The sequence below is a fragment of the Gouania willdenowi genome, chromosome 4 (assembly GCF_900634775.1).
Source record: "Gouania willdenowi chromosome 4, fGouWil2.1, whole genome shotgun sequence".
NCBI lineage: Eukaryota > Metazoa > Chordata > Actinopteri > Blenniiformes > Gobiesocidae > Gouania > Gouania willdenowi.
In genome coordinates, this window is record NC_041047.1 from 2,131,233 (window position 1) to 2,253,846 (window position 122,614).

At 36.8% G+C, this 122,614-nt stretch overlaps 5 protein-coding genes across 5 annotated transcripts; 3 read left to right on the forward strand and 2 right to left on the reverse strand.

Moving 5' to 3' along the window:
- Nucleotides 1–6,167: 6,167 nt before the first annotated feature.
- LOC114462016 (phospholipase A2 inhibitor and Ly6/PLAUR domain-containing protein-like) lies at nucleotides 6,168–8,662 on the forward strand. The gene is made up of 5 exons (XM_028444567.1): nucleotides 6,168–6,295; nucleotides 6,467–6,559; nucleotides 6,641–6,787; nucleotides 6,919–7,032; nucleotides 8,146–8,662. The coding sequence occupies exons 1-5, from the start codon at nucleotides 6,187–6,189 to the stop codon at nucleotides 8,595–8,597; spliced, it is 915 nt and encodes a 304-aa protein (XP_028300368.1). The 5' UTR covers nucleotides 6,168–6,186; the 3' UTR covers nucleotides 8,598–8,662.
- Nucleotides 8,663–15,234: 6,572 nt separating this feature from the next.
- Nucleotides 15,235–21,667, reverse strand: gpx7 (glutathione peroxidase 7). Its single transcript, XM_028443778.1, has 3 exons — nucleotides 21,442–21,667; nucleotides 18,802–19,063; nucleotides 15,235–15,600 (listed from the first exon to the last, which is right to left on the reverse strand). Exons 1-3 carry the CDS (start codon nucleotides 21,637–21,639, stop codon nucleotides 15,437–15,439), a joined length of 624 nt encoding a protein of 207 aa, XP_028299579.1. The 5' UTR covers nucleotides 21,640–21,667; the 3' UTR covers nucleotides 15,235–15,436.
- A 5,873-nt stretch (nucleotides 21,668–27,540) lies between these two features.
- On the forward strand, nucleotides 27,541–67,250 carry tut4 (terminal uridylyl transferase 4; the record flags this gene model as incomplete). The annotated part of the gene is made up of 29 exons (XM_028443863.1): nucleotides 27,541–27,970; nucleotides 28,035–28,174; nucleotides 30,997–31,113; nucleotides 31,186–31,363; nucleotides 33,147–33,235; nucleotides 33,311–33,362; nucleotides 33,493–33,562; nucleotides 36,731–36,857; nucleotides 37,494–37,613; nucleotides 40,170–40,364; nucleotides 43,519–43,693; nucleotides 44,667–45,100; nucleotides 46,222–46,372; nucleotides 48,639–48,725; nucleotides 51,323–51,426; nucleotides 51,500–51,557; nucleotides 51,639–51,742; nucleotides 53,596–53,685; nucleotides 56,626–56,739; nucleotides 56,814–56,891; nucleotides 58,512–58,689; nucleotides 58,764–58,811; nucleotides 60,860–60,942; nucleotides 61,019–61,134; nucleotides 61,665–61,819; nucleotides 61,893–61,990; nucleotides 64,674–65,139; nucleotides 66,352–66,504; nucleotides 66,729–67,250. Coding segments are annotated over 29 exons (4,299 nt in total), but the record flags the coding sequence as incomplete, so codon positions are not given.
- A 1,292-nt stretch (nucleotides 67,251–68,542) lies between these two features.
- Nucleotides 68,543–94,537, forward strand: rhpn1 (rhophilin, Rho GTPase binding protein 1). The gene is made up of 16 exons (XM_028444400.1): nucleotides 68,543–68,725; nucleotides 68,875–68,971; nucleotides 72,373–72,488; nucleotides 79,005–79,133; nucleotides 80,980–81,055; nucleotides 81,450–81,527; nucleotides 81,598–81,722; nucleotides 82,369–82,535; nucleotides 84,083–84,270; nucleotides 84,364–84,520; nucleotides 84,709–84,831; nucleotides 89,010–89,204; nucleotides 91,405–91,481; nucleotides 91,885–92,031; nucleotides 92,547–92,699; nucleotides 92,765–94,537. The coding sequence occupies exons 1-16, from the start codon at nucleotides 68,706–68,708 to the stop codon at nucleotides 92,963–92,965; spliced, it is 2,049 nt and encodes a 682-aa protein (XP_028300201.1). The 5' UTR covers nucleotides 68,543–68,705; the 3' UTR covers nucleotides 92,966–94,537.
- Nucleotides 94,538–113,487: 18,950 nt separating this feature from the next.
- atpaf1 (ATP synthase mitochondrial F1 complex assembly factor 1) lies at nucleotides 113,488–117,737 on the reverse strand. Its single transcript, XM_028445438.1, has 9 exons — nucleotides 117,523–117,737; nucleotides 116,920–117,028; nucleotides 116,434–116,496; nucleotides 115,555–115,617; nucleotides 115,369–115,419; nucleotides 114,946–114,993; nucleotides 114,776–114,871; nucleotides 114,003–114,110; nucleotides 113,488–113,929 (listed from the first exon to the last, which is right to left on the reverse strand). Exons 1-9 carry the CDS (start codon nucleotides 117,735–117,737, stop codon nucleotides 113,753–113,755), a joined length of 930 nt encoding a protein of 309 aa, XP_028301239.1. The 3' UTR covers nucleotides 113,488–113,752.
- Between the last annotated feature and the right edge of the window lie 4,877 nt (nucleotides 117,738–122,614).

A 122,614-nucleotide genomic window follows, 5' to 3' on the forward strand; every position in this document is an offset into this window, starting at 1 on the left:
CTAAACTGCAAAAATTCTAATGGAGTCAGGAATACTCTTAAAGTCAACACAGGTATAGAAACAGTCTATTAACAATAAATTAAATAATAATTTAAAAACGCCAAGTAAATCAAAGTAGTGCAAACTTCCTTATTCTGTGTTTATCTTAATTGTGGTTTTTTTCAAGAGAAAAATAAACAAGTCAACATTTAGGGCCTGTACTACCAAGCTGGATTTCCTCTTATTGTGCTAACTTCTGGGAGTTAATCGTGCTATACTACAAAACTAGCTAACGTCTTTAGGGGCTAAATCACCATGGTAACTAAGGCTGCACACTTAACCTGGTCGGTGTTGTATATTATATATACAATAGTCGGGACCAGGTTTTCTTCTGGCTAGGATGTGAGCGAGCACTAAAGCCCCGCCTCCTGACCAATCAGTTCTCTTAGAAAACGACCTGACCAATCAAAGGAGGATCATTGTGAACACGTCTCTGGGTGGATCTGATGTGATGCTGACAGAGAATATTTATCCTTTATTTACCCTCACATCCTATAGGAAACATAGAGATTTATATCAGATGGACTGACCTACATAAGTCAGCTGATAAAACCTGTGTGCATTGGGCGCTTTCAGACCGATAAATTCATTCATTCATTCATGTATTCTGTGGTGATGCAGAGAGCATCAGTCATGTAAGATAATATAAAATACAAATATATTCCACCTTCTGATGTAGGTTGATCTGTATGAACGCAGCATCAGAGACACAGACAAGGTAAAAGTGAAACTGATGAGTGTCTGTTTATTCTTCGTTTATAATGTAATTTACTGTAAGAATTAACACTCATCCATTCCTGCATTCATTCCTTGCTGCTTTTAATGCCATTTATGTAATTAGAAAGTTTATCATCTGTCCTGTAATCATGGTCATTGTCAGTGAGTGCATCCTGAGACTTTAAAGAGTAACTGAACCCCTGCTTTCTGCTGAGCTGCCACTAGGAGAGAAATTCAAAAAATGCTTTGATTATGGGCGTTACTACAACCGCAGGCACACACACAATCGTGATGAGAAGCTCACACACAGCCTTACAGACATCACTCAGGGGTAAAGAGCCCTGCTCTCCCACCATGCAGAGACAGACGGGAATACACACGTGTCTGTAAATATACACATAGCTTGTGATTGGAGGAAATCCTCCTCCCTCCTCTTATAGGAGGGGCGGGGCCAACAGTGAAATTTGATGACGCGGGGGAATCCGGAAGAAGATTTAGCCAATAGCAAAATTAACTTGTAATAGCCGGCGTTCAATCCTTAGTGTAAGCGCCATTTTATACAGTTAATATGTTTAAGAATAATTCATGCTTATATAGTATATATTATTTTGTATTTCATATTTCGAATATTTTGGTTAAAAGTAAAGGATACATTTTATATGTCATATCTTGGTTTAAAACTATATACATTTATAAATGTTGGGCTAATTACAAAGAAAGCAACACGGTCATTTTACCGTGCTGCGACGGATAAAGTTGTCACACGCGTAAAACCAGCCTCAGTGTCAGTCATTTCCCAAAGAGGTTAAGCTCAGAACAAAAGAAGAAACTAAGGAACCAAAGATTAGCCTCTACATTAAGTAAAATGACCAGCTCAGGAGCTCGACGGTGATCGCCATGACGACGCAGCAACTGCGCAAAAGTAAGATACTCTACTTTTTTTTTTTTTTTTAAAGGATTTTTTTTGGCTCTAGTGGCCTTTATATGACAGCTGCTTGACGGGGGGGGGGGGGGGGTCAGGAGAGAGCGGGGAATGACACGCGGGGGGGGGGGGGTCCCAGGCCGGGAGGCGAGCCTGGACCCGCTGCAGGTGAGGAGCTGGGGCGGGCGCTCAACCCACTGAGCTAAACACCGCCCCAAGCTACTCTACTTCTGAAGAAAATAAGACAACAAGGATGTTTGGTTATGGAGAAAGCTAGCTGTGCTTTGTGTCATAGACCATCATTCATGAACACTTGTTGAAATAGAAGTTGTGTAAAAGGAGGAAGCATGGCAGATGACGAGCAGGAACACGCACATGGAGCACAGAGCTGCAGTATTATGGCGGACCACAAGAGGGCGCCAAAGCACACGGCAAAAAGGCCTGGAAAACCTTTTACAGAGACAAATAAGTTTAAGAAGAGGAAAGCTTTCTCTGGTAACTGCAAAGATGAATAAACTAAGTGCTATGATGAAAAATAATGATGATCCAGATACTGTTTTCAAAACTCATGAGTGACTTTGGCCAGTCAAATGAAAACGTTCTACAGCTGCTATCAGAAGAAGAAAATGATGCTGATCAGTCATATTGGTACCAACCAAAAAAGGAAAACCGAAATCGCAGCTTCTACTGCAAAGATAATGGCTCTGGAGGAGTGTGAGTACGAGGACGGTGAAACCAAAGGTGTAACTTACCAGCGGGATGAAATGTCTCAAGGTTTGCCCCCAGTTGTTACAAATAAACAGTCAAATACTCACCCAAGCATACCACAGTACCAGGTTAAACAGGAGATTCCAACTCAAAGAATTGAAATGAACACTAATGTTGGTTTGTGTGAAGTAATGTTAAAACAGAATGACATTACAGAGATGTTGGTTAAGCAGCAAAAACTCACAACTTTCCCTCAGAGAGATATTCCCATTTTTAGTGGTGATCCTTTAGAGTTTAAATCATTCCTTAGAGCTTTTGACCATACAATCAGTAGCAAAACTGATAATGACAGTGACAAGATTTACTATCTTGAACAGTTCACAAGAGGTGAGCCTAGAGACCTAGTCAAAAGTTGCCAACACATGAGCTCTCAGAAAGGCTTCCACGAAGCAATGAAACTCCTAAATTATCATTACGGCTATGAAATCAAAATCGCAACAGCTTATCTGATGAAGGCCGTAGAGTGGCCACAAGTGAAATCAGACGATGCTAAAGCTCTCCATAGTTACTCACTCTTTCTAACCAGTTGTAACAATGCTATGCATGATATTAACTATCTTGAAGAACTAGATAATCCAACAAACCTCAGAGTCATAGTTTCCAAGTTACCATATAAAATTAGAGAGATGTGGAGGGTCTCAGCTTTTGACATTCAGGAAAACTTAAATAGAAGAGTTAGGTTTTCAGATTTAGTGAAATTGGTAAACAGACAAGCTACGATAGCTTCAGATCCTTTATTTGGTGACATCAAGGATGCTGATGACAAAGGCAAGCAATACTCAAAACCAAACAAGATGTTTAGACCAAAGAGCAGTGCATTTGCTACCTGTGTGGCACCTGCAATAAAGGAAAGGTCTGCAGACGCTAATCAATACAATATGCGTCAGACAGTTGATGTATTTCAAAAGCCACGTGCGTTTTGTGATAAAAGCCACTCACTCGCTGACTGTCAGAAAATAAGAAAACTACCTCAAAAGGAGAGCGTAGAGTTCCTAAAGGGAAAAGGACTTTGTTTTTCATGCTTAACACAAGGACATTTAAGTAAAGACTGTAAGAAACAAATCCAATGTGATTATTGTTCTAAAAGACATCCTAGTATACTCCACTATAATAAAACAGAGGATGTAACAGTAAATAACAAACCCAGAGATGACACTGAAAACTCAGACGCTGAAGCCTTAAGCCCTATCCCAATCACAGGTGGATCATGTGATGCGACTGGGGCCGGAAATATCAGTCGAGTTTTGGCTATTGTGCCAGTTCATGTTAAACTTAAGAAAAACAATAAAACAATAGACACTTACGCTTTTTTGGACAATGGCAGTGAAGCAACTTTCTGCTCAGAAAAGCTTATGAGACAACTTGAGATAGAAGGGAAGAAAACTCAAATCCTTCTCTGCACTATGGGTCAGCAAAAGTTAGAGCCAAGTTACATAGTTTCAGGCTTAGAAGTAAGTGGTGTAAAAGAGAATGCGTACATCGATTTACCCGATACGTACACGCATAAAGACATTCCAGTTTCAAAGAAGAGCATTCCCATGCAGACGGACATAGATAAATGGCCTCATCTGAACGGAGTAAAACTGCCTGAAATAGATGCAGATGTTGGACTTTTGATAGGAGCAAACGCTCACAAGGCAATGGAACCCTGGGAAATTATTCACAGCATAAATAATGATCCCTATGCAGTCCGTACGGTCCTAGGATGGGTTATCAATGGCCCTTTAAAAGGAAATGACTCTGAAAACAAAGTGCTTATGTTAATCGCATATCAATGTCAGAAATTGAGACATTGTGTGTAAAACCGTTTAACCACGACTTTCCAGAAAAGGCTTCTGAAGAGCGCCATGAAATGTCGCGAGAAGATGTACAATTCATGAACTCTGTTAAGGACACGGTTAAAAAGGTTGAAGGTCATTATTGCATAGGCCTTCCTTTGAAAGATCAGTCTGTTCAACTACCCAACAACCCAAAGCTAAGTTGTACAGAGAGCAGAGAGCTTCAAAAGAAAAATGCTAAAAAACAAAGATTTTCACAAAAATACACAGCATTCATGTCCGACCTCATAGACAAAAAATATGCTGTGCCAGTGAAAAATGAACAACTTGAACGTGATGATGGAAGATTATTGTATATACCTCACCATGGGGTGTACCACCCACAGAAAAGAAAGCTTTGTGTTGTTTTTGACTGTGCAGTCTCATTTCAGGGCAAGTCACTGAACGAGGAACTCTTACAGGGTCCTGATTTGAAATGTAGTGGTGCAGCAGTGGAGCTAAATACTCTAATAAACCTCCAATAAAAGTTAGCAAACCCCAAAAATCACAAAAGTTGTTTGCAGTTAACTGGTGTCGGCCATTTCGCCACAGCCCTGACTTTTTCTTTGTCCATCTCAACCCTTCCTTTAGAAATTACATGTCCAAGCTAATTCATTTCATATATTCTGATGCATTAATACGACTAATAAAACTAAGAAAAGAGTTAATTTACCCCTGTGAGTTGCATGCTGTAGAAACTACAAGAGAGTGGGTGTTTCAACGTTGTATGACATCTCCTATGACAGACGACACCAGAATTACAGATGGAGTCTTCATCAGCCAAGCACAGAACTATTTGCTAAAATCTGCTGTTGCTTATGTAGTGGTCTCATGTTTGGTCAAGAATGATTCCTCATCTAAAATAAATAATTTGGTGATAACCAGCAAAGAGTCATTAAAATCTAACCCTTCAGACTTGTCTTATGATAATACACAATGGTATGGTTGGATGAATACCCTAGCACCTACAAGTTACCAAATATAATAATTACAGAGCTAAGGATAGGAAAATATTTGACCTATCATTAGTTGTGCAAACAAAGAGAGTCTGCGACACTGATGAAAAGGAGGGTGTGGCAAAGAACATCAACAACACGAACATGCGACAGCTTTCCTTTAGAAGCATTGTATCCGTGGCAAAATAATTAATAAAAAACACTCGAAACTTATTCACAGTGTAAAACACAGATATTACATCTATGAATATTTTCAAAATTTTCATTTTTGTTCGGAGTAAGGTGAAGAGCTAACTGATTTCATGTTCCAACTTCCTTAAAGCCTTGTAGATGAGTGGGCTCTATATCTGACAACAGTCAGTCCTTAGTCTAATTTTGCTTGGCCCCTGAAAAAAATATTTGTAATTCTAGAAATTGTAAGGAATATGAAAATAATTTCAAAAATGACTCCAAAAATACACAGAGTGACAGAAAACTATGCTAAATGATTTGAAAAACACACAACACTACATCAAATATACACAAAACAATGACAAAAAACACACAAAGTGATTCCAAACACACACAAAACATTAACAAAAGACACACAAACCCTTTGATGGTTTTTGTGTTAAAGATGCCCATCCCTGACTGACTGAATGTTCTGTTAAAATTGAAACAATTGCTGTGGTTGCAACGTCATGTTGTTGCAACGTCATGTTACGGCTTCTTGGCTTTTAATTTCAGGGTGGAATAATAATCATTTCAGTCATTAGAGCCATTGTTCAACAGGTATTGTATTCAAGCATGCCGTCCATGACTTCAGTCGTAATACATTTACGATTAAAAACTAAGGAGGTGTGGTAAGGCAGGCAACATTTTCCACATGAACAAAGGCAGGATGAGTGTTTGAAATGTTGTACACCCAGTAATTGAAGCTGTCACGCATTCCGCAGGTGAACGCTTCCAGGTATAAAAAGGCAAAGCGATGCTCATCTGGATTAGTATCACACCTGAGGAAAGCTGGTACTTTGAAGTCGTTCTGATCAAGATGAAGCTCATTCTATTTGTTCTTTTGTTGACTCTTTGCAGCACAGGTAACAATTTCAACTTTTATTTGTGCATATTTTAACTGAAAGCAGGAATTAAAAATGCAATATTCCCAAGACAACTTTGTTCTTGCTCTTGCGTACGTTTTGCATCGTTTGTTTGAAATCTTGGTTAATTCTTGCATCTTGCTCAGAAATTATTTTTCATTGTCTTTACAGCTGCAGCAATTGACTGTCATTGCCAATCAGCAGAATGCGCTGGTCAGCCTAGCTGTTCCAGCTCAGATATGTGTTTTTCAGCGACCACAGAAGGTAATTCTCCAACCTGTCACCAAACTAAACACATTAAGACATCTGTTCCTATTGCCAACCTTATTGAACTCTTTGTTTAAGGTGGCACAATCTATAAGGGTTGTGCGAAACCATCGCTGTGTCCAGCCGTAGGGACACAAATATACTCAGCAGACGATGGAAAACACTTTGAAACTGTAACTGTTATGTGCTGCGATACAGATAACTGCAACTCAGCTGATTTAGCTTGTAAGTAAAAGAATAAGATACTCTGTAAAAGTTTTTTTTTTTTTTTTTAATATGAATGAATTATTTAATGTAAACTGCTTAGATTTAGCAATTTTTCTTATAAAATCTGTACTTTGTTGTTACTTTTTCAGCACCATACAATCCTAGAGTTGATACACTCATCGATTGTGATTTCTGCATCGCGGACACGTGTAACTTCACTGTACATTGTAAGGGGATGCAGAATACATGTTACCAAATGATTGGTAAGTTATCATGACTCACCAGGTTGTTCTAATTAGATGTCATCCAAAGATTTGTCAAGCAGATCTTCCCCTTGAAACTATTGTGTAAAGTAAAGTGATCTAGTTTTTATACTAGAGGTAAGGTTTGATAGTTGTAGGGGTGGTGGGTGCAGGATGTGTTGCATTTGAAATCAAACATTGATGAAGAAAAAAGATCTGTGAATAATCTGGTCATAGTGAACAAAAGCATTATAAAGTGCATGAAGTAGAAACATGTGAAACATACCAGAGGGATAGGTGGCCTGTGTTGTTCTTTAGTCAGCTGTTTGGGTGTGGACCTGATTCCTTTCTTCATTCACAGCATTTCATTGTCGTCCTCCTTTGTTCTATCAGAGTTCTAATTAAACTCAGGTATTCACTACCACAACTAAAAACATTTCATCTTTAAAGAGGTTGGTTTGGAACTGGAAAAACACGCACATTTAGATTGTGATGCATGTGGGGAAAAACAAAGCTTCACAATTTACTTTGTCATTCAGGGTTTGTTGGAATTACAATTGAAGGTAGAAAGTATTGTTTGAATTAAAGTTTCATTATTTCACCGCAGCAGTTCTCAAGTGACCGGGGACCCTCCATCAGCCCCCAATAACAAGCCTCAACCACAATGAAAAACATTTTAGCTTATTTATTCATCACAAATATAGAGATGTTTGAATATTAGAAAATGCATTATTTAAGCAATTCACTAAAATAAAAGATGTAAAAGGATTAAAACTCAAACTAAACAGTTTGACTAAAAAATAATCTACTAATGAATAATTTGACTTAAACATCAGGTTTGTTTTTTAAACGTACTAAAAAAAAAAAAGCAAAGTGTAATTAAAAAAGTGTGATAGTTAAAGGAGAGTTACCACTACTACCACCTACTGTACAAAGTGTAAAGAGAGTATTCATATGCAGAAATCAACATCCTTCAAAATAAAACCATCTTAATGGCTTTTGGCAAGGTGAAGAAAAATCTACTAATAATGGGTCAACACGTTACTTGACCTTCTAAAAGGAACTGCAGTGACCTTCATCACATTTGAACAGTTCTTTTTAAAACCAAGTGACACAAGCTTTTCTCATTCACAGCTGATGGAAGCAAACATATGGGTTGTTCAACTACAAACATGTGTGATGCTCCTGAAGTCTACACAAATCTACTCTTTCCCAATATCACCATGATCACCGAAGGACCAGAGTGTTGCCTCTCTTTTCCATGTCCAACCACAACAACACCACCAATAACAGAATGGACAACAACATCACAATGGTCAGCAGCAGAAAACTATACCACTGAAAAGTCAATCAGTCACGAAGATCTGCTGATCATCATCCACGAACAGCTCCACCTGATACAGGCGCAATCGTTCCAACTCCAGATGTTGCTCCAACCTCTGCTGCTTCTGATTCAACACCTACTGCATGTGATTGGATGTCTACCCCTCGCCGAACAAATGCTTTTCCAGCCTATCATGTCCATCATACAGTACCTGTTGTACATGATACAGATGAGCTGCACGGGGCAGCTTGTGTTATTTTAGTATCTCCAGTCAGGTCCCTGCTAACACCACATTGTTAAAAATTAAAGATTGTTAAAGTTGAAAAACTCCTGGATTTGCTGAAGTTCCCATTTATGTAATTTGAACAAATGTGTGGCCTTGTGATATCTGCTTATAATGTAACATCAAACTACCCTTGAGCACCAGATGACTACCATGCTGCTCACTTTTTATCTCTATCTTTTCTTTGATTGTGTGTAATCAGTTGTTTTTATTAATTTATTAGTTATCACCTAACTCAGTCTCCTGAGTTTATTTCTAGTGCTACTGTGTTCATTTTTAATCCACTCTGGTAAAATGGTTTTAACAATTTATTTAATCACTTTTACTTTTATTGTTCAGCATCACAACTATGTAATATCATTCAATCTTTGCTGAAACAATCAATAAAGCTTAATTTGAAGTCAACAGCATGTTCTGCATTCTTACAAGTACAGAATCACTATGCACTGCATATGAAACACCAGAAAAGTCTTGTTCTCATCAATAACAAATCCATGATATTTAGGAGAAGTGGGTTGCAATGTTATGGTAACAATGTTAAAAATTACATACAATTGTATAAAAATTATGCAAATTTGAAAGTTAAATTTAAATTATTTTGTAATTGAAAAGTAAATAGAGTTTGTTAAATGTTTCCCCAATCATTACAATATTAAAGTTTCCTCAAATAAGCCTACAAAGAATCTAAACTAGTCATTTCTTACCACGAAAAAGGATTCAAATCACAATTATAGCTGCTGCACAGCAATGATTGGGGCCAGGCAATTTAATCAATTTTTGAGCAAACTTACAGTATATAGCACTTTTATGACAGCATACATGTGCAATTTTTTGCATTGACTTCAAATTTTAGCATTAGAGAAAAATTCCAAATTTACTTTTTAAAATAATCTGATATTTTCTAAACATCATCTACAATAACTGTAACGTGTCTTTTTTTTTTTTTTGATAAACATTGAAAATGCATTCAGCAAGATATTCCAGGTACATTTTGAAGCACTGTAGACTCGGGTGGATTCACTAAGATCTGAAATAAAGGGTGGTAAACCAATTTTGTCGCTAAATTCTTTGGTGTCACAGTTTCCACACCCGCGGCGGTGGGTGTGGAGTCTGGTGTGGCTGCGGTGGAAAGAGGATGCTGTGCACGCTATGGACGCACCGTTTCAGTGATGTTTTGACCATTAAACTCTGGTGTCATGTTGATGGAAGGTTACTAAGGTTGCAGGAATGATTAGCGCGCGTGCAGACCGCCCTATTTTAATGAGCGTTTTGCTCGTTCAATGTGGAGACGTGAGTGCGCAGAAGCACACAATGACATTTGAGGAAGTTAAAGTGGAGGCAGACGGACTTCTCTGTCTGCTGCACAAACATTAAGAAATGTAGAAAACTGAATAAACAAATAAAAATGTTCCTGAGTAGCGCTGAGTCACCACTCTCATATGTGAACATAGTGCCATCACTGTGTAAATTACGCATATGATCAGCTGATTGTGGTCTGACGCTCCTTCCATCAACGTGACACCAGAGTTTGATGGTCAAAACATCACTGAAACGGTGCGTCCATGGCGTGCACAGCATCCTCTTTCCACCGCAGCCACACCAGACTCCACACCCACCGCCGCGGGTGTGAAGCTTTTTCTCTCCCTCACACACACTTTACTCACGGTTTATTTTCTCATTTAGTGGCTGTTGATATTAACTATTGTTTTATTTGAATTATTTTCCTATACTAGAAAGGTTAACTGCAGCTGATCTCTGCGTGTGTGTTTGCATCTGCTTGTCAGTCGTACTATTTTCCGGTGCTAAAACAATCACCACAAACAGTTCCAGATTTGATGAATTGTATTGCGCCCACTGAATTAATTCATATGAATTTCCTCCTCCCATTTTTTTTGCTCCCCTTGTGAGATCCGCCTACTTTACATATTCTTCAGAGGGAAACGCGCTAAATGAATTGAGGTGCATTGCAACATGCAGCAGCCGCACACTCCTGATTCCCTGGGGTTTGTACCCTTTATCAGCGCATGGAGTGATGTTTGCACACGTTTTAATACCCCTAAAACTTTAGTGAATCCCAGTTGTGTTTATGTTTTATGGATCAAATGAGCCTATGTTGATATTCTACTTGGTCACTTTCTCACTTAAAATGTTTTCAGAATCAACGGAGATATTTACCCAGTATATACTCATTGAATATGTATTAGTGGATAGTACGGAGTATGCCATATTGTACACAGCTCAAGACTTTTGTGAGTCAAGACCGAGGCCATAAGAAATTATTTCAAAAAACGATGACAAGGTCGAGCAGTTCAAGAACATTCTCTCTTTAGTTTTAGTTTCTTTAAACTACATTTGACAATCAATCAAAGCAGAATATGTAAAGAACCTAAACTCTCAACAAATTGGTTTAGCTAAATTCTTGAAAAAAAATTACTCTTGTATGTAGGCTATTAAAAGGTTATTGATTAGTCCAGAATGATGTTTATTTAACAATAATAATAATAATAATAATTATTATTATTATTATTATTATTATTATTATGAGAAGGCGTGTAGCAGAGTTTTGGACGTATTGAAGTTTATTAAGAATTTTGGATGATGTGACCAACAGGATGCTATTGCAATAGTCGAGTGTGGATGTGATGAATGCATGGAAAAGGGTTTCAGCAGCAGAAAATGAGAGTAGTGGATGGAGGTGGGCTATGTTTATAAAGTGAAAGAAGGTGGCTCTAGTGAGCTGGGTTAAATGGTGGTCAAAGGAGAGCTGGCTGTCATTGATGACCCCAAGATTTTGGATATGAGGGAGAAGGATAAGTTGTGAAAGGAATTGGTGAGGAATTTGGGGTCAATAATTATGATGTCTGATTAGGCATAGTTGAGAGAGAGGAACTTGGTGTGCATCCATGTCTTTATTTCATTGACACAGTTTGTCAGGGTAGACCGGGTTTCATTGGTGATTGGATTGGTGGAGATGTAAAGCTGGATGTCATCTGCATAACAGTGGAAATGGAGACCATGCTGGCGGATAATGTTACATAGGAGAGCAAGTATATGATGAACAGGAGGAGACCAAGCACCGAACCCTGGGTGATGCCTTGGAACAAAGGAGCTATGGAGGAGGAACAGTTACTGATGTTGATGAATTCTTGTCTGTCAGTGAGGTAGGATTTTAACCAGGAAAGAGCAGTGCCAGTGATATTGAGTGAGTGTTCTATGCAAGATAGAAGAATACTGTAATTCATAGTGTCAAAGGCTGCAGTGAGATGGAGGAGGATGAGGATGTTGAGGAGGCCAGAGTCGTTGGTGACTTTAAGGAGAGCTGTTTCTGTTTCTGTGCTGGGAACGAAAGCCGAATTGGAATAGTTCAAAAAGGTTTTTGGAGGATCGGTGGGATTTGATCTGAGAGGAGACAACACGTTCCAGTATTTTTTATAGATATTAGTCAGGTGAATGTACAGTAAGTGTTTAGCGGGATTTCTGACTGAAAATAACATGGATGGTCCCAGTTTCTGCCAGTGTCTGCATAGAAGGAAACATTTCCAAGGAGGAAGAACAATCAATGAGCCAATGGGAAATGATTTATCAGAAAGGGAAAACTGTAATAGAATAACTATAATAAAAATGTGGTCTTGAGAGGGTCTTGAGTACTACACTACTACTTCAAGGTGTTTGTTATAGTTTATCTCTATTTCTGTCTTTGAAACAACACATTTCTACCAAATGAAACTGTTGCTTAAGGTTGCAGTGAGTCTCTATTTGTTTAATCTTTATCTCGAGGACAGGAACAGGAACAAAATAGGCACAGTGTGCTTAAAGAAAGGCATCTTAGGTGTGTCAGTGAGCGTCAATGTATTATAATTAACTTTGAGGAAACTATAATTACCAGCTATTGTTCAGAAAGGTACTGGCATCGAGTCAAAAACAACACAACATCTTGAACATCTCAACACAAAGAGAAAATCCACTGAATTTTAGTTATTTCAATCAAACCTTTACAGTATGGAAGCCCAAAAGAGTCATAATTAAATAAATAAAAACAACATTTTGAAATAAATACCATTTTGATAAATAACAGACAAATATATAATATGGCCATTAAATTGTTAAATAAGGTAATATCTTGAAATACGTATTATTATTCTTAAATATCTATTTCCACAATGGTCTTTTTTATTTCATAATGTCCTTTTTATTTCATGATGTCGTTTTCCTCAATGGCCTTTTTATTTCAAAATATTGTTTTTATTTATTTAATTATGACTTTTTGGGCGTCCATATTACAGCTCTGTGTATTCTGGACAAATTATTCTAAATGACTTAAGTAATTTTTTCTGGTATCTGTATTTTGTGTATTTAGTTTTTTGGCACCTTTTTACTTTTACTCCTTACTTTTTAAGATAAATATCTGTACTTTTTATTTCTTACATTTTAAAAATGAGCTTGTTACTTTTAAGACCTTCGAAGATGACGCCACGACGTAAAAAGATGCCTTTTCAAGTTTTTAAAAATGTCAAACTCAAAGCTAGGATTAGGTTAGGGTTCTTATTATTGAAGGGACATTTGTTTTACTTTTTACTTTTACTCAAGTAAGGGAGCAACTTCAACTTTTGCCAAATCTGGTGTACTGTGTGCGTGTGTGAAGTGATTCAATTCAATTAAACTTTATTTATATCGCACAAATTACAAATTTCGAAGCGCTATCAAAGTAAAAAAAATCCTAAAGAATTCAACAAATCCACATGAACAGCATCAGCTACAGCAAGAAAAAACAACTCCCTTTTAACAGGAAAAAACCTCCATTAGAACCAGGCTCAGAGGTGGCAGCCATCTGGAGGAGAACACAATAGAGAGATAGAACATCAGAGTGTCTCAGAATAGTTGAGCCGTGAAGTGATTGTGTTGTTGCATATTTGTTGTTCAGGTTCATCTTAGTTCTTATTGCACATGTGAACTCTGTGGTAAGCGCTTTAATGGTTACATGATGTTTTTTAATTAGTTATTCTGAATTAAAGTGTTCTGCTTCGTATTTACATGGAAATAGTCATTCCGATTTGATGTTTACATGGAAAACACATTTATTCCACTTTATTTAATTCCTCTTTAGGTCTGGGGGTTGGGAAGGGTTCTGATTGGACGTGGGAGAACTCTAATGGGAAACCACACACAACAAACCTTTTCTTTTCAGCTACAACATAAAAAACCACATATGAACTATTTTCACTTTTATTTTGATTGTAGTTTTGAAGCAGCAGCTCAACAATAACCGTATGGTTTCACTTTGTCAGCTGAGCAGGAGAGAGATAGACGACCAGACTTTGGTCAATCAAAGCCAGTGGTTAATGCAACAGCTGTTCTACCTCCACTATACAGGACGTTGAGTGAAAAATTAACTTCATAATGATCTGCTCATCATTAGTGAAGCTCTGCTGCCCTAATGGAGCCTGTTTTGTTTGCCGAGGTCCGTGTGTGCGTAATGTCATGACCTGCTTGACAGGTCACAACAACAAGGATGTGAGACAAGATGAAATCATTTTTACTGCATTTTAGTTGAACTAAATTTCTATTGCACAAAGTGAAAGTATAGAAATACAGTTTTTTAAGATTGTGTGTTGTTGTTAGGTATTTGCAAGTTTCTTTGTGTTATATTAAACATTTATATGACTTTAAGACATTGTTCTTTTTATTTCTTGGTTATAAGGTAGTTTTTGTTGTGATTAAATTACCTCTTCTTTATTTTTTATACTGTTTTCCAATTTGAGGATTTTTTTGTTTCAGGCGCTTGAAAAGCCTACGGCTCCGCCTATAAATAGGCTGGGCCTGGAGTGCACGCTCTCTCTCTTGCTCATTTACCTACAGACGCGGAGCTGGGCGGAGGTCTGTTCCTGCTCCTCCACCTGCGCTTCTCTTTTTGGGTTTTAGGTATGTTTTGTTTGTTTCTGATGGGACCGGCTGTCCTGTTTTCGTTTTCAGTTGATTTTCAGGAGTAGATTGGGTTTTTTTCTTTCTTAGTTTGGATGTGGTACTGGCTTCTACGGCCCTGTATAGGGTTGGCCCAGTACCACATCTTTTTGGCCGGCCCACCAGGTTAACTTTTGGTTAAAGTTAATTAGTTTAAGGATATGGGATGGTTTGGGTTTTTTTTGTGTCCTTTATTTGTGTTTAACTTTATTCTGTTTCTTCAGGTTCCTGAGCTTTCTTCTTTTTTTTGTTTAGGAGAAGTAAAATAATAGTGAACCGTCATGAATAAAAGTTATAAAATCCTAATTGTTTTCCCGTGTCCTTCCTAATGTGTTTATTCCCTTTTCGGGGTGTAACAGTTGTTTTAATTAAATATAAATAAATAAAAAATTCAAAAATCTATTTACATTTTTTAGAAATTTAAACTCTTGGTGACCCCACATATGGATTTGACCCCAAGTTTGTAAAGCACTGATTTAGTGGCTCCTGAATAGATTTGTTTCTATAGGACCAACACACGCACACGCACACGCACACGCACACACACACACACACACACACACACACACACACACACACACACACACGCACACACACACACACACACACACACACACACACACACACACACACACACACACACACACACACACACACACACAATTCGTAGAACGGTTTATTGAGTCATTAGAAAAGGTAACAGATTAACACATGGAGGAACAGCTCTTTGCAGGTTTGCAGCTTCAAACCTCAACATTCTCTCAAACAACCAAGTGTTTATATTTCCAACCTAGAGGTGGTGGTCAGTGCTTTCAGAAAAGCAGCAGGAAATGCTTCATTGGCTGCATATTGTGCAGGTGTCAGAGCTCCTCTTTCTTCTTCAGGATGATGTTCCTCACCATCTCAGCTATCTGAGGTCGGATTTCTTTCACTGAAATCTTCGGTCCCCACGCGTCCACCACTTTGCCCTGGACATTAATCAGATACTTCCAGAAATTCCAGTTAGGCTCTTTTCCAGACGACTCTGAAAGAGATAAAATATGACGAAGGAGCATCATAAACTATCAGTGTTTGCAACAACAAGTCCAGGAACTAGATTATGTGTTCATGGAAAACAGACGGAAAATACGGAATACACTTCCTGAAATAATCCGCTTCTTTTCTGTTTTTACTAAAGACCTGCTTTATGTATTAAAGGTCCCATATGATGCTATTTTTCACCTTTCTCCATTTGTTCTAAGAACCCCTCAGAGTTTTAGCCTCTGAAAAGTCACTTTCTGAGCACTTCTAAAAATTACTTATGCATATTCATGAGTGGGCGTGTCTATAGACTCTGACTTTATGCCTCGCTCTTGCAAGGCAGATCAGTGATCACCAATGGAATTTTATTTTGCTATCCACACGCTGTTTTTATTGTTTTCAGCCAAAAAACTGCACATTACAGTAAAACATGATTGTGAGTATGTCTCAGCGCTTCAGGGTGTGTTTATCACAGCAGCAGCAGAGATCAGCTGCTTCAAACACTGGAGTGTTAAGCTGCTAAGTCACTTTCTCCTCCTCCTCATCTCTAATAACTACTTAATAGTGCATTTAAGGTGATAATCATTTACAAGGTTAAAAGCTCCAAAAAGTTGATTTAGCAGGATATAGGACCTTTAATTAAACCATCACTTGTCATGTATGCTGATGACTCAACTATGTTTTATGCTGGTTCCAACATGAATTATATTTCTAATGTACTGGTAAAGGAGATGGGTGAGGTTATGAGATGAGTGAATAATAATTACATTATTTTAAATACTGTAAAAACTACATCTATGTTCATTTGGAGTAAACAACGGCTGAGATATCTAACTAATTTGACTCTTACAATGAATTGCTTGGTGGTAGAGCTAGTTAATTAAATGAAGCTATTAGGCATCACAGTAGATCAGCATCTATCATGGTCCCCCCATGTAGAAAATGTTGTGAAGAAAATGGAAACTGCTGTTATTCGGAGATACGTCTCTCTTCTATTCTTAATAACTAGAAGTGGTTCAATATGTTGTGCTGTCTCACCTTGAGTAATGTTCAGTAATCTGATCAACAACCACTAAATCTGATTTAAGTGGCTTCAAGTGGCCCAGAACAAGAATGCTCGCCTGGTTTTGAGGACCAGTATCACAGATATGCACCTTATCATGGCCCTTCATTGAAACTAAAATGTATTATATTTTATAATTTACTAATATCTAGAAAAAGGATTATTTTAACTGGCCAACCAAGATTATTTCAAGAAAAGATCAAATATGCCTATCACATCCACTTGTACAATACTCGACTTGCTTCAAATTCCAACTTCACCAAAGTCACCAATTGTCCTAATACTAACTACTCACAAATGTCTTTTTTTTAGAGCTTTTAACTTGTGGAACAAATTGCCTATGGACCTGAAAGACACGTCAACTTTATGCATATTTAAAAAATCTTTAAAATCATATTTCTACCAATCTTGGTATATAATTGACTGTACTACTTTCTCTCACCTGGAAGTGAGTGCTTTGGAAATCATTTTTAAGTCTGTGTTAATAAGTGAGATGGGACGATAGCTTGGGGTTTTTGTCTGGTTTAAGTAATAATTTAATGTTTGCTGTATTCATGTGACCGCCTACAAACTCCCCCATAAACCAACAGTGCAAGCCACGGGGCATTTAGGAATCGAAAAAACAAATCAAAATTCAAACATCTTTGTAACGGTTTGCGGTGCCCACCCCTACTCATAACTCATTTCGGGAAACCCCTCAAAAGAGAGGGAGGGGGAAAACGGAGCGCTCTGAAAGAGCAGTTTTATACCAGGTCATAAACCTCCCCTTTTGCTTGATACACATTATGTTTTGACCACAGATATGTCATTTAGACCACAGGGAACTTTTTTAAAAGATGAAAAATAGGTATATGTCCCCTTTAAATATTAATGGCAAATCAGCGAACAGGACCAGAACTGAAGTCCGCTGCACCTCCGCACACACTAGGACCGTCCAGGATTTATTTCAGCACAATATAAAAATAAAAAATACGTCTCCTACAAAAACAATTACAGCTGTTTTGAGGGCAGTAAAAAATATTTCTTTTGCATATTGTAATACAACTAGCCACTAATGGCAGCCGTCAACACACAGAAGTTTATCACAAGAAATGAGGAGCACATCACTTTTTAACAAAAATGTATTCATGTATCAATAACGTTTCACTTCACCAGTTCATCAGTAATGTGACTGATGAGTTGTCCTTTTTTTGTCTGGCCGTAAAAGTCCACCCCCCTGTGTGCCCTCTGTGTGGTGAGAATAAAACACGAAGCTCTTGTCATAGTTCCCCTTAAATATCCAAATATCACAAACAGAAGATTTAATTTTAAAACAGAAAAACGCTGCTTATCTGGTTTTTGATTTTTCTGTATTTCTGTTTTGGTTTGAAGTCAGTAAGACAAAGTAACCACACTGTTACCACAAATACACATTCCCAAAGATTATACAATGTAACCTTATTGTCTAATGATTTACATCTGTTTTATACCCACACAGAAACCAATTAAGCACCTCCAGTTATGGTTTAATCCAACTGTCATTCATAGTCAGAGCGCCACCTATTGGTAAAAGGAAATCATAGGCATGATATTTGCACACAACAGTGCAGGAAAGTTTGTGATATAATCCTTTAAAATTGTCAGCTACGTCTCAACACTTGAACATTTTCTGTCACACACAGACATGCAACACACCTGTGTGGTTGCAAGGGCCCGTTCATCACTGCTTGCATCTTTAATTGTAATTGTAATTGATTTTCAGAGGATAAAAATCATTGTAATTTAATTGTAATTGGGAAAAATACTGGTCACTGTAATCGTAACTGAATGTGTAATTAAACATGGGTAATTGAAGACATAATTGTAACTGTAATATGTAATTGACCCCAACCCTGCAACACACAAGAGAAAATGTATGCATTTTTGAGGACCTGATTTTTGGTGACAAAAAGGTCATATCTTTTTTTTAAGACACTGCAGTATCGGCAGGTATCAGTATCAGACGATACTATGGAACTGGGTATCCGTATCGGCATCAGGACCCAAAAAAAAAAAAGGCTATCGGAACAACACTCATAAACATAATTCATTAAACAACCTGACATTATTCTGTTTTTCAGGAGAATCCTGTGAAAAACTAAATTTGATCAACACTTGACTCACCAACGAGGTATTTGTAAATGTTGTTGGCTCCTGTTCCTACAACTGCTATTTTGCTGAAGAGAGGAAATGAAACTCCGTAGACTCGACGTACAAAGCTGTCGATCTCCTTGTCGCTGCCGGGCTCCTGCTGACCAAACTGGTTACAGGGAAAGGCCAGCACGTTGAAGTGGTACGGTCCAAAGTCCTTCTGCAGCTGCTGCAGGTCCTGGTAGTGTTGCTCAGTGAAGCCACACTCACTGGCTACGTTCACCACCAATGACACCTGAGCAAACACAATCATCAGCATTATCAGTGTGCACGCTTCCCAATAGTCACACACACTTGGAGGAAATCGCCTGTTTAACTAGGTTAATTGTCTCGTAATATTACAAGTTTATTATCATAATATTATGACTTTATTCTCATATTACAAGTTTATTCTCATAACATTACGACTTTATTCTCATGTTACATGTTTATTCTTACAATATTGAAACTTTATTCTAGTAGCATTATGGATTAGTTCTCAAAATATTACGACTTCATTCTCATAATATTACGACTTCATTCTCATAATATTACGGTTTTATTCTCATAATATTTCAACTTCATTCTCATAATATTACGGTTTTATTCTCATAATATTACGGTTTTATTCTCATAATATTACGGTTTTATTCTCATAATATTACTACTTTATTCTCATAATAATTCAACTTTATTCTTAAAACATTAAGACTTAATTCTCATAATATTAAGACTTAATTCTCATAATATTACGAGTTCATTCTCATAATATTTCAACTTCATTCTCATAATATTACATGTTCTCATAAAATATATCACTATTTTAAGAAAAAATATGGAGATATGAGTTTTGGTGGATATCGCCCAGTCCTACTACATGGTGTCACTGATAATGTAGTGACAGGTCGCGCACACACACAATAACACTCGTGCACGCACACACAATCACCCGTGCGTGCACACACACAAACACTTGTGAGCGCCAACAAACACTCATGCGCGAGCACACACAAATCACTGCAGGTGAATCAAACGCTCCGCAACACAGTCAGTGCAATATAAATCTCACGACGCAACAAATCGATAATGAAATTCGTTACCAATGCTTTTAATAGTCGATTAAACGATTTTATCGTTTCCTTGCAGCAGCCTTAACCAAATCTATAACGCCAAACGAAATATATTTGATACAGGAATTTTGGAACTCTACATCATCAGTGTAATTATTTTTTTGTTTAAAAACCCAAAATATATGATTATATACATGCGATACAAGGATAATCCACCATGAGGCAGTAATGAGTTCAGCAGGGGCCTTTACAGCAACTCTACAACAATGTCAATTATGACGAAAGATGAACAGGTGGTTTTAGAGAACGAACTTTTACAATTTTGATTTTTTTTCATTAACGTAAGAAAAACATTACATTTTTTACTGGAACATCAATAGGAAGAGTTACTGGGTTGATGCAGTCTGATATTATTTTCTATTTCATAATCTCTGTTTTGGTAAAACCATGTTGAAAATGGTGCATCACATTTGATACAGCAGGTCTATGAGGTCATGTGACTCCAAATCAGTCAAAAGTCAGTTTATTGCATTTCATGCATTTTACATATCATCAAGCAACAAAAAGTACTTTTTGTTTCGCAAGTAAATTATATAAATGTTTAAATTGAATGATTTGGGAACTAACATGGGAAACAGACAGAGATGTAAGCACTGTGCAGGCCACTTTTCCCATGTGTCACGTGAGAAATGCTGAGTCATCTCTATCTAAACAAGGACTGGAACAGTTTTCAGGCCACCATGCAAAACATAAAGTGTGTGATCTACAAAATGAGGAAAAATAAGTGAAATGAGTTCAATTGGTGGATATCTCATTGTTGCATAAAAAAAAGCACAAAAACATGTACTTATGTATGTATGAAATTACTAATTTGTTGACATGTTGGTGATTTATTGTGTTTTTCTTGGTAAAAAAAAAAAAAGCAATATTTGAGCATTAAGACTGGATCCATCAAATATGATGCAAATTAAAATTCATAAATGGAAATTGATTATTTTTTTTTTTTTTGTCTTGTTCATATGGACCTCAAAGGCATCTGTATAAAATAAAAGGTTTGTTCAAATGTACAATTATTATTTTTTTCTTTTTCAAATAATAATAACATCAATGAATTAAATTCGAAACTATTTTCAGTCTCTAAGTATAAATACATTTATTAACTCCTGATCTCAATTCAATGCGGTTTTGGCGTGAGGTGCACCACGTCCATTACGTTTGATCTGATGTCCCAGTCCACCCCTGGATACAGTTACAGTTACAGATGTTAATCCAGCTGCAGGCCTCCTCCTGCCACGTCGGCTCCCACAGTGAGAGTCTGATCCACCGCATCGCGTCCACAGGGAGAACCAGCAACATGCGTTCATGCAAAGCGCTGTCATGCAAAAGTAAAAGTAAAGACACGGGTAAGGGTAAAGGTAAAGGTAAGGGTAAAGGTAAGGGTAAAGGTAAGGTAAGGTAAAGGTAAAAGTAAAGGTGAAGGTAAAGGTAAAGCTAAAGGTAAGGGTAAGGGTAAGGGTAAGGGTAAAGATAACGGTAGCGGTAAAGCTAAAGGTAACGGACTCACCGACCCTCGGTACTTCTCCAGAGACACCAGTTTCCCTCTACTGTTGACCAGTTTGAAGCTGTAAAAGTCTTTGTGTTTGCTCTCAGTCACACTGCACACTGTCAGTAGAACTGTGAGCACTAAGCACAACATCTTCACACAGAGACACACTGATAAAAACAACACAAAGTGATCACAACTTCCCCTCCGCCCCCTCATCAAGCTGCAAACTGCCACACGGCACCGGTCACCCTTTCAAAATAAAATACACCAATTCAAGGTTCTCAACCTTGGGTTCGCGAAACACTGGGAGGTGGTCACCAGATACCTTTAAGAAACTAAGCTAATTTAAGCCCATTTTGCTTATTTTTACTCTTTTTCTGCAACTACACCAAACTCACCATATTTTAACCTATTTTCATCACTTTTAATGCATTTTTGCTATATTTCTCACATTTCTGACACTTCTCCATAACATTTCATTGTCTTTTCCGCACACTTTTTTTTCCCTTTTTCCAGACATGTTCAACACTTATAAAACATTTCCACCACTTTTCCACCTAATGTCACATATGTTGACCCATTATTGTCACTTTTAACCTCTTTTCACCATAATTCATAATTATTTTTTGACAATAACCACATTCATGGTTTATTATGCCCATTATAAGCCAGTTTAAACTAATTGTTAATACTTTTTCAGTGACGTTCAATTCAATATTGACATTTTGAACCATTTTGAGCACTTTTTCAGATGAATAAATAAATGTGGTTATCACAGATTCATAGAACAATGGACCATCATTTTACTGACTTTATGGATGGACCCCAAAAATCTCTCCCCTTTATTCCCCCTTATAGATGGTCTTGTTTCCACATGACTGTTCTTCAATGTTCATGTCTGTGTTCAACCACCTTCAGCTACAGTGGGGGTCCCTGCTCTCTGGAACCTTTATTTTGGGGGTTGCGGCCTGAAAAGTACGGAGGCGTAGAGCTGCCACTGGGTAAAATAATATTTTGGATCACTAAATAGTACAAAAAATCTAATATCATGTTTGTACTATATAAGTATATTGTTTGTACTATATAGGTACATCATTAATACAATATAAGTATATTGTTAGTACAATATAAGTATATTGTTAGTACAATATAATATGGACTTAAATGGACTTGATTTATATAGAGCTTTATCACCACTGAAACAGTCTCAAAGCGCTTTACATATCAGCTCATTCACCCAATCACTCATTCACTCACACATTCACACACCAGTGGGACAGGACTGCCATGCAAGGCACTAGTCGACCACTGGGAGCAACTTAGTGTGTTCGACACATTGTCAGGTACTGGGATCGAACCCCCAACCTCTCGATCAGAAGACGACCCACTACCACCTGATCCACGGTCGCCCTGGATAATATAATATAATAATATAATGTTTGTACAATATAATATAATGTTTGTACAATGTCATTATATTGATAGTATTGTACATACATTATAGTGATCCAAAATATACTTTACCCTGTGGCAGCTTTACGGTTCTTTTGAAAAGGTTGAGAACCACTGCTCTGAAAAAAAAAACAAAAAAAAAAACTTTCAGTTTGTTTTTAAAACTCTTGGGATTACAAAGCGAGGAAATGTCCGAGCTTTCCGTGAAGGTATCACTTCGCACGCCCCTCTCCTCCCACAATGCACCGCGGTGATGCATTAACATGGCGTCAGCGGGGCCGTCGGGCTTCACCTACATCAAACCGAGCTGGAGCCTGTAGAGCTCTGCTCGGAGCTTTAAACTCACTTCCCGCTCGTCAAAGTAAGTGCTGCTGCTCTCGCTCTCTGTGTTTGATGACTTGCTGCTTTCTGAGTGGATGTTTTCACCTCCCGTAGCTCCTCCGGACGACCGGGCTGTGCTAACTACCGTTAGCCGTCTCTTAGCTCCTCCTCACTGGGCATTGAATCCTACCTGCTCCCCTCCAGCTTTAATGGTGAGTGGAACCATTAACCTGGTTCTTTGTTTTATAGCTACACTTTACTGTCTGTACATTAACAACAGGTGTACGGAGTACTGATACATACAAGTAAAAAGTAGCTCTATTAAATGGTAATCAGAGTAAAAGTTACTAGTTACTTTCACCCTCTACGTTTATTTTTGGTAATAAATGTTGGTACGGTTCCCTTGCATACAGTAAACATCTCATGTATACACAAAATTTTTTCCCATTTAATTTTGTATGTTTGTCTCTTTTTGTGTGTTTGGTGTCATTTTGTGTTTTAGGGGTCATTTAGTGTGTTTTGTTGTCGTTTTGTGGATGTTTTTTTTTTTTTTTGTCTTTGTATATTTCTTTGTCAGTTTGTGTGTGTTTTGGAGTCTTGTTTGTATTGCAAGTCATTTGGTTCATTTTTGTTTTCATGTTAAGGTGTCTTGACAAATTGTCGTCATTTTGTTACATTTTTATTTAGGCTGTTGCTATTGGTCCAGACCTCAGACAAACCTGACTATAGTTCCGGCACTTCCTGTGTGCATGCGTCCGCATGCGCAATAAGCCGAATGCCGGTAGTTCATCACTGTTGGACTCATGTCCCTCTAGCTATAGTTCTGTCAGTTTTATTTTAGCCCTACCCCTAACCCAGTAAACACCCTATTTTTTGTTGTGTTAAATATGTTAAAATGAAAAAAAAAGTCTTTGAAGTGGGACTCGAACCCACACCAGCAGAAAGAAAAAAATTTAGTCTAGTGCCTTAGATCACTCGGCCAACCTGACACGGTGGTGACACAGGCACATTACGCTTTTGTAGAAAAGGTCCGGCAGTGATGGAACTGCGCACAGTAAGTGTCGGAACTATAGTCAGGTTTGTCTGAGGTCCGGGTCCGGAACTATAGACACTTCGTTTTATCTGTCATTTTGTGTGGTTTTGTAGTCCATGTGTATTTTTAGTTATTTTGTGTATTTTTAGCTGTTCTAAAGAGTACTGATGTATCTACTCAAGTAGAAGTACTGTTAGTTGATTGAAATTGTACTTAAGTGCAAGTAAATCATACGTAAAACACTCAAATACAGGTAAAAAAAAAAAAAAAAAAAAGTTAATTAAATATTACTCAAAGTAAATGTTACTATAGTTACTTTCAACCCCCACATTTATTGTTGGTAATAAATCTTGGTACGGTTCCCTTGCGTACAGTAAACATCTCATGTAGAAAAAAGCGCAGCTCTTGGAGGATGCTACATTCAAAATTATGCTAGCTTTCGAAAATTACTTACCCTGCCTTTAACAATCTGCATGTGTTTTTAATAGGAATCAAATAAAAAAAAAAACAAATAAACACCAGTGGTTGAAAAACCTTAAAGTATAAAGTGACAGTGTCTAATATAAAAGATGAAGTACAATTTTGACCCCTAGCATTAATAACATTTAATGTTATTAATGCTAGGGGTGATTTAATGTGGCTAAAAGTACAAATCTCTTTCAAAATAAAAGCTCTTTTTAATTCCAGCAAGATTTATTTTCTTTTAAATAATATGTTAAGGTGTCATTTATTCAGACAACTAGCGTTCCTTAAGAAATCCTCTTTGATCTCCTGACATGTTTTGACTGTCAACTGCCAGTCTTTGTCAGAGGCGTATGCTGATTAGTAGTCATTCCAGTAAGATTGTTTTTGAATAATATGTTCAGTTTTCATTTTTTCAGACAACTGTTTAACAGGAAATCCACTTTCATCTTCTGACATGGTTTGAACTGACAGCTACCAGTCTTTGTCGGAGGCATCTGCTGATCGCTTTGATGTTTCCTTTGAAGTTTCCATGACTTCCACGTAGTAATTCCAGTAAGGATCTTTTAAATAATATGTTATGGTTTCATTTAGTCAGACAACTAGTGTACTTCAGGAAATCCAAATAGATCTGACAGAGGCGTCTGCTGATTGCTTTGATGTTTCCTTTGAAGTTTCCTCGACTTATGCGTAGTAATTCCAGCAAGATTCTTTTTTAATAATTTGGTAATGTTTCATGAAACATGTCAAGAGATCAAGTGGATTTCCTCAGTAACTGTTGGCTGAATAAATGAAACTTTAACATCAAAGCTATTTTTCTTTGTTATGCTAAGGTGAGTGAATGACGTGGCCCAATAGAAACGGGTCCACGGCCCGACCCCATGAGTTGAGAACTTATGCAATAGTAATAAAAATCAACTTGTAGACGGTAGGACAGTGAACTTAGCGTTAAGTAAGTGTGTGCATTAATAGTCTGCTCTGATTTCTATTTTCTAATGACTTATTGAAATACTAAGAACAAATGACACAAATGGATGAAAATGAAAGGCGAGGCCAATGGAAACTTAATGCAGTTCATGTTGTAACACTTAGCTTTCATTTTCCCTCTGCTGAGCTGGAAAGTGAAAGTACAGCCTCTGACACACACACACACACACACACACACACACACACACACACAGTTACAACTCTCCAAGTAGATGGTCTGCAACCAAGGTCAGTTACACACATCAAATTTCTTAAATCTGAAGAAAGAAAGAAAAGAATTGTCTGTTACAGACGCACATAAAGATAAAAAATTGAAATAGAACAGTTTTGATCGTACTGTGTGTGTGAGCCAGGGTTGGGGTCAATTACATTTTTCAGCTACAATTACGTTTTCAATTAAACGCTAGGCAGGGGTACACCCTGGACAGGGCGCCAGTCCATAGCAGGGTGCCTCCTAATCAAGGTTTTAATATTTTTGGTGTAGGCATCTGAACCTTTTTTGTGTCAGTATACCCCTAGATTGGATTTTTTTTTTTTTTAAATGGTAAAATGTGGGAAGGCTTGATATGAAACATGTTTTAATAATTAACTACATATGTATAGAACTGTAACATGGTTCCACAGTTTTGCATTAAATTATAATTGCCAATTTTTATAGAACTAGTACGATGCCAGTCGGAAGTATGTAATCATATAGTGGGAGCTTAAGTAGCGTTGTCAATTATGGGCATAATAATAACACACTCTGTAGCAATATAAAGGGGTATATTTGCAGGTGCAAAGTAAAATAGCGTGTGCAATTTCCCTGGTTTAATTCTATGAGACTTGCGTATGATTGTGTTCTCATTTTTCTATTTTTTTTGTTTGGTGTATTTTTTCTGTAATGCATGTTTTTTGGAGTCGTGTATTTTTGTATCTTTCATTGTTTTTTTGTGCATTTATTGTATAATTATTGTTTTTTGTTACCATTGTAGTGTGATTCAAGAGTAATTTTGTGTATATTTTTTTGGTGTAGTTTTGTGCATTTGTTGTCTTGTGTAATTTTTGTGTAAATATTTAGTTTTGTGAATTTTGAGTCTCTCTCTTTCTCTCTCTCTCTCTCACTGTGTGTGTGTGGTGCCTAACTTTTGTATGTTCACTTTTTCACAATATTTTAAAAATCATGTATTTGATTACAAATTCAAGTAGTTCATTAGCCACTTGATTGTTAATTGAAAAAAAAAAAAAATAGTATATTTATTTTTTTTAAATCATTTTATTTCTCTGTTATTTTTGTAATTGTTGAGGTAAGGCTTAACGATTTTTAACTAAAAACGAGATACTGATTTATTTATTTTTTCACTTTGAAAACTTGATTTTTGATTCCGATTTCAATTTTTTTTTTCCCTTAAAAAAATTACTGGATTTAATTATTTCGTTTTTTTTTTTTTGGATTGAAAAAGTGAAAACAATTATCCGTATCGGGAATAAAGTGCAAATGGAAAGCTTTAACAAAGAATGTTAAATCCCCTGTGGGTTTGATAAAATAATAACCTGCTCAACCAAATATGAGTCCCTGAAATTTTTAAAAAGATGATTTTGCAAAATGAAAAAAACCTCACACAAAATTCACATTTAAAAAAATTAAGAGGTTGTAGTGGTGATCTATCATGGCAAATGGATCTTTTTTAAAAATTCCCCTCAATAAATATTTCGATTTTATATTGATTAATATATTATTGTTTTGTGCTCTTGTGTCTGACATGTTTGTCCGCACCATGTTTCCATAATATTAACTGAAACACTGACGAATGTTTTGTACCTTTTCACAGACTTGAGGCGCCTCTGGCTTCTCTTCACTGTGTGTGGAGGAAACCCAGTAAACCAGCGGCAGAACTCGAGGGATGGACAAGGCCATCAGTCCAGTAAAACCAGTCAAACACTCTCAGCCTAGAGCAGCCAATAAGGAAGGAGAACATACCAAGTCTGTTCCTCACACCAAGGAGAACCTGAGCGCTGCCAGGAATGAGCATGCCATAGGCAGCCAGGGAGGTGGTGGGCCCAGTAAGACCAGTACAGAACCCCCACAGGAGAAGAGGAGAGGACGAGGGTCCCGTCTGACAAGGCTCACTGGCAGGACGAGCTCAGGAGAGACGGGAAAAGGAATAGCAAGTGGTTCTCAATCCGTGACACAGACTTCTGCTTCTAGTCCTCCTCAGAACAGAGAGACCAGCCCTCCTGTTGTCCCTGAGGAAGTGCTGACTCAGCAGAACACGGGCTGGAGCCGAGCCTCAGCAAAGGACCAATTCGATGGTGAGGCGTCACACGTGTGCGCCACTGACCATGACTTTCTCACCCTCAACTGTTGTGTTTGTAGTGAAATCTGCAGAGTTGATCTATCAGAGCGCTGACCAGATGAGGTCTGCAGTGGAGGGACAAGCGCTCGCTGAGCAGCAGCTGGGCCTCCGACAGGCCGAGGAACGCCTCTACAGAGACTACATCCAGCGACTCCTCAAAGTAGGTCTGCAGATACTAGGGATGCACCGAAATAAAAATTTGAGGCCAAAGCCGAATAAAATATAAACGCTTGGCCGAATATCGAATGCGGTTGTTAAGTTTTTCACTATTTTTAGACATGGTTTTTTTTAAGGAAAGTAAATGTTCATTGAATATTATGCCTTTTTTTTAAATATTCCAGTAGCCTTTGCTTTTCAAAAAAAAAGCACAACAAATTTTTCATTTATATTAGCCCTTCAGATAAAACAAACATGCATTCCAATAAAAAGCTAAAGTACATTAAAGGGGAGGTACTAATCAGCGGTCCCTGGAAATATGTTCTTTGCCTCATAATGATGGAGTTTCATCCACATTCTGTCAATTTCTGCGTTTAACAGTGGATTTAAACGCTTGGGGCCTGTACTATGAAGTTGAATTTCCTCTTATTGCACAAACCTCAGAAATGTATTTGCTGTGTGTTATAATCTGTAACTACACAGCAAATCCAGCATGCCCAAATTAACACTGTCAGATTTGATTTCAACAACGTCTATATGGGTCCACACCAGAGAGTGTTAATTTAACTCTTTTTGGAGAGTTGGTACCTTAACTCTAATTAAGTGTCAAATACTAAATCTGTCTGGCGTTAATCATTTAACACTTAGTAACACTAACTCAGTGTTAGTCTAAATATTAACTCTCCAAGAGTTTTTTTTCTTTTAACTACATAAGAGTTATTTGTAAATAATACTAAAAAAGGTATAAATTTAGTTTTTAACTTTTAGAAATTCCTTGGGAAATAAACATTTAAGAGGCAATGATTTTCTGAAATACATTTATTTCAAAACATGCATCACAATTAGAAAACAATTGTTGAAACATGTAACAATGTGGAACAATGTACATGCTCTCACTTTTATTAGAATATTGCTCATCAAAGGGTCTGACATATGTGAGCTGGTCAATGCAAATAACAGCATTTTCATTTATTTTTTTTATTTCAATACATTATGCATGGAAGTGTTGATCAGGATAAGTACACCCTCTGTGAAGAGTTGAGACTGAAAGCTGACTTTCTCCATAACTGAAAGAAATTAAGAGAATTAAAATGTCATTAACTATTAAAACCACCAATTCAAGTTGTTCACTCACAGGTAATTAGTCTATACCAATTTAAATTGCACATAAATACAAACCCTCTTGAAGAAACAGGAGGAAATGGAAGCATTCATCACTTTGTGGAACTTTATTGTACTTCTGCACTCCCCCATATTCCACCTTTGCATCTCCTGCGTGAAGATTAAACCAGACGTTGTGTAAGCCCAATCATTTTACAAGAAGACATATTGTAGATACTAGTGTCCATCTTTAAAGGCAATTTTATACTCAAAAGTAAGTAAATAACATTTATTTATATAGCGCTTTTCACTGATAAAAATCACAAAGTGCTTTACAATAACAGAGAACAGAACTTGTTTGTTAAAATTGTGCTCTCTTAATCAACGCACACAGACAATAGTTAGTGCCGAAATAAATACAAAACCTAAACCTTTTTTATTTATTTTTACCTGAACCGTGTGCACAAAGCTCTGAAGGGATCTAAATGTTAACGTAGAACCCAATCAGAACATAAGTCTTCAAGTTGGGGCATAACTGTATGTCAACTTTTCACGATCTGAAAATTGCTTTAGGTGTACAGTAGTCCTTCGCTGTTTCGCTGATTTTTTTTTTTCTTTTTTTAACAGTGCAATTTTGGATGCATTTTATGAACACGCATTGTGTTCTGCGTCCTGATTGGCTAATGCTGCGTTCACCCATCAGCAACACATCCAACTTGCTGGGTTTCACTGTCTGCTGTAGTGAGGAGCTGCTCTCCTTTTTCTCCTCTCATAAACTACCAGTGAAAAAACCCGCTGTGATTAGGGGCTAATGCTATGCTAGCTCAGTGCTACAGAGAGAACTTTTACCTGCTACCACCACCTCCTCACTGATTCTTCTCCACACCTAATCATTCCTAGTCCGGTCCTGGTTATAAAGGCCGTGTCATACAGCTCCAGGTGGTCACACACAGCTTCTACTCCATGGTTGAATGGGTGAACAGACCAGACGTGACGTCATCATCAACAAAGACTCTGAATGCTTTCAGCATCAATGTCTGATCACCAGCAGTGTGACTCTGAAGTGTTGTATGTTTGAAAACAGGTTTATGTTTTAAAATCTACAAAGGTTTGAACTTTGAGAGTGTTTAAACAAGAGAGAAATGTGGTTTTACAGCTTTAAAACATGTATAAAAATAGTAAAAAAGTAAAAGTTTTGCCCGCAAACAATGAACTTCGGTGTGCGAAACCAGATTTTTATGCCATATCACTAAGCAATGTAGCTAATGCCTATCACACAGGTTGGTCTCAGCCCAAAATAATAATAATTATGACAAATAAAGTCATCTCAAATTAAAATGACTTACCAAGTGTGGCAAACACCTCAGTCATGTGGAAAGCAAATTGTTCTGAATGTTTGCTTCGGTGAGAACCTGTGATGCTGGGGGCGGACTCAGTGAATTTACTCTTTTAGTGTTTTAGACACTGTGGGAGTTTAGAGTTAAAAAATCAAGAGTTATTGTTTCCATTGTAACACCTCCAGATTTGATATAGAAACACTGTTTTAACACATGATTTTAACTACTAATATTATACACCCCATAGTTACATAAAAATAATGACTATTAGAAGTCTACCAACACCAAAAATTTGACACTTTTGAATTTGCTGTGTATGGCCCAGGCCTAGAACTCTGTGAGCTCCCATTTCTGGTGAAGTCTAAATCCTTTGTCTCTGTTTTCCCAGCAGTCCCCTGAGTACCCAAACTACCAGTACTTGTGCAATCTGTGCTCGGTGCACATTGAGAACATTCAGGGAGCACACAAACACATCAAGGAGAAGAGGCATAAGAAGAACATCATGGTATGTTACATTTCCTTGCGCGTGTGAGCGCTGGATGAGTTTCTAATGTCTCTTTTGATTTTTCGGCATCAGGAGAAGCAGGAGGAGAATGAGCTGCGGGCACTGCCGCCTCCTTCTGCCGCCCAGCTCAGAGCCGTGGACGCCGCCGTCATGGAAACGGCTCGACAGCAAGGAATCTCAGAGGAGGACTTTGAGGTCCGTCAGGCTGTGGTGGTCAGGATGGAGGACATCATCAAGAGGAACCTCTCAGGTCAGACACACTACGCCCTACGGACTTCCACAAAGGGCCACTTAGTGCTGAAAGGGTAGAATTTGGACAGTTTGAGGTTACGTCATGTCAAAATGTTAATTATTATCAAAAACACCCCCAAAGTATTATTGGGATTCCTTCCTGCATCTCTGAGAAATCCTTAATAATCTGCTCTCTGAGCTGCTTCTCTGCTCTCTTCTGAAAAACGAGCGGTTCAAATTCTAGTGATATCACTAGAATCCTGAACCGTCCCCTCCAGGAAGTGCCTGTTGCTGGTGCCACGCCTCCACAGTGAACATACACGCCCATTCTCTCTGGTGCTAGAGGCATGCGAGCAGCTGAAGAACATCTGTTTGGATGGTCATTGTCCTTTCTTATCCAGTCTGCACAGGGAAAACAAAGGGTCTGTTTTTGTACCAAACGATAATGTCTGGTAACCGAAAATGCGTGTTCGACTGCGAAAGTCCTCAGAATTTGTTCAAACTTCCTAAAGAAGAGTCTACTGTGGTTGGAATTTGTCTGGGAGCACGTGACACACCATCCATGATCCGTTAGTCTGTGACCCTCACTTTATAGAAGACTGCTTGGTGAACCTTGGCCAGTTCCAAAGTGGATTGTCCAGTAAATTACGTCTTCAGACCAGAGCAATTCCTACAATTAAACACACTGATGGAGAGGACACAGCTGTAAGTAAAATAAACCTAGGCAAATGTTACAAGGGGTTTCCACTGGATACGTCTCCGCTGCGCCACGCCACCGATCCGGTTTTTCCCTGCTCTCCGCCGTCCGGTAATCCTCACCGGTTGCGTTGAGTGCCACGGTGCACTCCGGTTGGATGACTATGACGTCACGAGACAGAGCAGTTCTTATGATATTTACATAATCGTGTGAGAAAGCAGTTAAATGTATTTGTTGTAAACGCAACAATAAACAGGTTAGTGTTCCTAACGAAGGAGAACAAGAAGGTTGGACTCTCTGGATTTATCATAGCCACATTTTTTATCAACAGCCAACAGAGAAGAGATAAAACATGAACTAAATCAAAGTTGTTGCAGTTACAGTGAGTTACAGTATGAGAGGAAACAATATAGAGAATGTGATTTTGTTTTTACACATTATGATGTTTTGGTGATGTATTTACTTGAAATATAATCTGAAGTGTTTTATTTTGAAAAGTAACCAGATATTTTATTGCGGAGTACATGCTTAATTTCCTGTTTAGCTTCATTACCTCTGTGCTTATTGATCCGTTGTGAAATAGAAGCCCTGCGTATATCTGGTAGAGGGCACCGGACTACCTCATCTGGGAAGGACAGACATGCACCACAGCATATTTTACGTCCCTTTGTAACACTACTGAGATACCACAATCACTTACATTATAAGGTCATTTACACAATGATTAATTTTTTCTCAGCCATTTTTACTTTCCCCTGCGGCCCGAATTGGATTTTTTAAAGGGCCAGATTTCAGAATCAGACAGGTTTTTATTTGCCAAGTACAGTTTAAAACAGCACAAGGAATTAACTTGGCAGTTGGTGTGAAGAACAAAAAACAAACCTGAAACAATAATGATAAATACAAAGGATAAGGGATAAATAAAGCCCCTGGGCCTTGAGTTTGACACACGTTGCTTAGCACGTAGCAGCACTCGCTAGGATAGTCAAAGGGGAATGCAGCGGAGCTTGGTATGATATTGCTATGTTTCAGGCTGATTAAAATCACATGAATGTGAAGATAATGGTGTGTAATATTGTGCGTTTGCTGACTTGTGTTTTTTCAGATTGTGCTCTCCGTCTCTACGGTTCCTGTCTGACTCAGTTTGCCTTCAAGACGAGTGACATAAACATCGACGTCACCCATCCCTCCTCAGTGAGTTCCACTGTGCCACATTTAAAGCAGCTCTACCAGAGCACGTCAACCAGTCTGATGTGTTTCTCTCCTCAGATGACACAACCGGAAGTCCTGATCCAAGTCCTGGATATCCTCAAGAAGAGTCGTACGTTTCCTTTTTTTTTTTAGTGTCTAAAACTTGATCTGACATACGGTGGTGGAGGTCTGAGGAAACCAAAGGAAGGATTTGTCCAGGTTTTACTTCCTCTTTTGAACTTTTCTTGTGTTTTCTGCAGCTGATTTTTCTGAGGTCGAGTCTGATTTCCACGCTAAAGTTCCTGCCATCTTCTGCCGGGATGTGAGCAGGTAGATCAGGTTTACTGTGTAGTTGTATTTCATCTTCTTTCTTATTTTATTTTTCCAGTCCCACATGTTCACATATTCACCTGCTACCTGACGTATACAAGTGGGGATAAAGTAATGGCTGATCTCTGTATGATAAAGAACAGTGTTTTTTCCAGAAGCAGCTTACGTCTGTTTCTTTATCCCTTTAGATCAGGTGTTCTCAACCTTGGGGTTGTGAGACACTGGGAGGGGTCGCCAGATGCCTTCAACAAACTAAGATTTTTTGGAACAATTTAAGCAATTTTTTGCTTATTTTTACTCTTTTTCTGTAACTGCACCAAACTCCTTGTAATGCATTTATACTTCATTACTCCCATTTCTGCGCATATTTTCCACTTTCAAGACATTTCCAGCACTCATAAACTCTTTCCACCACTTTTGTCACATATGTTCACCCAATATTGTCATTTTTAACGTCTTTTCACTGTATTTCATGCAGATTCTTTCAAATTTAACCTAATTCATTATTTGTCATGCCCATTATTTGCCAGTTTAAACTAATTGTTCCTACTTTTTTCCACCAATATTGACACTTTGAACTAGTGCCCCAATCCGATATTGAGCCGATATCAGCCAGAAAACGAATATCGATTTTATTGATCTAAAATCACAGATATAAACGCTCCGATAAAATGTTCCGCTCCAGCACTTCTATCCATTGCTGACTGTGGTTCACGCTCCAACACAGTAACGTATTGTTGCTGACTATTGTTTTCTGTTTGAGTAGCATCACATGATCAAGCCTTTTCTAACATTCCACACTACAAAATAAGTATAAAAGAATGTATGATTCGTGCTGATATTGTATCAATTCTGAAGTGAAAAAGTTGTACCGGGACATTCCTACTTTTTACTACTTTTTTTGGTCTTTTTTTGGCCATACTTTTATCTCATTTCAGTGGTTTTTAAAATCTCATTTCACCACCTTTTCCACCATTTTTGTCACTTTTTAACCCATTTTATTTCTGATTAAAACAAGGATTTACTGAAAAGTTTGAGAACCACTGCTTGAGATCATGTGTCAAACTCACATTCAGCCCAACATTTTCATACAGCAAATAAGAATTTTAATTCAATTGTGCCTATGGTAACATTAGTCAATCGATACTTTAGAACTTTAGAATCAACTTTATTGGCCAAGTTATGCAAGTTATACACACGAGGAATTTGACTTGGTTAAACGTACAGATCAAAAAGAATCTGCTTGAAACAAAGCGGTGATGCACAAACATCTGACACATTACTATACAGGACTTTACCTTATGATTAATCATTTCACCTTAATTTTCCCTATTTTAATGGCAAACTTAGATGCTATGATGTGTCAAAAAAAATATCGGTAACTACATCGTAAATTTGTCGTTCGGCCCATTCAAAACCAAATTGGGCTTGCTGTGTTTTTTTAGAACACACGTGTAAAACTCAAGGCCTGGGGGGTCAAATCTGGTCCTTTAGAGCATCCAATTTGGCCCGCAGCAGAAAACAAAGAAAACTCAGGGAAACCATGAAGCATTGTGTAATTTACCAAATAAGTTAGTTGTATGTATCTCCACATTAATACACAAATATTGGCAGGGTCACATTTTCCCAATGCTTGTATCAGTGTTTCTCAATCTTAAATGGGACTCCATTGGGGGGGGTCACCAGATGTCTTCAAGAAACTAAGAACAATTTTCTGAACAATTTGAGCACATTTTTGCTATTTTTTACCTTTTTTTTGCAACTACACCAAACTCGCCATATCTTAACCTATTTTCATCACTTTTTCTTGCCATATTTTTGCTCCTTTTAATGCATTTTTGCTACATTTCTCCCATTTCTGACACTTCTACATCACATTTCAATGCCTTTTCTGCACATTTTTTCCCACTCTCCAGACATTTTCAGTAGATGTCGAACGATATATCGGCTTTTTTCAAGATCGGAAAAAAATGATTTTGATCATCACCAGTCCTCCCTAAGGAAGGGTAAGAAAGACTTGATTATAGGGAGGATATAAAAAGAGGGCAGTGTTACACCTAACTGAGAGGGAAGGGAACAAGGAGGAGAGACTCAAGGTAGGAAATGGAAAGGGTGAGGAAGTGTTGATTATTTTAAAGTGAGTGAAATGTGATGTTGTAGTTGTGCGTATGGTGACAAGTGTGAAGTTTAGGTATAATAGTGGTGGCTATGAACAGAGGGAAGCAATGAGTGGTTATACCTTAAACAGGTATTTAGTTTAAACACTACTTGTATATTGTAGTCGTTTTTTACTGCGACTTACCCGTCCTGTACTTAAAGTTTTACTTGGTTGTGTATGGGTATATTTAAAGTTCAGTAAATGTTAAGAGTTCTATTGGTTTATTTAATTTCTAATATATACATTTATATTACATGAGTTTTTCAATTGTCTTCCATAAGCAAAGTGGCCTTTGAAAATCGCATATCGGTCGACCTTTAATTTTCAGCACTTATAAACCCTTTCCATCAATTTTCCACCTAATGTCACACATGTTGACCCATTATTATCACTTTTAATCTCTTTTCACCATACTTCATGATTATTTTTGCCAATTTAATCACATACATTATTTGTCATGCTCATTATTTGCCAGTTTAAACTAATTGTTCCAATATTGACACTTTAAACCCTTTTTTTTGCCACTTTCTGTCTGTTTTTGGCCACTCTAATTTGTAACTTAACTAATATCTGTGGTTTCTAAAATTCTGTATATGTTCAACCACCTTTAGCTACAGTGGGGGTCCCCGGCCTCTGGGTCCTTTATTCTGGGGGTTGCGGCCTGAAAAGGTTGAGAACCACTGCTTTGTGTCACATAATGGCAGTCATTTTTTAATCTCAAATTGTTAAAAGAACTCGCAATTTTTCCATAATCCTGCAATTTTCTCCTTATTATTTCACAAAATGTTATTAATAGAGTATATATTGTATTATAATGTATTTATATGTGAAAGTGGAAACGAGTATAATAATGAATAAATTACTAATTTTCTCTGTGGCCCACTTAAGATAAACTGCTGTGTTTGGCCCCTGAACTGAAATGATTTTGACCCCCCTGTCTTTGGTGTTGATCTGTGACGGTGACCTCCTAAATTCTTTTTCTTTTCTTGTTTTGTTTGTTTCCTGTGCAGTGACTTGATGTGTAAAGTGAGCGCAGGAAACGACGTGGCCTGTCTCACCACCAATCATCTGGCCACCCTGGCCAAACTGGAGCCCAGACTGGTTCCTCTGGTGATGGCGTTCCGTTACTGGGGAAGGGTAAAGATGTTTACTCCCCCCCCCCCCCCCCACCCACCGTCAAAACATCCAGCTCTGCCTAGTTCGAGGACAAATCTAATAAAACCAATCGTATAAATTTATTCTTTGATGGTGGATGACTAAGTAAAATAATGTTTTAATTATTTTCTCAATCCTTTCCCAAAAAGGTTTGTCCATAGAAAATGAAAAGATATAATTTGATAGCAAATATTTTGAACTGCAACAATGCCATTCATTGTCCTTAAACTGCAATACAAACATGAACCAAATGTTCTTTAAAGATGAATCCGTGTACCCTACGTTCTTTCGTTTTTTCGTTTCAAAACCTAATTAAAAAAATAGAAAAAACTGGTTGTTTTTTTGTTTCATTAATTTTGAATTAATGTGAAAAAACTTCATTTAGAAAAAAATTAAATTGATTTTATAGGGTCCTGCAGTCCTATGTTTGGTTAGCTTAGCACGTAGCGATGCTGGCTGAGCATGGTCAAAGGGTGAAGGGGCGGGACTACGTTATTAGGTGAACTCATTGCTTCAAATTGTCCACGTGGACCATTTTAAAAAGAAAACACATTTACTATTGTTGATTCTGGTGCGCTCCCATTAAGTCATACATTTTTGACTGTGTTTTTCCCACAGCTGTGTCACATTGACTGTCAGGCTGAGGGTGGAATCCCCTCATACTCCTTCGCTCTCATGGTCATCTTTTTCCTGCAACAGAGGAAAGAACCCATCCTCCCCGTGTACCTGGGCCGCTGGGTGAGGAAACCATTCAAACTAGGGCATCCTGACTGGTTTTAGGGGCACTTACCCGTATTTCATGATAAGTTTGATACATTTTTCTTATATCACGATGTAAAGCCAACATGAGCATGGGCAACCCTCGGGTTGATTTTGTTCTGCTTCCTAAGTAAATGCACAGAATTACAGAAAAATACCAACAATTAACAAAATTACATTTAAAAAAAAACTGTAGAATTTAGAGGGAAAACATTAAGTTCTCCAAAATACACACAAAGTGAAACTAAAAAATGCACTAAAACCTTAAGTCATTTATAGAACTTTTTGACAACACATTAAACACTAAGTGCAAATATAAGATTTACAGAGATGCACAAATGCAATCACAAATGTCTAATAAAGATTAATTCATGGAAGTAGAAGAAATTAGGTTTCTTCATTTTTATTTAGTAAATGTACACAATCACAAAAAGTACCAATAATTAACAAAATTACATTAAAAAAACCTGTAGAATTTAGAGGGAAAAAATCACACAAATTCTCCAAATACACACAATAATACTCCAAAAAGAAGACACAGTAATTCACAAAATGAAACCAAAAAAAAAAACACTAAAACATTAAGCCATAAACAAAACCTTTTGAGAACACATTAATCACAAAGTACAAATGGTACTCGTTTCGAATATAAACAATGATTTTTGTTATTAAAAAAAAGACAGCCGAATTGTAGATAATACTTTAATTTACTTACTCACTGTAGTTTTGCGCCGTTTTGTTACTTTTCTGATTGGCGCTACAATGTCTATGGAGTTTGGTTATTTTTGGTTATCAGCGTCTCAAACAGGAACACAGTCACACACGCCCTCACCACACATAAGGTATTTATAATAAAAATAGAAATACACTTAATGAGTAAAATAAAACGAAAAACTAAATATTTTTATAAAAAGCACACAAATCAACAGAAAAACACACAACATGACTCCAAAAAACATACATTACAGAAAATACATCAAACAACAACAAAATACACACGATGAACCAAAAAATGCAAAACAAGAACACACAAAATGAAACCAAAAAAAGAAGACATTAAAATATGAAATGTGGCTCTCACATGAGTCAGTTTTGTGGGCCTCACTGTGCTGAATGTTAATCTTTTAAAGTGTGTTGTTCATAGCGCACTGTTCCAAACAGGTATGACATCGGCTGGTTAAACTAGTAAAACCTGCTATCATTATTATTACTATTCTCCTGAAATGTTTTCATCTTGAAGTTAAAGGTGTGATGCACACATTCCTTAAAGCTAAATAAGCTCTTGTTAATGAAACTGTGACCTGTTCTTTAGCGCCACCATCAGGGCAAACTTTTAAAGATCCTATGACCAACCTTTGTATTTGCGTTTAGGATAAATTCTTAAAAAAATCAACTGTGGACACTGAAGTGGTTCTTCCTCCACCTTTCATTTCTGTCCAATGGATTTATAGTATATACATATTGAAGAAAAGATAATTTTTAATAACACATTAATAATGTTGCATCACATGTGATTAGCCCGACTTAGTGAAGGTTAAGTTACTGATCAACCCATGCGAGGAAAACTGACACTTTTCTCTGTCTGAACTGAAGCGATAAAAACACAAGCTGACGGTGAGTACTGAGGATGTTGATGGAAATGTAATGGGCTAAAGCAGTGTTTCTCAAATGGGGGTACGTGTACCCCTAGGGGTACTACATGGGGTACTTGTGTGGAAAATTTACAAATAAAATCAGTAAAAATATGGGGTGTTCATTTATTTTATAATTTTTTTTTTTTTTTTTTTTTTTTTTTTTTATCTATGTTGATACAGACAGTATGCTCAATACTGTTGTCATGTAAATGTTTCTTTAAAAAAAAAAAAAAAAAAAAAATCATATATATATATAATGAGAGGTAAAAAAAAAAAAATCAGGGGTGTCAAACTCATTTTATTTCAGGGGCCAAATATGGATCAGTTTGATCTTGAGTGGGCCACAGATTTTATGCGGGAAAACAAGTAATTTAAACATTATTGTTCCCTAGTTTGCACTTCTACGTATACATAAAATACAAAATATGTAGGAAACCTAAAATATCCAATAAGTGAGAGATATCAGTAGCAACATGATCTTCACATTAAATTTCTATTTAAGTAGAATAGAATGCCTTTATTTTCACTGTATGATTCGATAGAAAAGTCAACTCCAGTAACAGTGTAAGAAATAAACAATATAAACATAGGACATAAACAGTACAAGAAAGGAGGTAAAGTGAACAGTCATGGGGAGTATGTACATTTTGAAAAAAAAAAACTGTCAGAGTTTTTTTCAACTGTTTAACAATAAAGCACCAGGAAAACTGTGAGCACCTGCAAATATTGAGTTTCATTTACACAGTGACTCATTCATTCCATCATTATGATCTATAGATGTTTTTAAATAGTTTTCTGAGCAAAACCACTGGTCTAAAGTAGAATGTGTCCTTTAGTAATAATGTAGATATACTCTGTTATGTTGTTGTGTATCTGATAAAGTTGTTGTGATTCCTGTCAGATCGAAGGCTTTGAGGTGAAACGCGTAGACGAGTACCATCTGACTGGGATTGTGATGGACATGTTTGTGCGGTGGGAACACAGAGCTCAGAGCTCCACAGACGGACGAGGGGACGGTCGACACGAAACCAAGGCTGAGGCCAGGTCCAAAGCAGAGAAGAACAAGCTTGAAAACTCCCACAATTCAGAGGGCTTGGTGAGTTTGATCCCGTCTGACCATTTAACCTCTTCATTCCCATGGTGGGGGCAGCTCCAGCTCACGGGTCTAAATGTTTTAAAAAATGAATGAAATCACACATTCTATACCTCGCAGTAATCCTATTAATTATGTTCAGAGGGAAAAGTTGACAACTCTGCTTTTTCCACTGCTGTGAGTCACAAAATAAACACAGAGCTCGATAACAAGAGACTAAATGAAACTACAGTCTGAGCTGAATCCACAGATATACAGGTCTGGTATGTGACTTACAAAAAACAACGCCACAAAATCAAAAAATACACATCAGAAAAAGTCAGCAATGATGACAAATTGTCTTACCTTCAGTTAATTTAATCAAAAGTTGTTCCAATGTGAATAAAACTCCATATTTGGATAAATCAAAATTCTGCCCTCCATCCAAGACTTATACCTGTCCAGGGTCAGGAAACGAGCAGGTGACATCACTGCAGACCCCTCCCACCCTGGAGACAATCTGTTCAAGCTCCTCCCCTCCGGCAGACGTCACAGATCACTGTACGCCAAAACAACCCGCCATAAGAACAGTTTCTTCCCCCAGGCTGTCACTCTGATCAACGCTAAACAGTCAGTGTCAGACCTGTTTCTGTGAAATAACCCTGGAACTGTGAATGTACATATACATAAACATATACTATTTAATTTAAATGTTCACCTGCCCGACTGCACTATTATCCTATTATTATATTATTACATTGTTATATTTTATTTAGTTTTGCACATATTAGTCTTTATCTATTGTTGATATTTTTTCTTGTTGATTATTATTTAATGTTTACATTGTTAGAGAGAGCACAGTTCAACAAGTCAAATTCCTTGTGTGTGTAACATACATTACACGGACAATAAAGTTAATTCTGATATCTGAAACAGATACCACCATTACACACATCTGAGCATTTCTCCGTTGAGAAATCTGTCCAATGAGCACACAGTGCTGGTGACCAATCCCTCCTTGACGCAGCTCTAATTTGCCAGGGCTAAAGCCCACCCCCTAAAGGCGCATTCACACCAAACGCATCAAAAGCGGCAGGTGTACATTCACAGTATATGGTAGAAGTGCTTCTAGGGAGCATCGGAGGTCCCACTGTGCGTCCGGCGCCTCCAATGCAGCCGACGCTGGAGTTGGGATTGTTGAACTTTTAGAGCATATCGCAGCTCGTCGACCAATCAGGACGTATTCAGAATAATGAGAAGAAAAGAAACCCTAACTGCAGGCAGAGACAGATGGATGATAGGCGCTCTTCTGCTGGAATAGAGCCCTGTAGTTGGTGTCCTGGTAGGAGTGGCGAGCGCCGATGCCGGTCAGCAGGTCGTCAAACTGGGCACGGGAGAGACAGAAGTAGCGCTTCTTTCTTTTAATTGTACCTTAGACATTCACTAAACACACACATTCACACAGGGGATAGGGAAGTGCCTCTCCATTGGGGAGTCACATGAGGCTCTGGAGCCTCTTGTGACTCCCCAAAAAAAATAGTTTTTTTTTTTTTTTTTTTACAGAGGCTATTAATGATTAATGACAAATAAAATCAAGATGTAACAATTTGTAAACCTAAAATAAATCACGTTGTACAATGACTCAGCACATTCCTACAACATCTACAGACCATCAACTTTCCTCCACCTGTGACTAACCTTAAGTTTTAAATCCCTGGTAAGAAACTAAACCAACAAAAACACTATTCTGGAAGAAAATAGAGATTTTAATTGTGTGGGAACAGATTCATTTAACCACCAATGTACAGGTTAAATATGCATGTTTTATGTGTGGCAAGAAATGAGTAATTAGCATGTGTTGATCACATGATCATGTGTTATCATATTCATGTTACTTTTTGGAGCCTTTCAAATACATTAATTAAAAAAATCTTCTTTATTTAACATTGTGTTCATGTAAATTAAGCTACATAAGAATTTGAAGATGCGAGATACTGTTTTATTTATTGATTTCAATTTATTTTACTTTAAACTGTTTAAGTTTCCATTTACATGATCACTATAAATAAAATCAATTTAAATCAGACATTCTATATAATTTTAACTGTATATAATTAATACACTGTATTATCTTCATAGAGAAGGTATTTTTTGACTCTAGGAGGACCAGGTCCAGGTGAGATGAGGTTAAGTAGAGTAAGGGTTGCAGACCCCTGACCAGGGGAAGAGGGTTAGGAGACCCCACTATCAGAGCTGGACTCTCTGAATTTAATTTCATCGGGTGAAACAATGCAGATGTTAAGTTGGTTATACTGTCAAATTAATTCAAGTACAGCCTTTCTGCAAAATAAAAAATAAACAGAATACATGTAACCTGTTATGCTTTGCTATTATTTAAAACATTTTTGTTACGTCTTTTAAAATCATGTAAAAGAAATTACCTGTTATTTCAGCCACTGCTTGTTGCAGAAAAAACTTAATATTGACATTAAAACATTTAGCAAATGTATCTTGAGTCATTGTCAATCTTTACTTCATCCAAAACTACTATACGCCAGTAGTGTCAACTATTCATCAGCATGCATGGCTATGCTGTACACTATCCCCACCCAAGCTCAGGAAAAAAGGGTGCGACCAACTGTTCTGTGCTGGTGCGACCAACTGAGAAAGTTAGTCGCACCAGAGCCACCACTGGAAAAGTTAGTATAGAGCCCTGTTGTGGCAAAGTGGGCTTCTGCGTACTAAAACATGTGTATCTTTGGCCTAATGTTTATCACCAAACTTGCTGCAGTTGATGTCCATACATTAGCTCAATAATTTCTGCTTTTATAGCCTTCATTAATGAGAATTGGCTTCATATTTGATGTAAATCTTCAGTTTTTTTTTTTTTTTTTGGGAGGACGACAGATTCCTGTATTTAAAACATGATTTATTGTCACTTAGTATCATATATTTCCAAAATGTTACATCTGTATCAACTTAGGGTTCTACTTTAATCTGAACAAAATTTAGTCATGTAGAAGCTTAGAAAAACATTGAGTATGTGATTTTTGCTTTTAACCTTCTGTAGTGACGAGTAAAGGCTTTTTTCTGGTATTTTAAGCACTTTAGGACTGGGCCTGTCAGAGACTACTCATCTGCTTCTTTGTGTGACTCTGTAACTGCTTCCCTCTGGCAGACCAACCTGACCCTGAATCAGGGTAAAGGTGTGACCCTGGGCCAGCTGTGGTTGGAACTCCTACGGTTCTACACACTGGAGTTTGCACTAGAAGAACACATCATCAGCATCCGCCTGAAGGAGCCTCTGTCCAGGGAGCTGAAGAACTGGCCTCGACGCAGACTCGCCATCGAAGGTATCCACACTTTACCATGTGGGCCAGGGTTGGGATTAATTACAATTACATCTTCAATTATAAATGGTCCATAACAATTCGTGTACCTTTCGTTCTTTGGTTATTTTGTTTCAAAACCAAATTGAAAAATAGAAAAAACAGTTTGGTTTTTTGGTTTTATTCATTTAAAACCAGAAATGGAAAAACCAAACAAGCAGCGTTTTTCTGTTTTAAAATTAAATCTGGTTCTGTTTCTGTGATATTTGGATATTTACGCAGAAACTAGGACGAGAGCTTCATGTTTTAATCTCACCACACAGAACGACCGACAGACGGACTTTTACTCTGCTGCGTTTGATAAAAAATTATATTGTATCATTTTGTCCACCTCACACTGATGGCAGAGGTGTCATTTGTGTGTCGATGACGTTTCGTTAGTTATTGAGTTCGAATCTGTGAATATCTGCCAACTCAAACTAATTATTTTTGCAAAAGTGTCAAATCGTAGAAGTTCTAACAACTACTGTTCCTCACACCAGCCTCACTGTCGATAGTCACCAGTTTATTTGGATACTGTTTGGATCATAACACCTCAAAACAAAACATAAATGTGAGCAGCTTTTTATGAGCTAAAACGTCCACACTGAATGAAAACATGAGCAGGACCAGAAAACTTCTGAAATAAATCCTAAACGGTCCTATTGTGTGAGGAGACCTGGTCCAGGACCTGGGAAACGAGGTGCAGCGGACTTAAGTTCTCACTCTAATGTCCCCGCAAATATCACAAACAGAACAAGTTTTAAAAAAAAAATATTTTTTTTTCTGTATTTCTGTTTTGGTTTTAAATCAGAAACACAAAATAACTACACTGTTTATTTGTTATTTTGATTTGGTTTTAAAACAGAATAACCAAAGAACGAAGGGTACACAGATAAATTACAAATAACTTATGATTATGGTGACTGACCTTTTTTCTTCATGTTTTCTGCTTAAGATCCGTTTGCTTTGAAGAGAAACGTGGCCCGTAGCCTCAACAGTCAGATGGTGTTCGAGTACATCCAGGAGCGTTTCCGAACCGCCTACAAATACTTTGCCTGCCCTCAGAAACGAGGTGCGGCCGGTCGGCAGAGGAACAAATGGAGGATGGAGAGGAGGAAAGCTGAAGCTCCGTCTCCAGGCCTCCGTGGATCAAAGGACGAGGAAGAGCCAGAGAGCGATGATGAAGGTGGTTCACGTGGTTCCAGAAAAGCACCAGAAAAGAACATAGATGGCAGCCTCATGGACATGGTTTTGAATGAGAGGAACAGACTCTCCTCCCCCAACGGGCTGCTGGACAGTGACGAGGAGGAAGAGGAAGTTGAGCACACGGACGGTGTTAAACAGGATTTGCACTATGTGTTTGACAGGATGATTTTCACCGAAGGAAAGGTAACGTCCACTCGTTCAGACTGTTCTGTTGGAGGAAGACGTGATTTAGGCTGTGAGGAAACATGGTGACTGAGCTTTCTGAAGCTTTATTTGGAACCTGTGTCAAACACAAAGGACTAGATCAAGAATATTAGGATCACAAAAAAAAGAAAAACTACTGAGTTTCATTGTATTTAAAAGTTCAAAAAGAGAAAAAACACACTGGCCCTCATTTATCAGCCTTCCATGAAAACTATACAAATATCACATTAGAAAAAAATCAACGTTCGAAACGCTTTAAAAAAAAAAAAAGCCAATTTTGCCTATAATTCATCACTTTACTGATTAAATAATGCAACACATTTGTGAAAGTTTCAGCAGAATTTCACCAAAAAAGTGGTATCGGTAATAACATGGGCATTCTTAACAAAAAAATTTTTAATAATCTGTTTTGATCTGTTCTGAATGTGTGTATATTTTTGATTAAATTATAGCTGAGTGAGACTGAAAAATGATTAAACAAACCTCAGATTATCTACACCAGCTCAGACCTGATGTAGATCTGTTCATAGCGTATGATCACGTCACAATTGATTTAATACTGAATATAACTGCAACTAACGCACACACAAACTTGTGGTGTGCACACGCACACTCAGACACGCTGCACGCGCGCGCACACAAACATGCACGCATCGCATACACAAAGCTCTGCAGGTGAATCAAACGTCTGCGTCACGCAAAGAATCGATAATGAAGTTGGTTGCCAATGCTTTTAATTGTTGATTTTCATCGATTCGCTGTTGCAGCCTCAATACTGAAGCTTGTGTGAATTTGGTCGAATGCACGTCTTACACTCAGATCTGAATAAATAAGGGCTATTGAGTTCATCAGATAATTTTTTCTATTATTGTTGCCTAAAATACTAAAACATCTGCATTTATCTTTGACTCTTACTGCCATTTATGATAAATACTCAAAGCTTTTTATTTAAAAATGGCCTAACAAAAACAATAAAATTTGTAGATATGGGATATTGGAATCTATTAGTCTCTAAATAATCAGTGTTATTGTTCTAATGAGCTCTGTTTTCTACATAAAGATTCTCATGTTAAATTATTTTTTTTTTCTTTTATCTCCAGCCTCCTACTGTTGTGTGCAGCATCTGTAAAAGAGACGGGCACCTGAAGGACGAATGTCCCGAGGACTTTAAGAAGATTGAGCTGAAAACACTTCCTCCGATGAACGATCGCTTCAGGGAGATCCTAGATGGCCTCTGCAAGTTGTGCTACTGTAAGTTAGCCGTGGTTCTATCAGATTTGCGTCCGTTAGGGTCCAGCGTTGGTCCACGTTCAACATTCTGAAGCAGTTCCTTAAGCAGCAGCAACAGCTTTAGACCAGATGTTTACAGGAAGTGGCAGTGAACGTAGGGCCTCCGATATTCCATGATTGCGGAAAATGGGAAAAGAAGGAATTCAAGTTCAGAAATGGAAAAAGCAATCTGACCTGTTTGAGTATACTTTTTTAAATTTAAAATCAAGCACCAGAAAGGCCTCACATGCATGTTTTTGAACAGTATCACACATTTGCACACTAGAAAGTAGGGCTGTAGTCAACCAAGGAAATGGTTGGTCGACCAAGACTATGGTGAGAATGAATGAGCAGGTGCAGAGGAGGACGAGGAGAAAGAAAAAGAGACAAATATTTAGTTTTGGCTTTTTGTGGTGCAGATTTGCTTTTAAACACAGACCATTTATTCAAGCCTTGACCAGAACCCAACAAAGCAAAAGCGAAACCTACAGGTCAGACAGACATCAGGTATTTATATCGGAGCCCGACCTGAAACCGACAATTCAAACCTATTTTTTCCTCATACAAATGATATATTTACATTTGTTTTAGTGGTAAACCTGCTTTTAGTAATAAACAACTGTTAATGTCAACATGAGATCAGCGTACGGTGAAACAAACGCACGTCAAGCTCAGTTGCGCAGTGTGCCCGCGGTGCCAGACACAGCATTGGATCTATTTACATAATCCACGTATCAAAGATAATAATAATTCATGTTCTTGTGCAGAAAAAGGACTGATTTAATAGAGGAAGCTTGTTTCAAGCCTGTCTTAATTCGTTCCCTCTCTGCTCTGATCTGTTCTGAGGACAGTCCACTGCGCTGACAGCTGAAGCACAACACTTTTTTTTGGATACCATTGCTGGTCTACCACAACGGCATCGACCAATTAGTCGACTAAACGACCAAAGTTGGCAGCCCTACTAGAAAGTTTGACAAACTGACTAATTTGTCCAATTCTGCAGATAATTTCTTTCCATACAGTGATCATTTTATCCCGTGACTGGAAATGAATGCAGTGTTTTTCATGCGTCGGTTCAAATGTGAAAAGGCTTTGGTATAAAGCCAGCTTTAGCTGATGGTGTATTAGCTGAGCTTTTTTGTGACGTCATGAACTTTGACCCTTGCCGATCTTTTTACTGGTAGATCGTACAGCTTCGGTTTAAGTAAATACTCTACTGCACAAAATCACACCAGTATGATGATTTTATATGTCTACATTAAAACATTCTTGATCATACTGCATTAATATATGCCAATTTTAAACTTTCATGCAAAAAAGGGGATATCACAACTAAGTCAAAGTTGACATAACTGTATTTATTAAACAGTGAGTGGCTCAAACATAAAATTGTCAACAGAAAGTGCACGTTCTGTGCAAAATTGTCACAGAGACATTTCAAAACAAGACATTAGTGCAGGATGCAACTCACATGGCATTTCAAAACACAAAATTAAAGTGCACTTTTTGTACATAATGCCACTACAATATTTTAAAACAAATAGTGCCCTTTTGTGCATGTCATTAAGATGACATTTCAAAAAAAAATGGAAATGAATGCAGTGTTTTTCATGCGTCGGTTCAAATGTGAAAAGGCTTTGGTACAAAGCCAGCTTTAGCTGATGGTGTATTAGCTGAGCTTTTTTGTGACGTCATGAACTTTGACCCTTGCCGATCTTTTTACTGGTAGATCGTACAGCTTCGGTTTAAGTAAATACTCTACTTGAGAAGAGCTTTTCAGAAATGTAAGCATCCAACTTTTACGATAAATATACGCAGATTTTGGTTTTTGACACGACCTTGACATTTTGGCGCCTAAAAAGGTCAACTGCACATCCTTGACATTGCCCCTATTATATGACGTGTGTCAGTAGTGCTGCATTAATATCCTTGGAGGAGTTCCACAACAAAGGAGTTGCAGAAAAGTTGCGGAAGAAAAAAAATAACTCCTACGATTGCAATTGTATTTGGCAATTTTCAAATACAATTACAGTATATGATTCTAACAGTTTTCTGTTTATAATGTTTGGTACGATATCAGGAAGTTTAATAAACTCATCTAACTCCAACGTTGAGAAAGTTTCAGTACTCTGCTTTAACCAAAATAATTAACAAGTGGAAATTAACCAGTTCTGAATTTAACATGTGACGTGCTGTAGATTCATGTTATTGGATATTAGTTGATGGTGTTTTTCTGTGGTGTTTGCAGACGAGTTGTCTCCCAGTCATTCTGAGCAGCAAAAGAGGGAGCAGATCCTCGTCGGCCTGGAGAGGTTCATCAGAAAGGAGTACAACGGTGAGCTACACTAAATAATGTCACGGTCAACTTAAACAAGCATTAGAATCAAAACTATGTAGATCAGACAGCTGGAGGCCCCAAAGTACACGTAGAAAAAAGCGTCAAAAAACATGGAAGATGATGGAAAAAAGGGCACAAAGTGGACACAAGATGATGAGAAATACACCGACTCTTTGTCCTTTGCTGTAATAATCCCCTCTCTGATATAGATCTCAATCACTGAAGAGCACACGTCTACAGACATAATGTTTTGTTTACCAAGGGAAATGTATTAAATGTATGCATAGATTGGAGGTTATTGTACAGTTTATTATTAACACTGATCAGTAGGGATGTAACGATTCACTCAACTCCCGATACGATTCGATTCACGATATTGGGTTCACGATACGATTCTCTCACAATTTATTTTACAAAATGGGACTGTAGTCAAATGATGACTGAAAAATATTCCTTTATTTTTTTTGGGAAAAAAACTAAAAAATACTGTACTATTTTCCTTTTATTTTTCATTGTCAAAAGAATTCCTATTCAAAACAATGCAATTTCACCAAAAATAAATCTTGAATGAAATAAATAAAGGAATAATACAAATGAAGAAGCCTATTAATTTAAATTCTGGTTCTATAATAAACAATGGAAAACTGCATAATAGTTCTTTTTAAAAGTGCAACTGAAAATTTATTTTGTGCCTTAACAATTGGACGTCATTGCACTGATATACGTCATATTTGTTTGGACCAGCAGAGGGCGCTGGTAACCCAGTGGTCGGTTGGCATGCAGATATCTTGCAGTGAAGAAGAGATGCTATGCTAGCAGACAGAGCTAATAAAAAACGTGACTTTTACAGATATTCAAGTAATATTAGATATTCTTTCGGTGCTAAAGGGACAATGAATCATTTATTAACATGTTTAAGAGTAGAAGGCAGCCAGAAAGAAAGTATTAGCAGACTCCGCCCGCCGCCTACACTTGTGGATAGCGCCTTCTGCTGGTTAAAAAAAGTACTGCGATTCAATTTTCAGAAAATCGATATCAACCGTGATACCTATGAATCGATTTTTAACTGCCTTACGATTAATCGTTACATCCCTACTGATCAGTTGTGATATTATGACCTCCATCAGAAGGGAATCTGTGAGAGTTTGGATAAATGAACATTACAAATTAAAATAGGCCTGACTACTGTTCAACTATTCATTTGTTAGTTTTTTTTTATGGTTCACTTGTCATAAAACTGACAACACACACACACACACACACACACACACACACACACACACACACACACACACACACACACACACACACACACACACACAGAAAACATGAACAAAAGATTAAATGCATTCAGTGTTACTAGGGCCCTAAAAAAATCTGTTTCATTTTTCTCCAAGTTCTGTTTTCTCCACATTAATTATTTTTACTTCCGTTTTTTTAAACATAAAATATATTTTACACTTTTTTTCAAAACATTAGTTTAAACAAAATTAATAATAGAAAATAATAGTTTTTTTTTTAATTGTTGTTTTCTTTGTTTATTAAAGCTTTTTTAGATCAGGTGTTTTTCTGTTTTAGGCTTGAAAGATGTTTATTGTTTTTATTATTTCTTCATTTGCACATCAACGTTATCTATTTCAGAACATGATAGATTATCTGTGATCCTGATTGCAGCATTTCTCTTCCACACAAAGTGGGACCAGTTCAGTACTGGTTAGAGGAGTACAAAGACCAGTTTGTGGAGTTAAACTGCTCCTCCATTATCTACATTTGTTAATGATCAAATTGGTTGGACTGTAGAAAATCAATGGATTAAGAGGCCGGTGTCCAAGGTCGATCAAGTTTATGAATTACAAAGGTTACTGTAGGTAGGGCTGGGCGATATGGCCTTTTATAAATACCGCGATATTTTTAGGCCATGTCACGATACACGATATATATCTTGATATTTTGCATTACCCTTGAATTAACACTTTGATGCACAAAATCACACCAGTATGATGATTTTATATGTCTACATTAAAACATTCTTGATCATACTGCATTAATATATGCCAATTTTAAACTTTCATGCAAAAAAGGGGATATCACAACTAAGTCAAAGTTGACATAACTGTATTTATTAAACAGTGAGTGGCTCAAACATAAAATTGTCAACAGAAAGTGCACGTTCTGTGCAAAATTGTCACAGAGACATTTCAAAACAAGACATTAGTGCAGGATGCAACTCACATGGCATTTCAAAACACAAAATTAAAGTGCACTTTTTGTACATAATGCCACTACAATATTTTAAAACAAATAGTGCCCTTTTGTGCATGTCATTAAGATGACATTTCAAAAAAAAAAAAAAAAAAAAATCAAAAAAAAAAAAAAAAAAAGTCCGCGAGTTTAACGGTATGGTCATTTTCAACACCGCACAGACTACAAGCTGCGATATATCGAGTATATTCGATATATCGCCCAGCTCTAACTGTAGGTCAGAATCTTATGTCTCTTTGGTTTGAAGAATTAATTTATTACTGGTTTATAAAGGTTTATTTTTTTAGTTTTTTTTATCCCTGAGGATGACATTTTCCTTCTTAAATCCACAGATAAAGCTCAGCTCTGCTTGTTCGGTTCTTCTAAAAATGGCTTTGGCTTCAGAGACAGTGACCTTGACATCTGCATGACTCTGGAAGGTCACGACTCAGCAGAGGTGAGTTTCCGGAAGGTCCACACACAGCGTTTCCCTTCTGATAATCAGCCGGTGTTTGGATGTTTCTGCACAGAATCTCAACTGTAAAGAGATCATTGAAGGCCTGGCCAAAGTGCTGAAGAAGCACGCTGGTAAAGATAAATAAAAATGCTCTTGTGTTTTTCACAACTCTGAGGAGCTCGTGTTGACCTGCAGCTTCTCCGTTCTCACAGGTCTGAGGAACATCCTGCCCATCACCACGGCTAAAGTGCCTATTGTGAAGTTTGAGCACAGACAGAGCGGCTTAGAGGGCGACATCAGTCTGTACAACACCCTGGTAGATTCACACCCCCCTCCCTCACATGTCACATATAAAAAATCTTCCAGGGTTCCCACGGATCCTTAAAAAGTTTTAAAGGCATTCAATTCATCAATCTATAAATAAGGCCTTTATTGTCATTATAATGTCTTCAATCAATGTTTCAAAAGTCTTACATTTTCACACATAAGTATGATTTTATGATTGTAATTAGTTTCACATTTCAAAATAAATGGTAACATTTGTTTTTTTTAAATGTATAAACAACATAAAAACATGTAAATTTAAATGACCTGTCCAACAAAGATCTTTGTTATTGTTTTTCATTTTATTTTGATTGTGATAATTTTATTCTGGTGTTTTTTGTGTTTATTTTTATTTTATTTTGTGTTTTAATTTGCGGGCGACCAGTTGCACATCTGCACTAGACACTAGAAAAACTGACCCTATGTAATTAATTTGCCGTTTTTGCCCCCAATGAGCTCTATGCATGCTGGGACATGACATCATTTTCGCTGAAATGTCTGGAGGCTGTTTACTTCCAGCGATCACTGAATGCTACTGCTGTGCTACGCTAGCGACCTCACCGCTCGGTTTAGTCAATGTTTGCCTTATTATCACGTCTTTTAGTTGTTGTATTTTATTATTTGTGTCTCCCTTTACGTGGAATGCAACATGTAAGCAAACAAAGCTTTGTCTTCTAAAACGCGAGGACAGCCACCACTGTTATGTGATTAAACGTGTGATGGGATATCTGAATTTATACGGTTTTGGACACTCGTGAGACACATAATAGGTCAATGAAAGTGCGCAGCAGAAATCTCCGTGTAAGACATGTCTTCTGCATGATGTTCAAGTGTGTTTGTCATTTCACTTGCTTAACTTTTACCACCGACACATTCAAGTCGATGTACAAACAATGAAATCACATCTCATAATCATGTTTAGTCAGATGTACGTGTTATTCACTCTATAGTGACAGTAAATAGGCTTGTATTTTATTCTTGTCTATACACTACCTGTGACCAGATTTCACCTGTGGTATGTTGCGACTGTCGGAACTTTTTTTTGGACGGTCAGAAGTAGGTCACCAACTGATGACGGAGATAGCTTCTCCGTGTGTAAATTCAGGCAAACGCGGTCACAAGTTAACATGGAAACACTATGTTTCCCTGCGACCTCCAGTATGTACGCGACGTTGAGATTAGAATAATGAGCTGACAGCTGATCAGTGGCCGAGCGGTTAATGCAGCAGACGTATCGATTTAGTTTTTCTCATTGACGCAGGATCAATTCCCATTGGAAGCGACTCAAATGTTTATTTTTATGACACAGATCTTATACGTTCATTCATTGTTTTATTTTTTCATCACATTATACACGCTGTAGATTTTGTAAAAATACAATAAAACACATAGGGTGGAAATGCCTATCTTCCTGTTTACAACAGTCGCGGTGAGTCCACTTTACACAGGAGTCCAATGTTATACATGTGACGCGTCCGCACACAGAGCTGCAAACACAATCACATATTAACACTTTAAACAGTTGTACAACGTAAATAAAAGTTAGCCGGCATTGACGAGGGCAGCTTAGCACCCTGGTCCTCTTCGAACACATCTGCTGTTGCTGTAGCAGCAACTTAAATTATAACACCGGTACTTCCGCATTCAGAACGCCGTGACCGGAATTATCATTGTATCCTTACGCCAAAACGTGGAAATGATGCATGCATATAGCCCGTTATGTTTACTGTGAAGTTGGTCTTATATTCAATTTCAAATGGCAATAAAAAGTCTTGAATTTCATTTAACTAAAGCTGTAGGAACCCTGTCTTCCTCCTTTTGATGGTTTCATCATCTTCTGTGAAGGCTCAGCACAACACCAGGATGCTGGCCACGTACGCTGCTTTGGATCCTCGTGTTCAGTTCCTGGGATACACCATGAAGGTGTTTGCAAAGGTACAGAAACACATCATCAGTGGGTAACCTTTGAACTTTAGGTTAAAATCGGGTGACCTGGGATGCTATGGAGGACTAGGAGTGCTACAATTAAATAAATAAATGCACCATTCATTTATTACCTAAATGTGCCAATAATTAATTAAATCAAGTAGAAATATTTCACTATTTATTTCATGGTAAAGAGTTGCACCATGAATGAATTTTATCTGTCGAACTCGCTCGTCAAAGTCTGTGGGGGTGGAGTTAACATCAATTCATCCAAATCCATTGCTTTGGTCTTCATTCTTTTCAATCATGGTGGCTACAACAACGGAGGATGTGCATGAACTTTTCAGGGAGTTGGTGAGTGAGATTTTAGACTTCGCTGAGGCTGTAGAAGTTGGAATATAGAACAAAACCAACGTACAGATTGTATAGAATAATGTTTAGTAGCTCTGCCTCAGTCCATTGTCAGGGATTGATTTAGCTTGACTTGATGTGTAGCTAACCAGTAAAGTGTTATAAAACCAACCCCACAGACTGACAAGCGAGTTGGAGAGAGAAAAATCAAATAATTAAGCCCATGAAATAAATAGTGAAATATTTATATTTGATACTTTTCCCAATGAAAACAAAATCTAAAATTAATTTGTTATTGAAACATTTCATTATTGACATTAAAATAATCATTAAAAATTTTAATTAATTAATGAACGGTGTTTGTGTTTATTTAATTGTGGCACTCCCCGTCCTCTAGGATGCACGTCCCTAACGCCTAAACCACTCAGTTTATTTGGAATCACACTGACTAGTTACCAAACAGTTTTTAATGGTGGGAACAAAAATATTGATTCACAATGTATGGAGAAAATGTTTTGGTACCAATATTAGATGTGGATGTTTCTCCATATTAACACTACATGTAATTAAATGTCAGAGCAACCTAATGCACATTGAGGGTCAATGACTCGTATATTATTTCTTGTAAAGAGTAAAGAATTCAATTTTTGTTCTTTAGTAAGGAAATTAAAACTGGTGCGGTCGAGAGATTGAATTGAAAAATTGAGCAATTAATTAGGCTCTGTAGTGAATTAATCATTTTTTAATCACCTAAAAATTGCTGATAAAAGCCCTCAACTTGAGGTATTTTCATTTAAAGGAATTACATTATTGTGGCAGATCAAAAGATTGATATAGAACAAAGTGGCTTTATAAAGCCACTTTGTTCTATAACATTTCCATTCCTCTGTATGAGACTCGTCCAAAGGGCTGCTGACACCTTTAGTTTAGACCATTAAGGAATTTTTGATGTGGACTTTTGTCATTTTACAAATAATGGAAAATCGTGCCAGCTCCAATATGTTTCCTTAAAGATCGTCTTAACAGTCAAGTCTATTTTAATGTAAAAGACTTTGTGTATTCCCATTTTACTTCTTGATCTTCAAGTTCAATTTAATGTGGCTTTGAATTCCCAACTGTAACCACGTTACAATTTCGAATCTGTCTGAGCACTATTCTATGAAAGTATGTTACGCGTACTTCAAATTCTTTTGTGCTGCTCTGATCAAACTCCTTCAACCAATAATTCAAAAACATCCCATGAGCAGCTCCTGTTTTTGACTGCTGACATGTATGGCTTGTACTCCGATCTTTTTGTGCTAACTTCCTTGATTTATTCCTAAATCACCATGGTAACTGATGCTGAACGCCTAACCTGCTAGAGAGTAGGTTTTGTTCTAGATCAGATCTGAGCGAGTAATAGTCCTGCCTCCTGACCAACAGTGTTGGGAACGTTACTTTAAAAAAGTAATTAGTTATAGCTACTCACTACTTGTTCCAAAAAGTAACTGAGTTAGTAACTAAATTACTCTATAATAAAAGTAACTCATTACCAAGGAAAGTAACTATATGCTGCGTGGGGTGTGTCGTGCGTGGGGTGTGTCGTGCGTGGGGTGTGTCGTGCGTGGGGTGTGTCGTGCGTGGGGTGTGTCGTGCGTGGGGTGTGTCGTGCGTGGGGTGTGTCGTGCGTGGGGTGTGTCGTGCGTGGGGTGTGTCGTGCGTGGGGTGTGTCGTGCGTGGGGTGTGTCGTGCGTGGGGTGTGTCGTGCGTGGGGTGTGTCGTGCGTGGGGTGTGTCGTGCGTGGGGTGTGTCGTGCGTGTAAAAACACTGGCTCTGATTGGCTACCATGAAACATGACGCCGCCAATCATAATCGCTCACCTTGTTTTTAACCCACCTCCTCACTACAGCTGCGTAAGAAGCCAGGTGTGCTTTCGGATCACAGTTTATTCAATCAATGCATGTAATGCACCACATTTAACGTTCAGTAGCGATAACTGCGTTGTAATGGCGTAGAAAGTAATTAGTTTGATTACCCCGTTACTGAAAAAAAAAAACTCCATTACATAATGCCGTTATTTTAAACACCGTTATTCCAAACACTGCTGACCAATCAGTTCTTTTGGAAAATGACCTACCCATTGTTAAAAGATCCTGTTTGGTGCAGATCTATATTGACAATAAAAATAATGACAAAAAAAACTCCTACACACAAAGAAAGTAATAATGAGAAACCTTAAATTTAGCAGAAATGAAAAGCATTAAATTGTTAGACTGCATTAGATATGGGCCGGGAACTAAAGTGCAAAAATAAAGATTTACGTCGGCATGTTCTTCACATTGAGTGGAACAATAAATAAGCGTTCAATAGCTGACTTTTGTACAGATAATTGATTTAATTTAGTTTTTGATTTCTTTTAAAATATGACGTTACTTGTGTGCTGATGGTTAAATATATTTGAAAATGTGTTATTTGTCAGGATTAATTGGGAGGCAATGGATGCAGGTGGGGCTTTAAGGTTCACCTTTGTTAAAAGTGGGGAACATCCAAAAAAAGAACCACTGGATTAAGTGAAGCTAACAGAGAAACATCAGGAGGTGTGTGTGTGTGTGTGTGCAGCGCTGCGACATTGGCGACGCCTCCAGGGGAAGCCTCTCATCCTACGCCTACATCCTGATGGTGCTTTACTTCCTGCAGCAGAGGCAGCCCCCAGTCATTCCCGTCCTGCAGGAGGTAAAACACACACACAAGTCGCCCTTTAACGTTGGCTTCTTCCACTGAGGGCCTTCATCTCTTTGTTTCTAAAGATTTTTGACGGGGAGGCGGTTCCTGAGCGGATGGTGGACGGCTGGAACGCGTTCTTTTTTAACGACCTGGAGGATCTGGTGAGTTTAATTAAAACCTCTACAACTCAACCAGACCCACCCGTGACTCTCACAGGTTTAAATGTTCAGAATGAATAAAATCACACATTTTATACCTCTGTAATCCTAAGAAACTATAGAAGCTACGACCATAGCCAACCCACATTCAGTGTTTGTCTGCTCCGCACAAGTGTTTGTTTGTGCGTGCATGAGTGTTTGTGTGCGTGTGCTCGTGCATGTGTTTGCGATTTGCTTGTGTGCGTGTATGTTTGTGTGTGAGAATAGACCATCCTAAGTCAATCTGTTACAGTAATTCCTATATCAAGCGCATACAGCAGGACGTGCAGGTTGTGTTTTAAATCAACCTCTATCTGCAGACCTCACACACTTTTATTAGTAAGCAGCCAATACTTTACATGTTCGGCACCTGTAATGCCAACAAAATTAAGTTGTCATACTTTTCATCAAGAAAAACATACATTTCAATCTGTGAAACTAAATGAGGAGAGTAAACATTAAGAGTGCAGTTCCTAAAAGCACATTACTGGCCTTATTATACAGCACGGTGGCACTTTTATTTTCTTATTTGTTCACATGCCTAAAATAAGGTGTATAAAATAAATAAGAGACATCCTGGATCTGTTGTTTTCCTCTTTTATCTTTTTAATGTATTATAAAAGTATCGATCGGGACTTGGTATTGGCCAATTCTCAATATCAAAGGACTCGGACTCGGGGGCAAAAAAAACCTTATCGAGACATCCCGAGTTACGTACCTAAAATACACCACCGGTCAGCAATGATCACAAATTGTGACTTACCTTTGTTGTTTCTTATCAAAAGTTGCTCCAATGTGCATAAAACTCCATATTTCAATAAATCCAAATTGTGTCGTTGCCATTACTGACATTCAGGCATGTCGCACACTCTTCTGTAAAATGGCCAGTCCCTGCTTTACCCCGCTCTGATTGGCCAGAGCTAAAGCCCACCCCCTTAGTGTTTGATATCACCAATTTCTACAGACTCTCAGCTTTGTAACGCTGTGTCAATCGTTCTGATTGGTCAAAGCATTACGGAATAACACTCATGCGTAACAGCATCAAAGAGTGGAAGAAAAATAACATTACACATGGCTCAGCAGAAACCTGAATAAAATGGATGTTTATTTTAAGCCAAAATGCACCATCTAGTGGTCAAAAATAAGACTAAAAATGATTGAAATCATTTTGACTGACATATTACAGTTACACACTTGAACAGTTGTGGGAAAGTGGGCTTCCACCTGAACATTCCTTTTTTTTCTTTTTTTTTAATACAAAAATGTGTATCTTTGACCTAATGTTTATTGGCTTTATATTTGATGTAAATCTCTGGGTTTTTTTGGCCGTACTAGATATAAAACATGATTTATTGTCACATTGTTTGTTTGTCACATTTATTGTCAGAATCATATATTTCAAAAATTTTACATCATCTGTAGCCGCTAAGGGTCCTACTTTAATCTGAACAAAAATTAGCCATGTAGGTCATGGAGAAGCTTAGAAAAACTTTATTTGTTATGGGTATGTGATTTTAGTAGAAAAGAGGCTTGGCTAAACACCTAGTGTCTTTTGAGCTGTGATGTTACTTCCTGCGTTCTCAGCGGCGGCATTTATCGGAGCATCAGCCCAACACGGAGTCGGTAGGAGAGCTGTGGCTGGGACTTCTCCGCTTTTACACCGAAGACTTTGACTTCAAGGAGCACGTCATCAGCATTCGCCAAAAGAAACGTCTCACCACCTTCGAGAAGCAGTGGACCAGCAAATGCATCGCAATAGAAGGTGTGGCCCTGACTCCGCCTCTGACCCACTCCTCTTTTCACAGCTTCTCACCGTCCTCCTGCTTTCCTCCCCAGATCCCTTTGATCTGAACCACAACCTTGGCGCTGGAGTTTCCCGGAAAAGTAAGTTTGGAATTTTTGCATCCGCGTTTTCAAAGTGCAAGAAGTTTGGAGAAAACCTGTAGCTGGTAATGGTTTCTGCAGCCTGTTTGTTTTCTAAATAAAGGATTTTTTTTTTTTTCGAATATTCAGATGACACGTTTCTCTTGCACAGTTTATTTTTTAGATAACACAAATACAGTAGTCCCTCGTTTATCGCGGGGGTTACGTTCTAAAAATAACCCGCAATAGGTGAAATCTGCGAAGTAGTCAGCTTTATTTTTTACATTTATACATGTTTTAAGGCTGTAAAACCCCTCACCACACACTTGTATAAACATTTATCTCTTGTTTAAACACTCTCAAAGTTAAAACCTTTGTTGATTTTAAAGCATAAACCTGTTTTCAAACAAATAACACTTAAGAGTCACGCTACTAGCGATCAGACATTGATGCCGTACGCAATCAGAGTCTTTGTTGACGATGACGTCACGTCATCATGGACACCGGTCTGTTCACCCATTCAACCATGGAGTAGAAGCTGTGTGTGACCACCTGGAACTGTATGACACGGCCTTTATAACCGGGACCGGACTAAGAAGGATTAGGCGTGGAGGAGAATCAGAAAGGAGGTGGTAGTAGTAGGTAAGCACTGGGCTAGCATAGCCTTAGCCACTAATCACACCGGCTTTTTTCACTGGTGGTCTGATTATGAGAGGAGAAAAAGGAGCACAGCTCCTCGCTTCAGCAGGCAGGGAAACTCACCCAGTTGGATGTGTTGCTGGTGGGTAAACGCAGCGTTTGCCAATCAGGACTCAGAACACAATGCGTGTTCATACGCTGTAAAAAATGTATCCAAAATTGCACTGATAAAAAAATCCGTGAAACAGAGGCTACGAAAGGTGAACCGCAATATAGTGAGGGACTACTGTATAAAACTTCATGCATGATCATAGGAAGAGGGGTGTGGCTTAAAGAACATTGTCTGAGAGGCAGACCAGTTAAAAAATCTTTCAAACAAATAATCGTCGTCTTTTGTATTATGTTTAATATCACATCCTGTGTTTAATTATTCTGAATAAACCACTTTAGGACACATATGCGGTTAGTACCACAATTTCCATACTAAAAGCCACTACTTTTTTCTTACGCTTTGAACCCTGCGGCCTAAACAATGACGCGGCTAATTTGTGGATTTTTTTCCAGTTCTACAAGCTTCATACCGCCAAAAAATTGAGTTCCGTCTCATTAGACCAATTAAATGATTGTTATGGTGGACCCAAGGAATCATGCGCTGCAGTAGCCTGGATGAAGTAAAAATCAGCCAGTTTGTAATCGAAAGAAACTATTAACAGCATGAAGTTGTTAAATCACCTCTTTGGAGTTCAGACCGATCGCTCCTGAACAAACCTGAGACTGATGGAGAAGCTTAGGAGGTAAGGGAACAAACGGACGGAGATACAGCCTGGATACACAGTAAAAATCAGCCAGTTTGTAATATTAGAAAACAATAAAGTTCATAAAGTTGCCAATAAAACATTTTGTTTGTTCAGAAGCGATGTTGTCCATATTCTGACTCTACATGATCGCTCTGCGGTCGTTCAGGGTAAGAAGAAGAGATGAATTGGTGCATCAGTCTGGATCCAGTAAAAAGTGACCATAAAAAGCTGTAAATTGACTGATATGTAGACGTGGAGCAGTGAGGAGGAAATTTCATGTGGAGATGAAAACTCATCAGATAATACTCATCAGGATACACAGAAATCACCGTTAGTGCGAATAGGAGTACAGCAGCCCGCCTACCTGCCCGTTCTGATTGGCTGAGTCATTTGAAGGGCACCCTCATCAGCTAATAGAGTGGCCTTTGTATGGATTTTTTTTTTCAAAAATTGCAAAATTATTGGAATGTGGCCAACACAGCGGTGCGTTCAATAGCACCAAAATGACGGTAAAACTGCAAAGGCTGGATTTTATCATCAAAGCAGCTCCAATACACAAGCAATCACTTTGATTCTTGATGTTTTTACTTGTGTTAACTGATTTTTAACTTCTTGTTTTTGTCTTTCTTCCAGTGACTAATTTCATCATGAAGGCTTTTATTAATGGAAGGAAGCTGTTTGGGAGCCCGTTTTATCCCCCGCCTGGCACTGAAGTGGTAAAATGATGGAACCAAGCATCTGATGCTGGTTCACAGGAACCTGCTGAAGGTTTGAAATCTGTTCTGGTTCCAGGATTACTTCTTCGACTCCAAGGTACTGACTGACGGTGAGCTGGCGCCCAACGACCGCTGCTGCAGGATCTGTGGGAAGATCGGACACTACATGAAGGACTGTCCAAAGAGACGCAGGTTGACTTGTTTACTAAACGTATTTATAGTTCTCAGAACGCTACCACCTGTTCTATTGCCAACGGTTTAGGGCAGGAAATAATGCATTTTAAGGCTGCAACAACAAATCAATAAAAATCAACTTTTAAAAGCGTTGGAAACAAATTCCACTATTGATTCATTGCGTCATACAATTTATGTGTCACTGACCATGACGCAGAGCCGTTTGATTTACCTGCAGAGCTTTGGCAATAGTTGGTGTGTGTGCACACGAGTGATTGTGTTCATGTGTCCACATATTTATAGAGCTCTAAACACTTGTACACACCCACACGAGTGTTTGTGTGTGTGTGCGCCCGACTGCTTGTGTGTGACTTGCGTGTGCTCGTGTTTTTGTGCGCGCGCACGGGAGTCTGTGTGTGACTTGCATTTGTGTGCGCGCACAAGTGTTTGTGTGTGATTTGCGTGTGCTTGCGTTTGTGTGCGCGCACAAGTGTGTGAAGTGTTTAATAATGATCGTGAGTTGAAAGTGATTCACTGCCTGTTTTCAGGATGAAGAAGAAGGAAAACGACAAAGACGAGGACGTGAAGGACGAGGAGCGTGAGCTGAAGGAGCGTCGCTGTTTCCAGTGTGGAGACAAGGGCCACGTGAGGAGGGACTGTCCAGAGTACAGACACCTCAAACAGAGGACTGCAGGGGTCCCAGGTAAGGCTTTGGATCAGGACTCTGATTTAGAACCCCCCCCCAATTAAACCACCCTCTCCTCCTCCCACTGCAGCCGCTCACATGGTGAGGACCATGGTCAGCTCCCAGTCCATCCCAGTCCCTCAGACTAGAGCAGAGTGCACTGGGCGCAGCAGACAGACTTCTGAGTGTGTGAGTATGGCCATACAAACATCTGTTAAACATCTGTTTGACATTAGGGCTGCAACTAACAATTATTTTCATTATCGATTAGTCGGTCAATAAATTAATCGATGAATCAGATTTGTTTTTTTTTAAACAAAGTTTATCTATAAATCTCATTTAAACACTGATTAAACTGAAAAAAATGTGTCTCTCACGCACAAACAAGCACACGCAAGTCACACACAAACACTGGCACACAAACACTAGCACTCGTGCGGGCGCGCACACACTAGCACTTGTGCACGCCAACTAGAGGTGTGAAAATAAATTGATTTCACGATATATTGCGATTTTTTTCTTTCTTTCTAATATTTAATCAATAATTTTGTGTATTTCTGCAATATTTCCGTGGTGGTTACAATGCTTTCAATATGTTGCAATAGTTATTTGATGCACTTGATTTTATGATGGCAGTGAGTAATACCTGCAATATTTATGAATGTACAGGCATTTTATTTTCATATAATCTGTTCAGATCAGTGTTTAAACTGATACAATAGGATAAATTGTGCATCATCAGTAAATCAGGGTGATTTATCCTTAATGTTCTCATTTACAGTTGTTACAATGCCGTCATTATGTTGTCATGGTTACTTTGAGACTTCTACACAGTAGTTTCAGTAAAAAGACACCTGTCGCACTTTATTTTATGATGACAGTGTGTAACACTGTATTTTCTTGTTTTCAGTGAAAATGTGCAAAAACACTAATAATAAATAATAAATAGGATGTTTTGAAGCAAATAGTTTTGACTCAACTTATCCTCTGAATGATCATGAACAATGAACATATACAGCAACTTGATTTTTCATCTCTACGTTTAATTTTGATATTACTAGGTATAATATAGTGAGACATCGTATTGTGATATGTATCGTACTCACCCCTAACGCCCACGCAAACACTTGTGCGCGCCCACACACTGCACTGGTTAGACTGGACATGAGAGGGGTAGGGGCGTCTGGCTCTGTACTGTGAACACATGTAAACATGCACATTTCTCTGTGAACACAGCATTATAAATGCTGATATTTTCACTATGTGTTTATAACCTAATGCACACCTTGGATGTACATGACATGTTTTTCTTTGCCAAAGGAGGGTCTAAGGACAGGGGGTGACATTTATTATCTATTTGCTGAAGTCCAGTGAACAATGGTGCAAACTTTATCAATTTATCATGTGCATGTCCCATAGAAAATCACACGCGCTATTTTACTTTGTTATAAAGGGGTTTTATTGTTGGTGCAGAGTATGTACACCTCTTTGTACATCCAACCTTCAAACACATAGTCATTTGGCAATAATTGACAACTGTACTTAAGCTTTCACTATATGAATACATATTAATACTTTATAAGTTTGTTTCAATTAAAATCAGACAGAATTTTTAACAAAATAGTTTAGTTTTGCTTTTAAAAAGAGCTCTGCTGCCCTCTAGTGTTGGAAGTGTTTAACTGCCTTTACATTGGGTTTTATTTCAGTGATAATTTGTACAATTTTTATTATTTTATTTACTTTTATCCCTTGATTATTTTTTTGTATTTTTACAGCTTTATTTATTCTTGAGGGGAAATTCACCTCAGTCTGCTGCTTGAATTGTTAAACAAGAATAAAAGTAAACTAATGAGAAGCAACACAGTGACTCAGAATAACTTCCATAAAACAAAATAAATTAAATCATTCACTAACATTTAAAAGCCTGATGGCAAAGTAATTTGACCATTTGTGTATCACAATTGTTTTTATTTGTGCATGTTTTACCAGAAAAACTTGCGTTATCTCCTGAAAGCAGACTTTTAGGGCCCGGAAAACCTTCTTTTACTTCTTTATTTTCCCAAACTCGCCTGTTTTCCAGAGTTTTAGCCTCTGAAAAGTCACTTTCTGACCAACTCTACACAGACAGGCTGATTTGTGTCCTACTTATGTATATTCATGAGTGGGCGTGTCTATATACGGGACAATGACTTCCTCCTCCCTGCCCGCCCTCCTCCCACCCACTCCGTAGCAGCTCATGCTGCTTTATCAACATGAGACAGAGCATGGGGGCGGGGCGTTCACCGGTACATACATAGACTGTAGAAAATACATACATAGCACTGCATGAAGGACGCTGAAATGCTCACCTTTGTGGACGTGTCTGTTTACATGTCAATCACAGCAGAGAATGGGAACGCGTCATCAAATTGTAACGAGGTGTTTGTGCTCGCCCAAAGGAGCAAATCACCCTCTAATGATTGATGGAATCAGTGAAAATAACCCTTTGGGCATGTGTATGAAGCCCTAATAAACCTTTATCATGTTTAAAGCACAGAAAAGTCCATTTATCTTAACATGTGCCCTTTAAAACTAAACTCAGAGAATAAAAAATGTATAAAAATACAAATGAAACCTGGAAAATCCGAGAATAAATAATGCATTCCTTCCATTGAGGTTCAAATCGCCCTCTTTTCCATGTAGGATTCAGAAATAATGTTTAAATAAAAGAAAAATGAGTGTACATAGTTTTCTATATGAACAACATACATACAATACATTTACAGTAGTTATACTCAACGCAATTACAAATTAAACTTAGATGGATGTCAATAGACAACCTGATCAGAACCAGCTTTTAATCTAATCATCTGATGGTGTTTCTGTTTTTCAGTCTGACAGCCGACAGACTCCGCCCTACTCACCCCAGTCCTCCTCCCAGTTGTCCTCCCAGTGCTCCAGCGCCTCCTCCCACTCTAAAACCAGTCCCGCTCCTCCTCAGAAGCCCCCGGCCCACCCCCAGGTGCAGCTGCCTCTCTTCAGTTTCCCCACAGCCCACCCTGGTCAGTTCTCTCCTGGAGCGCTGGCCGCTCTGGGCCTGCTCCCCTCCCCCCAAGCCCCCTCCCAGCCTCACCTGGCCCACGGCCCCCCCTCCTCCTCCTCCTGGCCCCACCCCTCCTCCTCCACCACGGGCTCAGGAGGAAGCCCCTCCCCCGTCAACCTCAACGACCCCAGCATCATCTTCGCCCAGCCAGCAGGCAGACAGCTGAGCATGGGAGGTGGGGGGCGGGAGGCCCACTGGCCACAGAACCACCACGTGGCTCCGCCCCTGATGGCCAACGGGACCGTGGTGAAGACAGGTACTCACTACACCTTCCCCTTCATCTTTATTAGGTCACAAACCTTTTTTCTTTTTTCTTTTTGTTTCAAACTTTTGACAGAATCAACATCAAACATTAATACATAAGTTCTCATTACTATACAATGAAAATTATTCTCAGCATAAACACATATTGTAACACCATGGTTCCCAAAGTGGTACCTAGGTGTCACAGGGGTTCATGAATGAAAACGATAATATAAATCTACCAGCAGTCAAGAGCCTTCATGCATTGCCACAAATGATACTTTAGCTGATGTAAGAGTAACCATGGTGACAGAGAAACAATCTCGTCAAAAAATGCTAATATGAGAGCTACATTGCTTTATTGATTACATTCCTAACAGATTATTATATATTATTCCTCAACAGGATGGGTAAAATTCAGAGACATATTTCACTGTATGGCTACATTATACTGTATATGACATTACATCAGTAGTTCTCAACCTTTTTTGGTTTTTGACCACATTTTAATATCACAATTTTTTTGTGTCTCCAGAGACTTTATTTTTTCTACAGTTAACTTTTGATAATGTTTGTTGTTGCCAAAAATAAGATATTTTTATACAGTTTATACTATTTTCATACTTTATTATTTGAGAAAGTAAAAGTATAGAATACAGTTGTTTAAGATTGTTTTGTATGTGGTGTTCATCAGTATTTTTTAGTTTTTTTTATAGTCAACTTATGTATTTTTTTTTAGTTATTTTTGTGTATTTTAGCTGTTTTATTTTTTTTTGATGTGTTGTAAGTAAAGCTAAACTAAACTAAGGGCTTCCAGTTGATACTTAGATTCTAATTAATCCTGAGGGGGCGGAGCTTGTATGATCTTTGGAAACCCACGCGCGAGCTACAGCCCGGCACAGACAGGGTTCAGAGCCAAAATGAATAAAGTCAGTGGATGAATGATTGTAGTGGACAGTCGACCACTCTCTGTGGGCGGGGCTAGAAGCGCTGCTACAGATAGCATCGTTTGACCCAACTTATCAACTATTATGTAGAAAGACTATTTCTAACTAAATTCATCATCTTCATCAAAAAATAAAACAAATCTGTGATGAGTCGATGAATTATAATTTTTTTTCTTCCACGTGTCATGTACTCTGTCCAGGAGGAGTTTGACTGATGTGTGCTAGATGTTTCTTCTAATCATGTGGTATTGATAGCGTGTTTCCTCTTCCTGGTCCAGAGTCAGGTCACATGACTCAGTTTGGTGCTGTGAGTCAAAGTTCTCGTCACTGGGATCAGAACAAAGCTCCTCCTCACTTCTCACCGTCTCCATCCTGGCCCTACAGGATACCTCAGGGCCTCCTGCAGCATGGGAAACCCTTCATAGCTCCAGGTCAGTGTCTCATATGTTCCCATCCCACGACATCATCCAAGGGTGTATTTTTGTTTTGTTTTTTAGGTCCTTTTGTGTATTCTCTGTGTAATAATTTTGTGCGTTAGTGGTTTTGTGTATTTCTGTTGTGTGTGTTCTGTCTTTTTGGGATAACGTTGTGTACTGTATATTGTTGGGGTTTTTTTGTGTATTTTCTGTAACTCTTTTCTTTTCCTCCTCCACAGGTTCGATGGTTCGCCCCAATCCAAACTTCCCGATGGTTCCTCACATCCGACACCCAGTCAACCTGAACTTCATCCAACAGAAAAAGTGATGACTCGCTGTAGACTAATGACTCAGCAAAGAACACCTAGCTTCTCACCGGAATTTTAAAAATGAACTTTTTAATTTTTTTGTACAGTTTTTAATGTTTTTATTTGATTTATTTTCTCCCTTTGGTCCCATTACATTGATTTGTGATACAAATGTCAAATATTTTAATACCCCTATTTTTGAGGGGGTCCAAAAAGTGTTTTTATTTTATGTAAAGTCAGGAGGAAAACAAATGTAAACCTTTATTTTTATTAGCTGTGTTCATACTCTGCTTTGCCACAAGATGAAGACTTTTAATAGTTTTTGGTTTTAAAGAAAAGAAAAAGGATTTGAACGCATCGCCCCAAGTGTGTAGTGCTAAAAGCAAAGAAAGCAAGAAAAAAAAAACTCAAATGGACAAAAAGCTGCAAAAAATAAAGAAAAAAAGCAAACGAGTTTGTGTTTATTGATCTGTGATTGTTTTACTGGGATTGGCTTAAATCAGTGGTTCTCAACGCTGGCCTCAGAACCCAATTTGGGGTCGTGAGACACTGGGAGGCAGTTGCCATATTCTTTTAAGAAACTAAGAATATTTTTGGAACAACTGAAGTAAATTTTTGCTCTTTACCATTTTTCTCCAACTACACCAAACTCAACATATTTTTTATCTATATTCATCACTTGTTCTCGCCATATTTTTGCTCCTTTTAATGTATTTTTTCTATTTTACTCCCATTTCTGACACTTCTACATCACATTTCAATGACGTTCCTGCACATTTTTTCCACTTAAAACGTTTTCAGCACTAAACTCATTCCAGCTACGTCACATATGTTGACCCATTATAATCACTTTTAACCTCTTTTCACCGTATTTTGTGTATTTTTGCCAATTTAGCCTCTAACAATTTTTAATACCCATATTTTGCTAGTTTAGACATTTTCACTACAATTTTAAATTCCTTTACCCACAATTTGCAACTTTAAAACAATTTCTGTGGTTTTTAAAATCCCATTTCACCACCTTTTCCACCACTTTTGGTCACTTTGAACCCATTTTATTTGTGATTAAAACCAGGATTTCCATCCTTAAGATGACTATTATAATAATAATAAACGTTCCTGGATAACAGATTTTCATCTCCTTTAATCCAAAACCCATTCCTTCAGTTTGGGGGCTTGTCCTGGATCTGAATCCATTAAATAATGAGGTAAGTGTGGAAAAGCAGCCTCACCTGTTACATGATTGACTCAATAAAAAATAACTGTTAAAGGCAGGATTTGTGAAAAAATAAACATTCATTTTGTGGGTTTCCTTTTTTATAATTTTTGAGTCATCGTCTGTATTTTAGATTTTTTTTTTTTTTTTCTGTCATTTTGTTTATTTATACAGTTTTTTTCATATTTTTTTGTCCTTTTCTGGGTTTTTGGAGTTGTTTTACTGTTATTTCTTGTATTATCTGTTTTTGTGAGTTGTTGGAGTTATTATTTTCATATATCTCGTGGGCTTCCAGTTAACCATTAATTAGATTCTAATGAATGTAAAACTTTTGTCATTAATGATCCTGAGGGGGCGGAGCTTGTACTATCTCTGGAAACCCACGCGCAAGCCACAGCCCGAGCGTTGCCGTGGCAACCGCCCTCAGAGCCGAAGGGGGGGGGGCTGTTTTTGGGCCCTAACATTCGCTCTCATTGGTTCTTTTATACTGTCAGTCTGGGATGCTGTGCTCTGATTGGCTGTCCTCTCGCTGTGGCTCCGTCCCCTCAGTAAGCCTGTGCAGCGGCACCACCGAGAGGCTAAAGGAGGAGGTAACGGAGAAAAGTTCACTTTAACTTCATTTTTATCGTGTTCTACGGTTATGTGAAGTGTGGAGTAAAGTTTGAAGGAATGTAGAGACTTTAGTGGCTGAGATGGAGGAACCTGCGACAAGGTAAGAACTTATTATTTGCTTTAATTCACTAAAGTGTTGTGTTTTTGGTGTGTTTGTGTGGGATTGTTGGTCAGAATGTGTGTATGTTGTGTTCTCCTGGAGGTTAAAGTGTTAATAATCAGATAAACGGTTGTCTTTGTGCTCCACAGAGAGCTGGAGGTGGAGGTATCTGTCGAAGACACCATCACCGACCTGCCGCTAACGTTCCCCCCAGAGGAGGGCAGGGACAGTGGGAGCATCAGAAAGGTCGGATTTCTCTCTATTTTGGTTTAATTTTCTCTCTCTCAATTTATGTATTTTTTGTTCTCAATTTATTTATTTATTTTTCTCTCATTTTGAGTATTTTCCATTATTTATATTTTGCTGTCGTCATTTTGTGTTGGTATTTTTTTTTTTTTTTTTTTCACTCGTTTTATGTATTTTTGTGGTCATTTTGGGCCTATTTTACGAAGTGAATCTACGTTTTAGCCGCTAACTACTAAATTTAATCAGTGTGTGCTCGACGAGTTAAATCACCATGGTAACTTAGGCTGACCGACTAGCCTGGTCAGGAGCAGGTTTTTCTCTGGCTAGGATCTGAGCGAGTGATGAAGTCCCGCCTCCTGACCAATCATTCTCTTAAAAAGCGAGCTGTTCAATAACAAGTGATGTGTGAACACGTCATTGTGTGGATCTGATCTGACGCTGACAGGAGAGAGAATTTTTAGACATCGGTGCAATCGTTTTATTTACCTATGACATCATTTAGGAAAGATATAGATTTATATCTGATGGGCGACTCTGTTAATGCGTAAAAACAACACATATTATTATCATAAATAATCTCACGCTTTTACAGGAATGTCCAGAAGCGCCGGCTACTCGCTTTCTGGCCACCTTCTACTTTATTATTTATTTTTTTATTGTTTTTTTTTTTTTTCTCTCGCCTCTTACTCTTGAACATGTATTCCGTACCCCTTTCACACCGAAAGAATCGTTAAAATCCATGAAAGATTGAAGTTTTCCACACTTTAAGCAACTTTTGCTGCCATTTTCTAAATCTCGCGCAAAGTCTCGTGAGAGTTCATCTGACGCGCCACCAAGCACACACCTCAGACTCTCCCATCTGGAAAAATGTGATATTAACAAAGAGAAGATGAATAATCAGTGATGCCACCCAAACGTCACAGCCAGTCATCAATACTGGGCTTTGTAACAAAGAAAAAAGTCACAGTTGAGAAAGAATATTACAAAAATCCTAAATATAAGGGAAGGTGGAGCCCAATTTTTTTCCCCCCAATTTTGAACTTGACATTTTTTCACCATTTACAGAAAAAAAATATTGGGAAGTGTTGCTCAATTTTATTTCCCAAATTTGGACTTTGACATTTTTTTCAACATCACGTTAACAATTCCTCAGTAATGTCCTAGTTGTTTTTTAGAATTTGTTTTCCTTTATTAATATTTTTTTTTAACTGAGATAATTTTCCTTTTCTCAATGAAATAAACATTTTTTTATTGATTTTTTTTTTATATATATATATATATATATATATATATATATAATTTTTTTTTTTTTTTTTTTGGTTGCTTGCCTAACAAAATGGCTTTCAATAATATAAGCCACTTTTCTCATTTTGCGTTTACAGTTTTAAGGAAACTTTTGCTATTAGTTTGGGGCTCCACCTGAATAAATGGACTAAATGGACTTGATTTATATAGAGCTTTATCACCACTGAAACAGTCTCAAAGCGCTGTACATATGAGCTCATTCACCCAATCACTCTCACATTCACACACCAGAGGGACAGGACTGCCATGCAAGGCACTAGTCGACCACTGGGAGCAACTTAGGGTTCAGTGTCTTGCCCAAGGACACTTCGACACATTGTCAGGTACTGGGATCGAACCCCCAACCTCTCCATCAGAAGACAACCCTCTACCACCTGAGCCACGCATACCAATAGACTGCATAACTGTTTACATAATAATAAAAATAAATGAACAAATACAACTTCTACATACTTACAAATGAACTAAAAAAATAATTAAACTGAGGTAACTACACCAGAGCTGCCTGGAGCGCCTGGTTTCCCATTTCAATATGGTTCCCCATTTAAGGTTCAATACATAACTTTTGTGCTTCATTAAAATATGCTTGTGTTAGATATATTAATATGAATATTAATATGCTTGTGTTAGATATATTAATGTGTACTGATACAACTGAATATATTATCAAAACCAACCACAAGTAAACCACACATAAATGATGTAAATCATACAGATATGTTCCAGTAACAGACAGTATTCTACAGAGGACTACTAAGAGACCACGCCCCCATACTACTGCTATTCTATAAGTTGGTACATTTTCAACTAGAAAGAGGAAAACTGATAATAATGCTCAATTCTTTGTCGTCATTATCATGGATACCAGATTTCATCTTCTAAATACATCATGTAAACAAAAACTAGGTGAAAAAATACATAAAGCTAAGAAAAGTGCTACAAAATAGAAGAAAAGCCACAATTACACTAATATAATGCACAAAAAGCCTCCATATAGCATCATTTTTGCTAAATTTTCCACGGTGGGGGGGGGCATGCCCCCGACCCCGTAGTACCGGTGTTGCCACAGTGATTTATCACCGCGAGTTTTAGCCTGCCACTTTTTTTTCTGGGACATCTCTGATTTTATACATTAACAGTATCAGCAGCTTCCATTCCTGCCTTTTCTGTAACAACAGTGTTGTTTTTAGTCTGAATTATGGATTTTGATTATTCATCATTTTGAACTTAAACAACACCTAACCTGGTCGGTACCAAGTTATGAAGTGGATCTGATCTGATCAAGTATAAAACTCCGCCTCCTGCTGCATGTTGCTCTTCCCTGTCATCATGGATTTATATTTATTATATTTGTTTAAGATCATAAACTGTTCCTCCTGTAAAGACGCTCGCTCTGCCAGGTTCTCTATTGATTGGTCAGATGCTGCAAGCTCCACCCCTTTTATGTGAACGTGCACGTACCCAGGCTGAAATCACTTGGCTTTAATTAGCGTGTTGTTATCGACTGTCGTAGGACAGCTTCTCTCTGATAGGGAATGTTTGGTTAGTTGAATCCAGTAACGGAGATTAATCCAGAATATAATTATCTAGATTTGTAGCATAGGGCCTTTGTGTATTTTTCTCTTATTGTTTATGTTTTGTTTTTCTGATTTTGTGTATTTTTTTCTTTATTTTGTGTTTATAGATAGATAGATAGCTTTTTATTGTCTATGTACAAAGTCATAAAATGAAATTTTAGCAGCTTGGAATGGCGTAAAATCTTAATACATTAAAAGCACACAAATATCATATATATATTAAAATGTGAAATACAACAGTGCAAAGGTACAACAGTTTATAATTTGCTGATTGTGTGTATTTTTTTCTCATTCGGTGTATTTCTGTTGCCGTGTATTTTCTTTTCATTCTATGTAATGTATCCTTTTCATATGCTGTGCTTTTGTTGTCATTTTGTGTATGTTTCGGTTATTCTTTAGATTCTGTTTTTATCTTATTTTTTATACTTTTGTTGTGATTTCTTTGTCTTCACCCAGTCGTGCTCTGTGTGACGTTGCTCGTTTGATGATTGTGCGTGCGTGCGTGCGTGTTTTTTCCAGGGCTGTGATCCATTCGCTCAGACCCAGCGCAGTAAACTGCAGCACCGACGAGCTCGTATCAACCAACAGATCAACAAAGAGATGCTGATGAGAGCTGGAGCTGAGAACCTGTTCAGGTAGGGGCGTGTGTGCATGCGTGGCTTTTTTCACAAGACTCTCCTGGTTTCTGTGAAAATACAGGATTTATTCACTAAAATGGAAACTATTATTATTTTTTAAGTTAGTTTGATGTTTTCATGAATATTCTGAATATAACTAGTGTACACAACAACAACAAGTGAGTGAGTAGTGTTTTGAGTCCGGTTGCCCTTCTTAATACATCCTAAAAAGCATGAATATAGCATTCTTTATTCATATTACACATTAAATTATTATAATAAACACTATTTAGTTTTTTAAGCTCATTTATTGTTTTCATTGATTCAGTCATTTACCAAAATACATTTAAATTGTAAAAATGTTGCTTCTCGTGTCAATTTTAAAGGCAGTAATTTAGATTAATTTAGATTCATGAATTAGGACCAGGTCTGGTTTGTTTTTTAGTTATTATGGTCAAACCACACACTTTATAGAGCCTTATGTTTTGAAATGTTGAGCTTTATAAAACATTAAAATGAAATTATTTATGTTTTTGTACCCAGACTTTTTCTGAAATCACCCACACAATGTTTAAAACATTAAATCCACTAACAAAGATAAAATAATGAAAGAACACACTTTATTTTGACTAAACAAGGATTTACTTCTGCACTGTGGGAGGAGGGGGAGGAGCCACATTAATGACAGAATGAACACTGAGTTGGGCTGTGATAACATCAACACTGTTTCCCACCACCTAAGGATGGAATATTAAACATATTCACGTTTAAAAGCAGGGAAAAAAACCCTGTTTTTCCTTTTAAAATGATCAATATTATTAAATATATTCACATTTCATTCATAAATGTTCCTCTTTTAGCTTTTTTGTCTCCTTAATGAACATAAAACCTCTTTAAAACTTTGAATAAATGATCTAAACGTGGATTATTTTAGGGAGAAACATAAGAAGTGTTTATGAAAACATGGGATATAATCACTCAGTGAATCTTAAGGTTTGGAAAGCAACAATGTGACAAACAAACATACAGTTTTCCTGTTTGTTTCACATTAAAAGCATGGACATAATCACGTTTTAAAGTGTAACCTTCTGTTGTTTTTGGTAATTTTCTGAAGTCAACTTATCTATTTTTGAAAGTTATTTTTGTGCATTTTTCCTGTTTTATGTATTTTTCTGTTCTTTGTGGGTTTGTGTGTTATTTTGTGTATTTCTACAGCTGAATGAACATAAAAGCTTTTTAAAACTTTTAAAAATGATCTGAACTTGGATTATTTTAAGGAAAAATGCGAATTATGTGTTATGCCACACAGTCTTCCTGTTTGTTTCACAATAAAAGCATGGACATAATGACAAGGAAAAGAAAAGAAACTTATCCCACTTTCTCTAACTCCATTCAGAGGGTGTGATGACTCAGTTCCTGTGGCCCCGCCCCCTTCTATTGGGATGCTGGCTCCCACATACAAAAAGCCCCCCCCCCCCCCTCTCTCTAATCAGAGGCTTTGTGTCACGTTCCCACAGACTCATCCCCCACTGACAGACAGTCACTAACATCAGGTGGAACTGGGCTGTACTGGATGTTTGTCACACAATTAATGATAATTAATCAGTAGCTGATGAGGAACGAGGTCACGCGAGTTAATCTTTTGTTCACGTTTCATCGTCTTTCTCTCTTTAGATCACTTATTTTCTATTAGCTGTGATTAAACTTCCTGAGATCGTAGCAAACACGCTAAATATAGTTAATATACTATTTTATATTTATATGCTTCGGATGATTTAAAGCTGCAGTATGTAGAATCATGAGACTTGTATGGAATCAATCATGCTCCCCCCTACCCTCCCTAGAGACTATTGTCAAATATAGAGATCTTATTATTGAGAGTTTTATCACATTTTAGAAACGCTGACATGAATGCTCATATAGATGTAGTTACTCTCCCCAAAAGCAGCAGTTGGCGGCTGCTGCTGTAGCTCCTCCTCCGCCCGCAGGTCAGAGCAGACCCACAGCACTCCGCATCCAGACTGTAAACCAGACCCTCCAGGAAACCACCATGTTGTGATCGCAACTATTAATGCAAATTCAACCTGCAATTCTGTCCAATCACTGCAACATTTTCACTATTTTTTCACCAGTCTGACTAAAGATTTCGGTCGATTCGGCGGCACAACGGGGCTGACGTCCGTCTGCCTTGTGTAAACCACATCAACTTCCACCATGAGCCGCTGGAAGAATCATCGTTTAGTCTGGTTACAAACTGTGTCACAACAGCCAAACTGACTTTTTTTGAGTCAAATAGCATCAAACGTGTTTCATGAACGCAACTGTTTAAATTCCTGCTGCTCTAGAAGGACTTTTAAAGAAAACCTGATTAAACCTCTACTATTATAGATAATCTTTGATAGAGCTTCATTACAAATACGTCTAAAACGGCAACAGTGACTAATATCATTAGTGCTAGCGCCTCCACACACACATTTACAAATTACTGAACACATCAGACTCTTCTGCAGAAAAAGTGTTTGTAGCAAAAGTCATGAGTGCATTGATGAGATTCTCACAGGAAAAAAAAACATTTAGGGTTTTTTTTGTTGTTGTTTCAAAAACTTTAAACATTTTCTCTGTAATATTCTCTGCACTGGAAACATTTAAAACGTGATGGAAATAATCCATATCTTGTTAAATTATTGTCAATCTGAGCTCTTTTTTAGTATTATTGTTATTATTATTATTATTATTATTATTATTATTATTATTATTAATAAATAATACAAAGGCAATCAGGTTTTTTGGCAAATTGACCAGTTTAGGCAAAGTTATAGAAAATATTAAAGCTTCAAAATGACAGTTTAAAAAAAAAAAAAAGCTGTTGCAAAATCAGGCGTCAAAACCTTGGATTTGCTTCTCTTAAGGTGCGTTCACACTGAATGCGTCTTCAGTGACTATAGTCGCTTAAATCGTCTGTGATGAGTCGTTTGAACATTGTTGTGCTGATCATTTCTTCTCAAGCCGTCGTTCAGAGTCGCTGACGTTGCGTTTGGAGTGAACGCACCTTTAGGTTTACACGTCCTCGTTCGTTCTGCTTGTCCTTCATTCTTGTTTCTCCACGTCGGTCTTCCTTTTTCCATTTGCCGTGTAACGTTGAGCCTAACACCACGATGGAGACTTCTCCACCATGACGTGAACGAGCATCAACTTTAATCAGAAAGAGAGGAGCATAATATGAAGTATAGAAAATAATAAAATAAATAAATAAAAATGATAGAAACTAAGTAAAATACTGTTATTTTAATTTGGTATTTAGAGCAGGAACGACTCCTGTGGATTTAACGAGCAGCAAAAACGTTTAATATCACAAATTAATGAGTTGCTGCACAATAAAAACATTCATTTTTTTATTATTTAAGCTGTAAATTAGTTTGTTTGATGCTTTTCAAGCCGAGGCAGCTCCAGCTGGAAATAAGAGCGCACACATTTTCTCACATTTTCCATGTGAAACCACTCATTATCTCTGTGATCTCTTCTTATTTCTACGTTTAAACATCTAGTTCTCTTATTTCTGAATCCAAGGTCTGCCTTTGTCTGACTACAACATTTTGCTCACAAAACTATTTAAAAACATCTATACTGTATATCATAATGATGGAATTAACATGTGATAACACATGAATCTTATTTTGTAAATAAGTGAAAAAAAACAGTATTTAGTGCAGTGGTTCACACCCGTTTTTGGATCATGACCCCATTTTGGTATCAAAAATTTCTGGTGACCCCAAAGACGATTTTTTCTAGAATCAGATTTTGATCATGTTTGAGCTCAGATTTTTCTCTTTTTTTATACTGAATTTTAGTTTAACTAGATTTATATTTCATGAAGTGAAAGTATAGAATTACAGTTGTTTAAGATGGTGCATTTTTTTAATAAAAATAATAATAATAATTGCAATAAATCAAAAATCTATTTTAAATTTTTCAGAAATTTCAGGCGACCACAAGGTTGAAAACCACTGATGTAATGGCTCCTCAATAGATATATTTCTATAGTTTTTAATCACTTCTGGGCACCTCCCACCTGGGGAGGGACCAACACTGACTCTCTCTCTCTCTCTCACTCTCTCTCACTCTCTCGCTTTCACTCTCACTCTCTCTCACTCTCACTCTCTCACTCTCTCTCACTCTCACTCTCACTCTCTCACTCTCTCACACTCTCTCTCACTCTCTCACTCTCTCTCTCTCTCACTCTCACTCTCTCTCTGTCTCTCTCTCTCTCTCTCACTCTCACTCTCTCACTCGTACTATGAAGGTAGATATGTTGCAGAAAAATGACTGTTTCGGTCATATCACCAGCTGCTGCTGCTGCGCTAAAAAGACACAGCCCACTGTCTCCAAATCCTCGCTTCTGATTGGTCAATCCCACTCACAGGGGAGCAGGGAGGGGAGGGGCCATTTTTACGAGCATGAATCAGTTTTGCTACAAACGTCTCACAAAATGTGTTGCAAAACTTAAGCAGCTCAGATTGACACGAGAAAAGTAGTTTGTGTTTCTGTAGCGGTAGATGAGAGAAGTTATAACCGGAGAGTTGTTTGTAAACCATCATTTACGCAAGTAATTAAAAAACGTGAATAAATGTTGGATTACAAATTTGCAGCTGTAATTTTATGTGTAAATATCAGTCTATACATTTTTTTTCATAACTTGTGACTTTAAATTTATTTTCACGTGTGTGGATTTTTTATACAACAAGCTCACATCACATTCTACAAGCGCTCACATTTTGCAACATATCTACCTTCATACGTGTCCCTATTTGAGAAACACTGCTGTAGCTGGTTTCCCAGTTTAAACATCCAGCTGGTTTCTCTTTGTGTTAAATGTGCAGTGATTGGCGTGAGGCGCCGTGCGTGAGTAAAGGAGGAGATCTGGCAGCTCATTTAAATCTGACTAATCAGATTGTCCTGATCCTGATCGACGTGTGTGTGTGTGTGTGTGTGTGTGTGTGTATGTGTGTGTGGTCTTACCCACAGTTTAAAGTCATTCAGGAGCAGCTCACACTGAAGCTTGTGAAGGAAATGAAGTGAAACACATCATTTAATATAGATTTAAACCATCAACCAACAGAAAGCTGCTAAATAGGACTGATCACTGCCTCACTATAAAACCTGTAGTTTTTAGTTACATTCAGAGGTGGCAAAAGTATAGTCACGGTTGGGTTCAATTACATTTTTCAATTACAATGCCGTTTTCAATCATCCATGTTCAATTACAATTCAATTATAATTACGATAACTGGCATTTTTTCCAATTACAAATAAATTACAATTATTATATTGCCCCTGAAAGACAATTACATTCACATTTTTACTAATTTTTAATTCATATTGCGTTGTGATTAGGGATGTAACGATTCACTCAACTCCCGATACGATTCACGATACTAGGTTCACGATACGATTCTCTGACGATTTATTTTAAAAAATGGGACTGTAGACAAATGATGACTGAAAAATATTCCTTTATTTTTTTGGGGGGAAAAAACGAGAAAATACTCCCGTGCCTACCAGGACCCAACTACAGGTGCTCTATTCCATCAGAAGAGCCTGTCCATCTGTCTCCGCCTCCAGTTCGTGGTTTTTTTCTTCTCATTATTCTGATACGTCACGGTTGGGGAACGCTCCTGATTGGTCGATGCGCCGTAATATGCCACAAAAGTTCAACAATCCCAACTCCAGCGTCGGCCCCGTTGAAGGGGCCAGACGCACGTCAAAAGCATCCATCGCGCGAAAAGCTTCAAAACGCGCTGCACAGGGGGCGCGGGACGTGCAGCGGGACCTCCGATGCTCCCTAGAAGCGCGTCCACCATTTATTGTGAATGTAAACCTGCTGCTTTTGACGCATTTGGTGTGGAAGATCCTTAAGTCTATGGAAAATGTAGATCAGACGTGCAGACACAAGGTACGCGTTCATTTACACGTTTGTTGGACTAATGCGCATGAATTTAAAGGCGTTCCACCCCCATATGTGTCTGTCTGTGCGCGTGAGCCTGTGTGCGCGTGAGCCTGTGTGTGTGCGTGTGAGCCTGTGTGTGTGTGCGCGTGAGCCTGTGTGTGTGTGCGCGTGAGCCTGTGTGTGTGTGCGCGTGAGCCTGTGTGCGTGTGTGCGTGTGTGTGTGTGTGTGTGTGTGTGTGCGCGAGCCTGTGTGCGCGTGTGCCTGTGTGCGTGAGCCTGTAAGAGCAGGATTTGGTGATATAACGTGATATTTAACTGTACGATTATTGTAAACTCCCGGTCACTAGGTGTCAGTGAACGCACCATCAGGAAGTGTATTTTCATAAAACATACATTTTATAGATGTATGTGATTACTTTTATTTTTTTTTTAAGTTTTTTAAATTTAATAACTTACAGAATCTGTTGTAGCAAAAGTGAAACTTTTTTTTTTTAAATGTAATTTCACAGTTCTGCCCGTCTTGAAATCTGCAGAGCTCAGTTTCCGTGACCCTGTCGTCAGATGTGAAATGACCTGTTTTTCTGTTTCAGGGCAACGACCAACAACAAAGTGAAGGAAACGGTTGCCCTGGAGCTGAGCTTCGTCAACTCCAACCTGCAGCTGCTCAAAGAGGAGCTGGAGGAGCTGAACAGCAACATGGAGGTGTACCAGACCGACAGGTGACACATGAGAACAGCCACTTTTCTCTAGAAATCACATACTAACAAATAACGGATCATTTTTGTTCAGATTGAAATAAGATCCTTAGTGGTCACAGACGATGGGACCTGTGTTTGTAGAGATGCAAGGGTTAATACTGAGCGTTAGCGTAGCTAAAGGATAAAGCTAATGCTCAGTCATAGTAAAGTAGCAGTTTATCTGGCTTTAATCCCGCCCAGATCCCAGTCTGAGGGGGGCGTGTCCTCACTCTGAAGTCTCCTCCTCACTCATCAAATTTAATTTGATTTGGAAATAACATTCTGAGATCTTAACCTTTCTCTTTCTTTCTTAAAAACCTGGTATTGAAAACTCTGGAAAGGACGTGACAGAATGTCTGGCTAGAGTCGCAAACATCGTAGAAACTTGTGAAGTCTTAAGTAACTTAATAGCGTCTAATCCTCTACCACAGAGGAAGGTAACTTTTATCACAGCAGGGTTTGTTTGATTGGAGGGCCACGTTATCAACATTCATGTCAGCATTAAGAATAATGAGCGATCTGAGCATTAACAGGGTTTTATAGTAATTTTGTGGGATTTTCTGTAATTCTGTGTATGTTTGTTGTTTTCTTACTCAGTGTGAAGCGTTTTCTGCATTTCTGTCCTTCTTTTGTGTATTTTTACTGTAAAACATGTTTTTTTGGAGTCATATTGTGTATTCGTGCTGTAATTTTGTTTTTTGGTGTATTTTTTGTGTACCTTTGTTATTTCTGTAATTTTGTAAATTTTGTAGTAGTTTTGTGTGTTTTTGGAGTATTTTCGGTGTTTTTATGCTGTCTTTTATGGTATTTTCCTGCAATGTTGGTAATTCTTTAATTCTTTGTATTTTTTAATGTATTCTTGCTCGTTTTGTGTATTTTTCTGTCATTTTGTACATTTACTTTGGGGGCCGCATAAAATTTTGACCAAGGGCCGCATGTGGCCCCCGGGCCACCAGTTGCCTATGTCTGCTTTACAATATTCTGCCCAATAGTGGTGAAAGAACTGATGTGTTCGTTTATTTTTGCGTAATCATTATGGTCTGGAATGATGTCATCAGGATCATTTACGTTTAGTTAATTTAAATGAAGTTGATCAAAACTTAATCAATAAACCTGATCAGATTCAGTAAACATTGATCCCTGAGGGGGTGACATTAATGCTGCTCTCATACATTTTTATATGAATTATTATAAAGAATCAACTTATATCTACCTTTGAATTGTAGTTTACACATGGTATTAGAATACATTTTAATTGTTGACATATATTTTTGTTTAATTATGTTTTTCTTTTTTTTAATTATTCTTTATTTAAAGATAAATAGTTGTGAAATAATGTGGGAAAAAATGAAATAGATTTTATTGGGCCCTAAATAAATATGTCAAAGTGTTTTTAATCTAATCTCACACTAATCACACGGCTGTGCAGGGTTTACATTAAAACTGGATGCTGATTGGCTGGTTGGTGATATTTTTCTGAAAATGAAATGTAATAATTTCTATGAAATGAACTAAACCCTCGCTTCCATGTTTTGGAACATATCACCACATTTCCTGGTATGTTTCCTGTTAAACGAGAGACTGAGTGTCTAACAGTAACAAACAAGCATTATCATTTCAGAATAATGTTACATTAATAACAGTAGCTGACTCTATAACTCATGTTTGGTATGATTTATTTTAAAAACTGAATGGATTAAATTGTTATAATCTGAGCTGACCTGTAGGGGGCGTATTCTGCTCTACAGATGGAGTTTAGAATCTAAAGCAGGTAGAAACATAGACATACTGTATATATCTATATATATGTCTATGATTGTTTCCACAGTGAGACCATCAACGTTCCCATGATTCCACTGGGTTTAAAGGAAACCAAAGAGGCAGATTTCACTGTTTTTATCCAGGTAAAAAAAACATCCAATAAACACGTGATTGTTTATCTTTCTCCACAATAACGTTCCTCACTGACTGGAATGAGCTCAGTGTTTGGAATTGGTTTCTTTTTTCTTATTTTTCCTTTTTTCTCTCTCTTTTTCTTTTCTTTTTCCTTTTTTCTTTTATTCTTTCTTTTTCTCTTTCCTTTCTTTTATTTTTCTTTCTCTTTTTCTTTTTTCTCTTATTTCTTTCCTTTTTCTTTTTTCTTATTTTTCCCTTTGTTTCCTCTTTTTTGAGTATTTGTTTCAAATGGATTAAATTCTTCCTTTCCTCCTTTTTTCTCATTTTTCTTTTTCTTTTCTTTCCCTTTTAACTTTTTTGTGTATTTGTTTAAAACGAATGAAATGCTTCTTTTCTTTCTAGGACTTCATCTGTGAACACTACGCAGAGGACAGCTCGCTTTACGACAAGGAGATCAAGGAGCTGATGGAGCTCCGGCAGGTGAATAACACACATCTGTCCACATGTGGCTGATGTTCCTGTGTTTAAGTGGTTTTATTGTGTGAACCAGGCCATGCGTACGCCCAGTCGTAACCAGGCTGGTCTGGAGCTGCTGATGGAGTACTACAACCAGCTCTACTACGTGGACCAGAGATTCTTCTCCACCCACAGGAACCTGGGCGTTCACTTCCACTGGTACCAGATACCTCGGCATCACAGCTAACGTTCATCAGAGGATGTAAACCAGGGGTGGTAAACTCATTTTAGTTCAGGGGCCACAATCACGTGATTTGAGCACCCCTGGTGGGGAATAGACGTCACAAACTCTTCAGTTTCATGCCAAATGTCTTTTTTTCTGAGATCAATAACATTAAACACAAAAATAAAGTAATAATGAGAACCTTAAAATGTAGCAGAAATTAAAAGCGCATTAAATTAATAGACTGTATTAGATATGGTTCAGGAACTAAATGTAACATGGAACTAAAATGTAAAAATAATGATTTAATATAACAAAAAACATTTTTTTAATTTTCTTAAGCTTTTTGCTACAGATTATAAACAATGTTCCTTTATTTTCAGTATTTTTGACTAATTCACTATTAGTCATTAACTAACAATTTTACATTTGTTTTTCATGCAGGTGATTAGTTTAATTTAGTTTAACATTTTTTATTTATTATGAAATATGATGTTATTTGTTCCGTTAGTTTTAATATATTTTAAAATGTGATTATTTGTGGGCGATATGAGCAGGTTAAAGTTAACGTCTAAATCATTTATAGAACCACATGTTGGTTCAGTCTCTACATGTTAGTGAATAGATGTGTTTGTGTTGCAGGTACGATTCCCTTACAGGCGTCCCGTCGTGTCAGCGTGCTTTGGCCTTTGAGAAAGGAAGCGTGCTCTTCAACATCGGTGCTCTGTTCACGCAGATCGGAGCGCGACAGGATCGGTTCACCACGGTCGGCATCGACCGAGCCATCGACGCCTTTCAGCGAGCTGCAGGTTTACGCACACACACACACACACACACACACACACACACACACACACACACACACACACAGACACGCACAGATCGTTGCTGTGATTGGACAGGATTCAACACACACACACACACACAGACAGAGACACACACAAACACAGGCAGACACAGAGACAGACACACAGACATGATTCTTCTTTTATCTGTTTGTCCTTTCGTTCTGAATCTTCCACAATAGCTGCTCATGAGTGCAGTGGTTCTCAACCTTGGGATCACGAGACAATGGGAGGCAGTCGCCAGATTCCTTCATGAAACTAAGAATATTTTCTGAAAAATTTGAGCCCATTTTTGATTATTTTTACCATTTTTCTGGAACTCCACCAAACTCACCATATTTTAACCTATTTTCATCACTTTTTCTTGTCATATTTTTGCTCTTTTTAATGCATTTTTGCTACATTACTCCCATTTCTGACACTTTTACATCCAATTTAAATGTCTTTTCTGCACATTTTTCCCACTTTCCAGACATATTCAGCACTTATAAACACTTTCTACCACTTTTACATCTGTCACATATGTTGACCCATTATTGTCACTTTTAACCTCTTTTCACCATATATTTCATGATTATTTTTGCCAATTTAATCACATTCACAATTTGTCATGTTCATTATTTGTTAGTTTAAACTAATTGTTCTAATATTGACACTTTGAACCCTTTTCAACACTTTTTCTGTCTTTTTTTTGCAACTTTTAACTCAGTTCTGTGGTTTTTAAAATCCCATTTCACCACCTTTTCCACCATTTTTGGTCACGTTTAACCCATTTTATTTGTGATTAAAACAAGGATTTCGCTAAAGTGCTGAAAAGCTTGAGAACCACTTGTTAGAAATGAAAAAAGAAGAAGAAATCCTGATTTCTCTGAGCAGGAAAGTGAAGTCAATTTGTAAAATATAATATGAAAAAAATAACTAACAAAAGAGAGAGAGAGGATCCCTCCTTTTGTCTCAGTGAGGTCCAATGAAGGGAACTATCAAAGAAAACTACCTAAAGCTCTTAATGCCACATGCTAATGTAATCATAATAAATCCAAAAACAAAGAAAAATATACCAAATGACAACAAAATTGCACAAAGTGAATTCAAAAACACTCGAAACATCATGGAAGTAACTTTTTAAACAATGACAGAAAACGCACAAAAGCATCAGAAAAAAAACACAAGATGACCTATAAACACATATAATGATACATTTACACAAATGACTTAAAAAACACACAAAATAACAGAAAAATAAACAAAATGACAGAAAAACACACAAATTTGCCAGAATAAATGCAAAATGACTCTAAAGCTACACTAGATGAACACAAACTCTTTGTTGTTTCCTGTTAATGCTCTGATTGGCCGTTATTCTAATGCTGACGTGAATATTGATCATGTGACCCTCAGATCAGATATAGTGACATGTGGCCCCGCCCCCTGCCTGTTGGACACCATGTGATGATGATGATGATGATGATGATGATGATGATGATGATGATGATGATGTGGTCTTTGTTTAGGGGCCTTTAATTACCTCAAAGAGAACTTTTCCAACGCGCCGAGCCTGGACATGAGCGCCTCGTCGCTGTGCATGCTGGTCCGGCTCATGGTGGCCCAGGTCCAGGAGTGTGTGTTTGAACGCGTCATGCTCACCACGCGGGACACACACTTCCTGTCTCAGCTCCATGTGGCACAGGAAGCTGCCAGGGTGAGCTCACACACTTCCTGTTGGGTTTTTTTTATGTTCCCCTTGCACCTCACGTGTGTGTCTCTGTATGTGTGTGTGTGTGTGTGTGTGTAGGTGTCTGATGTGTACCAGCTGGTGCAGCAGACCATGTCTCAGCCGCTGATGAAGGACTACGTCCCGTTTTCGTGGGTGTCCATGGTGCAGGTGAAGTGTGAACACTTCCGTGCCGTGGCTCACTACCACGCAGCTGTAGCCCTGTGTGAACACACGTGTAAGTGAATCAGAAACACCGTTTAGTGCCTCAACCTTTTCAGCTGTCATGTTGTATGTATTCTGTGACTGTGGTGTCTTTTTGGAGTTATTTTGTTTATTTTTCCATCATGTTTGGTTTTTTGCTGACAGAGTGTGGGTCTGTTTCTTGATATTGGGTTTTTCAGTGACGTGATGTTTTCCTCACAGTGTCTGCTGACGATGACGAGGAGGAGGATGCACAGAAAGCCTTTCTCCAGTTCTACGTCAACATTCCTGCTGGACCTCCGCTCAGCCACATCCTACATGACCCTGAGAAGAGACGGAAGCTGGGTGAGTCCCTGGAGGAGTTGATGCTTCACACACACACACACACACACACACACACACACCGTATGACGTGCGTTCGACCAAAGTCACGCAAACTCTAGTATTAATCAATTGTGACTTGATCGTACGCTATGATCAGATCTCACGTCTAGTCTGACCTTGTGTACATGAATCTAAGTGGATCAGCCTAATGTGACTGAGACTGAAAATAAAGTATTAAAATAACCTCAGCTGTCATTTAAGCATAAGCAGACACACATTTAGAACAGAATAAAACGGATTATTAAAATAAAATAAATGTAAAAAAGTCCTTTAATAAACGCACTGACAAACTGTACTACTGTGTAGGAACACAGAGGTTCAACAATGTCGTTTATGTACGGAGGAAATGTGTGACATTATTTAAACCTGTTTGGCACAACATTTGATTGGTGAATGGAGCGATGTCTGACGTATATCAGCGCTGTGTGAGGATCCAAAGCTGAACCAGTGTCAGCTCAGCTCATTCTTTCATTTCTTTTCATATTTTCAACTGAGGCCAATAAATGTTATATTCACGTGTATTTCTCCAGGTTCTCCGCCCTGATGTGAGGTTTGATCGCTGTGCAGCGCAGCGGGCACACGGTGGGGGGACGGGGGGTTCACGGGCTCAAGCTCGCCAGCCTGACTCATCTAAATGTAAAAAATTGTCTTGATCAAAAAGCAGGATTTACACTTTTAGGCTGTGGATGAGTAACATTTAACATTTTTAGTTATTGAGAATTTAATGAAACACTCAGTTCGTTCCATCATGGAAACTCTTTTCACTTCCTTCATTATTCTCTTCAGAGCGTTTAAATTCCAGTTTTCATAAACCAGAATAAAACATCTTTGTGTTTCTTTTCCTCAGTTATGAAGATGATGGTTTTTACCTCAGAAACATTTATTTTTTTGACAGTGTGTCTTTGACCTCAGTGGGCGGGGCCTCCTAACCTGGAATATTTGACGATCAAATTCAGCCGCTGCATCTATCAACATCTGATCATATCTGTGCTGAGATTGGTCACATACCAATGTTTCATGTTGGTCCAGTCGTACGACACACTGGCCACGGTTACATGATGTTTTTAATTCAGAATGAGTTGTTCTCTCTGGAAAACTCTAGAAAATATTATCTTCCTGGTAAAGACTGTAGCGCTAATGACAGGTAAAATGATAAACTGGTGATATAACAGTCTGTGAATGCAGAACAGGGACGCATTTAATCCACCTCTGGGTACTAGTGTCTGCCTTCTGATGTGTTTACTGAGGTCTGTGTGTGTTTAATAAGTCTGTGTGTGTCCGTGTGAAAGTCAGTATGTTTATGCCTCCGTCCATCCACTCTTTTCATTATATTCATGTCTTTTAAGGCTTTTATTAAATAGTCTAGGCTGTCTGCACATTCTGTCGAAGGTTAACACTACAAGAAGTGCAATCTTTTAACAGCAATGCATATTTTGTTATTGCAATTAAATAAATTTATTTATTTCATTGCATAATTGTGACCATCACCAGCCCTCCCTAGGGAAGGGTAAGAAATACTTTATTAAAGGGAGGATGTAAAAAAAGAGAGGGCAGTGTTACACCAAGGTGAGGGGTTGGAGAGGGGTGGGGAAGTTAACAGGGAAGAGGAATACAAGATAGGAAATGGAATGGGTGGGGAGTAGTCGATAGATTTCAAGTGATGCGATGTGAAATTGTGGTTGTGTATATTGTGCTTATTGTTGAGTTATCAAGCCAGTTTGGTGACCAGTGTGCGGCTTAGGAATAATGGTGGTGGCTGTGAGCAGAGGAAGAAGTGAGTGGAAATTCCATAGAACAGGTATTTGGGAACAACGTGTCTGTGGTTGAGCCCAGTATGAGTGTTATCCCACAGCCCAAGGCCAGTGCATCCATGACAAATGTATTTCCAAGAACCGCCACTGCAAAACCCACGAGCCGCCCCCGGGCCCCGGAAGCAGCCAGGCCAGCAGCAAGAGCGGGCAACCCGGGGGCCCCCGGCGACCACCACACGGCCAAGCAGCCCCCCGAACGCCCCCAAGATCCCAAACCGAGAGGCAACCATCGCCCCCCCCATACACACCCGAGAAAGCCCCAAGGAGCCAAGGACCCAGCGCACCACGCCACCAATCCAACCCCCAACCCCCAGACCCCCCACCCCATCCCCCCCCACCCCCCCCACACCCCCGCGCCCAACCCCCCGAGGGGAGGGCCCAGAGAGCTCCCCGCCCGAGACCCCAGCGGAGGAGCCAAAGCCCACGCCCAGCAGACGACCAGAGCCACGCCGAACGGGCAGCCGGCGGGCACCCGCCGCCGGGCCCAGAGCCAGCAGGGACCCGACCCCAGGCCAGAGGGACCCGGAATGAACGCAGCACCAGGAGCAGCCCGCCCAGGGAGGACGACCACACCCCAAGCCGCATAAGGCACCAGGGGGCCGCCGGGAGTCTCCCCGTCGGCCCCCAGGCACCCCAACCTAGCCCCCCATGGCGCCCCAAATCACCTATTGTTGATGTCGCCCGCGCCACGGGCTTTAGTTTTTTTATTTATTTATTTATTTTATTTTTTTAAAAGCCAGGGCCCCCTCCAAGGGCCAAGCCAGACCGCCTTGTGCATCCCCAGCACCCTGCCTCACGGGGCACTGCCCAAGCAGGGGCCGTACCATTAGGTATGCAAGGGCGCGGCACGCGGCACCCGCCCCGAAAGACCCCCGCCAGGACCGGCCCGGCCAGCCAGCCAATCACCCCGGGCCCCAGGAGCACCCCCCGGGACCAGGACCCCCCAAGGGCAAGTCCCCGGGCCAAGCCCCCCGGGACGCACCCCCCACCCCCGCCCAGGACCCGGCCACAGCCCAGCAGGACCGCACAGCCCCGGACAGCCCAAGGCCAGCAGCCCAGGGCCCGCCGCCCCCCGGGCAGCGCCAGCCACGGAGCAGCGCCACCCACCGGCCCGCGAGCAACCGGCGATCCCCACCGCGGGGACGGAGGCACCCCAAAGGCACACATCAAGTGCGGAACCGCAGCCCCGAGCAAAAGATGCCCCGGACCCACCCACCAGTCCGCAGATGGCAGGACAGACCCACCAGGCGGCCGACAGCAACCTCCACCACCGGAACAGCTAGCGCCGCCCCCCAGTAAACAGCATCGCTCCGAGGCACCTAGCAACCCCGCCCCAACCCCGGTGAGGACACCAGCACACCCCCAGCACACCCACCCCCCAAACCGGCGAGGCAGGCCGCCCCAGGCCCGCACACCGCGGGGCCCGCCCCCAAGGCCACCAGCCGACGAAGCAAGCACCAAGCCTCACCCAAGGGGAGGAAGCGTCCCCGCGCTCCACCAGGCCGACACCGCCCGGAAAGACCCCGCAAGGAGAGACCCCAGCAAAGCCCCCCCGAGACCCACCGCCACGCCCGACCACACCATCCTGATGTATTTTCACTCTATGTAGTGGCCCAGCCACCAACAGAGGGGCCAGGCCCCCACCGGAGAGGCCCAAATATGTGAGCCAACCCACCACCCTGTTATGGTGCCTCTCCATTCCCCAATGGAGAGGCACTTCCCTATCCCCTGTGTGAGTGTGTGTGTTCAGTGAATGTATGGGGTGTAATTAAAAGAAGGGGGATGGAGGGGAGCGGTGCTCCCCATCCTACCTCTGTGGATATACGTGTATGTGGTGTAATAGGCCGGAGGGTGTAAGTGAGGGTACACCCTCCGGGGGGTGGCATGTTGAGGTGTGATTAAAATTGGAGGGATTAGTAGGGTAACTAGAGGTGGGAGTGCCGCCCCCACGCCACTACATAGTGACACAGGTGGCGGCCCCCTCCACCCCCAGTCCCACCATCCAGCCCCCCAAGGGTTGGGTATGGGTGTGTGGTGCATATTGTGTGTGCAGACAAGAGAAAAAAAAAAAAAAAAAAAAAAAAAAATAGTCTAGGCTGTAGTCCGGGCCGCCGCCATCTTGGATTATGTCGTCACCAGCTCGTCATCGCTGGAATAAACCAGCCACTAAATTCAGATTTAAGTTTAATTCAGAATTAAATTAGCATTAGGAATTAACTCTTCACAAGATCAGGTTAAAGAGGAATTAAAGCTCCCGTGTAAACGTGGCCAATGAGACGTTTTAACACAACGTTGATGTGTGTGTGTGCGTGTGCGTGTGTGTTCCAGGTAAAGCCCACCTGCGTGGGGCGGTGATCAGACACGAGGAGGCTCTGCGTGTCCACAGTTTGTGTAAGATCCTGAGGAAGATGGACATCCTGCAGGACGTTCTGTCCCTCACACACAAACTGTCCCTGGAAAAATACTCGGAGCTGGACCACGAGGACGACTTTGACGAGACGGCCGAGGCCCCGGAGATAAAGTGTAAGACCTGTTAGTGCACAGATGTCACAGATGTTCCTTCAGCTTAAAACTAAAATGTATCATTTTTGGAACCAAAAAAAAGGTTATTTAAAGAAACAAATGAAACTAGGTAAGACCTGTATTTGCAAGACAAATACATATTTGGCAAAAATAACAACCTGTGTCTGGATTTGTTGACAAGTTTGTTCTTTTTACTAATAAATTAAAAGTAATAATGCAGGAAAAACAGAAGACTGACCTTGACCTTAAATATGACCTTGAGTGAAGGTCAAGGTCACACATTGAAATGAAATGTTGTTCAATGGTACCAGTCTGAGCACTGGATCTCAATTTGTGGCCAAGTTCTTTTTATTACTATTTTTCTTCTTCTCTCCTCGGCTATTAATGCGTTAATGACACATATGTCATCTCATAGGGACAATGTCAAGGATGTGCAGTTGACCTTTTTTGGAGCCTCAAGGTCAAGGTCAGGGCCAAGGTCGTGTCAAAAACCAAAATTTTCCATATCTCTAGGAATATTTATTGTACAAGTTTGATGCTTACATTTATGAACAGCTCATCTCAAGTGGAGTATTTTATTTTATTTGACCAAAGCTGTCCGACCTACCAGTAAAAAGATCAGTAGGGGTCAAAGTTCATGATGTCACAAAAAACCCCAAAAAAAAATTTTTCACTATAACTTGGCCACAAATTGAGATCCAGTGCTCAGACTGGTACCATTGAACAACATTTACTTTAAATGTGTGACCTTGACCTTGATCAAGGTCATATTTAAGGTGAAGGTCAGTCTTCTGTTTTTCCTGCATTATTACTTTTAGTTTATTAGTAAAAAGAACAAACTTGTCAACAAATGAAGATACAGAATTTTATTTTTCCAATTTTTTCAAATTACCAAATACTAAGGGTGTGCGATCTGATGATTTTAGATTGTTAAGGATTAAAACATAACGACGATCTCCCAATTCACAGACATTGTAGAACCGTCTGTAGTTCACATTTTAACCCTTGTGGTGCCGTGTCTGTCATATGTCTGTGGTCCTTACTCAGAACATCTAAAGGTTTTTTTCTGCTAAATCACATCATTTATTAGTCAGCGTTACAGACATAATGCTTATACAGAGCAGAAATATGCTGGTTTACTTTAAAAACGACTTTCAACAACTCAGAGCTGCCCTGAAAAAAGCAACACTATATAATTTAATCACATTTCAGCCTTAATGAAGGAAAAAGTCAAAAGTGACACAAAATGTTGTTATTGTGATTAATAAAAGTGTCTTTGTGGCTCCACTGACTTTGACCTATTATTGTTTTTCTTGTAAAACTATTGATAAAAATAAAAATAATTAATAAATGGTTTATATCACCTATTGCCATTTTGAGTAAAAATATATAGATATGAATATTGGTCCATATCACACAGGCCTAATGTAACCAAAGCAGAAACGTTTTATCTTGTAAATGATATGATTGTCTAAACTGTGTGAACTGAGGCGTTCAAACACTGTTTAAAGTATGATTTTATTAATATGAGAGTGTTACCTCAATAACTAATAGAAATCACTAGACTGATATACTGCCTTGTTATGTAGCAAGTGATGCTAATGCTAATGCTACACTACTTTAGTTAAACAAAGTAAAAACACTGTGTGACTATAAGAACATGTCAGAGCTTTTTTTTTGATGTTAATTATACTTAGAACCAGTTTGATAAATTGCTTATATACAATTAAAAAAAAGAAAAAGATAATTATCTTGAATTAAATGATCTTTTATTCCTTTTTTCCATTTAGGGCGATTATTTTAAGAAGATGATTTGGTTTGTTTTATTGGTAAATAACTTTAAAATAGTCTAAATGATTTGAATGAATAAAAATCATGATTTTACAATGAAAAAATTGTGATATTATATTTTCCCTATATCGCCCACCCCTACCAAATTAATATATTATATTTGCCTTCTGAATACAGGTCTTTCCTAGTTTGTGGAATAATGTTGATATAAAAATAAAAATGAGTGACACACACTTAGAAAATGTCACAATATATTAGAAATATTTTTGTAAGATTATAAAGTGCAACTGAAATGTATCTTGTACATTTGTGTATCATTATTATTATTATTATTGTTATTATTATTTGAGAAAGGTCACTATTTGTCTCGTTATCTACAGTAGTTGTAAATTGTGACTTTTCGCCACAGCTCACACGCAGCAGAAACCTGACATCACTCCTCCTAACTTCTCCACGGTGCAGGTCAAAGACATCTTCCACAGACTGGTGGGTAATTGATTTCAATTACAATGTAATTATAATCAGAATTGGGAAAAATCTGTTACTGTTATAATCCTTTTGTAATTGTTGTTCAGATAATTGACTTTATGATTCTAATTATCATAGAAATGTTATAGTTTAATTAAAGTTATTAATTATTAAAACATGTTTATTTGTCACTTCTGCTGAGAATCATTTCACCATTTAAAAAATAATAAATCTATGACTATAGATATAGTGACAGAAAAAAGGCTCAGACGCCTCAACTTTAGTAATTGAGAATGTAATTATAATTGACTTTCAAGGGGAAATAATAATTGTATTTTTAATTGTAATTGGAAAAAATGCTGGTCATCGTAATCATATTTGAGTTGTAATTAAAGATCCCCCTGGTGGATGCTGTGTGCAGGGGCCTCTGTCTCTGTTCTGTGCTCGTGCTCGCTGGGGCCCAGTGCGTGTGGTGGGCCTGCAGTGGGGGGATGGGGGCCTGGGCCTCACCCTCAGAGGAGACGCCCCTGTCCTGGTGGCTGGAGTCGTTCCTGGAGGCTGTGCAGAGGTGAGACGGTTTTTAGCTTTCTTTCCATCACTTAATAAAGAATATTGAAGAATTAATAATAATAATAATAATAACTACCAAATCTTTCTGAACCATTGAAATGGTGAAATAATTGAATTGAAATGGTTTAAGGCAGATATGGGCCTCATGTAGCCCTCAGTGTGATTCTGTGCACCCCTAAAAACAAATACTCACAATGAGTCCATACAGCTCATAAAAATAAACAAAGTAACAAAAAAATACATAATCGTTTAAAAAAAATACGCAAAATCATTTACAAATACAGAAATCATTTAAAATACACAAAATAATTTCTAAAATTAAAAAAATAAGATGAAAAACACCCATAATGTGATGGTTTTTAGTGACCTCTGCTGGTCAACCTTCAGCACAGCTTTTATCCAACAGAAAAACAACAGATTGATGTTCTGTCGTCTCATACAGCTCTAATTATTATTGTTTTTATTTATTTATTTGCTGAATGTGTGTATTCCTGTCTTATGATGTGTGTGTAGGAGGCGGGGCTTAGGGAGGGGGACTACATCGTGGCGGTGGACCGACAGGACTGTAAGTGGGCCAAACACGGGGAGGTGGTCCGCATGTTGAAGAGCTGCAGCGACAGAACCGTGGAGATCAGCGTGGCCACGTTACACTCACACGACACGCAGGTGAGCTGATGATGCTGCTGTGAGGCTCCGCCCACTGTGGTACTAATCTGTGTGTGTGTGTGTAGGTGGAGAGGAGGACGCTGACTCACTGCAGTGATAAGGAGAACGCTAGGCGTGCCCACGCAGCGGCCAAGGGTCATAGCTCCGCCTCCTTGTTGAACTGGAACAGGAAGAAGAAAAGAGAAGTAGGTGGAGTCACCAAGAGACTTGGAAACACTTTCACTTTGTCCTTCGGGAGCATCAGAGATGCTGAGAACATGTACTGATCAACTGAGGTTCTCAACCACCACGCCACGCCACGCCACGCCACACGCTCATCAATTGTCATTATTTTCTTTTCTTTTCTTTCTTTTTAAATCCCCGCCCACTCTTTTTCCCCTTTTTTCTGTTCTTTCTTTTTTTTCTCTGCGATGGACTGGCGCCCTGTCCAGGGTGTACCCCCGCCTAGAGCCCAGTGTGATTCGGAGATGGGCGGCGGCAGACCCCCGCCACCCTGAAAATAGATGGATTTTCCTTTTTTTCTCGCGCTGATCAAACGTCTCTGACATGTGAGACTCCTTTGGTGTTTGCTGTGGTGACCCAGTGAGGAAGTGCAGTTTGTCCGTCTTTAATCACATGACTTATAAACACAAGCCCCTCCCACTAAGAGTCCACAGGTGATAGTTTTTAATAGAAGGGGGCGGGGCTAACAGTGATGTCAGAAGCCACCAAAACATCACAAACAAACAAACATTCTCAGCCAATAAGAAAATTCATTTGTATCTTATGTTTCAACCCATAGAGCAGTGTTTTTCAACTTTGGGGTTGGGACCCCATCTGGGGTCGCTTAGAATTTAAATAGGGACACCTGAAAATACATTTTAGAGATATTTTATTTATTATTATATTTCTTTAATTGAAACAACACACAATCTTAAACAAACGCTGCACAACTTTTAGTTTTTTTTAAATGAAAGAACGTTTTAAATGAAAGAATAAACTCGACTAATGTGTTGCTCATTTTCTGAGATTATTTATATGACGACTTTCATCCTTGTCAGTATTAAGTTGTGGCGTTTCCTAAACTTCCAAAATCATCAGAAAAATGTGAAAAAACCAGCAGATATCTGAGATTTTACATGTTTACCTTTAGGATGTGAACATGACATTTACAGAAAAAAGGCCAAGAATTAATCGATTTGGGAGCAATAAAATATTTTTGTACACCTTGTACAAACTGAAACAAAATCGTTTGAAAGTGTTAAATATAAACTACACACGGTACACAACAATAACAAGATGTTACTAAACATTTAACACAAGTTTAGGATCTTAAAATTGTCCAAAAGCTTGATTTCAAAGTATTAAACATAAACTTGTACAAAGTTGGGAGCATTAAATCATCCAAAATGTGAGGTTATGTTTATGTTATGATGCAGTTCTGGGAACAGAAATGATGGAATATTTGTATTAAACAATACAGTGAAACATAGATTACTGCAGTATTTAGAGCTAGAGTTCGTTTATGAAATATAATCCATCTGGTCCTTAAAAACTTTTCTGTTTCAAACAAACGAGTGACATGTGTCGAAGTCGAGGCTCGGGGGCTAAATCCGGCCCTTTTACTGCATCAAATGTGGTCCACAGGATACAGTTGAAATTACAGAAAAAATTAATCATTTTGTAAAAATACCAAGTAACTCAGTGGTAGACATGTTAGCTATTCCAAATACATACATTCAGAGAATATCCACAATATTCCCACGCTTTTATCACATGATGTCAGTCAATTTTATCACAAATTGTAAAAAAAATAATCAGAATTTTTTTTTCCCAAATTCCTGCAATTTGCTCAAATTAAAAAAAAAAAAAACTCAAGGAAATGTAAAGATTAATACTGTCTGTAAATTGCTCGTTTTCCCGCCTAAACTTTGCATTCCACTTGAGATCAAACTGGTCCATATTTGACCCTATGTTTGACACCCCTGGTTTAAAGGAAGAGTTGATTATTTAATTTGTGAATCCATAAACTTCAGGGAGCATGAAATCATTTAAAGTGTAAAACTACAGAAAGAAAAAAAGAAGCTCTTTTATGGACATTTTGAACTATTTCATTCTGAAAATGAAATATGAAAGGAGATTTTAACACAAGATTGAAATCATAACATTGTCCAAAATGTCCAAGTTCAGAAATTAAAAGGAGAAAAACATTTTTCATAAATTAGGAGGCATAAAACTGTCTAAAATGTCTTTCATAATCTACTCATTACACTCAGAACACAGATTAAATACACAAAGTTGGGAGCATGAAATTGTCCAAAATGTCATGACAGAAACATTCAATGTAAACTACACTTGGTGGAAAATGGTCGTTCCTCAACTTAAGGTTGGGGGTATCAAAATGTACGAGTGGAAGCATTAGAAAGAAAAGTCTCTAAATATTTGTTTTTATAAAATTGGAGTTTAAATTGTCCAAAATGTCTTTGCTGAAGAATGAATGAATGAATTTGCTCATTTCACTCTTTTAATTTAAAGTTTTTAACACAAGGTTGAAAGCATAAAATTGTTGATGCAGACGCATTAAATGTAAAGAACAAAACAAAAGACATTTTGGACATTTTTATTCTCCTGACTTTATGGAAATGTTCTTTGTCCAGTTTCTTCCCATCTTTTATGAAAGCACTTGAGATGCACTGTGAACATTATTATTATTAATAATAATAATAGTGTTATGTTGTTAGAAGTTGAAATGTGAAGCTGATTAAATTCACATGTTTTGTACAAACGAGTTAAAAAAGTGTAAAATGTGTGATTACTCATGCTCTCACTTGTAGTTTCAATGATGGTACCGACTGATCTGTGTGTGTTTGTGTTTGTCACGTTTCCATGACGACTGTTTGGGGATTTGCACAAATTTAGTTTTTACAACAAAAGTAAATGAAGAATTTATTTTTTGCATTTCTTGTTCTGTAATTGTTTGAAATATTGATTAAATGTTTGTTTCACTCACTTTTGTTCACAAATGGATTTTTTTTTTAATCCAGTCCAGTGTCGGTGTAAAAGTTCAACTTGTTATCGTTATATTTCATCACAATAAAAACACTTAAGATATGACCTGTGGATTGATCTGTACTTTATTTATTCATCTGAACCATAGTATAGCATAGTATATAGTCATCATAAAGATGGGAATGAAGAAAAAAAAATTGAGTTAGAATCATCATTAGACCCTAATAAATACTACAAATATAATGCAAATACCTAAACAGGGCTAAGAAAACAGTAAGGCACAAAAAACTAAAATCAACCAAAACTCTAAAGCAAGGCATAATTTTTCAAACATTTCAAAAAAAAAAAAAAAATTGAGTTAGGATATCATTAGACCCTAAAAACTAATGCAAATATAATGCACATACTTAAACACGGCTAAGAAAGCAGGAAGGCACAAAAAATGACAAAAAACTAAAATCACCCAAAATGAAAAGTAAGGCATATTTTTTCAAAAATTTCAAAAAAAAAAAAAAAAAAAATGAGTTAGAATCATCATTAGACCCTAAAAACTACTGCAAATATAATGCACATATTTATACAGGGCTAAAAAAGCAGTAAGGCACAATAAATGATAAAAATTCTAAAATCAGCCAAAACCAAAAGTAAAGCTATAGCATGGCTAATTTTTTCAAAAAATTAAAAAAAAAAAATAAAAAAAAAAAATGAGTTAGCATCATCAATAAACCCTAAAAACTACTGCAAATATAATGCAAATACCTAAACAGGGCTAAGAAAACAGTGAGGCACAAAAAATGACAAAAAACTAAATTCACCCAAAACTCAAAAGTAATGCTAAAGCAAGGCATATTTTTTCAAAAATTAAAAAAAAAAAAAAAAATTGAGTTAGGAACATCATTAGACCCTAAAAATTACTGCAAATATAATGCAAATACCTAAACAGGGCTAAGAAAGCAGTAAGGCACAAAAAATGACAAAAAACTAAAATCAGCCAAAATGAAAAATAAGGCTATAGCATGGCTAATTTTTTCAAAAAATTCAAAAAAAAAAAAAAAAAAAAAAATTGAGTTAGAATCATCATTAGACCCTAAAAACTGCTGCAAATATAATGCACATACTTAAACAGGGCAAAGAAAGCAGAAAGGCACAAAAAATGACAAAAATCTAAAATCAGCCAAAATCAAAAGAAAGGCTATAGCATGGCATATTTTTTTAAAAATAAAAAAAAAAAAAGAATTGAGTTAGAATCATCATTAGACCCTAAAAACTAATGCAAATATAATGCACATACTTAAACACGGCTAAGAAAACAGTAAGGCACAAAAAATGACAAAAAACTAAAATCACCCAAAATCCAAAAAAAGGCTAAAGCAAGGAATATTTTTTCAAAAATTTCAAAAAAAAAAAAAAAATTGAGTTAGGACCATCAATAAACCCTAAAAACTACTGCAAATATAATGCACATACTTAAACAGGGCTAAGAAAGCAGTAAGGCACAAAAAATGACAAAAAACTAAAATCACCCAAAATCAAAAGTAAGGCTAAAGCAAGGCATATTTTTTGGAAAATTAAAAAAAGAAAAAAATTTGAGTTAGAATCATCATTAGACCCTAAAAACTACTGCAAATATAATGCAAATACCTAAACAGGGCTAAGAAAGCAGTAAGGCACAAAAAATGAAAAAAAATTAAAATCCCCTAAAATCAAAAGTAAGGCTAAAGCAAGGCATATTTTTTCAAAAATTAAAAAAAAAAAAAAAAATTGAGTTAGTATCATCATTAGACCCTAAGAACTACTGCAAATATTATTTACAAACTTAAACAGGGCTAAGAAAGCAGGAAGGCACAAAAAATGACAAAAAACTAAAATCACCCAAAATGAAAAGTAAGGCTAAAGCAAGGCATATTTTTTAAAAAAATTTATAAAAAAAAAAAAAATTGAGTTAGAATCATCATTAGACCCTAAAAACTACTGCAAATATAATGCACATACTTAAACAGGGCTAAAAAAGCAGTAAGGCACAATAAATGATAAAAAATCTAAAATCAGCCAAAACCAAATGTAAAGCTATAGCATGGCTAATTTTTTCAAAAAATTCAAAAAAAAAAAAAACAAAATAATTAGTTAGAATCATCAATAAACCCTAAAAACTACTGCAAATATAATGCAAATACCTAAACAGGGCTAAGAAAACAGGAAGGCACAAAAAATGACAAAAAACTAAAATCAGCCAAAATGAAAAGTAAGGCTAAAGCAAGGCATATTTTTTCAAAAATTTCAAAAAAAAAAAAATTGAGTTAGGAACATCATTAGACCCTAAAAAATACTGCAAATATAATGCACATACTTAAACAGGGCAAAGAAAGCAGGAAGGCACAAAAAATGACAAAAATCCAGAATCAGCCAAAATCAAAAGAAAGGCTATAGCATGGCATATTTTTTAAAAAAAAAAAAAAAAAAAAGAATTGAGTTAGAATCATCATTAGACGCTAAAAACTGCTGCAAATATAATGCACATACTTAAACAGGGCTAAGAAAGCAGAAAGGCACAAAAAATGACAAAAAACAAAAATCACCCAAAATCCAAAGAAAGGCTAAAGCAAGGCATATTTTTTTCAAAAATTAAAAAATTGAGTTAAGACCATCATTAAACCCTAAAAACTACTACAAACATAATGCACATACTTAAACAGGGCTAAGAAAGCAGTAAGGCACAAAAAATGACATAAAACTAAAATCACCCAAAATGAAAAGTTAAGCTAAAGCAAGGCATATTTTTTCAAAAATTTCAAAAAAAAAAAAAAAGTGAGTTAGGAACATCATTAGACCCTAAAAACTACTGCAAATATAATGCACATACTTATACAGGGCTAAGAAAGCAGTAAGGCACAAAAAATGACAAAAAACTAAAATCAACCAAAACTCAAAAGTAAGGCTAAAGCAAGGCATATTTTTTCAAAAATTTCAAAAAAAAAAAAAAAAAAAAATGAGTTAGAATCATCATTAGACCCTAAAAACTACTGCAAATATAATGCACATACTTATACAGGGCTAAAAAAGCAGTAAGGCACAATAAATGATAAAAATTCTAAAATCAGCCAAAACCAAAAGTAAAGCTATAGCATGGCTAATTTGTTCAAAAAATTCAAAAAAAAAAAAAAAAAACAAAATGAGTTAGCATCATCAATAAACCCTAAAAACTACTGCAAATATAATGCAAATACCTAAACAGGGCTAAGAAAACAGTAAGGCACAAAAAATGACAAAAAACTAAAATCAGCCAAAATGAAAAGTAAGGCTATAGCATGGCTAATTTTTTCAAAATATTCAAAAAAAAAAAAAAAATTGAGTTAGAATCATCATTAGACCCTAAAAACTGCTGCAAATATAATGCACATACTTAAACAGGGCTAAGAAAGCAGTAAGGCACAAAAAATGACAAAAATCTAAAATCAGCCAAAATCAAAAGAAAGGCTATAGCATGGCATATTTTTTTAAAAATAAAAAAAAAAAAAGAATTGAGTTAGGAACATCATTAGACCCTAAAAACTACTGCAAATATAATGCACATACTTAAACAGGGCTAAGAAAGCAGGAAGGCACAAAAAATGACAAAAATCTAAAATCAGCCAAAATCAAAAGAAAGGCTATAGCATGGCATATTTTTTTAAAAATAAAAAAAAAAAAAGAATTGAGTTAGAATCATCATTAGACCCTAAAAACTAATGCAAATATAATGCACATACTTAAACACGGCTAAGAAAACAGTAAGGCACAAAAAATGACAAAAAACTAAAATCAACCAAAACTCAAAAGTAAGGCTAAAGCAAGGCATATTTTTTCAAAAATTTCTAAAAAAAAAAAAAAAATTGAGTTAGGACATCATTAGACCCTAAAAACTAATGCAAATATAATGCACATACTTAAACACGGCTAAGAAAACAGTAAGGCACAAAAAATGACAAAAAACTAAAATCACCCAAAATCCAAAAAAAGGCTAAAGCAAGGCATATTTTTTCAAAAATTTCAAAAAAAAAAAAAAAATTGAGTTAGGACCATCAATAAACCCTAAAAACTACTGCAAATATAAAGCAAATACCTATACAGGACTAAGAAAGCAGAAAGGCACAAAAAATGACAAAAAACTAAAATCACCCAAAATCAAAAGTAAGGCTAAAGCAAGGCATATTTTTTCGAAAATTTAAAAAAAAAAAAATTTGAGTTAGAATCATCATTAGACCCTAAAAACTACTGCAAATATAATGCAAATACCTAAACAGGGCTAAGAAAGCAGTAAGGCACAAAAAATGAAAAAAAATTAAAATCCCCTAAAATCAAAAGTAAGGCTAAAGCAAGGCATATTTTTTCAAAAATTAAAAAAAAAAAAAATTGAGTTAGTATCATCATTAGACCCTAAGAACTACTGCAAATATTATTTACAAACTTAAACAGGGCTAAGAAAGCAGTAAGGCACAAAAAATGACAAAAAACTAAAATCACCCAAAATCAAAAGTAAGGCTAAAGCAAGGCATATTTTTTCAAAAATTTCAAAAAAAAAAAATTTGAGTTAGAATCATCATTAGACCCTAAAAACTACTGCAAATATAATGCACATACTTAAACAGGGCTAAGAAAGCAGGAAGGCACAAAAAATGACAAAAAACTAAAATCACCCAAAATCAAAAGTAAGGCTAAAGCAAGGCATATTTTTTCGAAAATTTAAAAAAAAAAAATTTGAGTTAGAATCATCATTAGACCCTAAAAACTACTGCAAATATAATGCACATACTTAAACAGGGCTAAGAAAGCAGAAAGGCACAAAAAATGACAAAAAACTAAAATAAGCCAAAATCAAAAGTAAGGCTATAGTTAGGCATATTTTTCAAAAATTTAAAAATTAAAAAAATTAAGTTAAGACCAAAATAAAATCCTAAAAACTACTGTAAATATAATGCACATACTTAAATTGGGCTAAGAAAGCAGTAAGGCACAAAAAATGACAAAAATTAAAAATCACCCAAAATCGAAGGTAAGGCTATAGTAAGGCATATTTTTCAAAAATTAAAAAAAAATTAAAAAAATTAAGTTAAGACCAAAATAAAATCCTAAAAACTACTGTAAATATAATGCACATACTTGAATTGAGGTAAGAAAGCAGTAAGGCACAAAAAATGACAAAAATTAAAAATCAACTAAAATCAAAAGTAAGGCTATAGTAAGGCATATTTTTCAAAAATTTAAAAATAAAAAAAAAAAAAAAAAAATTAATTTAAGACCAAAATAAAATCCTAAAAACTACTGTAAATATAATGCACATACTTAAATTGGGCTAAGAAAGCAGTAAGGCACAAAAAATGACAAAAATTCAAAATCACCCGAAATCGAAGGTAAGGCATATTTTTCAAAAATTTAAAAATTAAAAAAAAAAAAAAAATTGAGTTGAGACGAAAATAAAATCCTAAAAACTACTGTAAATATATTGCACATACTTAAATTGGGCTAAGAAAGCAGTAAGGCACAAAAAATGACAAAAAACTAAAATCCCCTAAAATCAAAAGTAAGGCTATAACAAGGCATTTTTTTTCAAAAATTTCAAAAAAAAAAAAAAAAAAAAAAAAAAAAAATGAGTTAGGACCATCATTAGACCCTAAAAACTACTGCAAATATAATGCACATACTTAAACTGGGCTAAGGAAGCAGTAAGGAACAAAAAATTACAAAAAACTAAAATCAGCCAAAATCAAAAGTAAGGCTATAACAAGGCATTTTTTTTCAAAATTTAAAAAAAAAAAAAAAGAAATTGAGTTAGGACCATCATTAGACCCTAAAAACTACTGCAAATATAATGCACATAGTTAAACAGGGCTAAGAAAGCAGTAAGGCACAAAAAATGACAAAAAACAAAAATCACCTAAAATCAAAAGTAAGGCTAAAGCAAGGCATATTTTTTCAAAAATTTAAAAATTAAAAAAATTTGAGTTAGAACCATCATTAGACCCTGAAACTACTGCAAATATAATGCACATACTTAAACTGGGCTAAGGAAGCAGTAAGGCACAAAAAATGACAAAAAACTAAAATCCCCTAAAATCAAAAGTAAGGCATCATTTTTCAAAAATTTCAAAAAAAGAAAAAATGAGTTGAGACCATCACTCGACCCTGAAAACTACTACAAACACAAGGTACAGTGGTAGAAACGCCTTGGCCAAAGACACAATGAGAGATACTACTAAAGCAACTCTTCCCCACTGCGGAAATGTCATTGGTCTCCCATCCAACTACTAACCTGGCCCAGACCAGCTTAGCTTCAGAGATCTGATCAAATCTGACATTGATAGGCTGGTCCTATTGCAAGGTGGTTAGAGTTAAGACCATCAATAGACCGTAAAAACTACTACAAATATAATGTACATACTCAAATAAGGCTGAAAAAGCAGTAAGGCATAAAAAAATCACTAAAATCAAAATTCTACCAAATTCCAGTCATAAGGCAGTAAGGCAAAATTTAAAAAAAAAAAAAAAAAAAAAAAATTGAGTTAGGACCATCAATAAACCCTAAAACTACTGCAAATATAATGCACATACTTAAACTGGACTAAGAAAGCAGTAAGGAACAAAAACAAAAATCACCCAAAATCAAAAAGAAGGCTATAGCAAGGCATTTTTTTTCAAAAATTTCAAAAAAAAAAAAAAAATTGAGTTAGGACCATCATTAGACCCTAAAATCTACTGCAAATATAATGCACATACTTAAACAGGGCTAAGAAAGCCGTAAGGCACAAAAAATGACAAAAAACAAAAATAAGCCAAAATCAAAAGTAAGGCTATAGTTAGGCATATTTTTCAAAAATTTAAAAATTAAAAAAAAAAAAAAAATTGAGTTAAGACCAAAATAAAATCCTAAAAACTACTGTAAATATAATGCACATACTTAAATTGGGCTAAGAAAGCAGTAAGGCACAAAAAATGACAAAAATTAAAAATCACCCAAAATCGAAGGTAAGGCTATAGTAAGGCATATTTTTCAAAAATTAAAAAAAAATTAAAAAAATTGAGTTAAGACCAAAATAAAATCCTAAAAACTACTGTAAATATAATGCACATACTTGAATTGAGGTAAGAAAGCAGTAGGGCACAAAAAATGACAAAAATTAAAAATCAACTAAAATCAAAAGTAAGGCTATAGTAAGGCATATTTTTCAAAAATTTAAAAATTAAAAAAAAAAAAAAAAATTGAGTTGAGACCAAAATAAAATCCTAAAAACTACTGTAAATATAATGCACATACTTAAATTGGGCTAAGAAAGCAGTAAGGCACAAAAAATGACAAAAATTCAAAATCACCCGAAATCGAAGGTAAGGCATATTTTTCAAAAATTTAAAAATTAAAAAAAAAAAAAAAAATTGAGTTGAGACCAAAATAAAATCCTAAAAACTATTGTAAATATATTGCACATACTTAAATTGGGCTAAGAAAGCAGTAAGGCACAAAAAATGACAAAAATTCAAAATCACCCAAAATCGAAGGTAAGGCATATTTTTCAAAAATTTAAAAATTAAAAAAATTTGAGTTAGAACCATCATTAGACCCTAAAACTACTGCAAATATAATGCACATACTTAAACTGGGCTAAGAAAGCAGTAAGGCACAAAAAATGACAAAAAACTAAAATCCCCTAAAATCAAAAGTAAGGCTATAACAAGGCATTTTTTTTCAAAAATTTCAAAAAAAAAAAAAAAATGAGTTAGGACCATCATTAGACTCTAAAAACTACTGCAAATATAATGCACATACTTAAACTGGGCTAAGGAAGCAGTAAGGAACAAAAAATTACAAAAAACTAAAATCAGCCAAAATCAAAAGTAAGGCTATAAGAAGGCATTTTTTTTCAAAATTTAAAAAAAAAAAAAAGAAATTGAGTTAGGACCATCATTAGACCCTAAAAACTACTGCAAATATAATGCACATAGTTAAACAGGGCTAAGAAAGCAGTAAGGCACAAAAAATGACAAAAAACAAAAATCACCTAAAATCAAAAGTAAGGCTAAAGCAAGGCATATTTTTTCAAAAATTTAAAAATTAAAAAAATTTGAGTTAGAACCATCATTAGACCCTGAAACTACTGCAAATATAATGCACATACTTAAACTGGGCTAAGGAAGCAGTAAGGCACAAAAAATGACAAAAAACTAAAATCCCCTAAAATCAAAAGTAAGGCATCATTTTTCAAAAATTTCAAAAAAAGAAAAAATGAGTTGAGACCAAAGACACAATGAGAGATACTACTAAAGCAACTCTTCCCCACTGCGGAAATGTCATTGGTCTCCCATCCAACTACTAACCAGGCCCAGACCAGCTTAGCTTCAGAGATCTGATCAAATCTGACATTGATAGGCTGGTCCTATTGCAAGGTGGTTAGAGTTAAGACCATCAATAGACCGTAAAAACTACTACAAATATAATGTACATACTCAAATAAGGCTGAAAAAGCAGTAAGGCATAAAAAAATCACTAAAATCAAAATTCTACCAAAATCCAGTCATAAGGCAGTAAGGCAAAATTTAAAAAAAAAAAAAAAAAAAAAATTGAGTTAGGACCATCAATAAACCCTAAAAACTACTGCAAATATAATGCACATACTTAAACAGGGCTAAGAAAGCAGTAAGGCAGAAGAATTGACAAAAAACTAAACTCAGCCAAAATCAAAAGTAAGGCAAAAGCATGGCATATATTTTCCAAAATTTCAAAAAAAAACAAAAAAAAAAAAAAAAATTTAATTAGAATCATCATTAGACCCTAAAAACAACTGCAAATATAATGCACATACTTAAACAGGGCTAAGAAAGCAGTAAGGCACAAAAAATGACAAAAAACTAAAATCAGCCAAAATCAAAAGAAAGGCTAAAGCAAGGCATATTTTTAAAAAAATAAAAAATAAAAAGAATTGAGTTAGAATCATCATTAGACCCTAAAAACTACTGCAAATATAATGCACATACTTATACAGAGCTAAGAAAGCAGTAAGGCATAAAAAATTATAAAAATGAAAATTCACCCAAATCCAGTGATAAGGCTTTAGTAAGGCAATTTTTTTCAAAAATTAAAAATGCTTAATACTTAAAATCCGAATTTAGGCTATTGTATGGCATTTGTTTGTTTTTTTAAATTTAAAAAAAAAAAAAATTGAGTTATGACCATCATTAGACCCTAAAAACTACTGCAAATATAATGCACATACTTAAACAGGGCTAAGAAAGCAGTAAGGCACAAAAAATGACAAAATACAAAAATCACCCAAATCCAGTGATAAGGCTTTAGTAAGGCATTTTTTTTCAAAAAAAAAAAAAGAAAAAAAAAATTGAGTTAGGACCATCAAAAGACCCTAAAAACTATTGCAAATATAATGCACATAATTAAACAACGATAAGAAAGCAGTAAGGCAGAAGAATTGACAAAAAACTAAACTCAGCCAAAATCAAAAGTAAGGCAAAAGCATGGCATATATTTTCCAAAATTTCAAAAAAAAACAAAAAAAAAAAAAAAAATTTAGTTAGAATCATCATTAGACCCTAAAAACTACTGCAAATATAATGCACATACTTAAACAGGGCTAAGAAAGCAGTAAGGCACAAAAAATGACAAAATACAAAAATCACCCAAATCCAGTGATAAGGCTTTAGTAAGGCATTTTTTTTCAAAAAAAAAAAAAGAAAAAAAAAATTGAGTTAGGACCATCAAAAGACCCTAAAAACTATTGCAAATATAATGCACATAATTAAACAACGATAAGAAAGCAGTAAGGCACAAAAATTGACAAAAAACAAAAATCAGCCAAAATCAAAAGTAAGGCTATAGCATAGCATATTTTTTCAAAAAATTCAAAAAAAAAAAAAAAAAAAAAAAAAATTTGAATTAGAATCATCATTACACCCTATAAAATACTGCAAATATAATGCACATACTTAAACAGGACTAAGAAAGTAGTAAGGCACAAAAAATGACAAAAAACTGTATGGCAAATTTTTTCAAAATTAAAAAAAAAAAAAAAAATATTGAGTTAGGACCATCCTTAGACCCTAAAAACTACTACAAATATAATGCACATAATTAAACAGGGCTAAGAAAGCAGTAAGGCACAAAAAATGACAAAAATTTAAAATCAGCCGAAATCAAAAGTAAGGCTATAGCATGGCATATTTTTTTTTTTTTTAAATTTCAAAAAAAAAAAAAAAAAAAATTTTGAGTTAGAATCATCATTAGACCCTGAAAACTACTACAAATATAATGCACATACTTAAACAGGGCTACGAAAGCAGTAAGGCACAAAAAATGACAAAAATGAAAATGTACCCAAATCTAAAAGTAGGGCTTTAGTCAGGCAAATTTTTTCAAAAATTTAAAAAAAAAAAAAATTGAGTTAGGACCATCATTAGACTTAAACAGGGCTAAGAAAGTAGTAAGGCACAAAAATTGACGAAAATCTGAAATTCACCCAAAATCAGAGGTAAGGCTTTAGTAACGTATAACTTTCAAAATTTTCAAAAAAAATGAGTTGACCATCATTAGACCCTAAAAATACCTGGAAATATAATGCACATACTTAAACAGGGCTAAGAAAGCAGTAAGGCACAAAAAAGGACACATTTTAAAAAAACACCAAAAATTAGAGGTAAGGCATGTTTCTTAAGTGCACCATGAGCCCCTCTGATCACCACCAAGTGGAAGAAATGCCTTGCCCAAAGACACAATGAGAGATACTACTATACTGTGGAAATCTCATTGGTCTCCCATCAAACTACTAACCAGGCCCAGACCAGCTTAGCTTCAGAGATCTGATCAGATCTGATAATGACAGGCTGGTCCTACTGCAAGGTGGTTAGAGTTAAGACCATCAATAGACCGTAAAAACTACTACAAATATAATGTACATAATTAAAAATGACAAAAAACTATAGCAAGGCAGTTAAAACCATCATTACACCCTTGGGACTACTGTAAATATAATACACATACTTAAAATGTGCTAAGAAAGCAGTAAGGCACAAACAAATGACAAAAATCAAAATTCACCCAAAACCTAATGTACAGTATATATATATATATATACTGTATGTATATATATATATATATATATATATATATATATATATGTATGTGTGTGTGCCGTACATTCAAATTTAGCATGACCGCTTTTTTTTCCTCCCACTTTTTAATCTTATGGGTTTCCATCCAATATCTATTGTTTTCCTTGACTATTTGTTTAACACTATTGTTGCTATTATTCCTATTACTATTATTGCTACTGTTATTATTGACATTTTATTTTGTTTTGACTTCAGCCTGTTGTTTTTGTTTTTGATTCATGTAATTACTGCACCAAAAATATGGAAATCTTTAATAAATGAGTAAAAATAAGCTCAGTATCTTTTCCCACAAACCCACTGGTTGGGATCGTTCCCAGACGTACTCCTGTCAGTGACTAACTCAGTGTTTCTATCCATCCGTGAGAAAAACAGACAAAAAAAATGGTAAAAGCTGCACAAAAGGAGGTTTGGTAAAGATTCAGGTCACCTGATAAAATGTGGCACATATCAGATAGTGTCATGTAATTATTTTATTGTGTTTTAAGGAGACATTTCAACACATCTGTGGTAAAACAACACTTATGAGGAGGCTCCTTTGTGTTTTTGCATCTATACGTTTTCTGGTGTGCTGAATGTGTTCCATATAAGAAGTTATGATATTAAGGTGAGAGCTTCCTTTGTTCTGATGGATATCACCATCATCTGCTGCTTTGTTCCAGTACCTTCTGTCCATAAGAGACAAAGTACATACAGTACAGGTTGTTTTTGAAAAAAACATTTTTCTGTTTTCCTCTGTGTTTATATACACACAGAATAAGAAACTATTGGTGTATGAATTTTATTTTAGCTCCATCTGTTGCAGACATGGGCCTGATGCTAAAATCACTCCCCAAAAAAAAACACATAAAATGAAAGAAACTTGCACAAAAAGACAACAGAAATAACAGAACAATATAGAAAAAGTACACAAATTAAAATGTACAAAATGACAGAGAAATACATAAAAGCTGAACAAACAGAAATACACAAAATAACCAAAAGTTGGACAAACTGCAAATACACAAAAGTGTCCAACTTAACAACAGGAATACACTAAAAATGACAAAAGTCAAAGTAAATTAACCCTCTGGGCGCCAAACGTACCTTTTGCTTATTCACTGTTTTAAATTCTCAATATCTCAGTTTAAATCCTAATTGTATGAACTTTGGACATAAGATTTCTTTCTTTTTTTTTTTTTTTGCCATGTTACTAATTCAATTATCACTTTTATTGCAACATGTATAGAACAGGAAATATGTCATGTATCGACACTCTTTAGGTTCAGGACCGATTTAGTCCCATTGACTCCCATTATAACCACATATTTTACTGTTATCCTGACATGTAAAAGGAGTTTTCTCAAAAATCTAACTTCAAAATACAGAGAAAACAGGTTTTAGGTTATTGTTATATACACGCTAAGAGGTGCATCATTCCTGGAGTTACACCAGGTCGATATGTGAAGTGGATAAAAGAAGGTCATATTCAATATCCCAGTTCCAAAAATCTACTTAATAAATGGGGCCCATATAGGGCCATATTAAAATAAAAAGAACTAATTTGTTTTAGTGTAACACAGATTAGACTTTAATTTTCAAAGGTAAAACAATATACACATTTACAGTAAACAAACTAAATGAACTGACTGTAAACACAAACTGCCCAAATCTAACATTTCTGTCAAAATCTGTTTTGTTAGCTTACTGTAAGAAACAACTTAAAAAACTAACTACACTGAACTGAACCTACTGTATGTAACTAAAACACAAAACAACTATTGATGAGAAAGAAAAAAAAAAATAGTATCCAAAATAGGTTTTTCTACATCAAATAAATCATTTATATTTTTGCGTCATTATCATATTCAAAGGGTTTATGTGTGAACTCAGAACCTGTTTAAAATATTTCCCACAAACATCTTATTTTAAAGGTTTCTCTCTTTTGTGTAACTGCAGGTTTTCATATAAAACATTTACTACAAACATCACATGTATTGTGTGGTTTTTCAGTTTTGATGCTTTCTCACCACCCACACATTCAGACGTCATTTTCACCTCAACCTTCTTCTTTGTACAAAACTGTTTAAATGAACTAATCATTGTTTTTTTTTAACTTCAGTCAGACATCTTTCTTTTTTCCTGGTGGAGACAAAGTCAGTTTTTGCTTCAGTGTCAGACTATGACAGAGGTTTCTGTCATCATCATCATCATCATCATCATCATCATCATACGTGTTTCTATCTTCAGCGTGAGACGAGTCTGTCTCCGTTCCATCAGGACCTTGTAGAACTAAACTGCTATGATCTGGGTTCCTGGCTGCTTCTGGTCCTTTGCTGTTAATTCCCACACTTTGTCTTTTCATGAATTTATCTAAAGTGCAGCTTGAAGGTTCCTCCTTAATGTTGATTTGTGTTTGTTGTCTCCAGTGTAGCTGGGAGGCCTGAGGCTTCTCCTCTTCATCTTCACATTTAACAGGACAAGCAGCACTGTTTGTCTCCTGATGTCTACAAAGCTGGTTTCCCTCCTGACCTTCACTGAGCGTCTCTGGTTCCTCCTTTATGTGGAGACGCTCTGGGAGCAGCTGCTCCACATTCTTCCTCTCACTGAAAACACAATCAGTGACTGACGGCTGCTGGAGCTGTAATCTGTGCAGATGAACTTTGGGCATGAAGGCAGCCAGCACAAGTTTTACACTTTGATCCATATTTGGAACAGATTGGTAACCTGAAGGTAGACACAAAACACTAGATTACAAGAAAACTCACAATGTTTCTACTCATTTGACTTTAACAGGAAAATCCTAACTGTTGGTCAGCCTGTGTTTCATGGTCTGGTGGAATGGACCATTATTCATGGTTTCTTTTTTTTTCAAAGCTATTTTCAGGTCAACTTTCTCACAACTTAGTCTTTGGAACAAGCAATTTTAGAACATTTGATTTCAACTTAATCTTAATCTAAAACACAAGCCAGTGAGTAAGAAATGAGACAAAACAGATATAAATAAGGCAATCAGATAATCAGATTAACGCTAAAAAATTCAGTTTGACCCAAAGTGCACAGAATCTAAATCATTAAACAAATAAGAATAATTATATTTTAGACCCCTAAATGATAAATAATAATAAATAAATAATCTTAAACATATTTGTATTACTTTAATAAACAATACAATGTCATCTATAATAACTGATCGTTAGATTTGTAAATGTAAAACATCTTCTCATTAAAAAAAAAAACAAACTGTGCTTTGAATTATACATTTCTTTCTGCATGTATGTCGTTATCTTTGATGAGCTCATGTTTGACCCTGATGATCACTAATGTTTTACGTATCATAACAGAAGACACGTGCAGCCATGAGCCAGCCAAAGGATAAGAAACACGAGATAACGGAGAATTAAAATGCTGAGAAAAACTACATTTGAGGCCCAGCAGTGAGACGACCCTGAGGCCCACAGCTGTGTTAGATGAGTGTCTGTTTCTCCTATTCACTTGATATTGTTGTTGATTCATTTTCTGTTCATCTCTAATAAATTGATTGATTCAGCAAAGCAAAACCTCTGACTACGTCTCTCTGTACGCTAACTCAGGTACTGAACATGAGAGTAACACAAAACTCTAACAGTTCCCATTTTCATTTATTCTAAGAATCCCCAAAAACATAGCATTTGAGGTTTATTTTCCCAAACTTTTAGCCTGTGAAAAGTCACTTTCAGAGCAGTTCTAAAAATGGGCTGTTTTGGGGCCTACTTATGCATATTCATGAGTGGGCGTGTCTATAGAAGCTGACTTAATGCCTCGCTCTTGCGAGAGAGATCAGTGATCACCAAATGATTTTATTTTGCTATCCACACACTGTTGTTATTGTTTTCAGCCAAAAAACTACACATTGCAGTAAAACACATGGATATTTAAGTGGCTATTGTGATTGTGAGTAAGTCTCAGCACTTCAGGCTGTGTTTATCACAGCGGCAGCAGTGAATTCATTCAGCTGATCAGTCACTTTCTTTTCCTCCTCATCGCTATTAACTACAGGAATAGTATATTTAAGGTGATAATCATTTGTTTTGTCCAACGGCGGCGTTGCATTGTGTCACAAACATGTCAGATCAAGTCAAAGGCAATACAAGGCCATATAACGGATACTAAAAATGGAACTGCTCTGGGTTCAATAGCATTGCTGCCCACTGCTCCTCAGGGAGGATTTATATGCAAAGAACTAGGGCTGAAGCTATCGATTATTTTTTTAGAATCAATTAATCTAGCACTTTATCGATCAATGAATCAGATTTTTTTTTTTGCGTTTTTAAGCAACCAAAACAATGAATGCATAACAACAATGACGTGGCTGTAAAATGATTATGCATGTGGCTTTTATTTCGCAAAAAAACAACATTTGGCTCCACAACTAAGCCCATTTATTGCAATTTAACCATGTAGTGTTAATAAGTGCCAACAATTAAATAACAATACAGTTAAGTCAACTAACTACTGTAACTACTAACAAATAATATATCATTTCTGGGGTGAGCCTATGTGCTATGGTAACCTAGAAACCTGTGTGTGTGTGTGTGTGTTTGACACTTATGTTTTTAGCAACTGAGAAAATGAATTTATCTCAGGCTTTTCAGTTTTTAAAATCCACAACATTTCAGAGCAGAGACACTAAGACGTACCACAATATTTAATGCCACAATTTCTCAAATTGAATGCCCTTTTTCTCATATTTAAAGCCTTAAATTTGGCTACATCAAATTTAGTACCTTAGCTTTTTAAGGATTTAAAGACCGTCTACCCTGGTTTGTGTGTACATACGTGCCATGCTTCTGATCACACCGCTTACGTCTCCTCCGCTGCTACACAGGCCGCTGCGTGTAACCGCTGTAGCAATCTGAAGCTAGAGTTGCTGCATCTACTGAACCACAACTGTTTGATTTACCTAAATCTAAGATTACCTGGTGGTCATTTACTATTTTAGGTTAATTACACTGCAGGTTCACGTAGAAATTCTTAGAACTGACTGTGTTGTCTGCTGTTTTATATCCGTTGCTAACGCTAACCTCTGCATTATTGAAGTCGTACTGCTGTGGTATGACAGGTATTGTTTACAGTAAACACACGACTGCACCTTGTTCTCTTCATTTTTGAGGATGTATTGATCCCAGACTTTAGACGTTCTCTGACGCTTACTCTCCGCCATGGTGCCAACTAACTAGTGGTGTGCGGTCAGTGTGCTTATAGTGCTCGTCATAGCGTCTCATTTTTGCCTCCATGAATTTTTCTCATTGAAATCGAGTAACTTGATGAATCGTTTCAGCCCTACAGAGAACATTTCTAGTATGTAGCTTCACATATATGACAATAAAGTATAATATATACATGTATTTAGTTTTATTGGTAGCCATCACTCCTTCGTTAGCGAGAAAAAAAGAAATTAAAAAGAATTAAAACATTGCAGGAAAATACAGGAAAAGGGAAAAACAGAAAAAACTACAAAAATGAACAAAACGACAAATACTCAGAAAAATATATAAAATTACAGAAAATGACAACAAAAATGCACCAAAAAACAAGAAAAACACAAAATATGACTCATCAAATCCGCAGTACTAACAAACAAGCAAAACAACAACAGAAATACACAAAAAAGTATTCAGAAAAACGCAAATGACTGCACAAATACAAAATGACTCAAAAAAAACATCATTTACAGGAAAAATGCACAAAACGCCTCACAACGAGCCAGACAACAACAACAAACACAGAATGAGAGAAAAACACACATTACTATAAAAACTCCTGTTCTTTCCTGTATTAATGCTCAGATTACTATTCTAAATGCTGACATGAATGTTGATCATGTGACCCTCTGATCAAACACACGTTTGTGGCCCCGCTGTGATAAACCTATTTCTGTTCTATACTTTAGTGCTGCTCACAGTTCTGTGGCTTCAGTTAAACTGTTATGAACGTGATGAGAGCTCCTCAGTCAGACTGAGACTGGCCACTCATCACTCATCCATAAAATACTTCCCAAACTTCTCCACTTCTAAATATTAATCACAAATGCAAACATGACACAAACAATAACTACTAAGGAAGTAGGCATTTAGAATTTTGTATAGATCAACCAAACCTGTTCTTTTAATGATTTTTACTGCCTTACCTCCAAAGTTGGTTGATTTTTTGCCATTTTTTGTGCCTTCCTGCATTCTAAGCCTGTTTTAAGTATGTGCAGTAAGGCATCAAAACAGACGGAAACATTTCAAACGCCTAAGAACGCGGGTAAGGCTGTAGTAAGGCATAAAAAAAGTGCAAAAAAATGACAAAGCGTTGAAATTTGATGGTGTCAAAAATGGGAGTCATGTAGCAAAAATACAATAAAAGGAGTAAAGAATGCCAGTAAAAAGTGATGAAAATAGGTTACAATTAGGCAATTATGTTGTAGTTGCAGAAAAAGGGTAAAAATGTGCAAAAATGAGGGTTAAATTGTTACTATTGCAACAACACATCATTAGGGTAAAACTAACCTGTCTCACGTTCCCTATTCGTTCTTCAAAAACATCTGCCGACTTCCTCCCAGTTTCTCACAACTCCAAGTTTGAGAACCCATGGTGTAGTGTTTCAACTGGTCATTGTTATATCTGGTGACTTTACAACACAGTAAATGCACACGTTAGATCACTGCTGTTTATTTTCACTTTTACAGGGTAGATGTCGTCACAATAAGCAGCAATCAGAACCAAGTCATGACATCACATGATGACGAGTCAAACCACAACACTGACTTTCAGCAGTTCCTCTGTTCTCCTCACATTTGATACCAAACGACATGTTTTCTGTGGTTAAGAACAGCTGATTGTGGTTCATTCCATGAATTGAAGGAGCTTCTACTTCCTGTTCCGTCTGAAATCAGAAGTTAACACGTGTCCTTTTCCCTCTCATGGAGTCCTGGTGCTGGAGCCCAGTCCGCTCTGCTCCAGCTCAGCGATCACCTCCATGTGCCTGAACTCCGTCGGCCGGTGGTTGAACGTCTCCACCAACTGGTACGTGTGGTACCGCTGTGTGCCGTAGAACAGCTGCACCTGATTGGCCAGGCACTGAGCCTGGTGGACGCTCTGCAGAGAAAGGAACGACAGCGGGTCACTCTTCCTCCTCCTCCTCATCATCATCATCATCGTCGTAACGTACCATGAACTTTGGGTCGAGTTCGGCCGTCATCAGCACCAGGCCCTTCTCCTGCTGCAGCTCTGGGTAGTGGTAGAGGATCAGCTGACTGGGAGCGTGCTCACCCAACGTCTGCACAGTGATGAGAAAACACACACAATGAGGCCAGAAACACACAATATGAGAAACACAAAAAACTACAATGAAAATACACAAAATAACAAGAAATATACACAAAATGACAAGAAAAGTACACAAAATAATTGAGAGACACATAAAAAGACAAAGAAATACACAAAATAACTATAAAAGTACACAAAATAAAAACAACAAGAAGACAGTCAACATGCCCCGCCAGATGATTTGTCATTATAACTCACAACCTTTTCCTAAATGTCCTAAATCTAAGAACTTAGTACATAAAAAAATATTATCACATCAGAACATAACATTACTAACAATCTGAAATGATTTCTAAGAAAAGCTGTCTCCTTTAACTTGGACGGACGGACGGAGCTCAAACCTATATCCCCCTTCACACTTTGTATAAAAATATACAAAATAAAAGAAAGAACAAAACGAACAAGAAAAAAAACTCAAAATAACAAGAAATATACACAAAATGACAAGAAAAGTACACAAAATAAGAACAAAAATATAAAAAATAACAATAAAAAAACCCAAAATGACTTTTATGGAGACATTTTGTAAATAGCATCACTTTCACTAAATACGCGAGTGCCGTCATCAGTTGTGTGTGTGTGTGTGTGTGTGTGTGTGTGTGTGTGTGTGTGTACCTGTACGTTGATGAGGGAGGTGAAGTGCAGCTGGTGTTGTGACCACTGACCAATGAGGAACTCGTACCCCTCCCTCTGAGGCACCGCGTACAGGAACTGAGGAGAGAAAGGGGCGGGGCTACAGTGACCATGTGATGGACCATGTGACCAATCAGCTGTGAGACTCTTACCATGGGACAGGACTGGGATCTGCTGTAAATCAGCTGGTACGTCTGTGTCTGTGCATGATGGAGAGAGAAGTTAGCTTAGTTTCTGTTAGCATCGTTACTACACTTAGAGCTTAAAAATTCAAAAATGCACAAAAATACACAAATTTACTGAAAAGAACACGAGACAAATTTTTATACAAAAATAACTGAAAGATAAACAAAAAAAAACCAAGAAAATCCACACAATGACTGATAAAACAAACAGTTCCTTTGTTTCCTATGTTAACGCTCTGCTCTGATTGGTCGTTATTCTAAATGTTGATCATGTGACCCTCAGATCAGACACAGTCACATGTTTGTGGCCCCGCCCCCTGTGATGAAAGCTCTGACAGCACTAAAGAGGAAACAAACAACAACATGGAGAACTCCTGAGGTGAAACTCACGGGGATGACGGCGCTGATCGTGTCCTTTGTTGAAAAATATTTCATCCAGAGCTGAAAGCACAATAAAATTATCAGATAAATTCAAATCAAAGCAAAAAAAAAAAAGAGTAAAATGCAAATGCGAATTTAATTAAATAAGAAAATGTTAGAATTGTTTAGTAATAAAAATGGGCGTGACTGACTGACCTCTGCTATCTCCTCCCCCGTCATGTCTTTGATCATCTCCAGGTTCAGGATGGAGTCCAACGTCTACAAAACAGTGTTACATCAACATCCAAAATAAGGCTGCACAATTAATTCAATTTTAATCACGATCACAATTTTGGTTGCCAAGACTAAATAAACTTGATTGTCTGCAATATTTACATTTCTAATACGGGCTCTGCACTCTGTAATGGTGTCCTCATTCAGTTCACCTTTGGTACATTGGGTTGATTTTTTTAAATTATTTTTTATTATAATTCTTATCTAAAGTTTAATTTTACACTGTAAAACTGTAAACATATTGTTTGTTTAAAAGTAATGTGATAAAAAGAGTTTTTTACCAAATATGATGACTAATTGTCATTATAATCGTGATTACAATATTGATAAAAATAATGGTGATTATCATTTTGGTCATAATTGTACAGCACTAATCCAAGGCGCAACAAAACTAAAAAAAAACTAAACAAGAACAAAAGTATACAGAATTACTCTAAAAACACACAAAACTACGCTGACATAAGATCAGTCAGACTTTTACTTTGAAAGGACCAGAGGAAACAGTGAAAGCACTGGAAATAAAATGAAGCGAAGCAGAAAAACAAAGGGCAGAGAACCACACCCTGCGGGACACCAAAGAGATAAACATCCTAATGTAGGAACTCATTGATCAGTAAATATAACAATCATTTATAAATCCATAATTTTTATAAAAACTTACACCTAAATTGATTCAGATTGTTGAGATAAATATTGAAACATTTAAGTTAAGTTAATCTAAATACAGATGTTTAGTTTAGGCTAACTTTAGCTTTGTGTGGTTGATGATGAACGGACTTAGGCCCCGCCCCCTGCTCTCACCTTGTTCTTTGTGAAACCCGATGACGCTCCTTCGCCTGCTGCCGTCACGTCTCTTTTCTCCAACTGCACACAAACACCACATAAAACAGAAAACATGCTGAGTCACACTGTTCCTGAACACTTCCTGTGTGGGCGTGGTTTGAGTTACTGTCCTGCCCCTGGGCCAATCAGAATTCTGTACATGTGTGCGCTGAACAACACAAGTTCATCAAAACATTCTAAAATAATTCAAACATCCCGTGCACTGAGTCAGTGTTATGGATCGGTTAGTGTTTGTGTTATCTTGTGGTCAGTGTCTGCTTAAGGTGAATAAAACTCAACCTAAAGCAGTCCTCTGATGTTAATTATGGCACTAACTCATATAAAAAATGTATCACAAGCTATGATGATCACCAGTTTAATCAGTATAATACTCATGTAACGCCTCTATGAATGTATTTTATCATGTCCTGACCCCCAGCATCCTCATCCTCACTCATACTCCACCTCCTCTTCCATTAACCGGACAAACTCCGCCTGTTTGGAGCTTCCGAGCCTCTCCTTCCTCGTCTCATGCCTGTTCTCCAGTCGTGCCTTGTACTCCTGCGGTTTGGCACTGAAAAACACATTTTTTAATTAATGGATAAAACCTTGACAAAGACCAAAGTAATTGTAATTCACACAATGTGATGGAGCCAACTTTAAATCAACACATTTCTTAATGAAGTTCTGCTGAGATAAAAACAACAACATTGAATTAAAACGAATTAATCAACACAAAGGAAGATACTCGGTGTGTGATATGGAAGCCGATTTGATAAACACAATTTTGTATTTAATAAATGTGTATTTTTAGCATTTAAAAGTAGGGATAGTGTGTAATTGTAAAGCAATGTTTTAAATGTTCTTTTAATTATTGATGTTCCGCAGTGGTCATGTATCTAAAAATCTATAAATAATGTATGTTATATAGAAGCCGAATTTACAAACATAACTTTATATGTTAAGCTAATGTATTTTTTTTTTTTACGCTAACAGATAAAGGATAAGTATTTAATCATCAAATGTTTAATAAATTCACACTTTTCTTTAAGGGGTTCGGTGACCCACCTGCGCAGGTTCTGGATCTTCTTTTGGTATTTGTTAAAGAACGGGTTCTGCTCCAGCTCCGGTTCTTTTCGCACCGAGAATGTTCGGAAGTGCTTCGGAACCATGCCGGGGATGAGCGGCCTACAGCCGGCCGCTCTGACCGCTAACATTCCCCGAAACGAGCACGACATTTGGAGCACAGCGGCAGACATGTTGCCATCGTCACGGTCCCACATTTAAACTGCTCCGGAGCGAAGGAGACATCGACTAACAACAGTTCCGCTTCATTATTATTATTATTATTATTATTATTATTATTATTATTATTATTATTATTATTATTATTATTATTATTATTATTATTATTATTATTATTATTATTATTGATAATAAGAGAGGTTGGTAGAGAAACGCAAAGTGAGCGTTTATTACACATTAACAAAATAATATACAAAGACTGAATCAAATCACAATATTCAAACCAAAAATAATTCACATTTCACAAAAATAAATAAATAAATAATAATAATAATAATAATTCCAATAATTGGGGAGATTTTAATAGCAGATTTAGATTTTAGGAAAAGTTTTACATTGTATTTCAATTTTTCACAACGAATTTAGAAAATCTAAAAAACACTGATTGGTTTTTAAATATCTAATATTTAATTGTGCATTGTGATGCTATGACTTGTTTTGGTTTCACCTTAATTAAAACAAAGAAAATCTGCGAACAGCAACTTTTTCTAACATTTAGCAACAAACCACGTTGAAAAAACATGTGAATTTTTTTATGCTATTTTTGACCAGAAATTATAGCATTTACATTTGGGATTGTTTTTCTCGCATGAAAATAAATTCAATGCTAAATCTAAATATTAAATATTAAATATTAAATATTAAATATTAAATATTAAATATTAAATGTAAAATGTTAAATCTAATGTTAGATTTAAATATAAAGGTTACATCTAAATCAATGCTAAATGTTAAATCTAAATTATTAAATCTAAATATTAATTGTAAATTATAAATTATAAATTATAAATTATAAATTATAAATTATAAATCTAAATTTAAATGGTAAATGGTAAATGGTAAATGGTAAATCTTAAATGTTAAATATAAATCCCAATGTTGAATCTAAGTGTTAAATCTATATGTTAAATGCTAAATCTAGTGGATTTGCATAAAAGGTAAATTTGTGACATTTAGATTTAACATTTAAATTGAACAAATAAAATTTAGATGTAACATTTTGACTTAGATTTGACATTTAACATTTACATTTATATTTAACCTTTTGATTTACATTTAATATTCAACATTTAGATTTAGAGTCAACATTTAGAGTGAAAAATTAGCCATTAGATGTAACATTTAGATTTCACATTGAACATTTACACTTAGACATTTAACATTTACATTTAGATTTAACCTTATGATTTACATTTAATATTTAACATTTAGATTTAGCATTTAGATTAAAATTTAGACACACACACGCACACACACACACACACACACACACACACACACGCACACACACACACACACACACACACACACACACACACACACACACACACACACACACACACACACATTCCTGACTATTGGGGTCCTGGTCCTATATTTAATTATTTAATGGAGGCTTTTACCATTAATTATACACACACACTAAGCTCTCCATTTGCAGGACAGATGTTAGTTTTTACTTCAGCAAAGAAAAGGAACTCCTCCATAATTCAGAGGAAACCCTGTTCACCAGAGAACAAATAAATAAATGAATAAATACACACACACACACACACACACACACTGTAAGTGCCCTCCATGTAATAAATATGGAGGAGAATTTTTTATTCACTCTCCAAAAGAAACAAATCACATAATGCAGCAGGACTCTGGTCTGATAACACAAACCAACACACAAACAAACACACAAACAAACAAACAGACACAAATCCATTGTGTTAAATAGCTCATATTTCTGTTGGGTTTCAGAGTCAGTGTACTTTTGTTTATTCACTGTCACTGGAAACAAATAAAATAAAAACTATATACAATATATAAAACATCAAACATTAACCTTGAAATATAATTAAATTCTGACAGACATTGAATGCAACACAATGAATAAAAAGTCAACGTTCATGTCAGCATTTAGAATACTGACCAATCACAGCATTAACAAAGTGTTTCTGTCAGATTTTAGTGTATTTAAAAAAAAAACATTTTGTGTGTGTGTGTGTGTTTTTAAGTCATTTTGTGTTTTACTGTTATTATATGAGTGTTTTTTTTTTTCTATATTGTGCTTATTTATTGTCGTATCGTATTTTTCCATCATTTTGTGTATTTTTGTTGATATTTATTGTTTTTTTTGTTGTTTTCAGTCATTTTGTGTTTTTTTGTTTTATAATAATAATTATATTTTACTATTTGGTGTGTTTTTTAATGTCGCTTTGTGTATTTTTGTTGATATTTTATGTTTTTTAGTCCTTTTGTGTTTTTCTGTTATTATTTGCTTTTCTTTTTAATTATTTGTTGAGTTTTTATTGTCACCTTGTGTCATGTAATTTTTTGGATAGTTTGTGTATTTTTGCTGCTGTTTTGTTTGAGTCATTACATCTAAATTTTGTGTTTTTGGGTTAAAACACATTTACATTTTAAAGTCAGAAAACTGATTTAAAAGTAATTTCTCCATCCTATATTTCTCCCTGTAGATTAACAATTAGTTTAAACTGGAAAATAATGGGCATCACAAATCATGAATGTGGTTAAATTGGCCAAAAATAAGCATGAAATACATCACTGTAACCTGATATATCTGAATTATACTTGTACATTTGTATATTGTATACTATAATATGATTTATCTTATTTATACTTCTGTAATGTGTGCACTTGTATTTATTCCTTATTTATATGACAGTCTTTAATTATGCACATCTTTATTTCTTTCTTTGTTTAGTTTTTATTCTCTTTATTTGTAATATTTCTTATTTCCCCCTGGAATAAATAAAGTTTTTCTGATTCTGAAAAGAGGTTAAAAGTGACAATAATGGGTCAACATATGTGACAATAGGTGGAAAAGTGGAGGAAAGGGTTTATTAGTGTAGAAATGGTCTGGAAAGTGGAAAACAATGTGCAGAAAAGACATTACAATGTGATGTAGAAGTGTCAGAAAGGGGAATAATGTAGCAAAAATATGGCAAGAAAATATTAGAAATAAGAAAAAAAAATGGATGGTAATTGAAAAAAAAATAAAAAAAAATAAATACTATCTTAGTTTCTTAAAAGCATCTGATGACCCCCTCCAGGAAAAATCAAAAACTCGCAGTTGGCCTTAAAATCATCTCTGTCTCTCTGTGTGTGTGTGTGTGTGTGCGTGTGTGTGTGTGTGTGTGTGTGTGTGCGTGTGTGCGTGTGTGTGTGTGTGGTTGCATTTCAAGCCTTGGGGTTTCTGGGTTTCTTGGGAACATTCACGCACTCTCCCTGCGGCGAGCTGAAATCGCACCCCTGGGCCGAGTGTTGACCTCCTACCCACACACACACACACACACACACACACACACACACACACACACACACACACACACACACACACACACACACACACACACACACACACACACACACACAGAGAGAGAGTTTTAGAGAGAGATCCCATTAAAAGTGCATGAGTGTGTCTGTCTAGGAATTAACACACACACACGCTCTGCTGCTGGGCCGATAGCTCTCTCTGTGTGTGTGTGTGTGTGTGTGTGTGTGTGTGTGTGTGTGTGTGTCTGTGTTATTTATTCATGTTGACAGTTATTAAAGCTCCACTCTCTGCACAACAACACAAAGGAATTGAAGTAAAACATTACATCAGTTCAGTGTGTTTTCAACGTTTATCACAACAGACACACAAACATGTGACTGTGTGACATTAGAATAACGACCAATCAGAGCATTAACAGGAAACTACAAAGAGTTACTGTGTTTTTATTTCATTTTGTACATTTTACTTTCACGGTTTTTAGATTTTTCTGTCCTTTTTCATATTTTTATTGTTAATTTGTGTGTTTTGCAAGTAATTTTGTGCATTTTTGCTGTCCTATTTCAGATTTTAATAAGTACTCTGAGATGACTATTGTTGTACTTTGTGCTATATAAATAAAGTTGAATTGAAACATGTCACATTTAGATTTAACATTTATATTTAGATGTCAAATTTTGATTTGACATTTAGATTTAGATCTAACATTTAACATTTAGATTTAGATCTAACATTTAACATTTAGATTTAAATCAAACATTGATTTCACTTTTAGGTTTAAAAGATTTAACATTTAGATTTAGATCTAACATTTAACATTTAGGTTTAGAAGAATGATCATTAAGATTTAGATTTAACATTTGAATATAGATGTAACATTTAGATTTAGATGTTACATTTTGATTTAAGATTTAGATTCAACATTTAGATTTAAATCTAACATTTAACATTTAGATACAGATTCAGCATTTAACATTGAGATTTACCATGTAGATTTAGATCTAACATTTACCATTTAAATTTACCATGTAGACTTTGATCCAACATTGATTTACCATTAAGGTTTAGGAGACTAAACAATAAGATTTAGATCAAACATTTAAAGTTTAGATTTAATCTTGATATTTAAATTCAAATTTACTATTAAACACCTAGTTTTAACATTTAAATTTAAATGTAACATTTAACATTTAGATTTAGCATTTAACATTTAGATTTACCATGTAGATTTAGATCTAACATTTAACATTTAGATTTAGATTTAGATTTAACCTTTAGATTTACCATGTAGATTTAGATTTAACATTTATGTTTAATCTCGATATTTAGATTCAGATTTAATATTAAACATTTTTATTAAACATTTAAATTTAGATCCAACATTTAACATTCAGATTTAGCATTTAATATTTAGATTTACCATGTAGTTTTAGATTTAACTTTTAGGTTTAGAAGATTTAACAATAAGATTTAAATTAAACATTTAACGTTTAGATTTAATCTTGAGATTTAGATTCAGTTTTAATATCAAACATTTAGATTTGAATGTAACATTTAGATTTAACATTT

What these genes read in the sequence shown, in the direction of transcription:
- atpaf1 (XM_028445438.1), bottom strand. Translation starts at nt 117,737, where the DNA reads ATGTGGGACCGTGACGATGGCAACATGTCTGCCGCTGTGCTCCAAATG. An exon ending in CGATCAGCGCCGTCATCCCC is followed by an intron (nt 114,994 to 115,368) that starts GTGAGTTTCACC and finishes CATCATGCACAG; the next exon opens with ACACAGACGTACCAGCTGAT. An exon ending in GATCCCAGTCCTGTCCCATG is followed by an intron (nt 114,872 to 114,945) that starts GTAAGAGTCTCA and finishes TTCTCTCCTCAG; the next exon opens with TTCCTGTACGCGGTGCCTCA.
- LOC114462016 (XM_028444567.1), top strand. Translation starts at nt 6,187, where the DNA reads ATGCTCATCTGGATTAGTATCACACCTGAGGAAAGCTGGTACTTTGAA. An exon ending in GTTGACTCTTTGCAGCACAG is followed by an intron (nt 6,296 to 6,466) that starts GTAACAATTTCA and finishes TTGTCTTTACAG; the next exon opens with CTGCAGCAATTGACTGTCAT. An exon ending in TTTTTCAGCGACCACAGAAG is followed by an intron (nt 6,560 to 6,640) that starts GTAATTCTCCAA and finishes TCTTTGTTTAAG; the next exon opens with GTGGCACAATCTATAAGGGT.
- rhpn1 (XM_028444400.1), top strand. Translation starts at nt 68,706, where the DNA reads ATGGAGGAACCTGCGACAAG. An exon ending in ACAGTGGGAGCATCAGAAAG is followed by an intron (nt 68,972 to 72,372) that starts GTCGGATTTCTC and finishes TGTTTTTTCCAG; the next exon opens with GGCTGTGATCCATTCGCTCA. An exon ending in AAGACATCTTCCACAGACTG is followed by an intron (nt 91,482 to 91,884) that starts GTGGGTAATTGA and finishes TGCTGTGTGCAG; the next exon opens with GGGCCTCTGTCTCTGTTCTG.
- gpx7 (XM_028443778.1), bottom strand. Translation starts at nt 21,639, where the DNA reads ATGAGGGGGCGGAGGGGAAGTTGTGATCACTTTGTGTTGTTTTTATCA. An exon ending in TGGAGAAGTACCGAGGGTCG is followed by an intron (nt 19,064 to 21,441) that starts GTGAGTCCGTTA and finishes GTGTTTGCTCAG; the next exon opens with GTGTCATTGGTGGTGAACGT. An exon ending in CATTTACAAATACCTCGTTG is followed by an intron (nt 15,601 to 18,801) that starts GTGAGTCAAGTG and finishes TATCTCTTTCAG; the next exon opens with AGTCGTCTGGAAAAGAGCCT.